The sequence below is a fragment of the Elgaria multicarinata genome, chromosome 15, assembly GCF_023053635.1.
Source record: "Elgaria multicarinata webbii isolate HBS135686 ecotype San Diego chromosome 15, rElgMul1.1.pri, whole genome shotgun sequence".
NCBI classification, from domain to species: domain Eukaryota; kingdom Metazoa; phylum Chordata; class Lepidosauria; order Squamata; family Anguidae; genus Elgaria; species Elgaria multicarinata.
Window position 1 is genome coordinate 33,095,941 of NC_086185.1, and position 116,999 is coordinate 33,212,939.

General features: G+C 45.2%; 2 protein-coding genes and 1 long non-coding RNA gene across 3 annotated transcripts; 1 reads left to right on the forward strand and 2 right to left on the reverse strand.

Moving 5' to 3' along the window:
- The first annotated feature begins 50,390 nt into the window (after window positions 1-50,390).
- Window positions 50,391-55,442, forward strand: LOC134409239 (uncharacterized). The gene is made up of 4 exons (XR_010026169.1): window positions 50,391-50,460; window positions 52,846-52,931; window positions 54,711-55,119; window positions 55,329-55,442. It is a non-coding gene; the product is annotated as an uncharacterized LOC134409239 (long non-coding RNA).
- A 1,318-nt stretch (window positions 55,443-56,760) lies between these two features.
- On the reverse strand, window positions 56,761-73,077 carry VSIG4 (V-set and immunoglobulin domain containing 4). Its single transcript, XM_063141695.1, has 7 exons — window positions 72,981-73,077; window positions 67,979-68,341; window positions 67,132-67,410; window positions 65,559-65,618; window positions 61,813-61,935; window positions 59,330-59,351; window positions 56,761-57,357 (listed from the first exon to the last, which is right to left on the reverse strand). The coding sequence occupies exons 1-7, from the start codon at window positions 73,036-73,038 to the stop codon at window positions 57,144-57,146; spliced, it is 1,119 nt and encodes a 372-aa protein (XP_062997765.1). The 5' UTR covers window positions 73,039-73,077; the 3' UTR covers window positions 56,761-57,143.
- Window positions 73,078-78,683: 5,606 nt separating this feature from the next.
- On the reverse strand, window positions 78,684-108,704 carry LOC134409027 (heat shock factor protein 3-like). The gene is given in 13 exon segments (XM_063141554.1): window positions 78,684-81,801; window positions 81,803-82,122; window positions 83,159-83,225; window positions 88,152-88,257; window positions 89,255-89,503; window positions 91,409-91,545; window positions 91,770-91,851; window positions 94,246-94,307; window positions 95,093-95,168; window positions 101,847-101,971; window positions 105,216-105,343; window positions 106,272-106,380; window positions 108,563-108,704. Coding segments are annotated over 13 exon segments (1,644 nt in total). The 5' UTR covers window positions 108,701-108,704; the 3' UTR covers window positions 78,684-81,756.
- Between the last annotated feature and the right edge of the window lie 8,295 nt (window positions 108,705-116,999).

Consider the following 116,999-nt stretch of genomic DNA (forward strand, 5'->3'; position numbering starts at 1 on the left):
TTCACATTCCCAGAGCTTCTCCCAGGGACTTTGCTCACGCTCCCTCCTGCACTGTTCTGTTGCCATGGCCACAGATCCGCGTTTACTCAAACATACTTTGAAAGTGCTTGAAAACTTGCAACACTCTGCACTGTGTTTGTGCATTACTCATCCTAAAGCTGCCAATTCCAGCTTTGTATTTCTTGGCATGGGGAAACCTGAGCGCCTAATAGCCCCATTCCAAACCCATGTATGGTCTGACGCTATCAATGTGGCCTGGCAAAGAGGATCAGGATTCCTTCTTAGCCATGATCTTGGCATGGTCTCCAGTGCTTTCATCCAGACCACTAACTTAAGACAGAGCACAAAAAGATTCCCCAACACACCTGCCCTGCTCAGTACAGCAAAAGCTTTCCTTCTGACATTTTAGGGACAGAACAGACGTCAAGTAAGAGTTGCATAAAACCTGGTCTTTGTTAGCAAATTCTTGATTCGCCCATGTCCTCTTAGAGAAATGAGAGTTGTTTGCATGTAATTAGCATGGCCTGATCACTGGCATCTCCACTAAAGAGGTCTCAAATAGTAGAAGGATCAATGGCTGTGGATGCGGTAGGAAATGAACAAAGCAAAGATTGAAATATTTTTTAAATAATCTGAAATATGCTTAATCATAATTGTTCCAACACCTTATTTCTATGCAACTATTTTAACATCTTCCCTGATGAGTTGTTTTTATCATGGGAGATTGTAGAGGGTAGATTTTATCCAAGCCAACAGAAGCCTCCAAAAAAACAAGAGATTACCTTGGCTAACATAGTTAAAAAGCACACAGTTATATGAGCAGCCACTCATGCCATCAGCTTACTATATGGAGTTCTGGACATAGTTGGTCACCTATATGAAGCAAGCCTATGACAGGTTATTAGACACACCCACACCCACACCCACACCCACACCCACACCAAATTTAAGATGCTTTGTTTGGCCATGTTTGCTTGTAAAAAAATTCCGTTTTATTGTGAATGAGTGGGTGTGCTAGTACGTGCTGTCCAAATGGCATCCCCTCCCAGCTATGTGAGGGCCAACAATTTAAAAAGTGTTGCTGCTCTATTCAAACCCCAGTTTCTGCCTTCAGGGCTTGCTCTAGTTTTTGTGGTCTCTTGGGCTGCAGACCATCCTTAGCCCCGCCCCTTAGCTAGAATGGCAGCACTGGAGATGGGACCTTATGGCTCAATTCCCTGAGGAGTTAAAGGTGGTGTCTATGGTTTTCCCTCTAACCCATTTGATCCTGCTTAAAACAACCCTGTGAGGTGGATTAGACTGAGAGAAAGTGACTGGCATCCCCAGAAAAGGCTCTGTGTGGATCTCCACCAAGTTGTGAAACATGGATTCCATAAACAGACCTGAACCTGAGGGCAAAGTTGTTGACAGTTCATTAAACTCATGGCAGGCAAGAGGAAATGAAATTGTATGCTTTTACAAGAATAATCTTCTTCATGGCTTTCTCTTTGATCAGCTACCTGCCTCAATCTCAGGGGGGAAAGGCACAAGAAGGTGTTTCTTTTCATGCCTCAGCAGTGGGCAGTCAGTCCAATATTTTTTATTACAATATAGAATTAGCTTGCATATTATCCTCAAACGTCTAACAGAAACTGAGCAGCTTTTCTTTGTAAACACATCTGCACTGTTAGCCTTTAACCTCTGGTGGAAGTTTCTGAACTAGTTTTGAATCCAAAGTGAGTGAGTGATCCATCAGCAAGGCCCAAGTTTATTTACATCTCTGATTGTGTAATATTACAGCTGCATGCAGAGCTTACAGCCCATTTCCAAACTTTTAATAGTTGAAGGACACTTCCTACCTACCTCCTGCCCTTAAATGAAAAAACGCAAGTGCATTTCATGCCTTGCTGTTCTGCACAAATTACACTTCTGGGTGAGACACTTGATAAGAAGGAGCCAAGCAGAGAGCAGAGAACCATGTTAAGAATATCAGAAGAGCCCCGAGGCTGGGTCAGACCAAGGCTCCATCTAGTCCAGCACTCTGTTCACTCAGTGGCCAACCAGCTCTTAACCAGGAACCAACAAAGCAGGACAAGATGGGGGATACTTGGCTCAGCAATACTACAAATGAGAAGGATCTTGGAATTGTTGTAGATCGCAAGCTGAATATGAGCCAACAGTGCGATATGGCTGCAAGAAAGGCAAATGCTATTTTGGGCTACATTAATAGAAGTATAGCTTCTAAATCACGTGAGGTACTGGTTCCTCTCTATTCGGCCCTGGTTAGGCCTCATCTAAAGTATTGCGTCCAGTTCTGGGCTCCACAATTCAAGAAGGATGCAGACAAGCTGGAGCAGGTTCAGAGGAGGGCAACCAGGATGATCAGGTGTCTGGAAACAAAGCCCTATGAAGAGAGACTGAAAGAACTGGGCATGTTTAGCCTGGAGAAGAGAAGATTGAGGGGAGACATGATAGCAGTCTTCAAATACTTAAAAGGTTTGTATCCCCCATCTTGTAACTGTGCCTTTGGTTTCTATTTCCTAAAAGTAGAACTTGGCATTTATCCCTATTAAATTTCATGCTGTTGTTTTCAGCCCAGCACTCCAGCCTATCAAGATCACTTTGAAGTTTGTTTCTATCTTCCAGGGTATTAGCTATCCCACCCAATTCGGTGTCATCTGCAAATTTGATAAGTGTTCCCTGCACCTCCTTGTCCAAATCATTAATAAAAATGTTGAAGAGCACTGGGCCCAGGACTGAGCCCTGCGGTACCCCACTCGTTGCCTCTCCCCAGTTTGAGAAGGTTCCATTGATAAGTACTCTTTGAGTCCGATTCTGTAGCCAACTGTGAATCCACTGAATAGTTGTTCCATCTAGCCCACTTTTAGCTAGTTTGTTAATCAGAATATCATGTGGTACTTTGTCAAAAGCTTTGCTGAAGTCAAGATATATGACGTCCACAGTGTTCCCACGGTCCACAAGGGAGGTTACCTTATCAAAATATGAGATCAAATTTGTCTGACAGGACTTGTTCTTGACAAATCCATGTTGGCTTCTAGTGATCACCGCATTGATTTCAAGGTCTTTACAGATTGACTTCTTTATAATCTGCTCCAGAATTTTCCCAGGGATGGATGTCAGACTGACTGGTCTGCAGTTCCCAAGTTCCTCCTTTTTGCCCTTTTGGAAGATATGGACAATGTTAGCACTCCTCCAGTCGTCCGGCACCTCACCCGTCTTCCATGATTTTGCAAAGATAATAGACAAAGGTTCTGAGTGTTCTTCCGCTAGCTCCTTCGTTACTCTAGGATGCAGTTCATCGGGCCCTAGAGATTTGAACTCATTCAAGGAAATTAGGTGTTCTTTGACCATTTGTTTATCAATCTCAAACTGCAATCCTGCCCCCTCAACTTCTGCTTACTGTGTTATCTGTACAGCACCATGTACATTGATGGTGCTATATAAATAAATAAAATAATAATAATAATAATAATAATAATAATAATAATAATAATAATAATAATCATGGACCCACTTTTGGGAGAAGACTGAGGCAAAGTAGGAATTAAGCACTTCAGCCTTTTCTTTGTCATCTATTATCAATTTGCCGTCCTCATTAAGCAGTTGAACCACCATTTCTTTCCTCTGTCTTTTACTACTCACCTATCTGAAGAAAGCCTTTTTATAGCTTTTAGCATCCCTTGCTAATCTCAGCTCATTCTCAGCTTTAGCCTTCTTGGCGCCATTTCGGCACTTCTGTGCCACCTGTCTGTACTCTTCTTTTGTAGCCTGGCCTTCCTTCCACTTCCTATATGTATCCTTTTTTGTTTTCAGGTCATCTCTAAGCTTTTTGTGGAGCCACATTGGTTTCCTCTGTTGTCTTCTATCTTTTCTCCTTGTTGGAATTATTTGTAAATGTGCCTTTAAAATTTCCTTTTTTAAATACTCCCACCCATCCTGCACTCCTTTTCTCATTATTCTCACTTGCCATGGGACCTTGCTTATCATAGTTCTGAGTTTATTAAAATCAGCTTTTCTAAAATCCAGAGTACGTGTATGGCTACACTCAACTTTTGTCTCCTTCATCATCGAGAATTCAAGTATGACGTGGTCACTTTCCCCCAGAGTTCCCATAACTGCCACTTTATCCACTAAGTGATCCCTGTTGGTCAATATCAAGTCAAGGATTGCCGATCCTCTAGTTCCTTCCTCCACTTTCTGTAGGAGAAAGTTATCACCCATACATGTCAGGAATTTCTTGGAAGGGCCGCTTTTGGCAGTAATGGTCTCCCAACAGATATCAGGGTAATTGAAGTCCCCCATCACTACTACATCACACTTCCTTGAAACACTGGCAATTTGTTTCTCAAAAGTTTCGTCCTCGTCTTCTCCTTGATTGGGTGGTCGGTAGTAGACTCCGATTATCATGTTCTTTTTATTCCTTGCCCCATTTATTTTAATCCAGATGCTCTCGATGGGGCTCCCACACCCACTTCAGGTCCTGCAGCAACTCTCCACACCGACCCTCTTCACTCAGCACTCAGGAGCACATGGCAAGCACACGGCCTCTTTGAATTGGCAGCCTCCTGGATTTCCTTGAGGCTTCTCTTCTTTTATTGCTAAAAGCAATAAAAAGGCATTCTTCAGCCCAAAATAGCATTTGCTCAACACCTCTGCTTCACAGAGTAATAACAAAAAGACAGGTTGCTGCCCTGAGGAACATACAGTCCAATCTATTGTAAACATGCATTGCTCGAGAACAACATTAGCACACGAGCTGGCTTTTGTGGAAGCTACGCCGCCATTATGGATGTTCTCATCGAGGAAGTTTGAAAAGCGTCCAAGGTTCCTAATCAGAAAACCAGGGCATTACACAATCCAGATCAAGGGACCAGAAGCCAAGGAGTGGGTTTTGATGCTCCCAAGGGCTTGCCCATGGCCAGTGGGACTTCTGTTTTATTTGAACAGTGGCATCAAATTGCTGCAAATTGCATGGACTGCTCTTTGAATCCAACCCACACATCACTTGAGCTCATAGAATTAGTTGTGCAGGTTTTTGAGGGAACGGAGCAAGATCGTCGACAGCAGATTTTAGTTGAATTTGCCTGAAATACTTTAGGGTGAAGTTCAGGTTCTGAGGCTAATAAGTCATGTCAACATTATAAAATACAAACCAGTTTAATACCAAAGAACCCTTGGGAACAATTGTTCTATAAACATATGAATATAAGAAGATCCCTGCTGGAACAAACCAGCATCCTATTTCGGCCCACATTCTGTTCCAACTGCAACCATCCAGATGCCCATGGGAAGCCCCCAAAAAGGTCCTGAGTGCAAGAGCATCCTCCCACTCATGTTCCCCAGCAACTGATACTCAGAGGCATAGAATCATAGAATGGTAGACTTGGAAGGGGCCTATAAGGCCACCGGGTCCAACCCCCTGCTCAATGCGAGAATCCACCTCAAAGACACCTCTGCCAGTAGAGGTAGTACATAGCCATCATGACCAATAGTGATAATAGCTCCTATATATCATTTTCAGCACCCTCACAAAATTCCAGTTCCCTAAGCAGTTTGGGAGTAACCGTAAGAGTTCAACTTCTTCAAAAGCAGTATAAATCTGTCACAAGCCAAGCAAGTATTTGGCCCAAGGCTTTGCATATCTAGCTACATGCAACACTGTGTATCTGTTGAACTCCATGAGCTCCCACATTGTATCCCATGGTATCTCGGAAAACTGATGTGGTCCAATGCATCTTGAAAAGAGATGTGTTGTAAAGAAACTATTCTCCTTGACAACACAGTTACTTCTGGGGTAGAGCAATTCCAACCTACCCACCAGCAAGCTAATAAAAATAAAACTTCTCTAGCAATATTGGAAGTTAATCTGGCAAACCGAGTTCATTGTCACAGCCGATAAAAGTATTATTGACATGAGTATTCTGTGATCGAGGCTTCCCTTGTATTAGGCTCCTCTTTACCAGGAGGTTGTGCTGTCTGAGGCTGGGGTGGCTATCACAAGGGGCAGGACCTTCTTGTCAGGAGCTCCCATCATGTGGAACTCTTTTGCCAAAGGAACTTGCTGGGACTATTCAGTGATGAATAGTGAACCACCCAGGGAGCTTCGGCTGTTGGGAGGTATAAAAATGCAATAATAATAATAATAATAATAATAATAATAATAATAATAATAATAATAATAATAATATTCAGGAAGCATGTGAAGTCCATTTTATTCCATAAGCATATTGCATTGAAAACATCTGGATCTTCTTTTGTTTTCATTGGGATGCTTTTGGAATGCTTAGGTTTGATGATCAACTTTCTGTTAACAGAACTGTGGAACTTGATATCATGGTATAGTCTGTTGATTGTACTTGCCATTAACAGCTTTGAGAGCTTTTTAGAGTCATGCGGTAGAAAATAAATCTCTGCAATAAATTAACAAATAGAATCCACAAACCCTTTTCTCCTTCTGCCACTTTGACCATATGACTCCTCTGTACATGAACTTTACTAATTCAAAGTTATCTTTTGTATTAAATTTTAAATTCCACCATTTCAAAACTCCATCATTAATTTGCCTCATCTTATCTTTTATCTGTTCTTCAGCTGAATGTTTCTGCCATTCTTTTGCAATTTATCTCTTTGTTAAACCATTTTGCTCACTCTCTGCCTCTTACCAATATTTGTTCTGCTGCTTCTTTGTCTATTTTCAATTGACTTCCTAAAACTTATCTCTTTCTTCAGCTTCCCAATTAACTTTTTTTAACCTTTCTGGTGAGCTCTTTCTGGTGAGCTTTTAAATATACTGTGTTTTCCCTATTCCTTTCCTTCCATCTCACATCTTTTAGAACCAAACATCATGTAACACAGAGGAGATCTGGGATATGATTTCCCTACTGCATCATTTTCCTGCTCAAAAACGCTTCCTCTTTTTTTTTTTTTTAAAGACTTGCATAAGGAGATATGATCCATCTTTTTGATTTGGCAACATTTTCATACTGATTAAATAATTTAATTTGCAGCTTGGTGGTAGAAAAGAGCTTTCAACCAGACAACTTTCTGCATCTGGTTTTCATTCCCTTTATGCATCACACAACTACACAGCTCCGATTTGCTAAATAGACATCGAAGAGATGGCTGGTGGAAAAAATGGACTAATCAGACTCTTGATGAGCCCATACCATGAATGGCAGTTTAAGGTGACTCACCTGCCTGACAAAATAGGGACATTGTGAATGCTGAAGAGCAAATTCCACTAAGCCCTCCTTTCAGTTCTCGGTGGGGGGGGATTATTTATTTATATTTATGCATCACTTGAATTAAATAAATTTCTAACCGATATACAGTATGAAATACAGAGGACATGATTACCTTACCAAATGCCTGTTGGAAAAGCTGAGTTTTCAGTAGGTGCCCAAAACTCATAAGTGTCAGAGTCTGCCTCATTTGTAGTACAAGGGAGTTCCACAACAGTGGTCACTGCAATACTAAAGGTCCTATATCTAGCTTTGATGGATTGCACTTCTAAAACCTTGGGTACCATCAGGAAGGAAACTCCTAATGAGCACAGCAACCAAGCAGGTCGGTGGGGGAGCCATAGGAAGAAGCGTGAGAGGCCCATTCATTCAGAACAGACAGCCTATCACGATGATGTGAGGCAATAAAGAGTTCTGCCATGTAATCCACAAAGCTTTATTCAGCAAATAAACATCTCTTCACACCCGAAGGAAGTGAGAATGCTAGCAGCTTTCCTCTAAACTTAGTTAGGCTAATTAAGCAAGGCAGTTGCTCTTTCAACTAGAATGGAGAGTTTCCTGCGTAATCCAAGAGTCACTTTAGCTCAAGAGAGTTTTTTCTGGATCAGCCTTTAGCATATGGCTAGCCTGGTAGACCGCCTTCTCACTTGCTCACAGCTCTGCCCGCATGACCCTGTAGTGGACAGCGGCTGAGTTCCCAGGGACCAGGGGGGGATGGCCTCTGAGTCGTTGGCATTCTCTCCAATAAGCTTCCTCCTCCTTGACTCCTGCTTGTCTATACGGCTTCTTTACCCTGACCTAAATATACATATTTGCATTTTAGGTTACATGACGCAGCCGTCCATTCGCATCAGCACTGGGTTTTAACTGCAATAATGCGCATATTTGCATTCGCGATTTACCGTGACTTTTAGATCTGGTCCAAGTTGCACCACACTATGGCTGTGTGTCTTTGGGGGAGTTATGTCAGATTTTGACATGTGGGCGGAGCTTTGAGGGTAGGATAATGTGATGGGCCCATTTCCCAATTTTGCACCAATCCTCTGTCTCCTTCGTTCGCACCGATTTTAGCTTGAAGTCTCTCTGTGGAGCTCCGCAGAGAAAGCTTCTTAAAACAAATGTATTCATACACATACACAAACACACACACACACACACACACACACACACACACACACACACACATATATATATATATATATATATATATATATATATATATATTCTGTACTGCCCAAAAGGCGAAGCTCTCTCAGCGGTTCACGAAAAGAAAGAGAGGGAAACAGGCAGCCAGACAAGGAGACGTGTTCTGCTGCCTCCTTCCTTTCCCTCTGTAACCTCATCCCCTCCCCCGCTCCCGGTTCATGGAGGCTGTTTCTTTGAATTTCCTTACGGGGAGCAATGATGGGAACAAAGCGGGAAACAGGCAGCCAGCCTCCTTCATTTTCCTCTGTAGCCTCATTCCCCTGTTAGGGTAAAGCCCCCAACCAGAAGGGAGGGAACAGGAAAACCAGACAAGTCCAGATTCAGTGACCATTTTATTGAACTACACGTGTAGGAGGAAACTCACCCTCGATGGATCGAAGACGAGCTTCCCTACCCATCATCCACAACCAACATCTTTTATAACATTCCATGCCTCTCCTGATGAGCTCTTGGCTCATCCCTCCTCCCATCCATTATTGATTGCAGAGTTATACGTTTTCCATAAATGAAACTACTTTTAACAGCTAACAATACATAATATTGTGACAACTATGCTTAACTTACTGTACCAGATAAGCCCCCCATGCAAGGGCAGGCGAAGCTAATTTTGCTGACCCTTGGGGTGGTTTTCGTGATAACAAGGAGCAGTACGCCGAAGTGTCTGGGATAATGACAACATGGATCTGGGATACTAGTCCTGGTAGCTGCATTTTTGGAAGTTGTTACGCTTGACCAGACAGATTAGGGACTTACTTTGTGAGTTAGAAAGTGCAGAGAAACCTTGAACAACTTGCCAACTGCATTTCCAATGACTCTTTATTAATGGAAGGGGGAAGGGAGGGGTGTAGTGGCAGAGCCTTAGTGCTTGGTGTATTCTTTCCCCAGAAAAGGTGGCCAAGCCACAAAGGCTTGGCAACCTAACACCCCCAGAGTAGAAGCTTCGTTGGCGTCTACTCTTTTTCATTGTATATGGGATAATGCAATAATGCGCATGTGCACATTAATAACTCACTATAAAAAATAATAATTCAGGAAATAAATCGCTGTTGCTGCCGCAGTGTGATGCTCTTTACTTACATTCGAATCAATGAAAAATTGGGTTTTTATTTAATGAGGAGCTATCCCGCTGTCGTATAGATGAGGGCCTGAAGAGTCTTGGAGGATCTCCTCCTCTGCTTCCTGTCTTGACTCGTAAATTTCTAGTTGTTTTTGTCATTGCCATCCTCCTCCTCCTTCTTTGTTTGACCTCCTGAAACCCCATCCCCAACACTAGAGAGAACAGGCCTGATTCTGACACAGCCCAAGCTGTTAACTATTACAATACCTCAGCTCAGAGAGGTTGATAACTGATCTATAACTTTTCCATTTCCGACCCACACCCAATAACATAACATGCTGAATTAAAAGCTTTCCCTATTATATTAAGAGCACTGGGTAGGAGGGAAGGAGGGGGGAAGGAAGGAAGGAAGGAAGGAAGGAAGGAAGGAAGGAAGGAAGGAAGGAATCTTATTTACCCATTACTTTTATGGGTCCTTAAAAGAAGTGTCCTTCCTTTCTTCCCAGTATTCTTGACTTAATATGGAAAGGTTTAGGAAACTATTAAGTCAAGATCATTGAGTTTTTAATGTTATTTTCCAAGTTTGTGGTAGTTTATGGTTTCTTTTACATTGCAACCTGTTACGACAGCCTAATGTTAGTCATCAACTGGAAACAAACTAACTTCCAGTTTCAAACTCTCTGGCTCAGTTTAACAAATGCCATTCTGAGGTTCTTAGAGCAAAAAGGACCATGAGAAATACCCTGCTGATATATTTTCATAAAATCATAGAATAGTTGAATTGGAAGGGGCCTGTGAGGCCATCGAGTCCAACCCCCTGCTCAATGCAGGAATCCACACTAAAGCATACCTGACAGATGGCTGTCCAGCTGCCTCTTGAAGGCCTCTAGTGTTGGCGAGCCCATTACCTCCCTAGGTCATTGGTTTCATTGTTGTACTGCTCTAACAGTCAGGAAGTTTTTCCTGATGTCAGCTGGAATCTGGCTTCCTGTAACGTGAGCCCATTATTCCATGTCTTGCACTCTGGGGTCATTGAGAAGAGATCCTCGTGAGGATCCTCTGTGTGACAACCTTTCAAGTATTTAAAGAGTGCTATCATGTCTCCCCTCAATCTTCTCTTTTGAGGTGAAGACGCTTCAGGATTGGACTGCATTTCCCAGCAAGGCTTTAGATTGGTTCATTTCAGTTAACCTTGTGGGGTAACTTGGATTATTATTATTATTATTATTATTATTATTATTATTATTATTATTATTTTACACTTTGTCAATGAGCTAATTTCCTCATTGTGCGTAATCTACCAGGTGTGCACTATGCCTCAGCGAAGGAGCCGACTAGCTTGGTGTCCCCTGACTATGCATGCAGAGATGTGAGTTCACACGTGAATGGGGAGCAGTCATGGGTAACGTTATTGCCACCGGCTTAGGTCTATTGATGACCTAAATAGAAGCTTCCTATTCAGAGACATACTGACCCCAGAGCTCCATGTTATACAAGCTGTGGGGGTGTTGCTGGGAAGAGCACCCTATCTCAAGTTCTCTGTTACTTGTAGGTGCTTGTGATGGCACATGATTACACTGTCTTGTGTCTCCGGGATATGACCATGAAGAGGGAGGTGTATATTTGCACTGAGACAATGTACTTCAACCAACTTATCATCAGGTGTAATATGGCCCAGACTCCTTCAACCAGAAACTTATCTTAGCAGCTTTGCCAGCTGTTTCTAATAATGACGCCCAGTTTGTATATAAATAAACCATCCCAAGCAACACAGCCGAACCACTGGCAGCCGATCATAATGTTTCCCTTAAGGGGGCCTCTTGTGGAAAAGGTCTAGTTTGTCAGCAATCAGTTTAGGAAGGAGCCTTATTTAAAACATGTTGCATTCATTCTTTTTAAGCTTGAGAATGACAAACATCTTTAAGTACGTTGACAGAGCTTTAGGAGAGGGATTGCTTCCCATGGAGTACACACACAGTTCTTTTCTCCTGCTTGCACCTCTAATCAAATAGGTTTTAAAGGTTTTTGAATCAGTAAAAAACCTGAAGTACCTTTTATATACTGCTTTTATATACTGAAAGCAGCATATAAAAGGCAGGAGCCACACTACTGCTTTATAGTGGTATTGAAGTGCACTGCAGGATGATCAGGGGTCTGGAAATAAAGACTGAAAGAACTGGGCATGTTTAGCTTGGAGAAGAGAAGATTGAGGCGAGACATGATAGCACTCTTCAAATACGTAAAAGGTTGTCACACAGAGGAGGGCCAGGATCTCTTCTCGATCCTCCCAGAGTGCAGGACACGGAATAACGGGCTCAAGTTAAAGGAAGCCAGATTCCAGCTGGACATCAGGAAAAACTTCCTGACTGTTAGAGCAGTAGGACAATGGAATCAGTTACCTAGGGAGGTTGTGGGCTCTCCCACACTAGAGGCCTTCAAGAGGCAGCTGGACAAGCATCTGTCAGGGATGCTTTAGGGTGGATTCCTGCATTGAGCAGGGGGTTGGACTCGATGGCCTTTTAGGCCCCTTCCAACTCTGCAATTCTATGATTCTATGATCTACACTACTTCTTTATAATGGTACTGAAGTGCACTGGCAACTGTTGGGGCCCATGACACATCTACACCAAGCAGGATATAACACTATGAAAGCAGTATATGGTATGTGTCAATGGGCCCCAACAGTTGTCAGTGCACTTCAATACCGCTATAAAGCAGTTGTGTGGCTGCTGCCTTTTATATACTGCTTTCGTAGAGGAATATCCTGCTTGGTGTAGATGAGCCCCATATCACAAGCAGCATTCCATCTTTAGTACTACCTCCAACTCTGAAAAAACAGTCATCTCTCTCTAACGTTTGATGAGACTCTTCTCAATTTTTCATTACTCCTGGGTAATGTGTGAAATTACTCTTAGATTTTAAACCAAGAACTATCTTTGAAGATGCCATTCAGTGTCAGTACACAACGACATATTTATGAAATACCAGAAAATGACTCCTAATGTCTAGGCCCTGGCAAATAGCATGTAACAAATACAACACTGTTCCAGTGTTTGTGAAATACTTGTCTAATAGAACACAGAGGATGGTTGTCTATCCATATCGTGTGTCTGCAAATGATGTTATGCCTCCAGAGGCAAGAACATTAGGCAGGTCTAGCAGTTGCGCACAGCCTGGATAGCATGGAAAGTTAAACCTGGCAAATGGAAAAAATGATATCAAACAGGTTTCAGGAAGCAGCTGCAAATTCTGAAAATTCTGGGGAGGTGATCTGACAGAAGAAAATGAATGAGGATTCAGACAGATCATCGAATTGCACCCCAGCAATAGAAGGAAAGAAAAACAAGTTGGATAGGAAGGAATGCAAAGAGGAGCTGCAGCCACCTCGAGAGAGATGGGAGGCCCAGTCGCCACCACAGCCCTGCGTCAGCCAGTCCATCGCACACAACATGCCCACCCTCAGCCATGTACTTGCCTTGCTCCACTCCTGGGGGAGAGGCCAAGCTCTCACCACCTCTTCACTCTGCCCCTGTGGCAGGCCAGCCTTCTGCTGGGGAGTCATCCTGGGGAGTGGCTGTCAGGGCTTTTGGTGCAGGCATGTTGTCCACAGCCTCCTCCTGGTATGTCCATCCACCTTCAGGGAAAGAGAGGAGAAGCCCCTGGAGAAGACATGGCCAGCCTCCCGGCCAGCTGGATCCCTCTGTAAATCCTTGGGCCAGGGTGTGGGTGTGGTGTCAGTGGGACATCCCAGCCCAGAGCTCAGGGCTGAGTGACTGGAGCAACTTCACATTGCCTGCCTGCTTCCTCATCAGCCAAGAGAGGAAGGGGGGGAACAAGCTGAGTAGCTCCTCCTCATGTTGCCTAAATAAGGACATTTACTCGTAGTAAGTTATACAGTGCTCCATTCTGGAAGCACTAACTGCAAAGACGCCAGCTTCACAGGACAGCATGAGCAGGAGAAAGCAGAAAGACATTGGAAACAATCAGCAGGATCGTCCTGGGAGGTGAAGGCTTCCAGGAACTGAAACAAGGAACAGGAGAGCTTTTCATGCAAAAGGTACAGAGAGGGAGGAGCCCAGCGACACAAGTAACACATTGCACAGTTAGGGCACCCTCCCTCAACCTCGAGCCTTCCTGATGTGTTGGACTACAACACCCAGTGTCTTCCAGCCAGCATGGAGTTATAGCCCAGCACATTTAACCAGTACCAGGTTGGGGAAGGATGATTTTGAGGGATTCAAGGAAGTCGGGCATATCCCAAGAGGTGCACTGCATCAGGAGCTCTCACAGGGGTGCTGAGGATACGGGAGAGAAACTTTCAAAAGTTCCCTCTTATGTCCACACCATTTTGTGAACTTTTTTAAAAAGAAGGAAAGCATTTTGGGTTTATTTGGGTTTCTCTTAAAACTGCAATGGCCCTACTGGATTACTCAGGTATGGAATAATCAACCACCACTAAATAGAACATTGGGCAGATGAAAATATGATAAATAAATATAATACTTCTTATTATAAAGGGTTAGCCCTTATTATTAAAGCAAATCTCCTTGTTCAGAGGCACTAGGCATCCATTATCAGATGTCAGGGGCAAATAGCATCTCCATTAATCCCAGCTTGTAGGGTTCTGGGAGGAATCTGGCTGGCAGCAGTTGAGAACAAAATGCCGGAATGGACAGAACTTGGGCTGATCTAGCAGCAGTGGGGCATGTAAATATTAAAGCTGGCATGTAATATTGATGAAGGGATGATTAGGGGACACCCAGTCATATCTTGCCCCATGAATGCATGGAGAGGCCTGAGGTTTACCTCTCCCAGCCTTAACTTCCCCGCTGCAATATGGAGTTAATGATGCTGCCCTACCTTGTAGTGTTGTTGTAAAGATTGCTGAAGTGATGAATGTGAAGCATTCTCTAAACCAGTGGTTCCCAAAGTGGGTGGTATTGCCCCCTTGGGGGTGGTGGGATTGCATAGGGGGGCACTAACAGGGGGCACTAACAGGCAAAGGGGCGGCAGGGGGGCGCTCGAGGTGATCTCTCCAGAAGGTCCTAAAACCCAGGGACCGAGCAGGAAACAGTGGCGAATTCAGCTGCTCTGCCCACTCTTCTCCTGCCTAGGAGTGCCCAGGGCTTCTTTCCTGCTGGAGCCACCGCCACTCGCTCCCTACCTCCCTCGGCCAGAGCTGCTCCCTCCTCCAAGCTGCCCTGCAGACCTCTCGTGATAGTTGCTGCACAAGGTGGGAGCAGCAGCCGTGTGGCAGAGAGGAAGGAGAATGTGGAGGACGTCGGGCGGCAGAGCAGCTGCCAAGAACAGCAGTCAGCCGGCAGGCTGGGTGGGGAGCAGGACTGCTTGTGCTGCTGCAAGGTATCACCAGGCTCCCTTCTCCTGTCAGGAGTTGCAGATTGGGGCCACCTCCCCTCTGAGCTGTTGCCCTCCTGTCCTAATCAGCCCGGCAGCTATTGTGAGGCTTGAGGGGAGGGGGGTTGGAAGGAGAGAGAGAGAGATGCTGTGTGTCTGTGTGTGTGCTCCCACCCCCCAAAAAAATCTGTATTACAACAGGATTGGGAGAGAAAAGAAAAGGGGGAGGGGGAGAGAATTGCAATTCCCCAGGTCCTTCCTGGCTAAAGACGATTCAGCAGCACCTTTTCCCAGAATGCTTGCTGAAACCATTCCTATCTGCCCTTGCTTATTTCAGGGTATCCAACCCCACTTTTGGTAAACATGGTATGTGTGTATCTTGTGTCACCATAAAAACAGAGCTGCAGCACAATCCTAAGTATGTCTACTCAGAAGTAAGCCCCACTGAGACCAATAGAACTTACTCTGAGGTAAATGTGCATAGGATTCAGCCTGAAAACGAAGAGAGGGTGAAGAAAAGACAGGAGAAAATGAATTGTAGAAATAGAATAGCAAGGTAACATATTTAAAGACAATAAATACAGTAAAATTAGTGCCCCTCTACTTCAGTCCCAGCCAGTTTTTCCATAGGAAAACTCTACTAGGTGGCAGATAATTATTTTAAAATTTTAATAAAAATACATTATCCTTTCCTGTAACAAAATGGTGCTTACTCCTAAGTAAGTATGTTCCACTGAAGAAGGAAATCCTATTTGATTCCTGTATTCATGCTAGTGTGACATGATAAGTTTTATGCATGTTTAGACAGAAAAAAGTCCTTCAACTCCTATAATCCCCTCTAAATGCGAAGCACCCGTCCCAGGCTTGCTGAGGGGCTGGCTGCTGCAGTCGCTGTCCACCACCACCAGGTGCTGGAGAGAAGGAGGGTGCAGCTCTGGACCCATTGCCAATGGCAATGACCCAACTAACTGTCAGCCAGGCAGCCGGCTGGCTCCCTCATGGCCTGTATATGGACACCAATTGCAGAGTGCCATGTGGACTGACTAGGCCAGACTTCACTTCCCGTGAGTCTCAGGCCTTAGCTAGACTGGGCTTTATCACGGGGTGAACCCTTGCCCGGGATCCCTCCCTTGCCCCAAGATAGAGCCCTCCCCTTTGGGCCCACTTTTTCTGCAGTCCCGGGCTGAGCCTCTTGCCGCGGTTTGACCCACCTCCATGCAATTACTCGTACGGTGCCGTGCATGGGGTGCAGCGCTCCTCAGGAGCACTGTGCCCATCGGGGTTAGAGTGGGGGGAGCGAGGAAACTAAATTAAATTTCAAAAAACTTACTTCAGCACTCGAGTGTTCGTGCGCTGCTTCTCCTTTAAAAAATAAAAAATGGCGGGCGCGATGCCTCTCTTCCTGAGGTCATCGCGCCTCACGTGCAAATGGAGGAGGGATCAACGCAAGATCTTCCTTCCTCTGTCCTGGATTATAAGGCCTCAGTTGTAGGATTCCCATTAGGCAAAAGACATGCTGGGAGTTGCAGTTTTCGTTTCCTGTGGGGATACGGAAAATCATGGCAGTGGCTTCAAGGCAGCCCTGGCCATGTGTTGGGGATGAGAGGGCGGGTAGAAACATTCAATTCATTTTAAAGTTACCTCACAGGCCTTGCATTGGCCTACCTTGCAGGGTAGTCAAGATGGTGAGAGAGGGAAAAAGAAACAAATATAATTCTATTAAAAGTTACCTCACAGGCCTAGCACCGGCCTACTACCTCGCAGACATATTGATCACCTTCAACCAGAAAGAGGGGAGGCGGAGGCTCTGGTACCCAGATAGCCACCGAAAATTCTGCATTCCTTTCTCCACATTGGGGTTAGCAAACACCACCCTGGGAGATGAAAAACACAGGATTTTGGAGGGAGACGATGCCAACCCGACACTGTGAAGGCAGCCCCCAGGACTCTGTCTCTCTCTCTGCTGCCCCACAGTGGGTCTCTTCCCCACCCAGCGCCCACCCCAGGTTTTGCAACACTGCAATGGAATTCTTTTCTCCCTGCAGCAAGGATACTCCTCACTTCCATAGGATTACCCCCAATATGTGTGGACAGAATAGTCCAGTACTGCCAATGGATCTGAGTTTACAAGATTATGATGTCACCTTTCCGTCACTTGACTCCAAGTCACATGCCAAAGTTATTCTCTGGCAATAAGGAATCCCACTGGAGCTGCTGCGATTCAGATAAACTCAGTAGGATTGTCGAAATCCCCAGGGGTTTAGGAGGTTTTGCAAAACCAGGACCGTCCGCTCCCCCACCCCACCCTGCCGCCCAACTCTCCAGCCATCCTTCCCTGCCACGCATTTCAGTTATTGGGAAAGCAACCTGGTCCTCATTAGAACAGCAAAGCCTGCTCCAGCAAATGCGGCCAAGTCATTCCCATACAGTATTCTTTCCAGATAAACTCAAGATGTGAAAACAGAATGAGGGGGGGAAAGAGCCAGAAGAAATTGGCCCTCTGGTAAAGCCAAGAAGGAGGAGCGGGCAGTGTGATGCATGGATTATTTGAACCATTTGACATTTTAATTCTGATAAAGTATGTATATGAATAATAATAATAATAATAATAATAATAATAATAATAATAATAATAATAATTTTAAAATCTCCATTCATTTATGGCAGCTTAACATGCTACACCCCATGACTGTATCTTATATTTATGTACAAGGCTTAAATTGGCTCCTCTAAAAGTGAATGTGGGGCTTACATTGGCTGGAAGGTTTGTTTTCTTTTCTCCCACTTTCTCTCCCACATTAAACATGCAGTCATAAGTCACCCAAGGGTGCTTCCAGGAGAGGCATTGGTCCTGCTATCACCTGCCTCAAATGCAGAACAGTGATGGCTTCAATTTGCAACCTGTCCTTGCTTTCCCACCGATTCTTCCATCGTTTCTCTTACCAGAAATAAAAAAAACACCAATCTGTTGAGGGAAGAGGGAAGACAGGACAGGTGCACAATACTTTTGAATGTGTAGCCAGAGGGGCCCTCTGGCTGGAAGCACCCCAAGAGATTCCAAACCGCTCCTCTTACAGTCCGTCAGTGCAGGCCAGCCTGGGCACATAGCGGATTGGGAGGTAGAAATAGGGGAGGTGGTGAAAATGGGCTGTACCACATCAGCTTGCAGGTGAGGGACTTTTTGAATGCTCCCCTATGTGAAAAACTCCCTGCAAGGAGGAGGCTGGCCAAGCTACTCACTGAGGTGCAGGATTTTTCAAAATGTGAAGGTGTGTTCAAAATCGGTAACCCACCTGCAGTCTTTTAGCTGTACAGGCTTCTCACCACCACCACCACCACCACCACCACCACCACCACCACCACGGTAAACATGAGGTGTGGTTCTTCAGCCCCTGTGGAGGTCTCTCTAAAGCAAACAGAATGCCTGCCTGCTATCCTGAGTGTTTTTGCCACTGCTGCCACCTGTAAAATTCTTAAATACTTATTTTGCAATTTGGGCAGCTCATCAATGGCCTCCCCGTCTTTATCCAGTCAGGAAATTTCCTTCTTGTATCCTGATCAGCTTGGGGTGTTTCCAAATGACCGGCCATTCGTGGAGAAATCAGGCACTTCCCAAAGAACATGGATGGCAGCGGCAGCAGCTCTTCGTCATCTCCTTAGCAATTCCCCTGCTCAGCCTCCAGTGTGCGATTTAATCCCAAGAATGTCCTGTGTTGTTCTGACGAAGGAACGCTGGAAAGGTTATTGCTGAGGGCCACAGATGTGATTTATGGCTCTTGAAGCCTCCACCAAAAATGTGAAGCAGGCAGCATGTGGAATCGCTCCTTCTTGGATCAACCTGCTGCTATGCAGTGCTCACTGAAAACAACCCAGAAGCAGCCAATGCCGTGTTTAAGGGAGGACCCCCGGTTGCTAATCCCCTTCCAAAATGTTTAGCCCATCCAAGCATCAAGAATTTTGGAGACACTTGGTGCCTCCAGCTTCTGGCTCTTCATTAAAACATACTTGTGCTTAAGACAAAGCACAGGACTCTTGTGGAAATGAGACACAATTCACAGCTGGATTAAAGTATCCGTTGACTTTTTTGTCTCTAGCCTGAACCCAGCAATCTCCATGCTGCAGTTGCTGCAAATTCTTTGGTGTGTGCAGATCTGGTATCACTTGTTTCCCTGGCCCAGGAGGATTCTGCGAAGTTCTGTGACTGTCCCATCCCATCCCAGTTGGAATTGCCTGCCTGACATACCTTGTCAGGCACAAGCAAGCCTGCTAAGTGGCTAGAACGTCACTAGCCCAGGTGGACTTACATGCTCCTGGCTGATTCTTGGAACAGGAGAATATGAGGCCAGGTGCAGATGGAGAGAAAAAAATAACTAGGGAAAGAGATAAGGCCTTCCCACCTCTCTTGTGCATGACTCCTTACTCCCACTCCTCTCAAACTGTTTTGTTCTAGATACTATTGTCCCAAACACAAATTCAGATTACATGGGGATACCCCTGTATACATGTTTGGAAACCAACATTAACCAGAGTTCTCAAATGGAACTTCTGAGCACTCATAGGTTCATTTTAATGTCGTGTGGCAATTGCCACGCATAATGCTGAACCCATGTAGGAGGGGGTAGAGGATGCAAGGGAGGGAAGGTAACAGAAGGGCGTCAGAGTGTCGTCAGAGTTGTGCCCATTTATTCCTTTGTGTAAAGACAGGCCTGTGTAGAATTCAGAAAATGATGTATCTTTCTCCAGCTTTGGTTCAAATTAAGCTTTGGCAAGAACCTCCCATCCATCGCTCCACAGAAGAGCTGGTATTCAAATTCCCTGCCATTCTCACTCTGAGTCACAGCTTCTCAATCTCAATGCACGCAGTGGTTGAAGTATGTGACCAATCTGTGTGTCAAGCCAGGGACAGGCAGTACCGCTTTGCTCATGCTTGGAAAAACATTCCACTTTTGGGCAGGCAGACAGGAGCACCACTTCTTGTCCGATGTAGGTCAGAGTGTGTGCCTGGCCTTCAGAGCCACAGCAGGGTTCCACGGATGTCTTTCCTTTCCCATTCCCAGGCATTCTCATTTATATCCCCAGTGACGGAAACAGAGATAGTGTGTATGGTGTCAGTGATAGAGGGCTCAGGAAATGTCTTTACTTGAAAAGTATGCAGCAGGGCGACCCGCACCACACCCACTCCCAGGATTTGGGCTGGGTTTCCTGAGCCTGCTCTTGAAGGCGCTGCCTTTTATTATTTCAGCCAGGAAAAGGGAGAGTCAAGATCTCTCCAGGCGTAAGAAGCTCAGCTGTATCCAAGCTGTGGAGAAGCATAAGAGATCCCTAGCGAGGGTGGAGGCCTTGGCCTCCCAAAGGCATAAATGAGCATAGCTCCTGCAGACCCAGGAAGGACACCAGGTCTGCAGCAGCACCCATTGTGCCCTATGCAACCTTTCCCTTGGGGTGATGGAGTGGAGACCAATCCTAGGAGAGAAAAACTACTGGCTGCCAGCATGATCTCTTTATTCCATGGGTGGCCCTGCACCAGAACAGTGGTGGAGACTTTAACAGTCAGGTTACTGCAGTTGTGAAGTACACAGATAACATTTCTCCCCACCCCAACTGCCATTTCATGCTTTATAACTGCTTTTATGTTCTTGATGTATTAGTGCAATGGCGAAACTGTTTTGAACTCCCTTAAATTACAGCACTGTTTTGACTACAGGAATAAAACAGAGTTGGCTTCCGCTGCCCTCCTCACCTGCCACTCTCCGGGTGGTCATTTAGGGGAGCACCTGGGCTGCAGGGTCCTGGATTTGGCCCCACAGCCAGTCCGAGCTGCACCACTGACACTGACCACAGTGCCTTGCCACCTCCCGCCTTCCCTTTTCTGGGTCTCTCTGAGATGGCTTCTAGCCATTGGTTCCAGCCACCACCTTCTCTTTTCTCCTGCAGGGTGGTCTGAGACCTCCCAAAGTACATCGTGACCTTTGTAACCAAACCCATTAAAATTGTTCTCTAAAAATTCAGAGATATCGGTGGGGAGTTTTGTAGAATCTTCTTCACAGGCTGTGGACACATTATTCTTTTGATTCTTTTTTGATTAAAGCAATAAAACACAATAAAATACAATACAAACATAACAATTGCAGAATAAAAACAGCACCCAACCCACAGTCCCTTGTAGGCCAAAAAGTCTTGATGGAAGCCATCTTTGCTTGCCAGCAGAAGGGCAGCAAAGCCAACGTCGTCTCCCGTGGGAGGGCGCTCTAGAGCCTGGGAGCCTGGCCTCTGAAGGTACTGGTTTTGAACCAAGGGCCACTCCAAAAGAGGTGAAGAATTGGGCAGGCTCATGTGGAAGGTGGCAGTCTTTCAGGTACCTGGTACCAAGCTGTGTAGGGCTTTTTAGGTCATAAACAGTACTTCAAATTCTACCTGGAACTACATTCACAGCCCATGAAGCTGCTGTAACATACTCCCTGTAGCTGGCCCTTGCCAACTGTCTGCCTGCAGCATTCTGGATCAGATGAAGTTTCAACGATGAGTGAACTACAACTTCAACTCCCAGAATTCTGAGGGACATCATCCAACACATCTGGAGGCCACCAGCTTGGGGAAGGGTGGCTAAACTTTGCTTTAAACGAGACAGAGGAGTAGACTGAATTCTGTGGCCCATTTAGCACATAGCCATGGGAGAGGAGTCCTTTGAAAGCTGTGAAGTAGTTCCTTCCACAGATGGGGGTTGATCCACCTGCCTCGATCGTGGCTAGATCTACACTACCGCTTTAACATGTTATTGAAGTGCACTGATAACTGTTGGGGCACAATCCACATTCCACTTACATGGTGTTATTTAGGGTGACCATATTTTGGAAACCAAAATGGAGGACAACATGGCCGCCCCAAGGGGCGTGCCCACCAACATGTTCAGCCCCACAAGGGGTATGTCCACCAACATGCCCAGCCCCCAAGGGGGCGTGCCCACCCAATCATGGCCTCGGTCACATGTCTGATTTCACAGTACACAATTAAGACAAAACTGTTCTACATAACATCTTAATATTAAAATTACTGGAATAAAGAACAAGTGAGACACTCAGTGTATCTGAAATAAACTTCATGCATTCTTACTTTTGTAGGTTTTGCTGTACTTTGAAGCTTTTGCTATACTCTGTGTGATACAGACTCCCCTTCCCTCAAATATCTTTTCTGACTGCAAGTGGATGACCATAGTCCCACCTTTCCTGACATTTTATTTATTTATTTATTTATTTATTTATTTATTTATTACATTTTTATACCGCCCAATAGCCGAAGCTCTCTGGGCGGTTCACAAAAATTAAACACTCTTTCCCCATCACCTTTTTCATATCCATACCCACACATTCAGCATACTGCTACCACTGAACAAATGAAGCAGTTGACAAGTACAGAAAAATCTAGTACAACAAACCAGCAACCAAGCATTAAGAAAGAGTATAAACTACTATTACCCTGCAAACATTAGCCATGGAACAAAATGGACTAAAGTCTAGCACCTCTTAGCTTGTTTCAACTTCAACCAGACATAACCGACAAAAACAACCAAGAAAAATACACCTACCTCTTTAGCAATACCTAATGACAAAAGTGTTGCAGAAAAGGAAGAGGACAAGACAGAAAAATATCACCACTGGCTATGGAAGTTAAAGAACTATGGCAACAGGAAAAAGTTAGAATTATTCCGTTAGTCACATCATTCACCAGCATCACATCATTATAATTTTTCCAGAAAACCTTCAGAAATTAGGCCTACCAAAATACATGCATGCCAACATCCAGAAAGCAGTCATACTTAAAACATATTCAATAGTCAGGAAATTCCTGAATCAGTAAAGACAGCATGACTTGGCAAAGCTCATCATGTTCATCTAGAAAAAACATCACAAGCAAGAAACGACAGATAAATGATGATGATGATGATGATGATGATGATGATGATGATGTCAACCCTGTTGATTTAAAAAAAATAAAAAAGGATTAACAATTATCAGCAATTGTTACAAAATATACGTCATGCAAATTATATCAAATGAACTGGAGAGGAAGGTCTGTGGGATGATGATGATAATGATGATAATAATTGCTGCAATTGAGGTTGGAGAAAACAAAAAGTGGTTTGAAAGAGGCTGTGCTTCCTGCTGTGGGTTGCAGGCCCAGGCACTAGGAGGAAGCCTGGGCCCAGCCAACTCGAGCCCCGCGCGCGCCAATCAAAATCTCCATAGGATCTAAGGGTAAAAGAATGCCTAATGATTTCCAAACAGCCTTGAAAGTTTCCTTCTAGATTTTTTTGATCATAGAAACACCCATAGAATCAGGAAATTTCTGAATCAGTAAAAGACAGCATGACTTGGCAAAGCCCATAATGTTCCTCTAGAAAAACCACCACAAGGAAGAAAAGAGAGAATAATAATAATGTAATGATGATGATGATGATGATGATAAATTTATTTCTAACCACCCTCTCCATTCTGATTGAGGCAGGGAACAACAGCAAGTATAAAATACATAAAATATTAATCAAAACACAGTATACATTAGGGCTGTGCACCCCCTCCCCAAACCGCTTTGGATCCTGATCCAGACCAGGCCCGAACTGCTTCGGGTCGATCGGGACCTCCACCGATCTGCTCCAGAACCAGATCCAGAGTGAGATCCAGAGGTCCGGATTGATATTCGGCCCCCATTTTGCCCCCTTCCCCACTTACTTGCCTCCGTGGTGGATGGTGGATGCAGAAGGGGGGACAAAATGGGGGCCGAATAAGCCCCCTCTCCCCTTACCTAGCTCTACCCTCCCCATGGAGAATGTTTCCATCTCTGCTTCCCCATTTGTGTCTCCTGCCATCCCCCATTCAGCTTCACATGCTCAAAGGAATGGAAGTACGATCTGTGTCCTTCCCACACCAACTCCCATTCAAATAAGAACAAGAGCAACATGTTTTTAGTGAGCTGAATCAATATGGGAAGAGACACACAGCATAGGAAGAGACACACCCCATGGACAGCAGGAAGGGTGTAAGGGAACAGGGCAGAGTAGGATGGAAAAGGACACACACACACACACACACACACGGATTCAGAAGCAGCCAAAGGACTTCGCTTGAAACTGACCAGACATTTGGGTGAAACTGACCAGCCTTGTATTGCTTTGAATACAAGACTAGGGCTGTGCTCCGCTCCGCTCCGGTTCGTAGAAGCAGGAGCAGAGCGCCCTGATTCACCTCCGCCAAAGGCAGAGCCAGATCGGGTCGGGGGAGCTGCGGATCAAGACAAAGCGGATCGAGATGAAGCAGATTGCTTTGTCTCGATCTGGAGCTCCAAAGACAGGTAAGTGGGGGGGAGGGGGCTTACCTGGCTCCGCTGCTGCAGTCCATACAGCGATGCTAGGTAAGGGGACGGGGGGGAGGGGGACCTACCTGCCTCCGGCACCAGCCTGCTCTTTCATTTTGAGGCCTGGCCGTCAGTTGAAGCCAGCACCAGAACACAACAGAGGCAGGTAAGTGGGGGGAGGGGGGCTTTACCTGGCTCTGCCACCCACCACCGCCACGGTATGTGCGTCAGTGGACAGCGGAGCCAGGCAAGTGGGGAGGAGGACTAATTTGCCCCCCATTTTGTCCCCCTTCACCACTTACCTGCCTCTGCCATGGAAGCAAGTAGTGGGGAAGGGGGCAAAATGGGGGGCAAATCTTGATCCAACCCTTTGGATCTCGCTCCGGGATCCGATCCGGAGCGGGTCAGGGGAGGGTCGGATCGGCATGAACTGGTTTGGGCCCGATCTGCAAGTTCTGGATCGGGCCACGAAGCGGTTTGGGGGGCTGGTGCACAGCCCTACTACAGATATTCCTTTGCAGTGGAAAACTATAAACTGTAAGGGTTTAAGGGAGGATTTTTTTTAAAAAAAACATATATAATCAACGGATGAAACAACCTGATTAAAATTTGGTATACTGAAAGTACTCCTTAAGACTTTCCACTGTGCCAATTTGGATTTATTTATCTTTAGAAATGTGGGTGTTACTGGCAAGTAGGGTGCAATTTCCACATGCTTTGAAGCAAAGGCTCCATTAAAAACACACACAGATCTAAAGAGTCTCTCTCCCCCCACCTTCCTTTCCTCCCTCACAGTCCTGTATATATGAGGGTGAGGGTTGTTCCTGCTGCTTTTTACTTGTTAAACTGGGGATTAGCCGGTCCTGTTTCCCCCGCAAGGAGAGAATGGGGGATTTCGGAAGCAGGAGAAGGAAAGGTTTTCAATTGGCACATCCCTCTGTTTTGTCAGCAATACCCCCCCCCTTGAAACCATGCCCACAAACAGCACAATGAAACGATGTTTGAAAATACATGTTAAAGTTTGAGCGATGTGCTTTTGCATGACCGGAAGAACCAGACTTTCCATGCACCAAAATATTTCGCTATGAGGGGCAGAAAAAATGCAATCACAGCAGGACATAGTCCACATCATTGGAGTCCTTCACAGGGAAAGCAGACTGCATCATTTGAGTCCATTGCATAGAATTCACTGCAGAAGCACAATATAAGGCTGGTGGGATGAAGCCCACTTTTTGAGCTAAGTAAAGTGCATGAAAAAACTATTTTCTTCCCCTCCTTTTCAAGGCAGAGATGGAGGCAGCACTTCAACCCAAGCCCTGCCATAGAGGAGAATGCACAGTATAGAAATTAGTGAGGGAGGGAGGTTACTGTTGAGACCTCTTTCAGATATTTATAGAAATGGGGCCACTGTACATGGCCTCCATTTGTACAGTGACAGCAGGTAATTCTAAGAAGAAGGACTCATGTTTGAAATTTTCATACAGATGGAAAATGTTATTTTTGTGATTTGCTGTCAATCATTACTTAGCGGTACTGGAATTCCAAAGCACAGTGAGCACAGTGAGAATAAAAGGCAGCCTTTGACCTAGGGGGAGTCTATTTTTGTACTCCCCATTACCTGGAAGGTTTCACATGGGCTCTTCCAAGTATGAGTTCTATGAAAAGTTCCCCGAAACCTTCAGATATCTTTGGCTTTTGTGTGAGAAGAAAAGGAAAGGAAACACATTTAAGATTGATGGGGGAGGGGATATGGAAATACCCAGGCACTGCGGCTTGTAGAAGCCCACTCACGTGATTGCACGAGGGCACCTAGGGCTGTTTATTATCCCTGAAGTAACTGAACAATAGAAGGAAGCACTATTAAAAGAGGGGGGAGTTTGGAGCCAGTGTCAGAGGCAACAGAGATTATCTGTTGGGAAAGGGGTTGGGAAGGCGGGAGGCTTCCACTCCCAGGCTCCTTGGAGTGTGTGTGTCTCTCAGCATGTAGCTCCAGGCTTTGTCTGAGTCCTTTTCAGCAAGGGTGGCCAGTTATGCATCACTAGCAAAGAGGACAAGAGAGTACATAAAATGTGCATATGCTGATTTCTATGTATAGAATCATAGAATTGTAGAGTTGGAAGGTAGGGCCATCAAATCCAACCCCCTGCTCAATGCAGGAATCCACCCTAAAGCATCCCTGACAGATGGCGGTCCAGCCGCCTCTTGAAGGCCTTTAGTGTGGTAGAGCCCACCACCTCCCTAGGTTACTGGTTCCATTGTTGTACCGCTCTTACCATTGGGAAGTTTTTCCTGATATACAGCCGGAATCTGGCTTCTTGTAACTTGAGCCCATTAGTCTGTGTCCTGCGGTCTGGGATGAGCGAGAAGAGATCCTTTCCCTCCTCTGTGTGACAGCCTTTCAAGCACTTGAAGAGTGCTATCATGTCTTCCCCAGTCTTCTGTTCTCCAGGCTAAGCATGCCCAATTTTTCGATCTCTTTTCATACAGCTTTGTTTCCAGACCCCTGATTATCCTCATTGCTCTCCTCTGAACAGCCCCCCCCCAGCTTGTCTGCATCCTTCCTGAAGTGTGGTGCCTAGAACTGGGCAAAATACTCAAGATGAGGCCTAACCAGGGCCAAATAGAGAGGAACCAGTACCTCACGTGATTTGGAAGCTATACTTCTATTAATGCATCCCAAAATAGCATTGGCTTTTTTTTTGCAGCCACATCACACTGTTGGCTCATATTCAGCTTGTGATCTACAACAATTCCAAGATACTTCTCATTTGTAGTATTGCTGAGCCAAGTATCCTCCATCCTGTTTCTTTTTCCTAGGTGGACAACTTGGCATTTATCTCTATCAAATTTCATTCTGTTGTTTTCAGCCCAGCGCTCCAGCCTATCAAGATCACTTTGAAGTTTGTTTCTGTCTTCCAGGGTATTAGCTATCCCACCCAATGTTGTGTCGTCTGCAAATTTGATAAGCATTCCCTGCACCTCCTTGTCCAAATCATTAATAAAAATACTGATGAGCCCTGTGGTACCCTGCTCATTTCTCTAGGATGCAGTTCATCAGGCACTAGAGATTTGAACTCATTCTAAGAAATTAGGTGTTCCTTGACCATTTGTTCATCAATCTCAAGCTGCAATCCTGCCCCTTCAGCTTGTAGTTCATTTTTGCCAGAGTGGGGGGTGGGGTCATAGACCTGTTTTTGGGAGAAGACTGAGGCAATGTACGAACTGAGCACTATGGCCTTTTCTTTGTCATATATGTTATCAATTTGCCATCCTCATTAACCAGTTGAATACACCATTTCTTTTGTCTATCTTTTCCTATTCACGTATCTGAAGAAAGTCTTTTAGCATCCCTTGCTAATTAGCCTCAGCTCATTCTCTGCTTTAGCCTTTCTGACATGATTTCGGCACTTCTGCGCTACCTGACTGTACTCTTCTTTTGTAGCCTGGACTACTTTCCACTTACTATATGTATTAGGGCTGTGCACCAGCCCCCCGAACTGGTTTGCGGCCTGATCTGGAACTTTTGGATCGGGCCCGAACTGGTTAACGCCGATCCGACCCTCCCCCAACCCGCTCCGGATTGGATTCCAGAGTGAGATCCGAAGGGTCGGATCGTAATTCGCTTGCCATTTTGCCTCCTCTTCTCCACTTACTTGCCTCTACAGCGGACGGCAGGTAAGTGGGGAAGGGGGGACAAAATGGGGGTGAATAAGTCCCCCTCCCCACTTACCTGGCTCCACCATCTGCCACTGCACGGACCACAGTGGTGGCAGGCGGTGGAGCCAGGTAAGCCCTCCCCCCCCCCATCACTTACCTGCCTCTGTTGCAGTCTGGTGGTGGCTTCAACTGAGGCCGAGGCCTCAAAGTGAAAGAGTAGGCCGCAGCCGCAGCTTGTTCTTCTGGTTTGAGGCCTGGGCCTTAGTTGAAGCCGCCGCCGGACCATGACAGAGGTGGGTAAGCCCCCCCTCCCCCTTGCCTGGCTCTGCCACCATTGCCGCATGGACTGCAGTGATGCCAGGTAAGCCCTCCTCCCTCCACACTTACCATTTTTTTTCAGAGCTCCAGATTGATGTGAAGGATCCGCTTTGTCTTGATGCGCTTTGTCTTGATCCACAGCTCCCCCGACCCAATCCGGCTACGCCTTTGGCAGAGGTGAATTGGTCCGCTCTGATCCCGCTTCTACGAACTGAAGCAGAGCGGAGCACAGCCCTAGTCTGTAGGTCCAAGAACACTATTCAAAGCGATACAAGGCTGGTCAGTTTCACCCAAATGTCTTGTCAGTTTCAAGCAAAGTCCTTTGGCTGCTTCTGAATCCGTGTGTGTGTGCGTCCTTTTCCATCCTACTCTGCCCTGTTCCCTTACCCCCTTCTTGCTCTCCATGGGGTGTGTCTCTTCCCAAACCAAAGCAAAGTGGAGCACAGCCCTAATATGTATCCCTTTTTGTTTTCAGGTCATCTCTAAGCTTTTTGTGAAGTCAGATTGGTCTCTTCTGTTGTCTTCTATCTTTTTAAGGGAAGTTTAAAGGTTTGGGGGGGGTTAAGTTTCCCTGGGAGGTGGAGGAACGTATATTTATATTTAAATCTGATTATTAGGAAAGGAATTGATAAAATAGTAGAACATTTATTTTAATACCATGAAGCTTAAGTTGTATTAAAACATCCTTATTGTTGTAAGTAAAGTTTTCAATTTTGTATTGTTATGTTAAACCATGCCTTTGGCGATCTCATTTGCTGGAAATAAAGGGGGAAAGAAACCATGAAGGAAGTAAGACAAAGGTTGGTGATATATAGACACACACAAAGAAGTTTACAGTTCCTTCTTAAAAGGAAGCAGATGGTGGCAGCATCAGACAGACATCCAGGAGACACAAGCGGAACTCATGCAGCACCTGGAGAAGGCCAAGGCAGCCTACAAGGAGCAGGCAGATCGACAGCGCCAGGCAGTCCCTCCATTTAAGCCCGGAGATAAAGTTTGGCTCTCCACCCTCCGCCAAACTGGACTTCAAATACTAGGGGCCCTTCATGATCCTGCAACAAGTAAACCTGGTCATGTACAAATTAGATCTTCCCCACCCTCTCAGGATCCATCCAGTGTTCCACGTATCCCAGTTAAAGCCCTACCTTGCAAATCGGTTTCCCGGGTGCACAAACTCACCACCACCGCCTGCTCAGATTGATGACCATGAGGAGTTCTAGGTAACCTGGATCCTAGACTCCAAATGATGCTGCGGCCAACTGTTCTACCTCATGGACTGGGAGGGTTACGGTCTGGAAGAACAGTCCTTCGAATGGGCGGACCACATCCACGCACATCTAAACTCTGGGCATTCCACTGGAGACACCCAGACAAGCCAGGACCCTAAACGGGGGATGGAACCCCCATCCTCCAAGGGAGGGGGGTACTGTCAGGATCTGCCCTACAGCACCACCTGGTGGCTGCAGTGCACCTTGCTGGCTGCAGAGTAGTTGCAGGACCCAGGCCCATATCAGCAGCACTCCCAGATGAGCTGATGCAGACCAGCTGGGAGCAGCCAGGAAAGGGCTATATAAGAAGGGCATTTCCACTGCAGCCTTTGCCACAGCAACACGGTCTCCTGTAGCCCATCCCTGATTTCTTGCGATTCCAGACCTTGCCTGACCTTCTGCTTCGCCTGACCATGCCTTTGCCTCCGGCCCTGCCTGGACCGTCCATCCCGGCCCTGGTGTTCCTGTGCTAAGGCCTTCCTGCCCATGCCCCAGACCCTGCCAACAGGTGGGAAGCGCCCTTGTGGTGATGCCCTACAGACTGCAAGCAAACGCTTGGGACAATTGTGTGGCCCTGACTGAGGGAAGCCACATCCACTGGCACCCCTAAGTCTGGCTCCAGCCAAGTGCACCCCTCTAGGCTAGCCCCCTCAAAGAGGGGCCTTCACACTCCCATTTCTCTGAGGGGCTGCCTACAGGGAGACATTGCATCCTCTCCCTCAGGCTACAAAATGATGCTTAGCTTGATACAGTGAAGACTTCAAACAAACTTACGCAGCTGTCAGAGAGAAGGATGCACTGTGCCCACCCTGTCTGAGTGAAATAACTCATTGCAATTAGTCATATGCTACTCCATCTTACTGCTCCTTGCATTCTTTTGTATCATTGTTGTAATTGGAATTTCTTTTAACAGTGTATTTTAATATTTATATGCAAACCACTTAGGGAATTTATTAAGTGGCACATAAGTACTATTATTATTATTATTTATTTATATAGCACCATCAATGTACATGGTGCTGTACAGAGTAAAACAGTAAATAGCAAGGCCCTGCCGCATAGGCTTACAATCTAATAAAATCATAGTAGAACAATAAGGAGGGGAAGAGAATGCAAACAGGCACAGGGTAGGGTAAACAGGCACAGGGTAGGGTAAAACTAACAGTATAAAGTCTGAACAACTAATACTACTACTAATAAATAAATAAATACCCACTGGCACCTCTAGCTACAGCCCCAGCTAGGTGCACCCTTAAGGGAGGGATCTGTCCATTCTATTCCCCTGAAGGGGAGCAGAAGTGGGGAGGGGACAGGCATATAACACTGGCCCTTAGCCTACTAATTTGCCCTGGTATCAAACTGTATGGACTGCAAAGTTATGCACTGGTTAGGGAAGTCTGCCCCAAGTAGCTGAAGATGTACTGCAGCCATCAACCACATGGATAGATTTAAATTAATAAATGTGTTTTAAAAACAAAATAACCCTAAGGTGCTCACTCCTGGGGTCCCCTTAGTATGTATGGCAACTTTCAAGAGTCTACGTTTCATAGTCTTGGAGCTACAGTATTGATGGATGGACAGACAGACACACTATTATAGATAAACTCAAATATTACGAAGCATCGTAAGTCTCCCTTTCAAAGGGAAACAAACCCAGTTTTGTGCTTGCCCTAAAACTACTTGGCGAAGTGGGATGCACATAGCACTACAATGGGCTTCTCCACACAGGCCATTTGTCTGGGACCTAAGGATTATCCCAGACAAATGGAGGGGTCGTCCCTGCCTGCTCCTGGGATCCCCTATGTGTCATTTGGATGTACAGGGATGATCCCAGGACAATGACACGTTTTTTACCAGGGCTTTCTGTTTCTAGATTCTTTACAGGATTCAGATTGGCCCTTTACATGCATTTCCCTCCACCCACCCGTTTCCTCTTCATCTGTGAGTTCTAGATGTTTCGTTAAGTGGCTCCACCCAAAGACTATAATTAATTATAGTGGCAAATCCCTCTTTACACAGGACAAATGAAAATGGATTGAAATTGAATCTTTTTGTTACCCCATTAATTCTGTTTCAAATTAAGCCATGGAAATGCTCGGAAACCATGAGACAGGTGCTGGAGGTTGATGGCATCTTGTACAGGACCAGCAAACCCCAGTGAGTAGCCAATCTTAGTTGCAGGATAAAAGCTTCATGTTCAAAGTCTTTGCCTCTGGCACCAATCCTGCTGAGGGCCAAATCAAGAGAAAAAGCAAGATTTTAAAAAGCTGTGGTATAATTAAGCAAACTGTTTTTGTTCCTGGGCTCTCCTGCTCCACTGGAATGCATTCGAGATTATACAACATTTGCCCTTTGATTTCATTGAAATATTTATGGTCTACAAAATCCTGCCCAGAGGCCGAACACTTTTGGTGAGAACTCCCCTGGCAGGATGAGGCTCTTTTTCTGTCTTTCCACACCTGCCACGCAATATCCTAAGGAAGGAATCAGTGCGAGGAATAAATAACAACAAGGACAAAGGGAGCCAGACCGTCTTTCAGCCAAACGGCATCTCAGGGGCAACGGCCAAGTTTCCAGATGACACATCTTTGCCTCCTGCCAAAAAACAGAAAAAGAAAAAAAGCATGAATCTGGATCAGTGCTTGGCAGGCAGCCAAGGTGGAGCCAGCAAAAAGACGAGCATCATGGCTGTGAGTAGTCGAGGGGGAACCAGAGTTTTTCCTGTGGGCTCTTCCACTCTGTCCTGCTGCTGCTGCTTTATAGCTTGTTCCAAGTGATCATCATAGACAACTTTTGAATCAGATGCTGTGGCAATTCCTAATTGGTTAGCCACAGATGTCAATCTCAAAGCTACCCCTCGCTCCACTCAGCATCTTCCAGATATATATTTAATTCACACACACACACACACACACACACACACACACACACACACACACACGTTAGATAATTTCGGCAACGTTAGAAGCTCCAATTGGGCACATCTCTGCTCTGATAGTAATTGATGGGTTTGGAAATGGCCGATCTTCGCTCTGGAAGAGTGAATGCTCCATGGATGGTCCGGATAAACAGCAGTGCTGTTTAGTTAAAAAAAAACACACAGCCAGACTAACGGGCCAGTGGGTCTGCTTCCAACCTTTCCCAAAATTTACTTGGGATCTGAACAGTGGAGGCTGGTGGCTCTGATGTTGTGGAGTGGTGAATCAACTCTAGGTTCCAGTCAGAACTAGTCGGAACTCTATAGGAGCTATTCAAGGTGTGGAGCCAGAGTTCTGACTGAATCCTGGAGTGAATTCATGACCCCACTGACATCTGAACTACCAGCCTCCACTGCAGTGGTGGCACCAGAAAAACATTCAGGGGGGGGGGGGGGGCACAGAAGGAGCAAAGTATATTTCTAGGTGGGTGGGCTGTATCCCACATATTATAAGATCTCTGACAGAAAAATAATGGAATAATTTATTATTTATTTATTACATTTTTATACCGCCCAATAGCCGAAGTTCTCTGGGTGGTATATCTCACACTAAAACTGCCAAACTAACCATATATTCTAAAATAAATCAAATATTGATTAATTTAGATTTCTTTTTTTTAAAAAAAATAGCATGTATTGGCCAAATTCAAATTACCGTAAGGAAAACAAGGCAGCCCGCCTATTAACAGGAACTGGCCAGCGAGACCATATTACACCAGTCCTTCTACAACTTCATTGGCTGTCAGTCCAGGTCTGGGCCCGATTCAAAGTGCTGGTACTAACATTCAAAGCCCTAAACGGCTTGGGGCCAGGTTCCAAAGGAAGTGAGGCAGGTGGCTACTAGGAGGAGGGCTTTCTCCACTGTGGCACCCCGGTTGTGGAATGAGCTCCCCAGAGAGGTCCGCCTGGCGCCTACACTGCACTCCTTTCGTCACCAGCTGAAGACCTTTTTATTCTCTCAGTATTTTAACACTTAATTTTAACTTAAATTTAAATTTTACTGTTTTAACTCTGTATTTTAATTTTATATCAGTTTTGCTGCATGGTTTTTATCCTGGTTGTGCTTTTTATACTGTATTTTGTATTTGTGCTTTTAACCTGTTGGTTGTTTTATTATGGTTTTAATTTTTGTGAAAAGCCCAGAGAGCTTTGGCTATTGGGCGGTATAAAAATGTAATAAATAACTAAATATTTGAAAGAACGCCTCTTCCCATATGTAACTGCCCAGACCTTAAAATCATCTACAGGGGTCTTTCTCCGTGAGCCACTGCCAAAGGAAGTGAGGCAGGTGGCTACTAAGAGGAGGGCTTTCTCCGCTGTGGCACCCCTGCTGTGGAATGAGCTCCCAGAGAGGTTCGCTTGGTGCCTACAGTGTACTCCTTTCATCGCCAGCTGAAGACCTTTTTATTTTCTCAGCATTTTTAATTTAACTTAAATTTAAACTTTGCTGTTTTAATTCTATATTTTAACCTATATAAATTTTTGCTGTGTAGTTTTAATCCTGGTTGTGCTTTTTATATTGTATTTTGTATTCATGTTTTTAAATTGTTGGTTGTTTTTATGCTTTTCATGGATTTAATTTTTGTGAACTGCCCAGAGAGCTTCAGCTATTTGGCGGTATAAAAATGTAATAAATAAATAAATAAAAATAGAGTCACTACACAAGCATTTCCTTGTCATACAGATTAGACAGACAAAACACTTTCTTTAGGGAGACATTTTTCTCCCTCTCCCATAATACTAGAACTTGGGCTCATCGATGAAGCTGATTGGTGGGAGATTCAGGACATAACACATAGGCCTTAGCCTATCCCAGGCAAATGGACAGGTCGTCCATACCTGCTCCCAGGATCCCCTGTGTGTCATTTGGATGCACAGGGATGATCCCAGGACAATCCCGGGACATAGGCCTGGTCTAGCCATGGCCATAGTTAAACTATGGAATTCACTACCTCAAGATGTGGTAATGGCCACCAATTTGAATGACTTTAAAAGGTGTTTGAATAAATTCCTGGAGGAGAAGGCTAGCAGTGGTTACTAGCCCTGATCAATATGTGCTACCTTCAGTAACAGAGACAGTAAGCCTATATACACCAGTTGCTGGGGAACATTTGCAGTGACTGCACAGTATAACAGTGGTGTGATAAAGCTTTCAGTCTCCTGACTCCAGTCAGAGCTATCTAGCCTTGGTTTCTGAAATCTATGCTGTTTCTCTGCCAGGAGAATAGACCTCGCTTCTCTTACGTGACTTTCAGATACACAGGATGGATTCCTTCCTAGCAAGTCCTGTCTACCAGTGGTAGATAAAAAATCACTCTCTCTCTCACACACACACATACACACCTGTTCACATTGTCTACTTCTAGTTTCATGGGTTGGAAAAGTGTTAATAGCCTATTTCCCCCAGGGCTCCTCGCCTATATGTTTGTGCTCAAGTTTACCATAGCTCCACCTGATGGATGGATTCATAGAATCATAGAATAGCAGAGCTGGAAGGGGCCTACAAGGCCATCGAGTCCAACCTCCTACTCAATGCAGGAATCCACCCTAAAGCATCCCTGACAGATGCTTGTCCAGCTGCCTCTTGAATGCCTCTAGTGTGGGAGAGCCCACAACCTCCCTAGGTAACTGATTCCAGTGTCACACTGCTCTAACAGTCAGGAAGTTTTTCCTGATGTCCAGCTGGAATCTGGCTTCCTTTAACTTGAGCCCGTTATTAGGGAGAGCTTTAAGCATACCAAATTTGAATTGAATTGGGTCATTGTTGATTTTTTAATGATTTTTTACATTTCCCCCCGTTAAACTCACTTCCTGGTATGCAAAGGATCGCTGTCGCCCGGTAGCAAAAGCAACAACAACTGCAAAAGCTTAATGCTATGGGAATAATCCGAGGGAAGCAGGTACGTGGGATGAAGCTCTGAAACTAGATATTGCATAACTGGAGATCAATCTCTTTAGCGAAAGGTCTCTACTTATAGGAACTTGCCTGTGAAACTAACACAATGGCAAGGCTTTCCTCAGGACTTTAGGCAGGTGAAACAAAAGTCAACATGTACAGTTGCCTCCATAAAAGGAAGGCAGAAAGGAACATTGGGGCTGAGGATGAACAAAAGGTTAAACTTACAACTTTATAGGCATGTTCTACAATGTAAGCCCTTTGCCCCCCCCAACCCTCCATGACAGTCTGCATTACCAAAGCGTAAGGTGGCACCTGCACCAGACTGTCACAAGACAAGGGGGCAGGACTAAAAAACCCTCTGGATTTCCCTAAAGGGCTGAATTGCCAGGTAGCCTTGGCTGAGACCTGTTGACTACCTTCTCTCAGGCCTTTGCTAGACCTGCCTTAAAATCCGGGGGAGAGGAGGGGAGATCCCGCGATGCTAGTATCGCGGGATGTTACTCCAGTCTAGACATCAGACGTGATGAGCTCAAGAAGAGAGCCATCACATCCGCCATTTTTTAATTCTTAAAGGGACAATGTGCACGAACAGTTGTGTGCACAAGTAAGGGGTTTTTTTTACATTAAATTCATTTCCCCGCTCCCCCCACCCTGCCTCTGATGGGCGCAGCGCTCTTGGGGAGTGCTGCACCCCATGCACGGCTTCTCCCAGCTACGTGCAAGTAATTGCATGGAGCCAGGAAAAGCCATGGAACGGGCTACACGCTCACGGTCTCAGGCTCAGCCCGAGACTGTGGGAAAAATCGGGCTGAAAGGGGTAGGCTATGTCCCGGGGCCAGGGAGGGTTGATCCATCCCTGAGCCCGGGATCCCCTGTGCGTCATCTGGATGTACAGGGGCGATCCCGGGTATCAGCCCGGGATATAGCCTGGTCTAGCAATGGCCTGTTTCCTTTGATCCTCTCCCTTCACCATGTTTGTTATTTTGAACCCTCAGTAGATTTGGGAAAGGGGAGAATCCAGACCTAATTCCAACCCATTCAGGACTATCAAAACCTGACAAAGCAGAAGGCATCCACGCCAATAGCTCTCTTCCTGAAGAACAGCCATTCTTCTGCAAGATGTATCTAGCCATGATCAGATCTGCATTAAGTTCTTAATGTTCTATTCTTTTATTTTCTGACACTATCTAGTGTAGTTGCAGCCGGCTGCCAAGTCACCAGGCTCCAAGTTACCCCTTTTGTGCACAGACAGCCTTCGGCTCCAAGCCGGCCCCTGTACTTCACTAGAGCCAGCCCCCTCCATGTCCATCTTTCTTGTCGAATATCCCTTGCTTTGCTGCAACTCCAAAGTAATGGTTCTTGGATACTTTGACTAACCAAAGTGAGAGGTTTATGTTGTTTTCTTTTTTTTTACAAGCAAAAGTATGGATACAGTTATCAACTGTATACTTTGATAACAATGTGTTAATGTCACCAAGGGCCAGATCATAGCATCATAGAATAGTAGAGTTGGAAGGGGCCTATAAGGCCATCAAGTCCAACCCCCTGCTCAATGCAGGAATCCACCCTAAAGCATACCTGACAGATGGTTGTCGGATAAGTCACACTTGTGTCACGCTTTTAAGTCATGCTTACTATGTTCAATTGATTTATATAAAATTGCAGACTTTGGTTCCTGATCAAAACAAGTTGGGGTTTTCCCCTATTGATTGTGCTTGGACCATCAGCTTGTCTGAATGTTTTTCAAAGCCCATACTTTGTTTTCCCAGGTTTGGTCAGGTATGCGGCGAGGTGTGTGTGAATTGCCTCATCATGGCTCCACCAGGCTGAAGGCCTCCTACATTCCCGTTCATGTGGCTATGATTAGTGGACAAGCAAGCTTGCACCTGCTGTGTTCCGTCAGTTTAAAAGATAAACCCGCATCAGCAAATCCTGTGGGTGAACTAGAATAAGCAGTTCCACTTGTGTAGCAGAAGACTGAATGAGTGATTGGGCCCACATAATCTTTGCTGGGGGCAGATCAGTCCTGGTCCTCACTTGAACTTGTTCTTTTTCTCCTAACAATTGCTTTCCTGAGTGTTTTCCCAAAGAGTTGTAATTATACAATAGTGCTTATCCAATCGATCATCTTTGACCTTGGGAGTAGTGACTTTATAGAGTAAAATAGCAAACATATTCCCAGAATTCCCTACAGACTACCTGGAGTGCTGCAGTGATTCCTTGGCTGAGGACTGTAAACTGGAACAAGAAAACATACAACAAAATGAAGTTAGAATGCTCAGCTGCATTGCGGCAGGATTGGTGCAATTGTGGCGCTCCAGATGTTTTGGCCTGGTTAGGGTTTTCATAATCTCTCCCCCTGGCTATGCTGGCCAAGGTTAATGGGAGTTGCAAGTACTGTGCCTATCAAGGGATGGTTCCTTCTGCAAACTGAAACTACTGAACAATTGTCTACAATCTTGCACAGGGCAAGAAAGGCTTCATAACTCCCAGCAGCATTATTTATGGAATCCCTGATCCTGCAAGGTTCCAGATTGCATGGACAGTTGTGTGCATGCATAGTTGCACATGCGTAAGGTCTCCTTTCACACATTCAGCTGAGTGCAGAAACCTCAAGGTCATGCCAATGTGTGTGTGGGGGGGGTACAGCTCCATCCCCCACCCCACCCATTCAGTATATGCAGAGATGGGGACACATGTGAACTAGGCCATACCTGGGTTCTGAGGTTTGATGTGGTCCCTGGCCTAGACAAAATTAGAAATTCTCCATGGAGTATGCATCCTTCTTCTGTTAATTGCATTAGATTAAGGTGGAAATGCACATTGGAATCTCTCTTGCCTGTCTGCTTCGTAGGAGCCACCCTGGAACATAGAATCATAGAACAGTAGAGTTGGAAGGGGCGTATAAGGGGCCTCAATGCATCTCTCCCATCCCTTTCGCCTTTTCGGTGCCATGGTCCTCAATTCCTCAAGGAAATGCATACCTAAAAGGGTGTTTTTACATGAATGCCAGGGGCACTATTAAAAATAAAACTGAAAAGCCCTTCTCTCGTTTATTTTCAGAATGGGAAAGCTTTTCCCTGGGAACTGCAATGGCAAAGAATGTTCCCAGGCTGCTGAAGCAATGATAGGAAAGTAGGACCCTGCATTGGCCATCTCATCACTGGATGCAGACTCCTGAAATGCAGTCAGGGGTGGCGGGTTGGTGGGAGAGAAGGTGGTAGCAATCTCCAATTGGAAAGCTCTGGGCTAAATGATGCAAGTGGGTCTTTTTTTGTTTTTTTCTTCCAGCAAGGCACCCTGCATGACTTATCTGTTTTAGTATATAAGATGAAGGGAGAATATTTGATAATATTACATTTTGCTACCTTTCTATAGCTAAAGCTGCAGCACCCTCTGGTGTTTGATTGGTTTAGCTTTATATGCTAAATGTCTGTGTGTCATGTTGTTAAGGGTGCAGGAGCAAAGCCAGTGAAAAGAGGGACAAAAGTTCTAGGGTGACCATATTTTGGAAACCCAAAGGGATTTGGTCATGTTTGCCAACATGACCAAAACCAAAGGGGGAATGTCCCCACAAAGAGACACAACATGGTCTTGGTTACATGTCTGATTCTCCTGCACACAATTAAGACCTGGGAAATGTGTACCCCGCTGTGGCAATCCAGGGATTAAATGAAAGTGTTAAGAGTCCCTTTCATCCCTCAATTGATGTGGGTGGTAGGGTGACACAGCAGGGTGTGCAATGTTCGTGTTTCTGCCTGAGCTCAACATGGCGTATACCTGCAACAAGTGCAAGCTGGTGGCACTTTTGGAAGAAAAAGTGAGAGGACCTGAGCGGCGAGTGTCCGCCCTCAAAAGAATAAGAGAAGACGAGGAGTTCTTAGACCGAATGGTGGAACTGCAACAGCAACAACAAGCACATGAGATTGAAGACCTGAAAACAAAAAAGGATATATATAGGAAGTGGAAGGAAGGCCAGGCTACAAAAGAAGAGTACAGACAGGTGGTGCAGAAGTGCCAAAATGGCATCAGGAAGGCTAAAGCTGAGAATGAGCTGAGGTTAGCGAGGGATGCTAAAAGAAATAAAAAGGCTTTCTTCAGATAGGTGAGTAGTAAAAGACAGAGGAAAGAAATGGTGGTTCAACTGCTTAATGAGGATGGCAAATTGATAATATTATTATTTATTTATTTATTTATTTATTTATTTATTTATTTATTTATTACATTTTTATACCGCCCAATAGCCAAAGCTCTCTGGGCAGTTCACAAAAATTAAAACCATAATAAAACAACCAACAGGTTAAAAGCACAATTACAAAATACAGTATAAAAAGCACAACCAGGATAAAACCACGGAGCAAAATTGATATAAGATTAAAATACAGAGTTAAAACAGTAAGATTTAAATTTAGGTTAAAATTAAGTGTTAAAATATTGAGAGAATAAAAAGGTCTTCAGCTGGCGACGAAAGCAGTACAGTGTAGGCACCAGGTGGACCTCTCTGGGGAGCTCATTCCACAACTGGGGTGCCACAGCAGAGAAAGCCCTCCTTCTAGTAGCCACCTGCCTCACTTCCTTTGGCAGGGGCTCACGGAGAAGGGCTCCTGTAGATGATCTTAAGGTCCGGGCAGGTACATATGGGAGGAGGCGTTCCTTCAAATAACCTGGCCCCAAACCGTTTAGGGCTTTAAATGTCAATACCAGCACTTTGAATCGGGCCCGGACCTGGACTGGCAGACAATGAAGCTGGAAAAGGACTGGCGTAATGTGATCTCTAGATGACAAAGAAAAGGCTGAAGTGCTCAATTCCTACTTTGCCTCAGTCTTCTCCCAAAAGCGGGGTCTATGACCCCCCTGGAGAAAGTGAAGCAGAAGTTGAGGAGGCAGGATTGCAATTTGAGATTGATAAACAAATGGTCAAAGAACACCTAATTTCCTTGAATGAGTTCAAATCTCCAGGGCCCGATGAACTGCATCCTAGAGTAATGAAGGAGCTAGCGGAAGAACTCTCAGAACCTTTGTCTATTATCTTTGCAAAATCATGGAAGACGGGAGAGGTGCCAGATGACTGGAGGAGGGCTAACATTGTCCCTATCTTCAAAAAGGGCAAAAAGGAGGAACCTGGGAACTACAGACCAGTCAGTCTGACATCCATCCCTGGGGAAATTCTGGAGCAGATTATAAAGAAGTCAATCTGTAAACACCTTGCAATCAATGCGGTGATCACTTGAAGCCAACATGGATTTGTCAGGAACAAGTCCTGTCAGACTAATGTGATCTCATTTTTTGATCGGGTAACCTCCCTTGTGGACTGTGGGAATGCTGTGGATGTCATATATCTTGACTTCAGCAAAGCTTTTGACAAAGTGCCCCATGATATCCTGATTAACAAACTAGTGGGCTAGATGGAACAACTATTAGGTGGATTCACAGTTGGCTACAGAATCGGACTCAAAGAGTACTTATCAATAGAACCTTCTCAAACTGGGGAGAGGCAACGAGTGGGGTACCGCAGGGCTCAGTCCTGGGCGCAGTGCTCTTCAAAAAATTTATTAATGATTTGGATGAGGAGGTGTAGGGAACACTTATCAAATTTGCAGATGACACCAAATTGAGTGGGATAGCTAATACCCTGGAAGACAGAAACAAACTTCAAAGTGATCTTGATAGGCTGGAGTGCTGGGCTGAAAACAACAGAATGAAATTTAATAGGGATAAATGCCAAGTTCTACATTTAGGAAATAGAAACCAAAGGCACAGTTACAAGATGGGGGATACTTGGCTCAGCAATACTACAAACGAGAAGGATCTTGGAATTGTTGTAGATCGCAAGCTGAATATGAGCCAACAGTGCGATATAGCTGCAAGAAAGCAAATGCTATTTTGGGCTGCATTAATACAAGTATAGCTTCCAAATCACGTGAGGTACTGGTTCCTCTCTATTCGGCCCTGGTTAGATTTAAATTACAGGAGGGTAATTTTAAACTCAGCATTGGCAGATACATTTTACCACTATTGAACATGAAAACACACAAATATAAGAAGAGCCTAGGTAAAACAGGCAAGAGGGCTTTCTTGGCCATCACCACATGTTATGGAAGCAAATTGTACACATGAGTTGCTGCTTTGCAGGAGCCACCCTTGAAATCCCTCCCAACCTCTTAATTAAGAATTGATGGAGACAGAGGGTGTTGTTGCATCCTACTTTTGGGCTTCCCATGGGCAGCTTGTTGGCAAGTGTGTGAACAGAATTTGGATTAGATGGGTCCTTTGTCTGCAGGGCTGCTTAAATGCTTATGCTGTGTTTTCTTTTGTCTATCCTGAATTTACTGCTGGAACATCCCCATACCTTAAGGGTCTGGTAGCTGACAAGGGTCATTGTAACTGGAATAGCCCATTTGGTATGTCAGAATTGTTTCAACCACAGAAACTTGAGAGCAGTGCTGTCACCTCTACCTGCAAGGAAAGGCACCCTCTGTGGCATAGGGATGAGCACATTTGTCAATTGCAGTTTCTCTAAGAAACTGCAATTGACAAACTTTTCCATTCTTATATTTGGTTATTCACACATATTTTCCTAATACATGCATTTTGTGTATGCAATTTTGCCCAATACGCACATTTTGCAAGCATTTTTCTTCTTATTCTTATTCTTATTTGCATTTTTATACTGCCGAATAGCCAAAGCTCCCTGGGCAGTTCACAAAAACTAAAACAATTCAAAGTATAAAACAAATAGTATAAAAACATGATATAAAATACACATTAAAATGGATTAAAACATACCATACATGATTAAAACGTCTTTAAAACATCCTGAAAACATCCTAAAATTTCACTGGATAGGCCTGCCAGAATAGATCAGTCTTTATTGCTTTTTTAAATTCTAAAAGACTGTCAAGTTGACGAATCTCCTCCAGCAGGCCATTCTACAAACTGGGAGCAGCAGAAGAAAAGGTCCTCTGGGTAACAATTATTAATCTAGTTTTTGCTAGCTGAAGTGAATTCTTCCCAGAGGACATGAGTGTGTGGGGCAGATTGTACAGGAGAAGGCGATCCCACAAGTAGCCTGGACCCAAACCATGTAGGGCTTTAAAGGTAATAACCAATACTTTGTACTTTGCCTGGAAACACACTATACTTAGCTGACGCTGTTGTCGAAGACATAGAGAAATATATTTGGGTGTCATCAGCATACTGATAGCACCACGCCCCATACCTCTGGATGATCTCTCCCAGTGGTTTCATGTAAATATTAAATAGCATTGGGGAAAGGATGTCACCTTGTGGTACGCCGCACAGCAGCTCCTTTTTTGAGGAACAGCTATCCCAAGCATCACCATCTGGAACCTGCCCGAGAGGTAGGACCGGAACCACTGAAGGACAGTGCTCCCGATTCCCAATCCCCTCAGGCGATCCAGAAGGATACCATGGTCAATGGTATCAAAAGCCGCTGAGAGGTCCAAGAGTACCAGCAGGGACACACTCCTCCTGTCAATACTCAGGCATAGATCATCCGCTAAGGTGACCATAGCAGTCTTAATTCCATATCCTGCTCTAAAGCCATTTTGAAATGCGTCTAGAAAATCTGTGTCATCCAAAACTGCTTGAAGTTGGTGAGCAACCACCCTCTCTATCACCTTGCCCAGAAATGGAAGATTTGATACTGGTCGATAGTTGTTAAGATCCAGAGGGTCCAGGGAGGGCTTTTTTAGAAGTGGCTGTAGCACCGCTTCTTTTAAGCATGATGGAAAACTACCCTCCCTGAGAGATGCATTAATAATACGTTGTAGTTGTAATCTAACTGCATCTCCTCCCTGGGCGACCAACCAAGAAGGACAGGGATCGAGAGGGCAAGCCATCTTCCTCACTCTTCCCAGCAGTTTGTCCACATCCACAGTACTTACCAACTGAAACTGATCCAGTGTAATCCTACTTGAGGAGTTGCTGGACACTCCATTGTCAGCTTCTGTTATAATGAGTGTGTCTAAGTCGGCTCTTATCCGAGAGATTTTATCTGTGAAATTATCATTAAAGGTATCATAGCAAACTACTGAAGGCTCTAAAGTCAGGTTCAGGGGGGAAGGTGTCTGCGTTAGACCCCTCACCACCCTGAACAGTTCAGCTGGACACCAATTCGCAGACGCAATGTGGGCAGAGAAGAAAGCTTTCTTCGCTGCACGTATTGCCACCCCATTGGAATAAAGATGTTCTTGTCGGATATAAGTTGAGTTTTCCACCATTGATGCTCTAGTCATTGTTCTTCCCGCTTCAGCTCCGTAAGTTCTTCTGTATATCAGAGTGTCCGGTTAGAAACGGGCCAGCGAGGACGTTTGGGGGCGATCGTGTCAATAGCCCTAGTTAGGTCTTGATTCCATCTGTTAACCAGAACTTCAACAGGATCATCAACAATACCAGCCATAGAACCCTCTTTTTCTGGAATCCAAGAGGATCCATCCGCCTTCGAGGGCGGACCATCCTAATAGGTCCACCACCCCTGCAGGGGCGGATAGTAGCCGCGATACTAACCCTGACCAGAAAATGATCTGTCCATGACAACGCAGAGGTATTTATCACCTCTGCCCACAGATCTGTCTGTTCGGAACTGAAAACAGCATCAAGGGTATGACCTGCTGAATGTGTGGGTCCAGAGACCAATTGGAATAGGCCCATGTTTGTCATGGATGCCATGAATTCCTGAGCTGCACCTGACAAACTGGTCTCAAATGGAATGTTGAAGTCACCCAGGACCAAAAGCCTGGGCAACTCCAACACCAGCTCTGAGACCAGTTCATTTAATATTCATTTTAACAGTTCCTTTCTGACAGTTGCCAGTGGTTGAGCACACAAAATTATTTTTCTGTATCTTATACAATGGCATTTAGTATTTGATGGCTGACAGTTTGACAGTTGCCAAGTTTTAAATGAGCAAGAGCCAACAAGCCTAAAGCATTCAAATTTCAAGGAAAACATTCAGACTCAAAGTTAACTTTTTTATTTCCTATTTAAAATGTTACATTGAAACGAGTACGCATGATTCCTTAGGTGGGTGCAAAATGTGTCTCTCCCACCACCACCACCCAAGTTGGGTGCAACCATGCATTTTGCAGCAGCCGCCACCCCTCTTTCATCCCTCCCTCTCCCTGCCTCTGCTTTTGCAGCAGCCAAAAGGCCCTGCAGGCTGTTGAGGAAGTGACTCCATTGCCACAGTGGAGAGAGGCTGATGCAAAAACCCAACTGTCAGTCTTGAGCAACAGAGTCCACTCGCAGAGACCTGAAAGCCAAGCGGTTGGTCACTTCCCTCTGGTAATGACTCTGCAAGCTGAGGGAACTGTGTCGCAATAATGACTGGTGGCAGATAAGTGACACATCTTCTGTCTCCTCTCTGAAACCAGAGGGATAAACACACAACTCTATGATGTGAGTGCCCTGCAGCAGACACTGTGGCAGCTGCAGAAGAGGCTGATAAGCAGACCTCTTTTTGTTTCCAGCCCCCCCCCCCCCAGGGAGTCTTCATGGCGGCATCAGGCTCAGGTCTGCTTCACATAGCGCACATTTCCTGCCCAGAAAGCACTTCCAGAGAGAAGGAAACTGTGTGACACAGCAGAGAGTCTTGCAGCTAGACAGCCATACATATCTTATCAATAGAGTGATCATTTACCTCCAGTCCAGTCCAGGAGTCAGAACCAGGCCAGAGAGGCCTGGGGTGGGATCTCTGCTCAGCCATGAAGCTCATTGGCTGACTTTGGGCCAGACACAACCTCTTGGCCTAACCTGCCTTACTGAGGAGTTGGAAAGATAACATGTGAGGTGCTGATAATGTATTGATAGGCAAACGTAACTGGACTGCAACTCACAAACCCTTCCTGGAAAAGGTCAGTGCCCATTTCTGGCCCAGACCCCTACAGACATGAATCCAGCCTGAAACATATTGACTTCAGGCATTTGCACAAAAATTGCTCTCTTCAGGCCAGACTCACTTGAAGCAAAATAAAACAGTTGCTTTGGGCAGCAAGTTGGGAACATAGGAAGCTGCCATGCACCAAGTCAGACCATTGGTCCATCTCTCTCACTATTGTTGACCGACACGGACTGGCAGTGGTGCTCCAGTGTTTCAGGCTGGAGAAGGACCCCCTCCCCCCGGTCAGTTCTCAACCATTTCTTTTAGTGTTTACAGCACCACATGCTCAATCTGAGCAGGGGAGTTGTAGGACATGCTTTCCCAATATGTATTTTACAGAAGTTCATGACTGTGCACATTCAAAATGGGAGTTTAAATCCCTAGAGCCCTGTGTTAAAATACCTATCTGTGTGTGTGCATGAGACCTCTCAGATCAAAATCCTGAGGTGAAGGTAAAATAAGCTAGCTGAACATGTACAAAGAAGGACTCGATTTAGTTATTGAATCTTGTCTCCAGAACTCCTGGGGAAGTTAACTCAAGACCACAGAGAAGAACTGCTGCATGGATACAATTTTAAGCAATAGAAGTAGCTGGGAAGAACTTTAAGTAACACAGGAAGAAACAGCTTCATCTTTTCTTTCATGAACACATCAAATTTAAGATATCGTCATGTATTTCCAAAGTGCCTAAAATCTATCAGGCATTCATCAAACAGAAAAAGGGCAGATCAAACCCTCTGGCCTAGTGTTTTTTGTGTATAAAATTTAACAATTGTGATGTTGTATGTAATACAGGATACTTTAAAGGTCACCCAAAGGTTGACACTCTGCATAACCGAAGACCATGACAGTTAGTTGGGTTTTTCTTATCATCCTCATCTGACAGGCAACTAAAGCTTCACAATTGCTTTAAAGAAAAAAGAAAAGTAACCCAGAGCCTTAAATAAAGATGACAGGCACACAATCACCCTGCTTCAGCAATATCCTTTGTTGTTGCTGTTCTTTTGTTTTTTGTTTTTAAAGGCAAAATATCCACAGAGCCTGCTGCAGCCTGAAGACAAGGTATGAATAACAGGGAGGCCTTGGTATACTCACAGGTTGTGCCAGCACACCCACAAATTCAGTTTAACTCTGGCTGGGTTCACACAACACACTACCCCATCCTGTGTGGGTTGTTGTTGAACCATGGTTTTTCTGCAGGGTTTCTCATTAACTATGCAGTGTGGCTTGTTAACCATTGTGAATAACCCAACAACAAGCCATGGGTTCTCAAGATAGCTTGTTGAGGAAAATACACTACACTGCTTGGTTAACAAGCCACCTGGTAGAAAATGCATTGTATTCAGACAATAACATAACCCATGATGTGCGAATAATCTATGGTGTACCTTGCTCAGGTTCCTTCTAATTCTGAGTCCGATGGTGATGATGATTAGCAACCTGTAAAGCAACAGAGGTGGTTAGCCTGGCTCGCGGCCATATAACTTTACTCAGAAGTAAAGTGAGAGCTTGCATGATATAATGCTGCTCCATAACATCAAACAGAATGTGCCTCCTCTCCTAACATTATGGCAGTCTGCATTTTCCCACTGCCAGTGGCAGGAGGATGGAAAACCTTGAATGTCTTGACATGAACTATGGTCTATGAGACATTGGAGCATGGGAAGGTTGAGCTGGAAGTGGCAGGTTTGGGCAGCAGAAACAAAAGAACACACCTAGTCTGGAGCTTCATGCTTCCCCTTCCTTAAACAATATTTTCCTAGGGATGCTTCAGGTTGTAGCAGGACTTGCAATGTGAGTGTCCAGTAATGAGCATGCAATAAAACGCTTATGGAAGGAGCTCTCCGTCTAGATATGCTGGACTTCACAACTAGGCTGAACTAGGAGGACAGGGCTCCTGTATCTTCAACAGTTGTATAGAAAAAGGAATTTCAGCAGCACCTGGTGAAATTCCCTCTTCATCACAACAGTTATAGTTTCACGAGCCCTGTCCTCCTTTGTATCTGGTCACTCTAGTATAGCTGTATGACTTTTTTCTGTCTAAATATGCTTAGGATTGTGCCTTTAATAGCTGTGATTTGCTTCACACGTGACTTACATGTAATATATAAGATTTGTACATTACAAGCTTTTAAAAGAAATGGAATCAAACCATTTAATATAAGCTCCATGCCAGGACCCCATTTAATCCAATAAAGGTCCAATAAACATCTCCAGAATGGAACCATTTACAGTTTCCATGGGAAATCATTAACACTTGCTCTACCCCACTCACAAAGTGGAATGGAGCAAATAAATTTAATAGATAGCCATAACCCAACAGTACTATGAAGCAGGCGTGACAGAGCTTGGAAATATCAGGACCCTGGACAGGACCCTCAGCTCAATGGTTCTGTGCAGGCAGAAGGTCCAGTCCCCAGCATTCTTCAGCTAAAAAGATGCCGTGCAGTAGGACCGGAAGGCCTTTGTCTGAGACTTTGGACAGTGCTACTCGTAAGAGCATAACGACATGTTAGATTAATTGTGTGCCTTGCTGCCATAACTGGAAATTCTAAAGCTTTTTGTTCTAGGCACCCATGGGGGTGGGGTCATTTCTTAGGGAGATGGGAAATTTAAACAAGTTGAAGTTAAAGACCTTTTGATTTTAGTCTGACTTTCCAACCTGGTGCCATTGGGTAGTGTCCAATAGAGTAAGTCCATTAAAATGAATGGGAGTCAAGTTAGTTGTGCATCCATTCAATACTACATAGGACTAACATTGGATACAAGCCATTGAACACAGTGGGACTTGCTTCTGAGTAAACATGCATAGCATTGCACAATAATAACAATAATAATAATATAATAATAATAATAATAATAATAATAATAATAATAATAATAATGTTTCTTGTTCTGTTACAGTTTAGAAAAAAGTTAAACATTTGCTCAGTTTTTCATCAAAGATTCTTGGTGAAGAGCATCAAAAAGAGCTGTCAAATCACAATTTTACTTCTAGCATAGACCCTAACTCTAAAAGATCACACAAATTGTGACACACACACACACACACACACACACAGAGAGAGAGAGAGAGAGAGAGAGAGAGAGAGAGAGAGAGAGAGAGAGAGATGCATATAAAGCTAGCCCAACTTGTCCTGCGAGGAGGAGGAGGTTAAAAAAGGTTGCTGTTGTATTTTTTAAAAAAGTTGAGACATATTTTATGAATGCTGCCTTCTTCACATCAACTCTATTTTTAAAAATGCACATTTTCCCATTCCTCTTTTATACTGTACGTGAAACAAAAAGAAGAAGTGAAAAGCAACTGAATCTACTGCTCCTTTGCAAGGGGGTTCTTGGTAGCTGAAGACAAGAAGCCCTCTCTAGGTGTGCATATATGAGCACAAGGAAGGACCATCATGTAACCATGCTGCGAACAGATAAAAATTCTGGGAAGTTGATAATGGTGCAATGGTGTTTGAGAGATTGGGGAAAATAACAATTATGATCTGGCTTTTAATTGGATAAGTGATTAACTAGTAAAGATAGGAGGGTAACTAACTCACTTCAGGTATTGGGCTTCAGTATATTTTGCATTCTTCATATCTTCTTCAAAATAGATATATGTTTTGGGGGTGAGAGTGAACATACTTATCAAAAAGAATGAAGAGTTATGTGACACCTTAAAGTGCTCCTTTATTGATGGTGCGCCTACATTGATGGTGCTATATAAATAATAAATAAATAAATAAATAAATAATAATATTCTAGCATAGGATTTAACGATCCAAAGCCCATTTCATCAGATTGAATGTCATCCTCAATGCTCAAAGAAGATCTTGCTTTAACTCCCTCCTCACAACTCCAGATAAATTGGAATTTTCCATAGGCATATCTACCAAATTCCATTGTGGCATCTCATTGCATGAGACATTGATCACAATACCGTGGTTTTCCTTGCTTCTTTTAAAAGAGCTGTGGCAACTGAGCCACTGTTGAACTGGAAAATGCAACTGCATTCTTGACTTTCTGATATCTCAAACATCCAGGCAGATATTGCATTGAAATACATACCCACCTCTCTCTCTCTCTCTCTCTCTCTGTGTGTGTGTGTGTGTGTGTGCACGCGTGTGAAGCTGGTATTCAAACATGAAATCTTGAATTGTGTCCCATACATGTATACCAAATTTTATTCTGATATTTTGGTGTTCAATTGAAACATCATCTTACAAGTGAATATTTGGATTGCCAAATAAAGGGTGTTATGTTTAAGTACTTGTAAGTGGTAGCCCTCTCCTTCCCACAGTTGCTACCAGAACAGCTTCTGAGGAACATCTTTCCCTGAAACAGATTAGGTTTGTACGCAAAAAGAAAGGCTGCATAGATTGCCATTGGAAGGGTGACCCAGTGCAAACAGGCACCTATACCTTTAATGAAGGTAGAATGTCCTGTAGAATAGGGAAATTTGGCAGGGGTCTTTTGGCAGTCAGGAGTGTTGAAATGCCATCTTCTGCACACACAATTATTAAATGACATGTGGGGTGGTGGGGAGGCTGAAGGCTGTGCAGAAGCTGGAGGCCTTCTTCTTTCTGGCTCCTTCAGCTGATATTTAAGCCCTTCCCTGAGAAGAGGGACAAAACACTGAAACTCTGGGCCAGACTCTGAGACCTTGTTGAACTAGCAGAGGCAGTTGTGTGAACAGGCCCACAGGCTGGGTGGACTCAGGTTCCCTAAGTCACCTGAAACGAGCTCTCTCCCACTCTCTTTCCCCCCAACCCCCTCCTCGTTGACCTTTGCTTTGCCCAGCAGCTAGAACCTGGCACCCCCAGCTGCCCTTCGCGCACTGTTTCCACTGGGCATCACCTCACAATGCATCTCACAGCACTTTATTTTAGAGTCTTCTGTAAAATAAACTGCAGGACAGGTAAGATTTAATGTAGAAGGAAAACCCTCACTCACATGGTTAGGCTGCTTGCCACACAGCAAATACGAGAAATGTCTGTTCCTGCTGCCGCCGCAGCAGCAACGTTTCTCAACTCTGACATGTTGTCACTGCTCGTCCAGATATTTCCTGTCATCTAACCTCAGCTTTATCTTCCCCATTTTCAGCTTCCTCTTGAAAAGAGGAGAGCCCCCTTCAAAACAAGGCCCCTTCGTTTGTGGAACACCACTGCTCCTCTTTAGCGCTGCTCGGTGGGTGACCCTGTGCAGGTGAAGTGTGTTCTTCTGCCAGCTTGCAAGATCTCAGGGACAGGTAGAGTATGCCTCCCTCGGTTCCTCTGCATGGTTAAACTCCCTTGCTCTTTCAGTGTGGTGTCAGTGAAGAGGAAAGGACTTTGGGGATTTTGTCAGCCACTTTGGCTGGAAAGGCTAGAGACAATAATTTTTTAAAGGGCTGTGGCTCCTGCCCACCCACCACCCCATGTGTGCAGATGAATATTTCTTTTGCTGCACTGTCACAATGCAATATAAAACTGTAGTAAACCTGCTTAGCAGAGGTGAAAGTGGCATGAGTCCCTCCAGTGCAGTGAACGCTCTTCCAAACTGCTTCCAGTTGACGGAGGCTGAAGACAGAATCGTTGTAACTCAGAGAAGTGACAATGGTTTCAGAGAGGATTGCAGCAGCTCTTGATGGGGATGTTCCTTCCATTTCACCTCAGGGCAACAGGCTCAGCAGGGTTTTGTAACCTACCAAATCAGGGCAACAGTGGGGAACACAAAAAAGTGCCCACTATGAGAAGTGCTACCCCCTCCTGAAGCAACTTCCATCATCCATCAAAACTATTCAGTTTTCAGGAATTTTGGGACACACCCAATTGGCTGGCTCTCTTCCAGAATAGTGTTTGGTTGGTTTGCGACTCAACTCATACAATTCCTACCTTATTTTTCTGGCTGGTCTCTGAGCTTTGTGCCTTTTACCATTGCCTGAGAGGTAGAGGCTCAGCTATTATTTATTTATTTATTTATTTATTTATTTATTTATGTATTTAAAACATTTGTATCCCGCTCTATATTATTAGGAACTCAGTGCGGCGTACAGATAAAATTAAAGTCTTGCCTTCAAAACATCTCCAGGCAGTGGGGAAATTGCGCCAGTTAGATTTCTGCCCTACCTGGAGCTGCCTACAGGCACAGGATCCTTGCTCTTCCATCTATCAATAAAAGGGATTTTAATTTCTGATTCCTTCTCTAACTTCTCAAAAAATGCCCCCTCTTCCTTTAGTTTTCACATTGCTCCAGTTTATAATGTTTTAGTTGATCAATCAGTATTCCCCCCACTCTGCAATTTAGACTCAAAAATTGGTTTGGTACTGCAAGTGCCTTAAACAGCAATTAGCATTTTTATCCATGAGGTGGGGAGAGAGAGAGAGAGAGAATTAGCTATTAATTTCTGAAAATCAAACAACAGTTAAAAGCACATCTCTGGGACTGTATGAAAAATGGGCAACCCTCTTCATGCTGAGCCATGCTTCCCCAACTGCTAACAATTTGGTGATCTGCATCTTGGGTTACTAAACGCTATTATTTAGGACTGTTATGAATAGCTAACTTTTTTCAATGGAAAGCACATTTACTGAGATTAGATAACATAGATGATGTGAAGCACTCTGAAGAACCTTCAAAGGTGCTGTAAAATGGTTTTAAATGGTTCTTCCTCCACACTTTTTACAAGTCTACAAAATAATTTTCATTGACACTCTTTTTACAAGCCTAGAAATGTTCCTAGTTGCTACAAGGTATCTGGTCCCCCTTTTCATGTATTTGGAATTAAGACTGAGTAGGCATGTAAAGCTTCAATCCTATGCGCATGTACTAATTCAATGGGAGTTGTGTCTAAGCAGGAATGCACAGTATTGAGCTGCATACAGCTTGGTTCCCACATAAAACCAACCAATCCAAATGCAGAACATTATATTCTTACTTGTTCTGTGTCTTGATGACATGCATTGGCACCAGAGCCCCCTAACCCCACGGTTTTGTTCCTGTGGTGTTGCACCACATTATCACCACGCCAAAGAGCAAGTGCAGGGTTTATATGGATCAGCAGGGGAGCAGGAGCTGCCGCCACCACTGCCCATCCCTCCCTGGCTTCCCCCCTCCTTATTTCACAGGGACTGAAGCTAAGGGAATGGAGAGTTTCCCCACCCTACCCAGGGCTTTATTATTTATTTATTTATTTATTTATTTATTGCATTTATATCCCACCTTTTTTCCTTCAAGGAACCCAAGGTGTCGTACATATTCCTCCTCCTCTCCATGTTATCCTCACAACAACAACCCTGTGAGGTGGGTTGGGCTGAGAGTCTGTGACTGGCCCTAAGTCACCCAGTGGGTTTCCATGGCTGAGTGGGGACTAGAACCCAGGATCTCCTGACTCCCAGTCAGGCTTTCCCCAGACCCTTTTGTTGGAGACCTAGGTGACTACTAAGGCCCCAATCCAAAATGTCAGGAAAGCTAAAAATAACCCTTATCCAAGAAACCTCTTAAAGACAATCCCAGGGTGGATCTTCAAAAGGAAGTCTTAAGAGGGCCTATTTCTTTCAGAAATAGAAAAGCAGCAGCAGTATTGGAATCACTATCATTCTTGTTTGTCTTTTAAGAAACATAGATAGGAGTACAAGAATTGTTGTTATTTTAGTTCCAGGTGCTGAGACACAGAAAGAGATTAGAAAATGAGCAGAATCCTGCCAAACTTTGTGAAAACAAAGACTGCAATCCTCAGGAGTAAGTTCCATTGAAGTAATTGGGACTTCTCCGTAAGCATCTCTGCCTGACACTCTGGAGAACCACTGCTACGCAGCCTTTAGACAATCCTGGACCATATGGATGGAGGTTTAGACTCTATACAAGGCTAATTCCTATGCTCCTAATCATAGAAATGAGGTCAAATTTTATCAGTGCAGTACAATCCTAGGCATGTTTATGGAGCAATAAGTCCCACTGTACTCAATTGTGTTTAGGACTGCTGCCCAAGTTATCACAGGAGTAAGTCTGGAAATATTTTACATGATCATTAATAAATGGCCAGAAAAAAATGTGGCATTTGACTGCTGACTGTGCTCTCTCTCTCTCTCTCTCTCTCTCTCTCTCTCTCTCTCTCTCTCTCTCTCTCTCTCTGATCAAATGTACTTCATTCAGTGGTCATGTTCTAACTTCCTTTTGATAATGTATGAATGCTGAGCCACTCCAGCACAGTGCACTTTTGCTCTCCAGTGATATGATGCATGTTTAGTGTAACCAGCTGCCTCAGTGAGAAGTCTGATGTGTATAGCTTTTCTCTCCCCTGCACCTCTGAGACCATACACATAGTTATTTCCCCCTCTTCCACATGGCAAATTCATTGGAATGCAATACACTGAAGCTGCACAAACATCTTACTTTTTTGGATGGATTTAAAGAAATAATGATATTAGTCTTTGCATTTCAGTTTGTTAAAGTAGAGCTATCAGTCACAATAACTGTATACCAATATTGTAGGACTGTCATATATGCCATAGGCCTGTTCCCATATTTCTTTAGTATAATTATCATATAGAATCATAGAATCAAAGAATAGCAGAGCTGGAAGGGGCCTACAAGGCCATCGAGTCCAACCCCCTGCTCAGTGCAGGAATCCACCCTAAAGCATCCCTGACAGATGGTAGTCCAGCTGCCTCTTGAAGGCCTCTAGTGTGGGAGAGCCCACAACCTCCCTAGGTAACTAATTCCATTGTTGTACTGCTCTAACAGTCAGGAAGTTTATCCTGATTTCCAGCTGGAATCTGGCTTCCTGTCACTTGAGCCCGTTATTCCGTGTCCTGCACTCTGGGAGGATCGAGAAGAGATCCTGGCCCTCCTCTGTGGGACAACCTTTTAAGTATTTGAAGAGTGCTATCATGTCTCCCCTCAATCTTCTCTTCTCCAGGCTAAACATGCCCAGTTCTTTCAGTCTCTCTTCATAGGGCTTTGTTTCCAGACCCCTGATCATCCTGATTGCCCTCATATTCATGCTTAGGTACGCTATTGATGCACCAGTACTACAAGTGACCTCTGGTGGTACGCCAATAGCATAAGCAGGCTAACAATGTTGGATAGTGCCATATATATATATATATATATATATATATATATATATATATATGTCATATATAACATATACAATAATACTTATAAACCAATGCAAGTTCCACATAAAACAACCTGCAAACAGCAAACCATTTCCAGAGTGGTGCACCTCGAAGGCGATAGTGATGCCAATGAGAGGAGGAACAGGCGCTGAAGGTCTGATGGAACTCATGAATCACCTAATGTTTGCCTCAGCAGGCACAAGGTGTCTTAGATATCTACTTATTTGACTCTCCTTTTCATAGAATCATAGAATAGCAGAGTTGGAAGGGGCCTACAAGGCCATCGAGTCCAACCCCCTGCTCAATGCTGTACTTGAAGATCACCGTTGTATCTTCAGTTTTCTGTACTTGAAGATCACAGTTAAAATTAATTTGGTCTTTGCTTTTTTTCACCTAGGGTGTCAGCCTGCTGAAAGTGTCACCAGCCACATTGCACAACAGCCCTGCAGTGCTGCACTCCGTGTATTTGATGAGCTGAGTTCAACACTCAGTGTGGCAGAGTGTCAGTTTGTCAAATATACAAAGGGCGGCATTTGCCCAGCAACGCTGAGACCACACAACCTCGGACATCTACAGAGCTGAAGTCTCGGGTGACAGAGCAGGATGCAGGCAGTGCGATAAACTGTAAAATTCTGTATTTTGCTCTACCTTCCTGATTTGGCACCTTGGGAGACTGCATCTTCTCCATAAGTCATCCTTCCCTACCCTGACACATCTGGGGGACAACTCCATGATCCCCAGCCAGCTAGCCAGCCAGGTTACCATGGTGGCTGGGGATGATGGAACATGTAGGCTTTTTAAAACAAGTTTGCACATTGTTTTAACTGTTTATATTGTTTTTTACTGTTTTTAAATTATATACTGGTTTTAACTTGATTCGTGGTTTAGTTTGTTTTTAGCTGTGTGTATTTATTGTTTTATATTGTATGAGTTTATCTGTATGCTGCCCTGAGATCCTAGTGATATAGGGCGGGATACAAATATTTTAAATAAATAAATACCCCAACTCAACCAGAGGGTGCCAAGTTGGGGAAGGACGCTGTAAGCGTTCTAAACCCCAATTCACCAAAGGGCATGACTCTTGCCAGTTTCTTGGCAGCAAAGAAGGCATTTCGTACAGTTGTTTTTTTCCTGAAGCCATGAGAGCCATGTTGCAGTTTAAAAACTAACACCAGTGGAGGCTAGTGGCTCCTATGTCAATGGGGCAGTTAATCCACTCCAGGTTTCAGTCAGAACCCAATGAGAACCCTAAATAAGTTATCCAATGAGTTTTGCATGTTGGACAGCATCTTTAGAGCTCTGATTGGTTCTGACTGGAACCTGGAGCAGATTCATTACTCCACTGACCTTGGAGCCACTAGCCCACATTGATTAACACATTGACAGTCCAATGCCATGCATGCCTACTCAGAGGTAAGCCCCAATGAGCTCATGGGACTTACTCAGGATTGCATCCTTAATCTGGCATAAGCTTTCATGACCTCGACCACGGTTAGGGAGCCCTTGGAACTCGAGTTCTGGTTGGACTGCAACCATTGGCCATGCTGGCTGGGGCTGATGAGACATGGAGTCCAACAACATCTGGAGGGCCACAGCTTCTGCACCTTTGATCTAGGGCACTAAGGTTTATGCCACATCAAGAGGCTCTCCGTCCTGATGGTTCTTTATCTTTCAACTGGACAGCCCTCCAAATTAAGGATGCCTTCTAAATAGAGTACAGTCTTCTGTCATCCTCCAAACAGAAGACTGTCCTCTGTAAAGTAGGACATCTGGCCACCCAGAAGCTTACAAGCAAGTCATCAAGACAACTGTCCTCTCCAAGTGTTCCTCCAAGCCCCCATCTTTACGGCGGTGCTTTGGCCTTGCGCCCGCACTTGCTTTCCCTCCCAACATCTGCCCCACGCACTTTTAAGGCCACCTGAGGCCATGGCCATTATTTATTTATTTTATTTATTAAAAATATTTCTTAGCTGCCTTTTAGGGCAAGAGCCCTCCCAAAGCAGCTTACAACAATACATAAAAACAATTTAAAACATTAAAAGAAATAAATACACAGTTTATGTGTATGAGGTTTATGAAAATGCTCCTGATCTGACAGACTTTTAATTCAAGTTCTCTGGCTGCTTTTCAAAATGTGGACTGTATTGCTTATTACATTTTTATACCACTCAGTATCCAATGTTTACATACTACTTTATGTGGCTGCAGAGGGAAGGAGTGGAGGGCTTTGAATAATAATAATAATAATAATAATAATAATAATAATAATAATAATAACAACAACAACAACAACAACAACAACAGCAAGTATTAGCTTGCTGTTTTGTTTTTGTGACTAATTTTATGCCTTTTGAAAAAATATTGTATACATCTAGCAATTTTAAAAAATAAATTTATTGTCATTAAGCAAAAGTCGACATCCCGTGACAACAGCAAAAAGCATGGCCCCATTTTTGTATTTGCGTCACATATAGAAAACTCTCCCAAATGGTGCTCTGCCCACACACGACACCAGCCACCGGGACAGTGGGAATCCTACACAGAGAAATGCTCAAAGCGATCCAGTTGTGTAAATTTCTTCACATCTTTTGTTTCAATGCATTAATAACACTTGAATGTTATTCTGAAGTACTGGCGCACATTTAAAGATGCTGCAGCGCACATCCCATGTAGGACCATTGAAATGAGGGGGAAGGGGATCATGCCCACTGGCCCCCTTCCTCCCCAAATCGGCATAACTTCTGAATGAGCCAGTTATAAGTGCAAATGGTACTTGCATAGGTTCTGTGTCCACAGCTGAGGACTCTTCAAGAATCTTGATGAGGCACTTTCAGCTCCCTATTTCATACTCAGACTCCATGTTGTGTGAGAGGAGCTCATATTCATTGTCTGTTTTTAAGTCCATCGCCACATATACACCGTCCTTTGTAGGTTCCGCAGTGTAGTTGTTACTAAGAACCTGGTTGGGTTCCTCAAATCCACACATGCCAATGACTCCCGGGCCAGCTGAGAAGGTTTCTCCACTTGTCACGGCATAATTATTGCTGAAACAGAAAGCAACAAGTTAGAATCAGGTTGGGGAAATAGTGGCTTGCCTTTATCCAGAATGTAATAGGCATCACAGAAGAAGGCTTAGCAAAACCTAATTTGTAGAGCTTCCTCCTTCTACAATTAGCAAATGTGCTTTGTGTTAAATGCCTCATACTTGAATTCTTGATTTTGAAGGAAGCAAAAGCGGAGTGTAACTGTACATGTACTCTGGATTTTAGGAAACCTGATTTTAAGAAACTCAGAATTATGATAAGTAAGGTTCCATGGCAAGTGGCCCTAATGAGAAAAGGAGTCCAAGATGGGTGGGAGTTTTTCAAAAAGGAAATGTTAAAGTCACAATGAACTGAGATTAGCGAGGGATGCTAAAAGCAACAAAAAAGCTTTCTTCAGGTATGTGCACAGTAAAAGACAGAAGAAAGAAATGTTGGTTCAACTGCTTAATGAGGATAGAAAATTGATAACAGATGACAAAGAAAAGGCCGTGCTCAATTCCTACTTTGGCTCAGTCTTCTCCCAAAAGCAGGTCTACAACCCCCCTGGAAAAAGTTAAGTACAAGCTGAAGGGGCAGGATTGCAATTTGAGATTGATAAACAAATGGTCAAGGAACACCTAATTTCTTTGAACAATTTCAAATCTCCAGGGCCCGATGAACTACATCCTAGAGTGATAAAGGAGCTAGCAGAACAATTTTATGAACCACTGTCTATTATCTTTGCAAAATCATGGAAGACGGGTGAAGTGCTGGATGACTGGAGGAGGGCTAATGTTGTCATTATCATACTGCCCTTATACAAATCTATGATGTAACCACACTTAGAATTTTGTGTACAGTTCTGGTCAACACACCTAAAAAAGGACATTATAGAGCTGGAAAAAGTGCAGAAAAGGGCAACTAAAATGATTTAGGGGCTGGATCATCTCCCCTATGAGGGAAGGTTACATCAACTGGGATTGTTTAGCTTGGAAAAAAGGAGGCTAAGAGGAGACACACTAGAGGTGTACAATTATGCATGGTATGGAGACATTTTTCTCATTCTCTCAAAATACTATTCATTTTATTTATTTATTTTATTACATTTATATACCGCCCCACAGCTGAAGCTCTCTGGGCGGTTTACAACAGAACCTGGGGTCATCCCATGAAGCTGTTTGGTGGGAGATCCAAGACAAATAAGAGGAAGTACTTCTTCACACAGCACATAGTTAAATTATGGAACTCACTACCACAAAATGTAGTGATGGCTACCAATTTGGATGGCTATAAAAGGGGTTTGGATAAATTCCTGGAGGTGAAGGCTATCCATGGCTACTAGCCCTGATGGTAGTGTGCTATCTCCAGTATTCAAGGCAGTAAGCCTGTGTGCAACAGTTGCTGGGGACCGTGGAGGAGGGGTGCTGTTGCACCATGTCCTGCCTTGTTGGTCTAACCCTAACCCAAATCCTGCCAGACTAATCTGATCTCATTCTTTGATCAGGTAACCTCCCTTGTGGACTATGGGAATTCTGTGGACATAATATATCTTGACTTAAGCAAAGCTTTTGACTAAGTACCCCATGACATTCTGGCAAGCAAACTAGTTAAATGTGGGCTAGATGGAACAACTATTAAGTGGATCCATAGTTGGCTACAGAATCGGACTCAAAGGACATGTCTACAACTATTGATCCATGTTGCATTGACTTTATGCTTTTCAATTTTAAATGATCTTGTAAAAAGTACTTGGATTTTAACTGAGAGTTTGAGTCTATACTGTAGAGAACAAATCTTGCAAAATCTTGTGCAAAAGCAGCAGTAGGTGCCTCAGTGACTTCAATAGACCCACTTCTCATTCTCCTCCTCCAAGAAATTTGAACTGTAGCAAATAACTGTCAGGCTCTCAGGCATTTACATTAATCACCTCCCCAAGAAATTTTTGATAAAATACATTTCAATATTGCATCCCCAGCATCACGTGATCACTTACTATGCGACGTCATAGGTGTTATCTGAAAAAGAAGCAGTATAGTTTTATGTGAATGTGCTTTATCCAAAAAAGTAGATTCATTTTAAAACAGTGAACAACATTCCTTGAAAATGTAAAAAGAACAACTCGTCAATGGAGATCAAGTCTGGGTGATCAAACCATTCTTATCACACTTAGTGCCCTGGTCTGAACATGGTGCAAAGCGTACTGTGCTGTGTCATGCCATGTTTGGCAACCTTGCATTGTCCCAACTCTTGGGAATACTCTACAGTATAATTTTTGTATTGGTGCTACAATGTCTGCATCACATGATGCATAGTACATGATGCACTCCTCAACCCATTGGCCTGTGACGATTTCCCCCTCAATATTCCATTTTTAGCTAACTTTTATGTTGTCGTTGTTGTTGTTTTGTGATTGCAGTTTCCGTACTGAGTTATGTGTGCCAGTGGGAGTGACTTCAGAGCAGTGGAACATGTTTTATTATGGTTTTAATTTTTGTGAACCGCCCAGAGAGCTTCGGCTATTGGGCGGTATAAAAATGTAATAAATAAATAAATTGCAACATTTTACCCCACCTTTTCCTTTAGCTACAGTCTAGGGAAAGGGATCTGCAACCATGAAATCTACGGTTGGCCTCCATTTCCTCTCTTTCAATGTTGGAGGTGGTTGGGGAGGTTAATTTTTTATGTGCACCCCCAGAGTTGCACAACTGTGAAGAGCAATCTTTTTATTTTAAAACTTGCATTCTGGCACAGCTGCTCATGCATTTACTGGACTTCCTTTTCTTTTTTTAAAAGAAGAAACGGAAATGGCAGCGTGATATCCCACTGCTCCTACAATTGCAGCACTGGATTTGGCAATGACAGCTTTTTATAAGCATAATTGCAGCACTACATTCAACTGTATCCAGTTTAAATTGTTAGAGTTCTTTGAATACTGATTTCTTTGCACCCATCCACCTTGTCAATTTTGTATCTCCTCCTCCTATCTCTTTCTTGCTGGCTTTCACTTTTTCTCCTCTGTTTTCAAGGGAGGAGGAAGGTGTAGGTTATCCAGGGAGGGTGGGGCATTGCTGTATGTTTGCTAACCAACCCTAACCAAAAATTGTCAGTAAATTTTGAATAGAAAAGAGAGTTGAAGGTAGCATTATATGTACATAGTATAATGATGAACACATGCATTTATTTTGTCTCTGATCAAATGGTTGTTTAAATAAAATAACCTGCAAGGCCCACTAGAAGGAGCAATGCACACACCATGATTGACCACCTTTCAACCCCAAAAAAGGAAAATCTGTTTGTCTCCAACCTTGGAAATTGTACATCATGATGGTCTTTCTGGGGCAAAGGTTCTATATGATGGTTATAATATATGATAGTTTGACAACAGCATGTTTTTTGGTGGTGGTTTTTTTTTTTTTTTACTGAAATAGCATTCAGATGAAGTCTTCATGAATGTGTGTGCCTCCATGTTTCCATCCAGGCACTTGGAACTAACTGGATAATTTCACACCTTCAAATATAAAACAGGTCTAATAGACCCATGATGCGACTTGCTACTAGAATATCGTAGTGGCTCCTCTGAGTATATTTCTCTCTGTCCTTGTGAAATGAGCTATGCCCATTTCAGATTAGCCAAATTAGACCTGATGTGAATTGTCCAAATGCAATGAACAAGCATGAGGCAGAGGCAGCCCTGTGGGTGGGGAGACAGAGTTGATCTCTCCCTGCCCACAGTCCTAATAAAAATCACCCTCTCCAAAGCTGAAATTTGCATTTCCAGGGAAGCTCCCATTGGTGCCAACAGAAGTTTCCCTTGAAATACAAATAGCAACTTCAGAGAGAGGATTTTTGATGGATCCCTGGCAGGGATACCTGAAGCTCTACTGCTATTTACATAGCAAAAACCTGCACTTAATTTTATTTATGCAATTAGTATCACATTTAGTTTGGCCTTCAGTCTGTGGGATGTTCATGTGTAGACAGACTGAATGGCTTTTTGAATCGTTCCAACTCCAGATGTTGCTCTAATAAGGTTTCAAAGGATCCTTTGAATTTAGCATGGAGCCCAAATGTGCATTACAGTTTGTTGAGTCCAGCACATGACTTTTGTTTGCAAAACATGGTTCTCAGAGAAAGCCATCTCAGTTGCATGGTTACATGCTGAACACACATGCTTAAAAACTGCCACAAAAAGTTAATTTCAGGTATGAAAAAAAATGTAGGCCTTAGCTTCTAAATTTCTTCATTTGTATTCAGAGGTTGAGATTTTGATTTCATCATCCGAATTGCAAATTGTGCTCTGCAGCACTACCTGCTGATTGGTGGTCCCATAGACAAGGTTCTTGAGCGCACCCCTGCCCTTCACCCCACATGGGTCCTGAGAATCAGTACAGCAAAGCACCTTCCAGATGCCCAAAGGTCATTCCACTTTATCCCATCAGAAAAGCCCTTCTCTGTTCTGAACAACACCCATCTTACCAGTCTCGTTTCTTCTTCTTCGGCAAAAGACCGCAGATGCAACAACAAGGACCACGACAGCACAGAGCACAGCAATTGGAATGACTATGTAGAGTGGAAGAGAGGCTGTCCCAGGACCTAGAACTACACAGCAAGCACAGAACTTTGCAATCAGAGAGGCGGCCATTTTTACTTTATTTGTTTCCAGAGAAATAGCCCATCTGCAAAATGTGACCTACCGCACTGAACTGTTGCAAGGAAGAGTAAAACAATGACACCAGCATTGTCCTGCATATCTTAAAAGGAGCCTCCCCATGCAGGTAGGGTGACCATATTTTGGAAACAAAAAAGGAGGACAACATAGTCGGCCCCCAAGGGGGCATGTCCAGCACCAAGGGGGCGTGCCCACCCGAACACAGCACACATTTAAGACAAATCTGTTCTACATAACATCTTAATGTTAAAATCACTGGTGTTCTGTAGATGATATACACCCCATAGATGGTATTTCAATAAACAGTTTATTGAATAATAATAAAAATAATAACAATAATAATAATTTATTTCTTACCCGCCTCTCCGGTTGGATCAAGGCGGGGAACAACAATAAGCATAAAATACTGATTAAAACATGGTATACACGGTTTAAAAACATCCTAAAAGCATCCTAAAAACATACTAAAATATCCTAAAATTCTACTGGATAGGCCTGTTGGTAGAGAAAAGTCTTGACAGCCTTCTTGAATGCTAAAAGACTGTCAAGCTGACTAGTTTCCTCCAGCAGGCTATTCCACAGTTTGGGAGCGGCAGAAGAGAAGATCCTCTGGGTTATGGTTGTCAGCCTAGTCTTTGCTAACTGAAGTGGATTCTTCCCAGAGGATCTAAGGGTGCGGGGCGGATTGTACGGGAGAAGGCGATCCCGCAGGTAGCCTGGACCCAAACCATGTAGGGCTTTAAAAGTGATAACCAACACTTTATACTTTGCCCGGAAACTAATTGGCAGCCAGTGACGAGATTTTAGGACTGGTGTAATGTGATCACCCCTAGATGTTTCAGTGACCAACCTGGCTGCCATATTTTGAAGTAGTTGAAGTTTCCGGACTAGGCACAAAGGTAGCCCTATGTAGAGCGCATTGCAGAAGTCAAGCTTCGAAGTTACCAGTGCATGCACTACCATCTTTAGGTCTTCTAACTCTAGGAAGGGGCGCAGCTGACATATCAGCTGAAGCTGATAGCAGGCACTCCTGGCCGTTGCATCTATCTGGGCTGTCATTTGGAGCGACGGGTCCAGAAGCACCTCCAAGCTGCAAACACAGTCTTTCAGGGGGAGTGTAACCCCAACCAGAACTGGTTGACACATCTCCAAACCCAGGTTGTGGCCTTTGACAGCGAGCACCTCCGTCTTGTCTGGATTCAGCTTCAGTTTGTTTTTCCTCATCCAGCCCATTACCGCTTCCAAGCATTCATTCAGAGGAGACACACTCTCCTTAACTGACGCTGTTGTCGAAGGCATAGAGAAATATATTTGGGTGTCATCAGCATATTGATAGCACCCCGTTCCATGCCTCCGGATGATCTCTCCCAGCGGTTTTATGTAAATATTAAATAGCTTTGGGGAAAGGATGGCACCCACACAACAGCTCCTTTTTTGAAGAGCAGCTGTCCCCAAGCATCACCATCTGGAACCTGCCCGAGAGGTAGGACCGGAACCACTGAAGCACAGTGGTCCCGATTCCCAATCCCCTCAGGCGTTCCAGAAGGATACCATGGTCGATGGCATCGAAAGCTGCTGAGAGGTCCAAAGGCACCAGCAGGGACACACTCCTCCTGTCAATACTCAGGCGTAGATCATCCGCTAAGGCGACCATAGCAGTCTCAACTCCATATCCCACTCTGAAATGGGTCTAGAAAATCTGTGTCATCCAACACTGCTTGGAGTTGATGAGCAACTACTCTCTCGATCACCTTACCCCAAAATCGATATTGGTCTATAGTTATTAAGATCCAGGGGGTCCAGGGAGGGCTTTTTTAGAAGTTGCCATACCACTGCTTCTTTTAAGCATGATGGAAAACTACCCTCCCTGAGAGATGCATTAATAATATGTTGTAATTGTGATCTGACTGCATCTCCTCCCTTGGCGACCAACCAAGAAGTTAGAGCTTTCAAATACCTGCGTGAAGTTTTTCATTCAACAGGGGCATGGTCAGCCCATCAGAAGCATGTGGAGGAAAGAGCACCTCAGAGTGCAAAAATCCTGATGTGCTTCTTTTACACAAAAGGTGGCAACTACATGCTTCAGCACTTGTTTAAGCTAAACTTTTAGCTCACCTACTATATGGGATTCAGATTAGGATAGATGCTTGTTTAAGTCCATTCAAAGCTGTTCAGTCTAAGTTTTAAAGACATTTTTTTTCTGTTTCCAAAAAAAAAAAAAAAAAAATGAAACAGGAAAAAAGTGACAGAAACTACTGTGTGATTCCCTGGAGCAGTCCCAAGTGGGAAATAAGGGGCACTGCTCCCTTCACCCACCCCTGCCCCCACAGCACCCCATCAGTGGAGCCAGTCACGCATTCTTAGGGTGCTGGGCAGCTACTCCTCAGACCCACCGCCCAGTGTTGTCTCCATTATCAATTAAGCCTATGTTTATCTGCATATCCCCATTTTGGCTTCTGCGTCTCAGTCATGCCAGGATGCAAGAGAATTCTGGAAACTTGTTTGGCACTGACATAAGGAGTTTAGTGAAGATTTAGATGGCTTAGGAGGATCTGGGTACCTGAAGAAGCACCTCCTCCCATACTGAAAACCCTTCTCCGTGTCCCTCCCATTTGAGGTGAGACGGTCATCAACAAGGGAGAGGGACTTCAGGGGGAGCAGCACGGCAGGTACGGAACAGCCTCCCCAAGAGGTGCGCCTAGGGACAATGTTGCTGTCGTTTGGCCCCCAGGCTTGGTGAGAAAGAATGACGTGAGTCAGGAATGACAAACACACAATAAATGTCTTGTACAGCAAAGCTCTCGGAGTGTGTGCATTTGGGAAATGCTAGCTTTTCATTTCATTTTAATTCCTAAAGTATTCACACACACACACACACACACACACACACACACACACACACACACACACACTTACTGATTGTATTACCTTTTTAATGTTCATATACTGCCCTAAAATCTAAGATGACGAAGGGTGATATATGTTTTAAAATAATTAATTGATAACATGTAAGAGGTTCAACGACTCCTCCATTGCCCACCTCACCCCCAAAACATGGAGATTAACTCTGCCTGTTGCCAAGTGTCAAGACAACCAGTGGATGTGGCACGAGGGCCTCAGAGTGAATCCGTTGTGAAGCTTGGGTCTGAAATCCAAGCACCTGCAGCTCTGGTGGCCAAATGACCAGTCAGAGAGAGCCAGGTGATGGGGGCAAGACGAGATTGATGCTGGTTGCTGCAACATCATTTCCTCTAAGTTCTTAAAACATTTCATGCTCAGGGGGTGAGAGCTGGGCAAATATATAGTTACAGATTCTCACTGTATTTTTTTTTATGTTAAAAGTACACTAATCCTTTCTTACAAGAAGATGCTGCTTATTGCCCAGTCAATGTGTTTCACAGGAGGGCAGCAGGGGCAGAGTCCATGTAGTCGTGATGGTGCTAGGATTTAGACGGCAAAACGGCATATGCTTGGATGACTTTTTTCTAATCAGGGCTGACAACAAGGGGTTGTTTTTACGAGCTTCCCATTCTGCACTGAAAAGACAACTCACCTCTCCCAGCAGGTGTGGACACTTCAGACTCAGGCTGCAGAGTGAGGACCTCAGTAGAATCTGCAAGAGAAAGCACCACACATCAGTCACCAAGATGATTATCAGTATTTTTGTGGCCTGAGTGAGAAATGAATCTCCCATAGTGAGAACTCATATGGACAGCTTCCCTTAAAATGTTAAAGCAACCTGAGTAGTGAAAGGAAAAGAGAAATCACATATAATTAAATGGATGTGTGGTTTGCTGCTAGGACAATTGCTGTGAATGCACCCAAAATTCCTAACATGGGCATTTTTCTGATCACTGGCTGTGATGCTTTGTTCGTTATTCTATACCAAAAGAACTAGAACCCAAATGAAACATTAAAAAAGAGGTTGCTTTTTTAATAACTTATTTTCATTTACAAACTTTGAACCACCGCAGATCTTCAGAGTTATAACCATTACTGAAATGGGCACACTATCTCTGAGCACACTCATTCCTTTCGCCCAACTGCTTCATGGTATGCTGAATCAGCATCTGAGAAAGCTTTCTCACACATTTTGTTCAGGACATCTTTTCATTCCCAAACACCAGGATGATGGGAAAGTCAGGGATAAGGTGACTGTCCAGTTAGGCAGATTTGGGGGCAATCACAGGAGGAGAACTGGAACTGTGCTTGCCACAGAAGGGAATAGCAGAGCCAAGTGAGCAGATGAGAGCTCTGTGCATGCACAGGTACTTTAGCACATTATTATTGCATTTATTATTGTATTTATATCCCACCTTTTTTCCTCCAAGGAACCCAATCCTCCTCCTCTCCATTTTATCCTCACAACAACAACCCTGTGAGGTAGGCTGGGCTTAAAGTCTGTGACTGGCCCAAAGTCACCCAGTGGGTTTCCATGGCGAAGTGGGGACTAGAACTTGGATCTCCAGATTCCTAGTCTAACACTTCAGCCACTACACCACACTGGCTCCCAAATGCATAATTTTGAGTGATGCAAAATGTATAAACTTGAGGGATGAAGAGGAGAATGAATGGTTGGAATCACAACTTGAATCCAGATAATGTTTTATTTACCCATTTGACCTATCTATTTGGATGAAGAATAGGGAAGGGCAACTCTCTCATATTTCTTGGGTTTGGCTCATCCAGAACTTGAGAGAATTTTTTTAAGTTTGCATGAAAATTGTACACATTTTTGTGTGCATTCCTCCTAATACCTGCATTTTGTATGCAATTTTATCTAACAAACATACTGCATTTTAAACATTATTTCCATGAATATACACATTTTGTGCATGTTTTCCCAAAAATACACATTTTTGTCAGCATTTTTGATTGGAGCACTCCATCACAAAATCTAGAGAAGTATGAATTTGAAAGATAGCCGAGTTCCAGTTCACGTATTGGTTCCAAAGTGCAAAATTAGGTAAGTTCACGTGAAAATGAAAATGAAATTAAATCCTACCTCATCGGTAGAGAAGAATTATAAACATTAGAGTTCTTAATAAAGTCCTGCAGAAAACTGTTTCCATAAACTAGCTTTCGAATCAAGTTCTATGCCACATAGTGGAAGTCCCTAACATTACCTTGCACAGTCAGCTGGACAGCATCACTCTGTTCTCTTTTTCCACTGACTCTGTTTTCAGCTGTGCAGTAATATCTTCCCGTATCAGATGTCTGCAGTCTGTCAAACTCAAGTACTGCAGTCCTACCCAATAGCTCATCACTGCTTCCTGGGACTTCTTTGAACCATTGGTAACTGATGGGCGGAGAGCCATCAGCTGAACAGGTAAGGTTGGTCCTCTCCCCATTGGGCAGGATGGATCCCATGCTGCCGGACATAATGACTGGCTTGGTCACTGGAACTGGAGAGCAGAACAGGAGCTAATATTCATCAAACAGCAACAGCAGTTAGATGCTGTACAAAGCAAGGACAGGCAGACACAACATGGAGGAAACTAGGGGTAGGGTGTTGGTGGTGCTGGGGACTAAAGGAACAACAGGACATCGTGAAATGTCAGTATCAACAGGAATAACATGTTTCTAGACTTTATCATTATGAAGAAAAGTTTGGGAACTTTTCTCCTCCCTCGATTCCTATCCATACCCATTTTCTTTGCAAAAACAAAATTGAAAACCAGAACAGTGAAAGCAAAGCTGTGCTTGGTTTTATAATTACTGTTCATTTTTATAGTTAAGATTTGTCAATGTCTCAGTTTTGTTGAATTTTATTGGGGGTTTTATTGCATGTTATGTTTCTTGCTTTGAGAATCTTGACTGAAAAGTAAGCCATACCTTCTCAAAATAAATCAAACAGAAATTAAGCAAAATTGAGCAAATACATGCTGCTGCTGGCTGTTTTACTCCTCTTCTTTTTCTGCATTTATGATCCCATGACGACATACAACCTAGTTGCCATATTACTAAGGTTACCTTTTACAATCTTGAGCATGGTCGCCCACTCTGTTGTTATTCTAGTCTTATCTCTGGCCTCCGAGGTCACTTCGCAGACGTATTGCCCGGCATCTGTCATATCTAGCTCTTGGATTAGGAGCGAGACGTCGCCCGGGGTTTTCTTTGCAATGCTGAGTCTGCCTCTGAAAGTTGTCAAGAGTATGTGATCCCCAGAGCCAGCATCCCGCTCAAAGATTCTCCGAAGGCCATGACCATCCTGAGTGGCTTTCCAAACGACACTTGTCTCCTCAAAGTCAGCGGAGGGTTCATACACGCAGGGCAAAGTGACGGGAGCTCGCCAGGTGCCCTCGATTGCCTGTAAGCCGGTCAGGTCCAGGACAGCTGCAGGAGAGAGATGTGTAGAAGGGAACAAGGATAGGCGGACACAGGGATTTCAAAGTGAGGGGCCACCTGGCATTCCCATCCCCTCCCCTCCCCTCCCTGCACTCTGAGAGAGGAGGCAGGAGGAGCTGCAGCACCGTGCTCAGCGCTTGGAACGCTCAGGAGAAACCAGGGAGCAGCAAACCTCCCGTGATTTCCCCCTGGATGAAGGAGAAAGTGTGATTCACAAGCAGCAGGTGCAACAGGTGAGGAGCTGAGGTACTTGGCCAGGCTGCCAAGCATTGGGGGCTCAGGGCCACATGCTGGGCTGCATCAGTGGCTGCATGTGCAGTTAAAATCAGTGGCCGTCACTACATCTTGTGGCAGTGAGTTCCATAATTTAACTATGTGCTGTGTGAAGAAGTACTTCATTTTATTTGTCCTGGATCACCCACCAATCAGCTTCATGGGGTGCCCCCAGGTTCTAGTATTTTGAGAGAAGAAGGGAAATGTCTCCCTATCCACATTCTCCATACCATGCATAATTTTGTATACCTCTATCATGTCTCCCCTTAGCCTCCTTTTTTCCAAGCTAAACATTCCCAGTTGATGTAACCTTCCCTCATAGGGGAGATGCTCCAGCCCCTTCATCATTTTAGTTGCCCTTTTCTGCACTTTCTCCAGCTCTATGGTATTCTTTTTTTAGGTGTGGTGACTAGAACTGTACACAGTATTCTAAGTGTGGTCGCACCATAGATTTGTATAAAGGCAGTATGATACTGGCAGTTTTATTCTCAATTCCTTTTCTTATAATGTCTAACATGGAGTTTGCCTTCTTTACAGCAGCCACACACTGGGTGGACATTTTCATCGAGCTGTCCACCACAACCCCAAGATCTCTTTCTTGTTCGGTCACCATTGGCTCAGATCCCATTAGGTTATACTTGAAGTTGGGTTTTTTTGCCCCAACGTGCATCACCTTACACTTGCTTACATTCAACCACATCTGCCATTTGGATGCCCACTCTCCCAGCTTGGAGAGATCCCTCAGTTCCTGTGCATTTTAACAACCTTAAATAATTTGGTATCATCAGCAAACTTGGCCCCTTTACTGCTCACTCCTAATTCCAGATCATTTATTAACAAGTTGAAAAGAATTGGTCCCAATACCTATCCCTGTAGACCCCACTATTTACTTCCCTCCATCGGGAGAATTGACCATTTATTCCTACTCTCTACTTTCTGTTCTCTAGCCAGTTACTGATCCTCTTATTCCATGACTGCTAAGTTTGTTCAGGAGTCTTTAGTGAGGACTTTATCAAAAGCCTTTTGGAACTCCAAGTAAACAATGTCCACTGGATCACCCCTGTCTACATGTTTGTAGACACTCTCAAAGAGTTCTAGTAGATTAGTGAGACAGTACTTGACTTTGTGGAAGCCATGTTGATTCTTCTTCAGCAGGACCTGCCCTTTTATATGCTTACTAATTTTGTCTTTAATAATGCTTTCAACCAATTTACCTGGAACAGATGTTAACCTAACTGGCCTGTAATTTCTCTGACACCCCCCCCCCGATCCCTTTTTGAATAATGGTGTTACATGGCCATCTTCCTGTCCTCTAGTACAGAGGCTGAGCTTAGGGACTGTGGTGGAACCGCTCGGCTTGACTCAGCCATCTCCCAGCCAGAGAAGGGGGGTCTGACTCAGCCAGCCCAGACACACGCCCCTTCACTGCCTCTTTTTAAGCCTTTAAAGTCTAGGTTCTCAAGGAAGCAACACCACACTCCAGAGATAGGGACCAAACACTTTTATTCTTCACACTATAGACTTCCGTAAGGGTCCACACATTAAGGTAAACACGTAAGAGGTTTTTTTTTGGGGGGGGGAAACACGGACAAAGGAATAACACACTCAGGACAGCAGGGACTAATACCTCCCCCTACCCCTTTACACATTCAAGCCAATTGAATCCACACTCACTCCCCACTTAACCACCCACCAGCCATAACTCCGGCAAGGTCCCTTGCCGACTTGTACCCAAACCTAATCTAAAACTTAACAAACATTGAACTCTGCGACTCAACCTCTTTGTTGCTCACTTTGTTCCAGCTTCACGCCACTCAAACTAGACTCCTTCCCTCAGCGGCCATGTGAAGCTTCTGACACCCAGCCAGCCTGGCCTGGATGCTCTGGCTCACCACTCACACATTGGACTCCTGACACCCACAGGAAAGAGACCAGACCCTTGGGTGCCCAAGCTTTTTATCCCTTTCTGGGACCTCCTTGTCACCAGACCCACCCTGACCAATAGCAACCCACACCTCTCCCGAGGGGAGGGGGTAATGCTCCCAGACATTACACAGCTGCAACTTGTTACTCTCCCCCCGGTACCAGCATTGGGAGATGTTATCAGATGCCAGGTGCTTCTCGCCCAGTGCAGCCTTGACATTTTACTTGGTACTCCCTTTTCGGACACAAAGAAACCCCTCTCCCTCTCCCTAGGATGAAGCAAATGCTCTCTTAAAGGAACCATGGGCTCAGCCCATGACAGGGACATGTTGCATATTTTTGTGAGGAAGTCCACAATTTCATATTTGAATTCTTTTAGAACTCTAGGATGGATGCCATCTGGGCCTGGTGATTTATGTGCTTTCAATTTGTCAGTAAGGTTGAGAACTTCATTTTTAGTCACCACTATTTACTGTTGGGCTCATAGGGACCCATAGTCAGTGTAAACACCATGCACACTGCATTTTCTTAAATATATCGAGGGATGCTGCTTGTCTTATTTGATAAGCCATTGAGAAGGAAGGAAGAACAGCACCATGAGCTTTCAGGACCAGTGGAATGTTGGTCACATAGAGATAAGTTACCAATTCTCTCAAATAGAGAAGACAGAGGGTGGGAGCAGTCATCAGTAGGTGACACTTTGCTATCGCAGGAGAAACATTTATGGGAAAACTTTGCCTTCAGAGCCACAGGGCTCAAGAAGTCAGCAGCAAAAAAACAGAGAGGGGGAATCTGAGAAAATGAAAGTGCAAACTCAGAAGAATGAAAGTTAAGCTCCGGCTATTGGGCAGTATAGAAATGTAATAAATAAATAAATAAGTAAAAAAAAAAAACCCCAAGAAGATTGAACAAAAATTCAAAGTAAAAGTAGTTTGGGGATTTATTTGTTTATTTTTATACTAGCTATCCAGAGGGAAGTTTTCTAGATCTTCTGCTGCGATGGTTGAAAGAGGACAGAGTGGAAGGGCAGGAGCAGCACCCCTCGAGTACGCACATGGAGGATGGGGGTGAGGCGCCCGCCAAAACTCTAGAAGTTTCCCAAATGGAGTTCTGTGCAGAAGGAGAATCCAAAGAAGAACAATACTACCTTGCAAAATAGCATCATTCTGGGGGCATCTCTGGAAAATAAAAATTGGCAGCTAGCAGCTTGAATCATAGAATCATAGAATCATAGAATAGCAGAGTTGGAAGGGGCCTACAAGGCCATCGAGTCCAACCCCCTGCTCAATGCAGGAATCCACCCCAAAGCATCCCTGATAGATGGTTGTCCAGCTGCTTCTTGAATGCCTCTAGTGTGGGAGAGCCCACAACCTGCCTAGGTAGCTGATTCCACCGTCGCACTGCTCTAACAGTCAGGAAGTTTTTCCTGATGTCCAGCTGGAATCTGGCTTCCTTTAACTTGAGCCCGTTATTCCGTGTCCTGCACTCTGGGAGGACCGAGAAGAGATCCTGGCCCTTCTCTGTGTGACAACCTTTTAAGTATTTGAAGAATGCTATCATGTCTCCCCTCAATCTTCTCTTCTCCAGGCTAAACATGCCCAGTTCTTTCAGTCTCTCTTCATAGGGCTTTGTTTCTAGACCTCTGATCATCCTGGTTGCCCTCTTCTGAACACGCTCCAGCTTGTCTGCGTCCTTCTTGAATTGTGGAGCCCAGAACTGGACGCAATACTCTAGATGAGGCCTAACCAGGGCCGAATAGAGAGGAACCAGTACCTCACGTGATTTGGAAGCTATACTTCTATTAATGCAGCCCAAAATAGCATTTGCCTTTCTTGCAGCCATATCGCACTGTTGGCTCATATTCAGCTTGTGATCTACAACAATTCCAAGATCTTTCTCGTTTGTAGTATTGCTGAGCCAAGTGTCCCCCATCTTGTAACTGTAAGGAGTAAGGGGCACTGCTGGTGAATTTGGACTCCCACCCCAAATGCCCTCCCCCACAGCCTCCAAATGGGGCCATTAAAGCTGCACTATCATGGACATAGAAAGCATTTCCAATGCTGTATTTTGCACAATCCTGTCCCCGCAAGGAGTTCACAATGAATAATTCTCACTAACCCATAGGTTAGTGGGAATCCAGCTAAGGAGACTGGTGTTTTTAAAATAAGAACTTGTAGTATCATCATCATCATCATCATCATCATCATCATCATCATCATCATCATCATCTACTGCTTATTTAATTGGGGGCACCTTCTTAGTAGATTAATTGATTTAGGTGTTGTTGTTAATCTAACTGCTTAAACATCGCTGCTGTACTTTATACATTTATGGAAACTAAGCAATAAAGTCTCATTTAAAATCTTTCTGGAGTTGAACAATATTCACATCTCATTCTATACTGAATTGGCAGGAGGGGCTTTGGACTCACCTCTTACAGGAACTGTGGCCATAAGCACCAGGAGCCACATCCAAGGAAACTTTTCCATCTTCAGAGTTTCACTTTCCTCCTTTTCGGGGCTGAAATCCTTGACTCCTCTAAGACCAGGAGTGAAGTGAACAGAACTTCCTTTTCTTCGTTTGCTTTATTATCCTTCCTCCTACTGTTTGTTTTTTTTAAGCATCTTGCAATGGGCTAAATGTTTTTAAATGGAGCAAGCAGATGAATGAAAGGACAGGACGAAATCTTGAAATTAATGGCAGGAAATTGCAGTGATTTGCAGTGGGAAGGATTTCATTGAAAGACCCCAGCAATATTTCTTTCTCAATTTCTATTTGAATATTCAAAGGCATTTCATTTTTTAAAACATCAGAAGCATTGTGAAACCCACTCTTTCTCCTCCCTCATTTTTTTTAAGCTGCCCATGTTTTATTCATAGCACCTATGTTACTAAGTTCCAGGGTACCCAAAATGTTCTGAGACTTTGACTTCTGAGTTGGACATTTGTGGCAGGTTCAAGTACTAGAAACCATATTGATCCCTCATAAACCAAATACAGAATTAGAGAAAGGGTGCATGTTATTGCAAGAGTAGTTTAAATAAGTTGCAACATTATTTGTTACTTAAGAACATAAGAGCCATGCTGGATCAGACCGAGGGTCCATTTAATTCAGCATTCCGTATACGCAGTGCCCAACTAGCTGACAGTGGGAAATCCACAAGCAGGACAAGTGGAACAGTACCCTACTGGCCATGTTCCCCAGCAACTGGTGTACATGGGTATACTGCCTCTGATACTGGAGGTAGCATAGAGACATCAGGACTAGCAGCCATTGATAGCCTTCTCCTCTAAGAATTATTCGAACAACAAGGGAGAGGGCCTTTTCTGTGGTGCCCCCGCCCAATTATGGAACAATATAGCTGATGAGGCCTGCCTGGCCCCAACATTGTTATCTTTTCAATGCCAGGTTAAGACTTTCCTTTTCTCCCTGGCATTTAACAGCATATGTTGAGTTTTAAACTGACTCCAAAATGAGCTTTGGCCTGGCTGGGTGTTTTTAAAAGGTTTTTTTTTAAAAAAGTGTTAAAAATTGTTTTAAATGTTTTTATTTTTGTTTCTTTCAGTCACATAGCACTAGGATGGGCACATATGAATTGTCCCAAATGAGAAAATGCACCACCAAAAAAGAGGACAATGGTTGTTGTTGTTATTATTATTATTATTATTATTATTATTATTATTATTATTATTATTATTGCATTTTTATACCGCCCAATAGCCAAAGCTCCCTGGTTTGCTTCAAGTTTGCCTGTACTAACTGATATGTACAGATGCAAATATAGAAATAAGCAGCATCATTCAAACAGAAACACGGCGCTCGAGGTACTGGATGGATCCCAAGACCTTTTGGGTGGAAAAGCATCTCCTCCGCCAATAAGTGGCAGCCTCCTCTCCAGGGTCCCTCAGCTGGAACACATCAAGGGATCATCATCTGCATACTCAGAGCAGCCATGTGGGGTACAGCTTAGGGGTACGTCACGGGGACATGGTAGCACACCTATTGTACACCCTGCAATGTGTGAGACACATGCAAGCTGTGGGAGGCAGCAACTGGCCCCAGCACCCTGCTGTGTGTGTATGCATGTGGTCAGGGTGGCCATCTGCCAGCTGCTGTTGAGCAAAGGGCTAGGAGAGGGTTGGAGGCATTTGGCAGTGGTAATGGGTGCCATTGGTTCTGCTCCCACCTTAGTCCATCACATTCTAACCCGGGCCACCCAGCCCATATGCCAGAGTTAGATTTCCCCCTCCATGTGCCCGAATGTTCAAAATCAAAAGCTGGCAACCTTCACTGTAAACCTAGCAGTGATGAACCCTGCCATGTTATACACTAATTTTGCACACTGTTCTTTGGAAGCAGTGCAGCACAGGACTCAAGCTAGGATGCATCTGAAGGTGTTGCAATCTGGAGAGCAAGGCTGGCGCCTGCAAGTCAAAGCAAGCCATTTGCTAAGGCCCCAAAATACCAGGGGGCTGCCTATAAGGCACTGAGTTGCCACCACTCTTGCTGAAACCCACGCTTCCTCTGCTGCAGGGTGATGGCAGCCAAGTGGCTCACTGACCCACTCCCTGCCCTCTGCCTGGGTGGACAGTGACCAATTAGGTCTCACCTTCCAGCCAGGAATGCCTCCACATTGACCCTGGAGTGAGGTTAGATGGTGGAAAAATTGTGTTTTCCTTTGCTCCAGCTTAAGAAGCCGGGGGTCAAGTCCCTGACTTTTTAAATGCAGAGCTGTGCAGGAAAGCCCCGCAGCAGCTTCGAGGTGGCTGTTGCATCACATGACAGACGCAGCGCCACTGCACCTCCACTGCAGGGCTTTTGGAGCACATAGACAGCCACTGGCAAAGTCTCAGAGGAGGGCACGACCCCATCTTGACACACAAGCAGACACACATCTTTCCAGGGCCAGATCTGCACCTCATGGTGTATTGATACGATCCCATCACGGTGATGCTCTACCCCTCTTGTGCATTTATACTTCACAGCACATCTGTTGTGGTCAAAGCAGGATATAACTCTAGACAAGCACTTTACAGAATGTGTTGTGTGCCCCAACAGTTAGCACGTCAATGCCAATAAAAAGCACTAGTGTAGATTAGCCCAGATCAAGACGATCCATGGAGGAGGTCTTCCAAAATCCTGGACCCAGGACTGCTTGAGTGAAAATGAAGAGGGAAGATGCTGACGTAGAGGGAAAAGGGTTGCACGTGCTTCTCCAGGAGCAATCCAAGCCCAAATGCCATACTTCAGCTCATAAATGTAAAAGGTTAAAGGGAAGCATGCCCCCCTCTTTTCTCCAGGGTTGCAACAGAGCTGCGGCTCCAGAGAGGGAAGTCGAGAGCTGCCTTGCCCCACAAAAGCTGCTCCAGAGGAAATGAGTTTTTAAACTGCAGCTGATGTCACCCTCAACTTGAGTAGCTCCAAATCACCCACACCACCTTCCCCCAAATGGGCGCTCCCATTACATATTTTACTTCTCTTTAAAATGTTCATCTGGGTAGCAAAAGACAGAGGAAAGAAATGGTGGTTCAACTACTCAAAGAGGATGGCAAATTGGTAACAGATGACAAAGAAAAGGCCGAAGCAAAGAGTTCCTACTTTGGCTATGACCCCTCCCCCACCTGGCAAAAATGAAGTACAAGCTGAAGGGGCAGGATTGCAAATGGTCAAGGAACACCTAATTTCTTTGAACAAGTCCAAATCCCCAGGGCCTGATAAGCTGCATCCTAGAGTAATAAGGAGCTGGCAGAAGACCTCTATCTAAGATCCACTGTTTATTATCTTTGCAAAATCATGGAAGATGGGTGAAGTGCTGGATGACTGGAGGAGGGCTAATGTCGTCCCTATCTTCAAAAAGGGCAAAAAGAAGGAACCTGGGAACTACAGTCAGTCTGACATCCATCCCTGGGAAAAATTTGAAGCAGATTATAAAGAAGTGAACCTTTAAGCACCTTGAAAACAATGCAGTGATTATTAGAAGCCAACATGGATTTGTCAAGAACAAATCCTGCCAGACTAATCTGATCTCATTTTTTGATAGGGTAGCCTCCCTTGTGGACTATGGGAATGCTGTAGACATAATATATCTTGATTTCAGCAAAGCTTTTGACAAAGTACATTCTGATTTGCAAATTAGCTAGGTGGAACAACTATTAGATTGGCTACACAATCTGACTGAAAGAGTTATCAATGGTACCTTCTCAAATGGGGGGGGGGAGGTAACAAGTGGGATAGGTAGGACTCAGTCCTGGGCCCAGTGCTCCTCATTTTTATTAATGATTTGGATGAAGAGGTGCAGGGAACGCTCATCAACTTTGCAGATGACACAAAATTGGGTGAGAAGACAGAAACAAACCTCAAAGTCATCTTGATAGGCTGGAGCGCTAGGTTGAAAACAACAGAATGAAATTTAATAGAGATAAATGCCAAGTTCTACACCTAGGAAAAAGAAACCAAATGCAGAGTTACAAGATTGGGGATACTTGGCTCAGCAATACTAAAAGTGAGAAGGATCTTGGAATTGTTGTAGATCACAAGCTGAATAAGAGTCAACAGTGTGATGTGGCTGCAAAAATAGTAAATGCTATTTTTGGATGCATTAATAGAAGTATAGCTTCCAAATTGCACAAGGTACTGGTTCCCCTCTATTCGGCATTAGTTAGACCTCATCTTGAGTATTGCGTCCAGTTCTGGGCACCACAATTCAAGAAGGATGCAGATAAACTGGATGGGGTTCACACGACGGCAACGAGGATGATCAGGGGTCTGGAAACAAAGCCCTTTGAGGAATGACTGAAAGAACTGGGCGTGTTTAGCCTGGATAAAAGAAGACTGAGGGGAGACATATCGCTCTTCAAATACTTGAAAAGTTGTCACAAAGGAGGGCCAGGATCTCTTCTCGATCCTCCCAGAGTACAGAACTCTGAATAATGGGCTCAAGTTACAGGAAGCCAGATTCTGGTTGGAAATGAGGTGGGAGGTCGTGAAGCTGCAGGGGATCCAAATTTCATTGGGAAAATGTCCTGGGGAAGGAGGTTTAACCCTTTCCCCTCTGTGCCATGTTACTTATCTAGCCTCCACCCCCTGCCAAGCTGTTAATGTAGGCTCCTATATTTTTCATTATGGGGTTAACAGTGCTTGTGGGAATGGATTTATATTGGGAACATGGCATCAGGAGAGGGTTGAAGCCAAAGCGTCAGCATTAATGGTCTGAAGGGGAATAGCCTCTGCGTATCTAGTGGTGAAATCGATCACAGTCAAAATGAAGCGCTTCCCTGTCTTGGTGGGGGGTGTAAACAGCCCTACAATGTCCAGCCCAATCTGCTCAAAAGGCGTCTCCACCATGGGGAGGGACTGAAGGGGAGCTTTAGGATGATCTCGATTGAACCCAACTCGCTGGCACACATCGCACGACCGGCAGAAGTCTTTTACAGCCTGTGCCACCAGTGGCCAGTAAAAGTCTTTAGAGACCCTGTCTCAGGTTCGCTTCACTCCCAAATGCCCCCCCCCCCACGCTGTGGCATGGGCTAGCTGAAGTACTGACTGCCGGAAATTCTGAGGCACTACCAACAGACGCCGGACGCTCCAGTTGATTCACTCCCTTTGGGGCAAACTCACGATATAGAACCCCCTCTTGCCAAAAGAAGCACGTAGGATGTTGAGGGGTGACGGCCTCTACTGCCCGCTCTGCTTCCGCCTGACAGTCGGCCAACAAGGGGTCCACCTTCTGGGCCTCTTGCAGGGCCTGGCTGGAACTGCTCCCCATAAAGTTGTTGTTCACCCCCTCGACCTCCACTGCCACTTAAACTGGTACTTCTGGGGCTTCAGGAGTTGGCCCTTTCTGCATCAGCTCCACTCCTTCTCCAGCTCCTACCCAGCCACCAAGGCATATTTGAGGGTTAAACAACCCTTGCATGACCCTATAACAACCCCCATGAGCCAGGCATGTCATACGAACTGGTTCAATGTGTGAATTCATACTTCTACCCTGAACCCATAAATTCCATGGTGTATCTCAGTGTGTAAGCTCAATTTTAGTTAACCAAATTGAAATTAACAAAGGTCTTAATGAACAGGTGATAGTAAACTGCTTTTGCTTGATAAACAGGCCGTTTGTTAGGAAATATCCAATGGCTTGAGTATAAGGTTGCCACCTCATTTTCTTTAATAATTATGCAACATGCCTTTCATTGGATCTGTAAATGAAGTTATTACAAAAGTCACACACGTTGAACATATTTTGCCTGGTAGGGGAAAAATGTGAAGCATGAAGAGCAGCAGCCTATATACAGAAGCATCAGCACTGCACCCACTTTCAGAGTTCCAGTTAACATCTATGGCAGAAACACCTTATAGTATTTATAGTTGCTGCTAGAGCAGCCAGCGTTTTCTAAGAGTGGTGCATGCATGAAACAACCCAATTTCAGTAGGTGAAAACTTTTCCTATGCAATACCGACACTCCAATTCACAGTGTTGCTTTGGTGTCTGCGGATTCTTTATTGCTTTGCTGTATTTCTGTGAAATATGGCAAAGCAGTATTAGCAATACCTTGAAGCAGCATTAGTTGTTACTGGCTTAATCACTGGCACTAAGAGCTTTACGCTAATTAATATGCTGGTAAAATACTGGGTATTTTGGCCCCACTTCTTTTGCCTTTGGTCTCTTGAATATGACCCTGAAAACATCTCCAAAAATGGCATCTGGCCATCAGGCTGAAGAAGGTTCAATGCTACTTGCTGAAGAGGTTCTGTTTTAATATGTCGTATGATAAGTTCCACAGTGAAGCAGTAGAGCACCCATTCTTTTCAGGCAGAAGGCCCCACGTTCAACCCAGGACATCTTCAGTTTAAAAAACACTATTAGCAGGATTAGGGAAGAGAATGCCTGGGACTGTGGAAGAGCCACTGGGGCCTTGGAAGAGTTGACTATAGTGGACTAGATAAATAATCAAGGGTCTGAATCAGGATATGGCAGCTTTACATGTTTATATGTCAAGGAGACAGAAGCACATGTGTTGCATGGAGAAGGGCCAAGGTTTAATTTTGACATCTCCATTTACAACACGGGTGAGCAACTTCCAGCAGGCCAAGTCTCTTCTCTCCTGCTACACCCCGCTCAGGGGCTCGCACCCCGCTACTGCATTTTCTGTGAAGGCAGCATTGTTTTAATGGGAAATTGCCTATACACAATGCTCCAAATCAGGGTCAAGCCAAAGGAGCTGTATGTAGAGGGCTTTGAACCATAGCAGAGGCAGCCTTGAAGTCTCTGCCAGGCATCCATTAAGCTCAATTCTCTATGCTCCCACCCCAAGGCCACTGTGCCGGTGCCCCTGGTGCCTTTGACCATAGAGAGGTCCACTCTCACTCACAGCTCCACATCCTCTGGACATTCTGGAACATTCTACTGCAGTGGTGCCACACCCTGACACGCCAGGAGAGGCTGAAGCAAGAGCTGACTCTATCAGCTCGTTTGCCGTGGTCAGATGAGTAAGAAACACAAAGATCAGCATGGAATTTAATTGCTTGTGCAAGTTCCTTCTGCTGACAAGTTTTGTTGACATCCTGCTTATGCTGGTAACAAAAAAGTTACAAAATCTGACACTTTACAAAGTAAAAAACGACAGCAGGGAAAGCAATTGCCCCAGACAAAGCGTTTAAGTCTGAATTAATTTAACTAACTCAAATAGCAGCAAAGAATGGCAGAAATGCAAAATCTAGGATGAGTGTTGTAATTTCGCAGGAATGAGATTGCTTGCAATTTGACTTGTGAATTTAAGTTGTATAATAACATTATCGGGGAAATACAGGCAGAATTTGTTTTTTTCCCCATGAAGAAGAGGAAGAAGTAAAAAGGTAAGAGGGGCCTTGATAAACCAAAAGGTGGAAACGAAAAACATGAGGGAAAACTAAGTTTAGTATTAAAAAAAACTTATTTTGCAGAACCTCTGTTCTTCCTGGCCAGATTTTCAAGGGGCATAAGACAAATCTGTTCTTATGCTGACTAAGGGCCAGTTAGCAGATTTTTTGCTATTTGATCTAAGCGACTGATAACGAAAAATACTTCTATTTTGATGGCCTTTTCTAAAGTCCTCGTAATTGCTATGCTCCTTGCAGGACAGAGCTAATCAGCAGGCCTACATTACCTCCACCCAGTTGTTCTTCATCAACATGTTCCTGCATTCAATGGGACATACTTAAAAGTTCATGGGTCAAATCCACCTCTAGCACAAAGAAAACAGTATTTCATCTTGCCAAGAGCAACAGCTGGTTTTACCTATCATATAAGGAGCAGAGTCTAAAATGGTTGTATGGCTAAAGTGCCATCATTTACAAATAAAAAAGCAACATGCCGAATGGCTTTACAACACTGATTTCTAGTCCAGGGGTGAAAAAGCCCACATTCCTCTGACTTTGAACTTTGTGAAGAGGTCTGGGAGCAAATAAGCATCATATAACAGCCTTCAGAAATGCGTCTTGAGCTGGAACAGGTCACTGGAATCCTCAAGCTTTTGGCCTTTGTAAAGAAGGGAAACCGAACCACCAAGGCAAGCTTTGTTTTCGTTTCTTTTGGAAATCTTCAACAATTTACTAAGGATTAGTGATTTTTTAAAGCCATACCAGGAGGAAGAGGAGTTTGGCATGCAATGTGCATGAGAAACCATGTATCTAACTGTCTAGCCTTCCGTCCAAACACTCTAAACGGGTGAGTTAAAAATATATTGGTTTCCATAGGAAACAGAAATTGATATCTAGGGGCAAATCTAAGAATACAAAATGTGGTATACCATAGACAATACCAGAACAGGGACTTCTGTGGCAAGAGAGGGGGAGAAAAAAACCTTTGCACACAAAATAATAAACTAATTCTAACATGGTGCATGTCATCTCCGAAGCAAAATTTCAGAAGAGAATAAATGTAGTTTGACAGTACTGCTTATTAGGAAACCAGATAGCTTAAAAACCAATGTATTAATATACAAACTCTACAAGAGATACAAACAGTTGCCCTGTCAATTGAATGCTTGTGTATAAAATAATTTAAAAGCAGAGAGAAGTTTGCTCTTATCTTCCTTTTTTTAAAAAAGAAATCCATGCAGCACAGCTCTGGCTGTTGCACTATTTTGGTAAAAATAAGCTTCCCTTGTCAGCGTAGGATATTAGTCTGCAGAAAGCGAGAGAAAGCAGGGTGTCTATTAGCCTTTTTACAGCTAGGAAGCTGTTTCCCACACACCTTTGTATGGTTTAGGATGTTTCAATTTCTGAGGCCTCTTCTATAAAATTTGCAACTGGGCTGAGAAGCAGAAGAGGGAAGAGTTTATATTCCCTGTTTGTGTCTTCCGAGAGAAGGGGTTGATCCAGGGGCTCAAAGGTAAAGGTACCATCAGCCTGGTTTTCTGGGTCCAGGGCCTGCTGAGGTGACTCGCTGCTCAAAGGAAGAGACATGGGAGGCCTGTTCTCCAACGAAGGAAGGAGTACATCTTGGGCATCCTCCGTCTTGCATGCATCTTCATTGGAAGGAGGCTCTTCAAAGAAAGCAAGCAAAGGGTTCCCCCGATATTGTAGCAGCTGCATGTCTGTGGAGAAAAAAACATCCATTAGCAGTAAGGCTAAATGATGGTTCACATTCTGGCGCCTACATTCTGCAGCAATGAGTTTCTGAGCTATCTTTAAAGGCTGTTCATTGCAGTAGTCCAGCTTGGAAGGAACTAAGGAATATGTGACTGAGGCCAGATTTCTCTAGCACTGTCACAATAGGATCACCTTTTATTGTGCAAACACATCCACTGTGTTAGCATTTCACATTCTTACACTTCATGCTGACTGGATAACAATACTTTGTCAAATAGGATTTCAGAGTATCACACTTTCCTACTGATAATGGCAAGATCCAAATTAGCAGCTAAACCCGAGTGTCATAAAGCCCGTTCCTGAAGCATTTGATTTTGCACCCCTAAAACACGGATGGGCATAAAGTACATCTCCAAAGGTTTGAGACTTTCCGTCCCAGCCTTCCTGACCATTGGCCATTAGCAGGGGCTTCTGAGAGTTCAAGTCCTCAATAAGGGGAGATCAACCTCCTGCCCGCCCCTGTCATAAATTCAGTAGAGTTAAATTGAGAAATAGATGCATAATTTTAGACAGTGATGTCATCTTTTCAGATTTGGTGAGCAGCAAAATTCTCAGCAAGGTTTAAAGGGCCACTCATATGTATTCAAGATAAAATTAAACAAACAAACAACAAACCCCAGAGCATTTAAGAACATATGAAGAAGTTACTTTTTATACTAGGTAAGACTGCTATAGTTACCTTGATCAATGCTTGTTTCTGCTTCCCCCCCCCTCCTTTTTTTTTGGTGTTAAGCCCAGGGATTTGTGGCTTTGGCTAAGGCATGGCTAATGCACAGAGCCATTGTGTTCTATTGACAACTCCCTTTGTGAGATCCTGGCACTCATGGTCTGAAGCGCAAAGGCAGGGCACCACCCCCACCACCACCCCCACCACCAGGCCTCCACTGCTGACACGCGCAAGCTCAGCTTTTCCAGACTGTATCAGGTACCAGAGAAGGAAACAGGGTCCCAAAGCCCTTCCCAACCTCCTCAGCAGCTCACCGTTCTTCCCTGACGTTTCTCCCTCATTCATCCCAATTGCGTCTGCGCTCTCTGGCAAATCCTCTGTCTAGAGAGAGGTGAATGTACAGGCAACACACTTAAAAGGCTTAAAATTAATAATAATAATAATAATTAAAAATCATGTGCTTTGTTTTTTACTTGTATAAATCCAGTCTTGTGTAGTAGTCATATACAGTCAGGATAAACACTTCAACCTGTTCCCTTTGAAATCAATGGGACTTCACAGTGCTTCACTTTGACTGGATTGTGCCCCAGATATTTATAATAAAAACACGACTTGTGCATAGCTTTTTACCTCAATTATTAATCAATCTAAAGTGTGTCATAAATCTGTTGCATCTTGTGTTTTCTCTCCTTGAATACTACTAAACAGCTTGGCCACAGGGGCACAAGCAGAGTCAGTTTGTTTTTGCCGTCTTCTGCACCAGCGCTCCATGTAGTCTCTGGTATTTCACACATAGCAGTCTTGCATGCTGACTGGGGGATGCTGGAAGTTGTAGTCCAGCATCCCCCAGTCCTGACTTGGAGCTGAGCAGAAGCAGGGAAGAGCAGCTGGCCCAGCTCAAGTAGAAGCTATAAAAGTAAGCCAGTTCCCAGAGTGCGAGCGAACAGGAAGAGCAAACAGGAGCTTGACAGGGGGAGTGTAGGGGAAGAGGAGACCAAGGAAAGGGGAAGAAGAGAAACCTCAAGGAAATCCAGGAGGCTGCCAATTCAAAGAGGCCGTGCGCTTGCCATGTGCTCCTGAGTGCTGAGTGAAGAGGGTTGGTGTGGAGAGTTGCTGCAGGACCTGAAAGGGGTGTGGCCTGATTGCTGATTGTACTCTGTACTCAGCAATCAGTGGCCTGATTGCTGTTGATTGTTGTTGGCCTCCCAGTGACCTCATTCTGTTTCCTGACTTGGAGCTGAGCAGAAGCAGGGAAGAGCAGCTGGCCCAGCTCAAGTAGAAGCTATAAAAGTAAGCCAGTTCCCAGAGAGCGAGCGAACAGGAAGAGCAAACAGGAGTTCGGCAGGGGAGGTCAAGGGGGAGGCCTCTAAGAAAAAGAAAAAAAAAGAGAGGGGGGAAAAAACAAAGAAAAACATAAAGAGAAAAAAAAAACCACAAAACCACCAAAAAAAAAAAAAAACAAACCCCAACCAAAAAATCTTATTTTCCCTTAAGACATACTCATATAGTTGTGTACCTTCAGAGAGGACAGGACAAAGCAAAGGCAATTCCACTATAATCAGAAAGGAAAAAACCAAAGCAGAAATAGACAGTATGGATGGAAAGGAGCCCCTAGAGGTGGTGACCTGCAAAGGGTGTGCAATGTTCGTGTTTCTGCCTGAGCTCAACATGGCGTATACCTGCAACAAGTGCAAGCTGGTGGCACTTTTGGAAGAAAAAGTGAGAGGACCTGAGCGGCGAGTGTCCGCCCTCAAAAGAATAAGAGAAAACGAGGAGTTCTTAGACCGAATGGTGGAACTGCAACAGCAACAACAGCCAGCTGAAGCAGAAGTGGAGTATGCTGAGGGGAGGAAAGCCAAAAAAGTGGAAAGAGGAAGATATAGAGTGTAGAGAGTCTACAGAAATGGAAAGGTTGATTTTACAAAGAGAAAACAAAAATGGAAAGCTAGTTGGTAGGGGTATAATGAGTGCAGTGTGTAAGATACTAATGAGCATGGAAAAACAACAATACTATATTAAAATGATATGGGACCAAGATATGGTAGGACAGTTAAGTGGTCAAGAGTGGAGGAAGATTTGGAGTCAATGTATATTAAAGAGTATGTTGACAAGAATAAAAGAAATTTACTACAAATTAGTATGGAGGTGGTATTTAACACCAGTAAGATTACACCAGATAGATAAGAAATATTCAGTAAGTTGTTGGAGAGGGTGTCAGGAAATAGGTACGTATTTTCATATGTGGTGGGATTGTAAAAATATTTAGAAGTTTTGGCAAATGGTATTTAAAGAAATAAATGAAATAATGGGATGGAAGGTAGAAATAGGCCCAAAGACAGCATTGTTATCAATATATGAAGGGGTCCAATGTACACAAAATAGTAAAGAATGAATAACTAATTTACTAACAGCAACTAGATCAATTGCTACGAATTGGAAAGAACAAAGGGAATATAAGATAGAAGAATGGTATAAAGAAGTCTGGGATATTGCTATTAATGATAGGCTAACGGGGTGTATGAAAGTTAAGAAAGGAATATTAAAGCGGAATGATTTTGAGGAGATTTGGAAACCATTTGTTAAATTTGTAGGAAAAGAGAAAGGGTGTAAACCGTCACAAGATGTGTTACAATTTTGGAGTGGAGAATAATGGTCCCAGGGGTGGGTTGCACTTATTATTATTATTATGGTTATTACTATTATTATTAGATTATTGTATTAAGTTTTTTTCTTTGTTTTTTATTGGTTATTATTGTAGGGTAATGAGTTGATGTGTTGTGATTATTATTTAATAATAATAATAAAAAACCTGGGAGCGGCAGAAGAAAAGGTCCTCTGGGTAATAGTTGCCAGCCTTGGAGAAATGAACCAGGATGTGCCTGGTATTCCACCCACTACACCACACTGCCTTTAGCTGTCCACTCTGGATGACAGAAATGTCCTACTTCCTTTTAACACACACACAACCATAGGACTAGAAGTATTTGTGGTTTATCAAAAGCCAAGAGAGCAGTGATTTGAGTGTCTCAGACTAGGACTGTGGAGACCTGAGTTTAAATGACGCACGCTGAGTGACTATAGGCTGGCCATACTCTCTCAGCATAATATCTCTCCCAGAGCTCTTGTGGGGATAAAGTGGGCGGCAGGGACAGGGGGAGGCTCACATACATGTCATCCTGAGCTCCTTGGAGGAGGGGCAGGCAATAAATGCAACAAAAACAAACACAAACCAATCGAGATGTTACTTTATAATATGTTGAGTGGCATTTCTGGTGTTAGGATCAGAGGCCATTTCCCCAACCCACCCTACTAGACAGTAGTCTCCCCACCACCACCACCACCTCTTGGCTGCATTGCAAGCTGTAGCCCTTGTTTCCAACGGACTTCTCCAACGGCTTCTCCAGCGAGGAGGAATGGACGCCTGCAGAACACAAGTTCCCAAAACAGAACGAGAGCCTGCGTCCCACTCAGTTCACTGCGCTGCATTTTGGGGGACAGACTTCCCCACCCCACTTCACAGCTCCCCCTAGGGAACCTGTGTGCTGTGCTCTTGCAGACTACAGAAACTCTTCTGAGCAACACTCACGAAGCCCAACGTCACTGGTGGAAGCTGCCAGGGGTTTACTCCACCTAGCAGAATCCAAACAATCCTGGAAAAGGATTAATTTAAAAGAGAACAAATGAACAATCTTTCTTCTAAAAACCTGGTCAACAGGAGAAGTCAGTTTGGCAGAGGCCTTTTGTATATGACTACTACACAAGACCCTTTGTCTTGAACTCCACCAATTCTTCCTCCCCCACTTAGGCTGCTATGGGCACTGGGCTTCAAAAACAGGTTTTTTCACATCATTGTAATTAGTAATTATGGCTCCACAAGTATTTTGAGGGGTCTTCATTCACCTCCTCCAACTCACACAAAATATTTGCAGCCACCTCCTTATCCTGATTCTTTAACACAGAAGTTCAGCAAGGCAGTTACTGGTAGCAAAGAAAAATATGAGAGGCTTAAAAAACTGTACCCCATCAAATAATGTCTGAGCAACAGAAGAGAAGTCAACACAATCTAGTTTTGAAATCTTTTTAAAGCAGCAATTATGGCGTAGGGTTCCCCCTCATGGTGAGCTTTGAACCTGTCATGTATTATCCCAGACCTGCGGTGTAATGTCTCTTGAAGCTAAACTATTTTCCAGCACAGCTGAAGAGTATTTAACTAATCGAGGTTTGTGAGTGACTTAGATCCTAGTATGGAGAGTATGTGGATACATCTTTGGACTTGGATTAAACAATAAACTGTCCGCTCTACGGCAGCCTTGACTGTTTTGAACCTATCTCCATGGAATCCTTGAAGAGCCAGACATTACAGACTAACAGGTGACAAAAGAGGCTTGGCAAAATCTCAGGGGCGGAGGGAGGAGCTCCTCCCTCAGGACGTAGCTGGCTTTAGTCACACATCCACAGCAGAACCAGGTTCCCTTCTCCATAACGGCTCATGATAGACTGGCCATTCCGGGGGATGGGGGCCTAGAAAACTCAACACTTCTAGGTGGGCATTACGACTCATAGAAAAAGAAACAGACTTCAGGTGAAGAATCACGGAGTGTAAAAGGGCTAGATTTGACAGGCGATCTCCAGGTTTGAGTCTGTACTCAGCTATGAAACTCCATGAGAAGCTTCACTTACCTTGGTGCTGCTGAGAAGCGGCACAGAGCCACTACCCTGAGCACATGGAGGATCAATTCATGCTTTTAAGGAGTGAAATGCTGCTGTCTTTGGGACACAGCTGCTGCCAAGAGGGCAAAATTCACCAAGAGGTGAGATAGGCCGGATCCTGCTCTTGACAGAACTCCCTCATCTCCTGGTACCAGCTTGGTTCAGGGGGGAGGGCGCTCTCAGCCAAAGTAAAGAATTCTCAGCAGCTGCACATGAACCACCTGGCTTGCTAAGCAGGCTTAGCACACTCAAGGAACAATCTGATGAAAACCATTTAGCCTTTAAAAAGGAATGAAGCTCTCTTGGAGAGCAGGGCCCTCATGACATCTACTGATGGGCAGGGAGTGAAAGCATTCAAGGGGCCCTTGGGGACCAGTTCTCAGACCTTTCACCAGGGGTGAGGAATCTCAGTCACCCTACACGGACTGCATTTTTTCAGGGATAACATTTTGGGGGGCCACATGTCGGCAGTGGGCTGGGCCAGGGCTACCTCACCCTTGTCCTCTGGAAGAATGTGGTATATAAATACAGCAATGTTATGAGTACGATTCAGATTTGAGAGAGATGTGCAGTTATGCCATGCAAAGATGTACTCACTTCGGTAAACGTGTCCGAGGCGTAATTAAATTTCTTTCCAGACAACATTGCTTGGAGCTCCTCAAGGCTTGCATCAATACAGTTCAAGAAGTCTTGAATCTCCTCCCTGGAAAAGAAAGGAGTAAAAGAGCAACAAGCAGGAACAGCTGGAGACAGCGACTGCATTACTGGGGGAAGTCACAGGAGACAAGGGGTAGAATCCAACTAAAGTTCTATTTAGAGAAGACTCATTACGGGGGCAGTAGCCATGGCAGGTACACACGGTTTTCCCTCTCACCTCCAGCCTTTTAGTGACCTGGCACCATTTTCAAAGAGTATCTTAAGACCCACTCCCACCAGGTCTCGCAAAGAGGAAAAGCCTTTATGAAGGCTGGCATGGACTCAGCCCCCCAAGGCCTCTCACTCGCATCCCCTTGGTAAAAGATTCTGGCAAGCATGACAAAGTAGGTGCAACACAAAGTGCCTTTTCCATGGGAAGAGCCATCGCTCAGTGGCTGCACACATGCTTTGAATGCTGAAGGACCCAAGTAGCTCCACGTAAAAGTCTTTCAGGCAGAACAACTTCCAGTCTTGCCAAGAGTACTGGACTAGGTAGACTGCCATATAATCCAAGCAAGGAGATTCTTATGTTCTTAAGTATGAGCGCTTGTAAATTTAACACACTGGCAGGACAAGGATATCCTGGCCGGATGGGGGCGAGATGGGCCATGCAAGGCTGAAGTCAGCTCACCCTGTATTCATCGATCCGAATCACTTCAAATGCTAGAGAAGACATGGGGTAAAGCCAACGCAGCGCTGCCTTTCAACTGAGGAGATATATTTAACAACTTCTAGGAAGTCTAGCAACACATTTACAACTACTGCTGGAGAAAGATACCTACTCATAAAAGAGAGATAAAGAGGGACGCCACGGAGGAAGGGCTCTTCTATGTCAACAGACCGTAAAGACTGAGAGCAGAGGTGGAGGGAGGGGGCTTCTCATTAGCAATCATTTTGTATCTAGGCAAGAAAAGTTTTCCGCATCTAAGGAGGTTATTGCTGAATGTGCAATTTAATGCCGTGATAGTCTGGCCCAGGTTGTGCCTATGTGAAAGCAGACGCACCTCTCAAGCAAAGACTCGCTCTGTGCCACCGTCTGGTTTTCGTTCAAGATGGAGTCTATCACCTCTGCACGGTCTTCATGAGCAATGACTTGTGCAGAATGCAGCTCCACAGCATTTGGCTGCACTACATCAGTCTTGCAAGGAGCATCTGTGAGCTGATCTGGGCAGTCACTTTCTGGGAGCTCCAATTCTGAAATATGCAGCAGTCCGCAGGGAGGAATATCTTCTCTTGTGAGTGCCTGGGCCTCCCTGAAAAATGCAGCCCGTGGACAGTTGAGAATCCAGGTCCTTCTGTGGTTTTTAATATATAATGGAGTCAAACCAAAACATCTCAAATTCTTCTGGAGCTTTTATTAAACATTTCTATTTTTAAAAAAACCCATACCCAAACCACAAAGCAAGTGCCATGTTAAGACCAATGGTCCATTTAACTTAACAAATGCCCCATGGGAACTTTACAAGCTTGGTGAAGCATAGAGGAAATATGGGAGTTGTAGTCCAACACATCTGAAAGGCACCAGCTTGGGAAAGGCTGGAACAGACAACTGATACAAAGGAGAAGGGGAAAGAGCACCACCGAACTGATGAAACAATGAGACACGAGCTCTGGTGCTATGGAACAATGTTTTTCTTTCATCTTTAATGATTAATCTTAAAAGGCCATTCATTATCTGATAAGGGTGTTGTTTAGCATTTAACCTTAAGCTGTTTAATGTTTTATCTTTAAGTTGTCGCTTGTCTAATTTGTCGTCATACTTGTTTTTTATGTAGCTCCTGATGAAGGATGTGTTTCCAAAACGCATACAGCAGATCGAAGAAACTATTAAAGATTAAAGAAAAACACTGTTCCACAGCACCAGAGCTCGGCTCTTGTTTTTTCATTGGAATAGACAATACCGGGCAGACAGCTGTTCCCTCTGCCATCCCCAATCCTGGGCCTACCTGCCTCTGCCTCCACTTGAGCTGAAGTGCCCAAACTATCCAAGACCACCTCCTCCAAGGAAAATCCATCTAGCCTAACCCGCAATCTTGTAATTGCTCTTTTCTTTTTAGTCACTGTGAAAGACAGGGGTGCAAATCTGTACCTTTAACTTGCTGTTGCTATGGGGTTGTAAGATCTGCCCCTAGGTATGATCATGGTCTATTGTTCAAACTGGCTGGGCCAGGCTTTGGTGGCCGCCAGCCAAGGTCATCCCTGCCTCGAGCCAGTCCAACTCCCACCGGCACCTGGAGATTAACAGGGCGGTGGACAAACTAACGGGATTCAGCTGTGGGAAAAAGAGGTGGCTTGGCCCCTACGGGAGGGGGGTGGGCTATAGCCCGGGAAGGGCACTGGTTGGTCTATCCAGGTCATGGGACAGGGGGTTCCATAAAGAGATAAAAAGCTCTATGAAGAAGATCCTCCATCTTCCTTGGAGGTGCGTGCGTATGTCAAGTGGGAAGGTCAGGTCCGTGGCAACCACGGAGGTTGCCCGGAGTTAGAAAGGTTTTTTGTGTTTTAACATGTGTGGGTATTCTGGAGAAGACCAGCCTGATTTCGGTTGGGTGTGGGGTCGCATGAATGCTTCTTGGGGTAATGACTAGATATTAGAGCTTTTCCTCACTCCTCCTTTTCCACATTCCCCCTTCCTCCCCTATTCTCACCCTTCCTATTTAAAAAGGGGCTGTTTTACGACCAAGGCCTTACGTGTTAAGTTTTAGTGATTGCAATAAAGTTGCTTTGGTCCCTAAATGTGTGTCTGTAGTTTATTCCCGTGAACATCTGGCTTGTCCTGGTTGAAGACAAGGCAGGGAGGTGTGTTACTTGGGAGTTCAGGACGTTTGGTCCAGGAGCCTACCTTGCAGGGTTGTCAGGTGGATCCTGACTTCCTTTACAGTCACCAGCTTGATTGGTTTTCTTTTAAGGTTTAAGATTGGTTTTTCAACCAGAACTTGCACAAATATTTCATAAAATGAAAGCTTATCAATTCATATCATGGTATCTTGTGCCTGCAAATAGCCCCATGACAGGCAATCCACCACTCAGCATGCAAAGTAAAAAGACGTAGCACCATTTTCAGCATGTGAATCACTCACTGAGAAACAAGTCTGCCTGACTACAGACAAGCATAATGCAGAATTTGAGTGAAAACATTTTCATTTCTATACCCTCACCGATTCCTGTTACTCGCGTGTGCGAGGGCCAGCAGCTTCTCTGTGCCACCATCCTCTTCCTCCTCCTCCTGAGCATCTGTGATGTCACGAATTATAATAGAGTCTTCACAGTCTGTGCTGTGCTCTGAAATTGCCTCCTAAGGACACAACAGCACCACTGATAGTCTCCATTCTTTATTACATTTTTTTCATGATTTTTGTCTTAATAAATGTAGTACTGATTTATATTACTGGGTCTGCAGAAGTTATGGCAATATCTGTTAGTTAGGACAAGGGCATTTGATCTCAGTGGTTAAAATATTAACTGATATGAGATTAATTAGAACTATCACACCCAAATGAAAAACAAAAGAAACCTTACCGCTTCACAACCCTCCATAGGGATGCAAACACATGGACGGCTGTATTTTGAAGGTGAGGCACCTGATGCATCAGTCAAAGGTCTATGTGGAGGGAGTGGGGAGAGAACACACAAAGAGCTTAGACTCTGCTTAGAAAGAAATTATGGGTTCAAATATCACCTTTGGGGAAAAGAACTGGATCAGATTGGAAAAGGAGATGTTGGGGTTGGGCCCCATGTGGGCTGTACCTCATGGAATAATAAAGACAGGAGATATCCGCAAAATTAAAATCCCTTATACACTAACAACTTTTACTGTTTGGAAAAGATGGCAGACCAAATTAGCACCAGTGTGCTCTCCAATGACTCCACTACAAACATACTCTAGATTATTAGATGAAGGGTTGGGAAGAAAAATAGCACAATGGGCAGACTATGGCCTGTTTCATTTGAAAGATTTTTATATGCAAAACATCCCTTATACGATAGATCAACTGAAAACCAAAGTACAACAATGGAACTGAAATTGGAGACAAGAAATACAATTACCAAATTACACGCTACTAGGCCATTAATGGCAACTGAACAAATCATTCTTTCAAAAGGAGTCACAGGGAAGGGAATTGTATCATATCTGTATTTTACCTCGTATTTTAGTTGAGGTACAAACAGGATCTTTACAGGGACTAAAAAAGGTATGGGAGACTGCCTGGCTCTCTGCCTGCCTGTCCTCCTCCTCTGTGACCGCCTCGCAGGGATAGTTTGCAATGCGTTACTGCTGGCTTAGAAAGAAACAAGCCATCCTTGGATTACTCCTTGCGCCCACCTCGCAGGGTTGGTTTACAATGCGTTACTGCTGGCTTAGAAAGAAACAAGCCATCCTTGGATTACTCCTTGCGCCCACCTCGCAGGGTTGGTTTGCAATGCATTACTGCTGGCTTAGAAAGAAACAAGCCATCCTTGGCTCGCTTCCTTGTGCCCCCAGAAATGTCTGCTGCCTGCCTGCCTTCCCTCCTTCCTCCCCTGCCCGCCTCGCAGGGATGGTTTGTGTGTGTCTTGCTTTGACTCAGGGGATAAGTCTTTCCTGCGCTCACTTAGACTTTTTGAAGTTCCAAATAAATTTTTCAAGTGTGGAAGAAGATTCATATTTAGGTTTATCTACTCCCCAATTCATGGCATGTTGGGATTTCCTTTGAAATGGCCCCATTGAGCTGTCTGCAGCTTTAAATCCCTGAGATACTGGGGTGTCCGATTTTCAAAAATTCCCCCAAAATCAGGGGAGGCTTGGATTGGCTTGAGTCTTGGCATGCATGTGTATACGTGCATGAGGTGTCATGGTGCCTAACTTGAGGTTTCTAACGTGAAAACTGACGGAGATATAGAAAGGTGTGTTTAAAATTGGGGTTAGGGGTGCTGCGTTGGAGGTTAAAGCCCCCCCCCCAAAATCAGGGGATGATGGAATTTGCTTGAAAATTGCCATGAATGCGGATGTGCCTGCTTCCAAGTTTTTATCTGTCAAAATGTCGGAGAACAGTCCATGTCTGAAAATGGGGGGTCCGATTTTCAAAAATTCCCCAAAAATCAGAGGAGGCTTGGATTGGCTTGAGTCTTGGCATGCGTGTGTATACATGCATGAGGTGTCATGGTGCCGAATTTAAGGTTTCTAACTTTAACAGAAAAAAAGTTGTAGGCTTTTTTGGATTTCAATGCAAGCCTATGGGGGGGGGGGGGAAAGCGGAGCTCCGATCCGGATCCGAAGCTTCGCAGCGAACCGGAGTGGGCTATAGGCGGAGCAGACCCGATCCGGAAGTTGCGGATCTGGAAGAGAAGCAGATCAGGGGGTCCTTGCACACCCCTAATTCTGAGATGTTGACATATATGTCAAACACAGCTAGGGATATATGGACTGTATAAATGGTATGACATTTCCAATATATAATAAATTTATAGTAAATTTATTATAATATCAAGAATTATTATTGCTCTTAACATAATAAGAGCAATAAGCTTCACTCCATTGTCTTATTATTTTTTTTTCATTATTATTATTACTGTTGTTCATTTGGGGGAGGGAGGGAGGAAGATATATTATATTATACTATCTTATAATGTTTGTGATATGTTGAATATATGAAAATCTTTAATAAAAACATTATTTTTAAAAAAAAAACCTTTGGGCAACATGAGCCCTTACATGGAAAAACCTGCCTTGGAAGATGTGCAAAAGCCATGTGTCTTGTGCAACAATAAAGAACGTATCGTTTAAAACAATGTAGCAGGAAATGTTCCGTTTCAGAGAAGCGTAACTGATCGTATTTTGGATCTCAACGCCCCAGTGAATCATTTCAGTTTGTCCTGTCTCTGCCCACCTTTTAATAGATGTGGGAACAGAGCAATCTTTTAAAAATAACATTTTGCCTGGAAAAGAAACCAAGGAGGAGAAAGTCTATCGTAGGTTCATTCCGGCTGCCAGGAGAACAAAACAGTGAACAATTACCTTTTCCTTTTGAGCCCCGGAATGCAGTTTCCTCTCATCAAACCCAATATAAATCCAAAGATCTGAAGGAGAGAGAGAAAGCATTAGGAGCTACATGTCCTGATAACCATCAGCAGACAAAGGCAGCAGACAGACTGGTGCCCTACATAAAGGTTTTGAATTTTCCCACTGAGTTCTTCAAGGCAGCCCTCTCACTTGCATTCTTGGGGTCATTTTAAAAACTGGTTCTCCGTGTGAGCCATGAAACAACCTCTCCAGACAGTGAGATCTGTGCTCGCTATACTCTTTATTCTGATGTTGTCTTCCTGCCTCCTCTTTTCCCAGCCCTTCCCACCTGGTTGTCCCATGATTTCCCCCCTCTCTGTCGATCAGTGTCCTGTGCTGTGAGTCCTTATGGGTCTGTTTGGGAAGTTTTTCCCCCTGAGGACTTTTTTCTACTTCTGCAAACCTTGGAGTTCCCCTGAGTCTGCCAATACCTCCCTCTTGTGTGGGGGTGCTGTTACGTTGGTCACAAAAAGGCAGGCACTTTCCCCTGAAGGTCAGAAACAAAACAGATGTATTTTGTTGCTTTAAAAATGGTTTGGATTTGACTTACAGAGCTTCACAGAAGGCAAGTTTCCCCTCCTCCCTGCAGAAGCAGGGCCTCACCTACACTTTTCAGAGATGACCAGTGGCTATAAAGGAGAAGAATGATGGGAATTTCCTTCTCTGGATTTCCTTAAATTAACCTATCCAAGACATTAATGCCTGGAAAGGCTAAGGAAGGCAGGAAGGCGCTCCATCTACCTGCATGTAGTTTACCTGTCTACCTCTGATAGAGCTCTTAGAGTATCAAGGCTACCAGCACCTTAGATAAGAGTTGTTGCTGCTGATTGTGCTTCTGCCGCAAAAATGCCACTTCTTTCCAGAGAGCCTGGTTTTCCCTGGAAGAAAAGGCAGAGAGGGGCAAATAAATAAAAGGGAATGTACTTACTTAGCGTGCCCTACACAGACTTCCTAGTTGTTGCAATATCTTATAGGTACCACACGCTCACATACTCAAACACCAGATTGACTTCATATGTTACATATTCAAGTCTATACCTAAAAATAATGTGTGAAGGCAACACACCTGTTTCATACAGGTACATCCCTGAGGGAGGCAAACTGGCCACAGCTTCCTCTCAAGGGGAAAGCCCCAGTTTGCTGCCTATGTGCCCTTCACATTTGACCAGCTGGGTTGGTAGTAGGGAATTTCTCTCTTTCTCACACACACCCTCACACACCACTTCTGTTCAGTTAGGCATTGCGGTAGAATTATTATAATTATTATATTTATTTGTATCCCGCCTTTTGCCAAATACTGGGCCTCAAGGCGGCCTTACAAAGTTTAAAACATACATTGTAAAACCTAGGAAAAGAAATGTACAAAAAAAATATTAAAACATACACATTTAAAATACACGACAAAATTATAAGTCATTAACATAGATGGAGGACCAGATTATTCTCTAAAGGCCTGCTGGAAAAAAACAAGTTTTAGCCTGCTTCCGAAAGCCCATCAAGGAGGGAGCCAGTCTAGCTTTCCTCGGGAAGAAAGTTCCAAAGCACTGGAGCAGCCACCGAGAAGGCCCTCTCCCATGTTCCCACCAAGCATGCCTGTGAAGATGGTGGGACTGAAAGAAGGGCTTCTCCAGAAGATCTCAAAGCATGGGCAGGCTCATAAGGGAAAATATGGTCTTTCAAATAACCTGGACCCAAGCCATATAACCAGCACTTTGATTTGTGCCCAGAAACAGACTGGAAGCCAGTGGAGCTGTTTTAACAGGGGAGTTGTCTGCTCCCTGTAACCAGCCCTGGTCAACAATCTGGCTGCAGCTCTTTGAACCAGCTGGAGTTTCCGAACACTCTTTAAAGGCAGCCCCATGTAGAGCGTGTTACAGTAATCCAATCGGGATGTAACTAAGGCATGTGTCACCGTGGCCAGATCCAACATCTCTAGGAATGGGTGCAACTGGCACACTAGCTTTAACTGTGCAAATGCACTCCTGGCCACCGCCAAAACCTGGGAATCCAGGCTCAGGGCTGAATCCAGAAGTACACTCAAGCTGCGGACCTGTGTCTTCAGGGGAAGTGTAACCCCATCCAGCACAAGCTGAATCCCTATGCCCTGATCTGCCTTTCGACTGACCAGGAGCACCCCTGTCTTATCTGGATTAAGCTTCAATTTGTTTGCCCTCATCCAATCCATTACTGCTAACAGACACCGGTTTAGCACAGAAACCACTTCCTTGAAATTGGGTGGAAAGGAATAGTAGAGTTGGGTGTCATCAGCATACTGGTGGAACCGCACCCCACAACTCCGGATAACCTCTCCCAACGGTTTCATGTATATGTTAAATAGCATGGGGGACAAAACAGAGCCCTGAGGGACTCCACAGGCCAACGGCCAAGAAGTCGAACAGGAGGCCCCCAGTACCACCTTCTGGGTCCACCCATCCAGGAAGGAATGGAGCCACTGTAAAACAGTACCTCCAAGTCCCATCCCAGCAAGGCAGCCCAGAAGGATACCATGGTCGATGGTATCGAACGCCGCTGAAAGGTCCAGCAGAACCAGCAGGGACACACTCCCCATGTCCAGTTCCCAGCAAAGATCATCCACCAAGACCAAAATTGTTTCTGTCCCATAACCAACCCTGAAGCCAGATTGAAATGGATCTAGATAATCCGTCTCATCCAGGAATCCCTGGAGTTGGGAGACCACCACACGCTCCAATACCTTGCCCAAAAATGGGATGTTGGAGACCAGCCAGTAGTTATCCAATACAGTGGGGGCCAACGAGGCCTTTTTCAGTGTGGGTCTTACCACTGCCTCCTTCAAGCAGGCTAGCACCCTACCTTGGCGAAGGAAGGCATTGACCAGTCTGCTTACCCATTCGGCCAGTCCCCCTCTGGCAGCTTTTATAAGCCAGGAAGGACATGGATCTAGTATACCTGTGGTGGCTCTCACCAATCCAAGGACCCTGTCCACATCATCAAACTGTGCAAATTAAAAAGTATCCAATAATACTGGACAAGCAGGTGCCAAAGTTACATCCACTGGGTCTGTATCAACAATAGCATCCAAGTCAGAGCAGATCCGAACGATTTTGTCTGCAAAGTGCAGGGCAAATTGATCACAGCGGTCTGTTGAAAGGTCTGAAATCTCTTTTTGGGGGCCAGAGTGTAGAAGGTCCCTGACCACCCAAAACGGCTCTTTGCAGAGCCGTCCAGTGGCAGAGAAAAACAAGTTTTTTTGCTGCCCGAATTGCCACAGAGTAGGCCTTCAAATAAGCTCTAGCTCGTGTTTGATCAGATTCACTCTGAGTTTTCTGCCAACGTTGTTCTAGCCTCCATCTCACTTGTTTCATTGCTGCCAGTTCACTGGAAAACCAGGGGGCTGGTGTGGCTCCACATCGTGAGAGAGGATGCTCAGGAGCAATCGTATCCACCGCCCTGCCCATTTCTCATTCCAGAGATTGACCAGGGCTTCGACAGAATCACCTGCCGAGGCAACAGGAAAATCCCCAAGAGCCATCAGGAAACCATTCGGATCCATCAGCCTCCTGGGGCAGACCATCTTAATCAGTCCTCCACCCTTGCAGAGATTCTGAGTGCCAGCAAGTCTAAACCACACCAGGTAGTGATCTGAACATGACAACGGAACTATAGAAAGTTTCTCCACTCTCAGATCTCTGTCACCCCATCCAGCACAGAAAACAAGGTCCAAAGTGTGCCCAGCAACATGGGTGGAGCCAGATACTAATTGGGACAGACCCATAGTTGTCATGGCGGACATGAAGTCCTGAGCTGCTCCCGACAGGGCAGCCTCAGCATGGATATTGAAATCCCCCAGAACAACAAGCTGGGTGGACTCCAACACCAACCCAAGACTACCCCAGCTAGTGGACGGTACACCAACGGAATCCCTATTCTATCCCGGGCACCCACCTTCAGATACACACATTCGAACGCTGCAGACTGTGGGACAGGGCACCTGGTCAGGGGGATGGAATCCCGACAGACCACTGCCACTCCACCTCCCTGCCCTCCAGGCCTTGCTTGCTGCTGGACAGAGAACCCTGGTGGCCAAAGCTGAGAGAGATTAACTCCTCCAGCTTCATCCAACCAGGTCTCTGTGATACAGGCCAGGTCGGCATGTTCATCCAGGATCAAGTCCTGGATAGCTGTTGTTTTCCCATTAACTGACCTGGCATTCACCAGCAGCAATTTCAACCCAGGAGGTCTGTTGCCAGGGCCATCCAGGTTATTTGAATTGAGGGGAAGTTTGGGGACAAACAACACCCTGTCATTGTACCCTCTCTTATGACTGCGAGGGGCTTGTTAGGCGCAGTCCCTTTAAGACTACTGACAAAGTTGGTCTCTGTGCAGATCTGTGACTGGGATATCAATGGCCTTGAGTAATTATTGTGTCGACTCATCTGACTCTGCACCTGGCTGATATTCCCCTGTTGTACGTGCAACCGAGCCGATAAAAGATCAAGGCTGAGCCAGTTGCGGGGCTTCCTTGCAGCAGTGTGGATCTTGGTAGCATAGGCTGAGAGGGAATGCTTTTTTGTCTGTGAGGCTACGGCCCACAGAGGTAGTGTTCGTGTAAAAATTAGTTTAAGGGCTGGATGTCTTGGGAAAAGAGTCGCTGAATGTTCAGCAGAGGGGGAGGGTTGAGTGTGTGAGTGTGGGGAGGGTGTTGTGTTTGTCCTTCCTGCCTTTCTTGTTTCTGTGCTGTGTCTTTTCCCCTTATGTGGTGTCCTGGCCCTGGGATGCGGGAACCCTACCAGACCTTGTGTGTGTAACGAATAAACTGTTTTAACCCTACTGTGGTGTGGCTGTTATTTCTGGTGCGTTAGACTCCGCCTAGACCAGGAGCGCAGAGGACTGGCTCCTTGACAATTACAGTGCAACCTTCTCCCCTCCCCCTGTATCTCCCTCTGCCCTGTATAACTGTGATTGCTGCTCCTGGACTCCCATCACCTCCTCTACGCCCAGGAAAGCATATATTCATGACAGGATGGCAGAACCCTCACAGGATATAAAACGAGGCAGTCCAGCAGGCCGAAAGTAGGGGGAGGGGGAGAAAAGGAAAGAAAACAAACAAACAAACAAAAACAAGCAAACAAGGGGACAGGCCCTCGCCCTCATGTACTTCCCCGAAGTGGCTTCCCCAAAGGGGCAAACCCCTTTGGTGTCACTCCCTTCGGCAGCAACCCCGCCCACGAAGGAGCCTGCCTCAAGCTCCCAGTCCCAAAAAGTTGTTGCTGCTGGGGGTGAAATGGTTCTCTGTTGGGAGCCTGAGTCTGCTCAATATATCCTTTTAAAGTTTTCCGAGAAATCTACTAAATGTACAGACTTTTCTCCCAGCATGGCGTCAGAGAAGCTAAGCCTCCTTGTTTGCCATTCCATGGCTCAGGCCACGTGAATACAAGAGGCTGCCTTAGAATTAATCAGAATGTTCATTGGCCCTGCTTGTCCAGTACTGTGTACATATCTATCAGGCAAGGATATCTCCTAGCCCTACTCCCTGAAATCTTTTTTGCTGGGGTTTGAACTCATGAGAGGCGAGAGCTTAGTGGTAGGCCTGGTGCACATGAGGCAACAACCCATGGTTTGTTAAACCATAGGTTGCCATGAATGAAGCAGGAGCGAGCAAGTGCCCTGACTCCTGGCTGCCTGCTTCTACTGAGCTAAACAAAACAGAGGCACTCTGTCCCTAGGTTGTTGTTCATGACACCTGAACCCGGAATCACGGATTGTTCAGGGAGGAACAATCCACACTTGTAACCCACGGTAGCTGCTTGTGTGACTGGGTTGTCATGGTAACAGAAGGACGGGAATAGAAGGGTGTGGCAGTTGGCAGCGGTTGGGGGAGGCAGGTAAGGAAAAAGAAGGCAGGAGCGGGAAGGAGGCAGGTTTTCAAGAGACTGGGAAGACAAGAACGAGAAGACAAGCATTGGACAGAACGGCTGTAAGGAGCAGGGAATTGGGCAGCCTGTCACAGTGAACAGCATTTCAGGAGCAGCATAAGAGGTTTACCCGGGCAACTCACAGGGCCCTGCACAAACGGCTAGACACTTATTTAGGAGTTGAGATAACTCAGGGACTCACAGTGTGTTAATGGTTGGTGTTACTAATAAATTCTTAAGTTTTGTAAAAAGAGGGGCTTCTGTGTTTGACTAAGTCCTGGTGCTTCACCCAGATTCCTTACTTATGATCACACTTGTTTAAACCTCTGTAGCTTTGACACCTAAACAGCATTGCAGAATCCCTGCTTTGACTGCAGAAAGACCCACACTCAACCCCCAGCACCTCCAGATAGCAAGTGATGGAAAACACCATTCTCTGTCCGAGACCCTGGGAAGCTACCAGCCAGTGTACACAATATTGGGCCAGATGGACCAACAGTCGGATTCTGTATCAGCCCTATGCGACTTTCAGCATGGAAAGTGCTCTACTAGTAAACTATGAACCTGCCCACAGGCCATCTCAGAACAATCTAAATTAGGGCTGTGCTCTGATGTGATTTGGATTGCGAATCCGGAGCGGAGCGACCCGATCCGCCTCCGCCAAAGGCGGATCCGAATCGGGTCGGGAGAGCTGCGGATCAAGGCGAAGCGGTTCGCCTCCATCCGGAGCTCCAAACACAGGTAAGCAGGGGGAGGGGGCCTCAACTGGCACTGGCGCCGCAGTCCGTGCAGCGACGGCAACGGAGCCAGGTAAGGGGGCAGGGGGGCTTACCTGTGTCCATCATGGTCCGGCTCAGGCTTCAACTGAGGCCCAGGCCTCAAAGCGGAAGTGGCCTGGGCCTCAGTTGAAGCCTGTGCCAGACCACGATGGAGGCATGTAAGTGGGGGGGAGGGGGGCTTACTCGGCCCCCATTTTGTCCCCACTGACCTGCCTCTGCCATCTGCCGCAGAAGCAGGTAAGTAGGGAAGGAGGGACAAAATCTCGATCTGCCCCTCCGGATCTCACTCTGCAGAGTGGAGCAGGGGAGGGTCGGATCGACCTGAAGCGGTTCAGGCCCGATCCAAAAGTTCCGGATCGGGCCACGAAGCGGTTCGGGGAGGACTGTGCACAGCCCTAGTCTAAATCAGATGTGGGCAACTTGTGGCCCTCCAGAAGTTTGGGCCTAAAACTCCCATCACCCTCACCACTGGATAAGGCTGATGGGAATTGTAGGCCAAAACATTGGGAGGGCCACATGTTGTAAAGTCCTGGTCTAAATGGAAACACTGAAGTGAGAAGCAGTTGAGCTCTGGGCATAAAAACATTGATACTGATGGATTCTCAAGAGCCAAAACAAACCAACACAGTGCTCAGCACGAAAAGGATCTCTGGGGACAGGGAATATAACACACCAGTGCATCCTAAAACAAGCAAAAGTGTACCTGCACACATAAATTATCACGATGCTGCAATTTTGTGCTAAATGTCACATTCAGGGTTGGACACAGTCCCCCAAATCCCACCATGTAGCTTTCCTGAAGCAGTTACTCTTAGATGGGCTGTGATGCCCATGATTAGCGGCTTGCTTCTCACTAGAGCCTCACGGGAGGAACACAGGGCACCTTTTCATACTCGCCAACTTGAGATCCATGCTGTTTTGCTGATCTCTCATTTCCTGGACTTCGGACAGCACCTTGTGCAAGTCCTCTGGGCAGACTTTGAGATCTTCAGATCTCACCGCAGACACCTAGGGCAGAATTGGGTTGCAGGTGATTTAGCAAAGCTGAGCTGTTTAATAGGGAACAAGTTAAATAAATGATTCTTCAGGAGTGAGGACTTTGGAAAGCACCCAAATATAGAGTCATACCCCTCATCCATCAAAGGAGAAATCCCAACATTGGTGCCTGTACCAGCTCACATCTTCAGCTCCAGAATTGTGCAGAGAAATAGTACTGGAATGCACAGTAAAAAAAAAAAAAAACCACCTACTAGCACAGACAGACATTTGTGCCAGAAAGCATGTGAGGCAGTGATGATCTCGAGAGAAAGAGTGTGGGGTGGCCTTTGGCCCCACCCCCTGCAGCACACAGCCTGAGGGATTACATCCCAGGCAACATGGGCCTGTGAGGAAAAATGGTTCCCAACCTCTGGCTTAAACAAGCCACCACTCCCATGTTCAGGCAAAACAAGGAGCTGTGCTTGGTTTAAACCTGGAAGAAAAAGCTGCTGCTCTTCTCAGGCAGCCCACAAAAGTGGGCACCAGCCCAAAGCTCACTGCACTCCACTGGTCTGGCCGGTAACAACGGTTTCCCGGCATGGCTGATCCAGGCCTTGCTGTTACCCGTGAGACGTTTCAGGAGAGCATTCCCAGGGGTCAGAGAAGGGGATCCAGGCTCAGGTTTTGAGAGCCGTGACACTCTCCAGTGGCTGAGTCTCCAATGCAGACCACAGCTGAACCCAAGAACTCACTAGCTGGGTTTGGGACCGCCCCGGTCCTCTCAGCCTTAGCCTTCGGTGACCCCTCACCTTTCAGAACTTCTATAATGATTCCTGCTATACAGAGTGGACACAAACTGATGATTACAATAAAAACAAAAACCAGGCTTCTAAAAATTAAATTGGATTTTTAAAATTAAAATTTGCAAAGACTAAGCTGCTCTTAAATAACTAGGTCAATATTAAATAATCTGGATATAACAACACTGATTAATCTGGATACAAGATGAACTGCACTAAAGGAGGCTTTTCTACGTAAAGGAGGGGAGCCATTTTCTCAAATATTCACCCTCTACCTCCCTACCAAACATGAACATTCCATGTTCACCCAATCAGAATAATCTACTCTAGTAGGTCCAGTAACTATCAGGTTTTGCTTTGACCTGTTAAGTGGTTGCAGAAGGACGAGGAAAAAGTCTTGTGGTGGATGCAAGATCAGTGCCAAAAGAGTGGGTCGATGCCAAGGAGAAAATGGATAGGCACAAGCACAGTGAGACGGCTCAGAGTGTCAGGGTCCGGGGCGTGGGCGGCAAGGCCTCAGTGCAGGAACGCCAGGGCCGGGATGGACGGCGGTGGAAGCGGTTTGGTGGGAAGGCGTCTGAAGGCAACCAGAGTCCAAGCAGGGCCAGAGGAAAAAGGCAAGGTCCAGAGGCAAGCAGGGTTCAGAGTCCAAAGGCAACCAGAGTCCAGGCAGGGCGTGGAGCTTGTTGGTCTGAGCCTGGATCCTGCAACTACCCTGCAGCCGGCAAGGTGCACTGCGGCCGCCAGGTGGTGCTGCAGGACAGAACCTGACACAGAGGGGCGTTGCCACAGACCCCAGTGATATGTAGGTCTCAGTGGCAGAGACCATTCTGAATGTTGATCCCAGTCACATCCCGGCGAGCACTATCAGTGCCGATCCTAGACACACAATGGTGTCATTCCGGCCCTTGAAGTCAAGGATAATGAACAGCTTCTTCCAAGTCGGGAGAATCCTGATACTCCCTTTCTTGGTCCCGAGAATGTGGCGGCATTTTACTGGTTTCCGGGGAGGATCTCCTGGAGTCCCTAGGAGAGTAGTGCTGTCATAGTCATGCAGACAAGCTGGAGCGTGTTCAGAGGAGGGCAACCAGGATGATCAGGGGTCTGGAAACAAAGCCCTATGAAGAGAGACTGAAAGAACTGGGCCTGTTTAGCCTGGAGAAGAGAAGATTGAGGGGAGACATGAGAGCACTCTTCAAATACTTAAAAGGTTGTCACACAGAGGAGGGCCAGGATCTCTTCTCGATCCTCCCAGAGTGCAAGACACGGAATAACGGGCTCAAGTTAAAGGAAGCCAGATTCCAGCTGGACATCAGGAAAAACTTCCTGAATGTTAGAGCAGTACGACAATGGAATCAGTTGCCTGGTGAGGTTGTGGGCTCTCCCACACTAGAGGCCTTCAAGAGGCAGCTGGACAACCATCTGTCAGGGATGCTTTAGGGTGGATTCCTGCATTGAGCAGGGGGTTGGACTCAATGGCCTTGTAGGCCCCTTCCAACTCTGCTATTCTATGATAGTCAGGGTGGCTGTGGCAAAGAATCGCAGATCTCGCCCTCGGATGTCGATGGTATCGGTGGCACATCAACCGTCTGTATAGACAACTACTTTGCCATCTGAGCTGGGTTATCACCCATAGGGAGTTGGTGGTGTGTCCCTGGTATGGGGGAAGTCCAACACTGGTGGATGTGTTGGGACCCCTCTGGGAACCTTAGCAGGGCATTCTTTATTCTTCTTCTTTTGCTTGACTGGTATCCGAGCCTTTTTTGACAATTTCTTCACCACTGAAGAAGCGAGGGAGCTCCCCTCACCTCTCTGCTATGTTCTTCAATTGGGATGCTAGAGACCATCGGACCTGCTGCTGGCATTTCTTGTGATAGGGGCACCAGCGTGCCCAGATTTTTCGGGTTTATCGCCTCCAGGGCTCTTTTCCACAACTCAGACCTGAGGTGGTCCGCTGTGTGACATCTCATTTGTTTTTAAAATGCTTGGCAGAATTGGCAAGCCTCGACTTTATGACCTTCACCTAAGCAAATGGCAGTTGAAGAAGAACTGAGGAGATGGGCGGGAACCCTCCTGGACATGCGCAGTGGGTCGGTGGGGGAGGGGTTCCTGCCAAAACTCTCTTAGCTATAGAAAGTTCCTGAAGCGAGGCTACACACTGGCGCACAGCCCATATGTTTGATACGCAGAGACCATGAAGAAGAAGTATCTCTTAAACTTTAAATACTGAAAGATGGTAACTAAAAATGATTCGTATGGATGGCCATCACAGCCAGCAATGGGTTGACCCTATAGCCAAAGAACCTGTGGGCAGGAGAAAAATACACTAATGTGCTGAGGAAACAGCTTAAATTCTGCGACTGATGGCTTATTTGCAAAGCTGTGCCTTCCTGCTACCTGCTCCTCACACACGCACGCAGCAGTCACATTTAACACCAGAGGTTTCCACTAAGCTGTGAACTGGGATACAATACCTTCCGCTTTATGCTTGCAAGCAAATTGGCTTTCCCTCGTTTGAAAAACGGGTGCTGAAACTCAATGGCAGAGCTCTTGTTGGATGTCATCATGCCGTTCTCTAGTGCAATCACCTTCCTGAAGCCATCTGCGGAGACATTAAGGAAGTTTAAAGCCTTTGCCTCTGATCCTTTTTCTTATTCCCTGAGCTGTGCCCACTGTCTACACTGTGGCCTCCACTGTTGCTGGACTCCAACTCCCATCAGCCCCAGCCCAAATGGCCAATGGGCAGAGATGTTAATAGACCTGAGGTGCGGAACCTTTTTCAGCCTCAGGGCCAAAATTCAATGTTGGAGAAGCTCTTGGGAGCTGGGGGGGGGGGGGCTTCCAGGGATGGGAGGGGACAAAAATCCCAGTACATTTTAGCTTGAAGCTCTTACTCCCAGCAACCTTTCAGGACAGAAAATGCTGAGCAAAAGCCAGCAACCCACAGAACAAGATGTGGCTGATTAATGGCTGGAACCTGGGAAGGAGAGGTTACCAGGGGGATCCCAGAGGGCCAGAGTTGCATCCCGGGTGGGTGTGATTTAGTCCATGGGCCTGAGTTCCTCAGCCACGTTACAGTTCAATGACGTCAGAAGGGCCACAGGTTTCCCGCCCTGGTTTCTCAAACACCTTTCTTTTGATGCGTTTATAGTGCAATGTTTTTGTGGGTTTTTTTGAAGCATTACAAACATCTGCAATACTGCTTTGTTTCCTGGTGGAAGAAGGTTATCAGGATGTCAGAACAGAACAAAAACCATTTCAGACCCCTTGTCCTTCACAAATGGCTTTGAATGATAGTGTACTCCTTAAGTTTAATTTTAAAAATCCAAATTATTTCACTTTTAGTGGGAAGGGAAATGACAGAGGTAGTTAATTAATTGTTAGACAATCTAGGGGGGTTGGTTCAACTTCAGTGGGTGAACATTTGATTTGTATTTAGCAAATTGTTTGAATCATTTTGGTTTCAGTTTATTAACTAAATGGACATTATGGGGAAAAACAGTACACCGCATAGAGGAGCTGATACTTACAGATGTTGAGCTGACGAATGAAGCTGGACAAGTTGCTGTGTTTGAAGTATTTGGGGAGCAGCTCTTTAGCAAACCTCTGCTCATTCAGAATGCAAAAGTTCTGCCCATTCTAGAAGAATTAAGGGGAGAAAACAGCACAGTAAGGAATAGAAGCTAAACATTTCTATGTCTACTATATACTAAACAGAGATTGATCTAACAGTCATGGGCAGGAAGGAATGGCCACACTTCTTTAAGGGGGAACATGGGGCAATAGCTAGTATATTTTGGTTTGCATGCAAAAATTACTAGATTCAATTTTCCTCTCAGCAAGACATTCCACTCGTTAGGACTTGGGTAAACTCTCTCCCTCTTTTGTCTAACCTACCTCGGAGGATAAATGAGTTAATTTCGTAAAGTTAGTTATACACTGAACAGTGCTACAGAAAATTATGAATGATCCCAAAACCTGACAAATAAATTCATCAGCGGAGCAATTCCTTCAAGATCTGCCACAGCCCAGACGTTCAGGACGGCAGCTGGAACATCCGAGGACAGGGAGTGTTGTAGACACCTTTGCTCTCCCAGGACCACCAGGAGGGAAAACCATGAGAGACATTACGCAGTGGCAGTCTGAGTGAGAAAGCCTCACCTTCGGAGGGAAGAATATCTGGATATATCCCTGCGCAAAGATAAGGATGCATGGAAGTGTGGCTGTGCCACCATACACCAATTTCAATGTACAGATGTGTCGATTTACAGATACATAATTTTTTGGCTGGTTACAGGGAAATGTTCTTAGGCTCTATTCCACTCTTGTTTAGAGGGAGAATGGGCTAGCAGAGTCATTGGTGGGAACTGGCTACTCAGGTTTCCAGACAGAAGGCTATATTCTTTTCTGAGGATGCCTCATTCCCCTCACCATGCTTTCCCTTTCCACAGAACAGGGAACAGAGGGTGGAGGGACAGAAGGGGGCGGGAGAACAAGGATCCCAGGATGATGTTCACGTAGGCTACTGGGACTCCGCCAAACTGCTGGAAAATAAAGAGTAGAGTGCAGTGTGACTACTGGTTTGAGAGAGGCATAGTCCACTTTTTCAGCTCTGTTGGACCCTGTCAGATCAGAGTGGAAATCATCTGATGCGCTATGAAAACCCAGTGCCCTAATTCTGAAAGCAGAGAAAATCCCAGGTGCACCAAAAAAGGGGTTGCCTATAACACTTTGCAAGTTTGCAGGATCGGGACCAAGCCTTATACCCTGTGTCCTCTATGCTGCTGGTCACTTGAACATGTTCCTAAGTGGCTGGCCAGGGAAGAGCAACGGCTACACCAATTGCTCTTGACTCACAGAAGTGTAGATGCAGAAAGAGGGACAAGCGCTGGTGCTGGTAAAGACCATTCTTTTCTTTAATAGACTCTTCTTTAATTAGCTCTACATATTACAGATAAAATTCTTCTTTAAGAGCTGAAGAAAAACACGAGCTGTTAAAATATGTAACAATAACTTTATAACATTTATGTACAATGTGCTGCTTGGGCAAGAGGCCCCTTAGAGAAGAGCTGGCCTTGAATGCCAGAAGAGAAAATGCCCCTCAAGCTCTGGGTAAAGTACAAAAGATCTCTGGCAACACAATCCCGGCCATTAGCATTGGTGACACTGGTGTTCTGCAAGGCTGTGCAACGGTGCTCCAATGACCTGAAGCTCTTATGGGTTGGCACATCAAGTCCTCCGATTAAACTGTGAAGGACATTTGTACCAGAGAACAACTCGACAGCCACTGAAATAAGTCCACTAAATTTGGCAAAAAATAAGTTGTTGGACGTTCTTTAAAAAACCCAACACGAAACAAAAACTGTAGCGCTTCAAAAAAGGAATGTCTCTTTAAAGGAACAGTTTTTTTTAAAGCAGAAGATGCAATGATAAATATATTGTAGACACAAAGTGCTATTTTAGGAAAAGCAGGAGTGCAAAGCAAGAATTTGAAACAAATAAATAGATAAATAAATGACCCCCTGCGCGAGTCACTGCGGCAACAACGCCGCCTCCCGCCTCCCCGAGGGGAAAGGAGGGAATTCTGCCCCGGGCGTGGCTGGAGCACGACTGTTACTGATTTTATTTTATTTTATTCATTCATTCATTACAGCACCATCCACGTCCATCCGAGGCCCCCTCCGCCCCGGCGGCGGCGGCGCCGGACTCTGCCCCGCCCTCCGGAGGACCGTGCCCGCCGCCCTTCTGCATGAGGCGCTGCTCGCGGCGGGAGGGGGCGCCTCCTGCGCCGCTGCAAGTGGTGGTGCGCATGCGCTCTCACCCGGCTCCACGCGATCACGTCGTCGCTCCCAGAATCTTCCACGAGGGCCCAAAGCTTAGCCAGGAAACCCGGCACCGGCGACGCGCCGGGACCTGCCGTCGCCACGGCGGCCGCGACTCCCGCCACCGCCTTCTCCATCCCCGACCCGATTCGGCGTCGGGAAGCCCGTCAGAAGGCGTCGCTCGGTCTACGCAACGTTGCGTGAGGAGTCGTGGCCGTCCATTGGTCGCCCAGAGGCTCAGGCCCCGCCCCTCTTGAGCGGAGCGTGCGGCCTTGTTTTGCCTCACTTCTCGGAAGGGGGAGGAGTCCGGAACTGGCTGTGACGTCGTCGCTGCCGCCGAATACCTGCTAAAAGGGGCGCAGCTGCAGTACGAAGTGTTCTTAACCCTTTCCCTGCTGCTTGTGGTCCAAGGAGCAGGAGCAGTTGGGTGGGTAAAGCAGCCCCCCTCTCACTCCCTGCCTTTTCGCTCTTCGTCTGCGTTAAGGTGGTCAAAAGACCCCCTTTCTGGGAGGAAAGTGTACACAAAACACTCAGGGCTCTGCCACCAGACCCCTCCTCCTTTCCTTCTGTTCATTAATAAAGAGTCATCAGAATGCAGTTGGCCGGTTGCTCAAGGTTGCCCTGCACTTACCACCCCCAGAGCAGGGTTTAGTCTGCTCGACAAATGTAGCAGTTTCCAAAAACACAGCGTCGAAGGCTTGGATCCCAGATCCAAGTTCCCATTATCCCAGATACTTCAGCGCTTGCTCCTTGTTATCACGAAAACCACCCCCAATGGTCAGCAAAGTTAGCTTCGACCGCCCTTGCATGGGGGGCTTATCTGGTACAGTAAGTTACATAAACAGGGCATAGTTGTTCTGCCTTGGGGTTTGCCTAGTCTGGGGAGCCTTCCAGCTGCCTCCTAGCAGACTCAGGCTCCCACCACAGAACCATCTCACCCCTAGCTGCAACATCTTTTTGGGACTGGGAGCTTCAGAGGCAGGCGCCTTTGGGGGCGGGTCCCCTCCGAAGGGGGCGACACCAAGGAGAGGGCCTTTCCCCTTGTTTGTTTGTTTTGTTTTCTCCCCCTACTGACTTATAATTTTGTTGTGTGTTTTAAACTTTCTTTTTAACATTTCTTTCCTATGTTTTAAAATGTATGTTTTAAACTTTATAATACCGCCTTGAGGCCCAGTATTGGGCAAAAGGCGGGATACAAATAAATATAATAAATACGTAAATAAATAATAGTTGTCACAATATTATGTGTTGTTAGCTGTTAGAATTAGTTTCATTTATGGAATGTTATAAAAGATCTTGGTTGTGGATGATGGGTAGGGAAGCTCGTCTTCGATCCGTTGAGGGTGAGTTTCCTCCTACAGGTGTAGTTCAATAAAGAATGGCCACTGAATCTGGACTTGTCGGGTTTTCCTGTTCCCTCCCTTCTGGTTGGGGGTATTACCCTAACACCTGCTTGGGAGGGAAGAGCAAGGCACTCTCTGGGCGGGCCCCTCCCAAGGCGGCAGCCCAAGGGCACGCGCCCCCTAAGCAGGGGGCAGGGAGGGGCCTGCGGGCAGTGGGCGCAGCTGCTCTCCCCAGGAGGATGCACGCTTTCCGGCTCTCTCCTGCATGAGGCGGGAGCAGCAGCCACGCTGCGGGGAAGAAGGAGCACATGGGGGATGACAGGAAGGGGGCAGCAGGTCTGCGTCTGCTGCCAGGAGGTCCCCCCAGAACCCTTCCTCTGGTCAGGACTCAGGAGCCGCAGGTTGGGCCGTCTCCCGTCCTGCGCGGCTGCTGCCCTAATCAGCCCTGCGTAGACTGAGTTTTGGGAGAAAGAGAGAGACAAGCGCCTCGCGTCCGTATGGGTCCTCTTCTCATCTCCCATCCTGCCCTGCTGGACCCCAACAGGATCGGGAGAGAGAAGAAAGGGGGCGGGGGGACGGGGGGGGGAGAAAGGACCTCCTGGCTAAGGAGGGTTCAGGCAGGGAAGAAGAGGGAAGGAGGGTCCAGCAGCACTTCCTTCAGAATGGTTGCTGGAACAATGCCTATCTGCCCTAATCAGGGGCATCGCGGGGTGGGGGGGCGGAGGGGAGCAAGCACCCCCCTAAACAGGAAGGTTGCCACCCCAGTTGCTGGACTCCCGTTATAAGCACTTGCGTTCTGGGACAGCACCGGGGGGACAAGGGGTTGATCTGCTTCCAAGAGGCCTCGGCATGGTGATTAATTGTGGCTTGTTTTAGAAAGATGAGGGGCAGGGTGAGAGGGAGCGTGCGCAAAAGCGAAGAGGAGAGGGAGCATATGCCAGGCAAGGGGTCCTCGCCCTGTGAGGAGAGACTGAAAGAACTGGGTGTATTTAGCCTGGAGAAGAGAAGACTGAAGGGAGACATGATAGGCTTTCTTCAGATAGGTGAGTAGAAAAAGACAGAGGAAAGAAATGGTGGTTCAACTGCTTAATGAGGATGGCAAATTGATAACAGATGACAAAGAAAAGGCTGAAGTGCTCAATTCCTACTTTGCCTCAGTCTTCTCCCAAAAGGGCCGCAGAAGTTGAGGGAGGAGGATTGCAGTTTGAGATTGCAGTGGATTGCAAACCACTTCAACCCTAAAACATTGAAGTGGTCTTGATTATAAATGCCTTTCTCTGTGTTGTGACATACACTAGATTATATATATATATAGACACTTTATAAAGCCTGCTCTCTATTGGTTCTGGGAACATACCATGCTGCAATTATGTAACCCAAACTCACTCTCTCTTCCAATCATTGACTCTTATTGTCTGTTGCCTCAGTTTGTGTGTGAAATTAAAGGCACAATATGATTCATGTTTAGACAGAAAAAAAGTCTACCTTGCCCTAGAATCCCCTAGCTAGCACAGCTGGCTGGGGTATGCTGAGAAGAATTGTAGGAGTTTTTTCTTTGAAAATATCCAAAGAGTTGCACCTTGTGAGTTTAAAAAATATGAACCTCCTCACATGTGTGGAATCATATCTATCTATCTATCTATCTATCTATCTAATTGCACTAGCATCAGGAATAGTGCAGCTGTGCAGTGCGGAAGGTATAACTGCCATTTGAAGTGAAGCAATACATTTTAAGATGCAATAAGACTATTACTTCCAGCATCTAAAATTGCTTAACAACACCATCAGCTTCTCAGCTAGGGCTAGATACCACATGTTTTGATACTGAATTTCCATATCAGTGCAGTCCTTCCACTGTTTAGCCATCTTGCTGCAACATCTACTTTTTATTTATTTATTTATTTATTACATTTTTATACCGCCCAATAGCCGAAGCTCTCTGGGCGGTTCACAAAAATTAAAACCATAATAAAACAACCGACAGGTTAAAAACACAAATACAAAATACAATATAAAAAACACAACCAGGATAAAACCATGCAGCAAAATTGATATAAGATTAAAATACAGAGTTAGAACAGTAAAATTTAAATTTAAGTTAAAATTAAGTGTTAAAATACTGAGAGAATAAAAAGGTCTTCAGCTGGCGGCAAAAAGAGTACAGTGTAGGTGCCAGGCGGACTTCTCTGGGGAGCTCATTCCACAGCTGGGGTGCCACAGCGGAGAAAGCCCTCCTCCTAGTAGCCACATCTAGGAAAATTGATAGGTCCTTATGCAGCGAATTAGGTTGGTGCTATGAAGTATAACAAGTAGAGCATTTTTAGGGTCATAATGCTACTGTTATTGATCATTCCCCAGGTGTCTCTTCCAAGGATGGTTCAGAGGGTGGTTTTCTTGATGGTGCCCTCCCCAATTCTGGAATGTTCGCCCCAGTAATTTGTCTTCCCCATTTTGGAAGACAAGGCCAAGTTAATCAGAACCTAGATTCAATTTGAAAACAGCTGTCTTAACATCACTGTAGAAATTCACTGAGCTGGTTCCCACCATCACCACAGTATACTGTTGCTTCTTTAAGCCATGGTGGGCTGCAACATATCTGGGTGGCCATTTTGAATATTTAACCTCCAGTGGGGGGCTGTCATAGTTTTTGAGGGTTAATGAACCCTGAAATAAGCCATGGATTATTTGAGGGTTGCCTTGCCATCAAGCAATCCCTGCCTTCAGGGACTCATGACAAGCTGGGCACCCATGAGTTCCATTCAAAAATGACACCCATGTCTGCCCAGCATGATGTGACAGCCCCAATGGGTAAATTAAGCCACGATGGGCTGTTGTGTTTTGTGAACAACGGCACTTTATAAAGAGAATGGATAGAGGAGCAAAAGCCAATAATGTCTCTTGAGTGTGTATGCATGTTCTCCCTTAGTTTATGCCTATTAATTTAAATACCCACAGATTGAACAGTTGTTTGCCAGCACTGTAGCTAAGCTACATAAAACAGCTGAAAAGATGTTATCTGATTGGGTGGCACTTTTAAAGCATCTTAAAGGGTACAAATGTACTGTGCTAAGAAGCCTCCAGGCTGGCATGAAACCTGAAAACTTCAACTCTACAGTCTACTCCATCTTAGTCTGTCATACTTTCTTATCACACACTTAATTATTACCAATCTATTATCTAGGGTGACCATATTTTGGAAACCAAAAAGGAGGATAACATGGTCGGCCCCCAAGGGGGCGTGCCCACCCAAACATAACCTTGGTCACATGTCTGATTTTACAGCACACATTTAAGACAAATCTGTTCTACAAAATAATTTTAAAACCTCAATTATTAAAAAATTCCTAAAAAATCAATGGATGAACGGATCTGTTTCAAATTTGGTATGGCTAAAGCTCTATCTAAAACCTATCATGGTGCGAAGTTTCATCTCTTTATCTTTAAAAATGACAATTTTAAAAATAATAATTTTAAAACCTCAATTATTAAAAAATTCCTAAAAAATCAATGGATGAACAGATCTGTTTCAAATTTGATATGACTAAAGCTCTACCTAAAACCTATCATGGTGCGAAGTTTCATCTCTTTATCGTTAAAAATGACGATTTTAAAAATAATAATTTTAAAACCTCAATTATTAAAAAATTCCTAAAAAATCAATGGATGAATGGATCTGTTTCAAATTTGGTATGACTAAAGCCCTTCCTAAGAGCTACCATCGTGCCAAGTTTCATGTCTTTATCTTTAAAAATGACAGTTATAAGCATTTTTGTTAATTCTCATTAGAGCTGCTCTTTGGTTGGGGAAGATTGGGAAAATCCAGATTTCCCCTCCCCCTCCCGGATTTGTCACCAAAATCCTGGACAAATCCGGTCATATGGTCACCCTATATTATCATTTCCCCCTCCGAGCCATAAAGGACTATACAATCATAATTCATCAGGAGTGAAACAACGGCCATTTTGTCCTTGCCTTTTAAAGCTGAAAGTGAAACAAATGCAGGTACATGGATATGCTAATGAGTAATATGGCCAATTGATCTGTGTCGGGCTTTTCCACAGTGCTCCTGCTTCGTGCACCTGCCAATCTACTAACAAAGCGTTATTCCTTCTAGTGCATTCCTGATGCATTGCAAACAAGCCAACACACAAAACCAGACATCTGCTGGTTTTATGACCTAGTGCTAGACTTTGCCCCCTCTTGGCTTCTGTAGCACTCTAATGGTTTCTTTGGAACTTCAGCTGCTGGAACTCTCGTTGTACTTGCTTCTAACCAGCTCTCCTCTTCATCAAAGTAAGAGATCAATCGATCTTCCATTAATTTAATTGAATATTTTTTTGGTTAGCTATAGAAAGGGTTGCTAATAAGGCTGCAAACCCAGGCACACATAACCCGAGTATAAACGAGTGACTTCCAGGTAAAGTTTAACATGCAAAGGATTGGGGTGTAGATCATGAAATATAGCAATGGTTCTGAAATGGAGGGGTTGGGCCTGCTGGAAAATGTCCTGAGGTTTTGGAGAGGGATGCCAAAATGCTAGGGGTGGGTGGTGGGTGGCACAAGGTATAGCGCAGGGCGGATCAGGAGGGGAAGGGAGTGATTTCTGGGGGAGGTGGCTCTCAAAACCTCTCAACGGCTCTCCTTGATAAGAAGTGTTCATTCTACAAGAGGGCCCCATTTGCTTTTACAAATACCTTAAGGGTTTTGTATTGTACTCTGCACCGCTGGAAAGAAGCAAAGTGGCATTTTACATGTTTCTTCTCTGTGTATCTCATTATTGCTTAATTTAACCATTTGTGGCAAGATGCATGTTGCCCCATTATGGAGACAGCCAGGTGGGGTCAGGGAATGCCTTTTATTCAAAGGTGTGTCAGACATTACAGCTCCAATGAGCACTGTGGGAAAGCACTGTGCTTTGTGTGTGCTATGCAGTATGGGCTTCATTAGCAGAGTTGGGTTTACTTTCCACTACAAGGAAGCAGGCTTGGGACTGGTACTGTGAAAGTATGGGGGGTGGAAAGTAGGGGAACCTATGCATGCTTGATCGATCCATAATCAGGTCCAAGGTAATGTGCTTGCTGTAAAAGGACACCCAGAGCCAGAACTACTGAGGGTAGATGAGAATTCTTCTTACTAAATGAACCTAGTACAGATGTTTTTTTACTCCACAGTCATAGAACCATAAAATCAGAATAGTAGAGTTGGAAGGGGCCTCTAAGGCCACCAAGTCCAACTCCCTGCTCAAGGCAGGAATCCCCTTCAAAACATCCCTGGCAGAGGTCTGTCCAGCTCTCAGCAGCGGACCACATTGTGCTGCACCAACAGGTCCTCAGCTGTCGCCAGCATCTGAATCCTGTTCAAGAAATCCATGGCCATGCTCCTGGCCACCATCTTTTCAGTTGCACTGGCCCTGCCTTGGACAGGCAGCAAGGGCTGCAGGATGTCCAGGAGCCCTGCCGCCGCAGAGCCAGGAGGACTGGCTGATGGGCCCCCAGCATGGGCAAACAGGAAAAAACCGGGCAGAAAGGTGCCCAGACGCTGCCCTCTGGCATGGAGGACATCCTCCTCTTCATCCACTACCACCACCGCCAGGATGACAGCTTCCATGGCAGTTGTGGCAGTTTTCCTTCTGGCCACTTTCAAAGCTCTTCTATGGCCATGGGGATGGAGAATGACTGGAGAGCAGCAGTGGGCATGGCTGCTGAGGGGCAGGCTGCTAGCAAACAGGAGGGGTGGGAGTAGCCAGAATCACAGCCTGGGAACAAGGCTCTAAGGACAGGCTGTTATGTCTGCTCCACAGCTGCCCAAGAGGGGAGGGGGAGGGGGAGGGGGGAAAGGTCCGTGTTCCATGGAGAAGATGGGGTGGGGCTGCTGGGTCACTCCGCTGGGGCTGTTTGAGGAATTGGGGGGATTGAAAGGTGGCACCGCCACACAATGCACTCCAAGCGTCTCAGGCGGCACTCAACAGCAGCCAGGAAGTCGTGCACAGAGCACAGGTGGCGCTCCAGCTGCAGGCTGCTGAGGAAGGTGACGCTCAGCAGACTTCACTGTCAGGGGGGATAAGAGAAGGGGGAGAGGAGAGGAGCAACAGCAGGCTACCTGTCCATGCCACCCTCCGCCCACCTGTCCACACACGAACTTTGTGGCTGCAGGAGCCTGGGGTGGCCCCGCAGCTGCTTATAAATAAATAATAATAATAATAATTATGAAGAGTGGGCTGGGCTTGTTGGGCCCATCCTGAATGGGAGGGCACTGAAGGCATCTCGAGGGGCTGAAGGCAGAATGAGGGAAACGAGGGGCCCTCATGAGACATTGCTGGCAGAAGCAACGTTGTCGCGGAACTGGTGGACTGCTTCACCCTTGACCATGCAGCTGCGCTGCAGAGAAGGCATCGCTACGACAATGGCAGGAGGTAGGGGCCTCCTGTCACAATAGGGGTGGGGGAGATACACCTCGGCTGAAGGGGGGAGAGGTCATAGGCTGCCTGCTCCACCTCATGTGGAACGTTGCCCCCAGGCCCTTGCGCACCCTCCTCATCCAAGCCAAGTAGTATGGTGCGGGCACGCTTTGTCAGGCTTCTGGAGCAGTGGTGGGCACCATCTTCACCATCTCCCCATGCCATCCCAGAGGGCCCTGGTGCCACAGGAGCTAGGCCCCATATGCCTGGCCAGCAGGTGGATGCAGGCACCTGCTGGGCTCCTCGGAAGGCCAGTGCTAATGCCCGGATGGCTTCCGTTTGGTGGTCAGTGGCAGCTGTGCACTCACGTATGCCTCTTTTGAGGATGGTGTTGGTGGTGGACATGGCCTCAGTCGTGGCACAGCCTCCCCCGACTCCCTTATGGCCTGAGCGCATCCCTGCATGACTTCAGTGGCTGTGTGCATTGCCCACAAGTGAGGACACACTCCTTGGTGTGTCTGGTCTCGGCAGCCATGCGTGTGAGAAGGTTGTGGATTCTCCCTCTGGTGGCCTCTGTGGCTGTGACCGGATCCTTCACCACCTGCAGCCGGTCTGCTTTGCACTTGTTGTGAAGCCAGGCACATCTCTGCATGTTTGTCAGTGGGTGGGCTTCTGGAGCAGGGCCTGTGTCGTCCG

Coding starts and splice junctions, on each gene's coding strand:
- VSIG4 (XM_063141695.1), bottom strand. CDS start 73,038: ATGGAAAAGTTTCCTTGGATGTGGCTCCTGGTGCTTATGGCCACAGTT. Junction 68,342..72,980: donor GGCCACAGTTCCTGTAAGAG/GTGAGTCCAAAG, acceptor TCTCTCCTGCAG/CTGTCCTGGACCTGACCGGC. Junction 67,411..67,978: donor CATGCTCAAGATTGTAAAAG/GTAACCTTAGTA, acceptor TCTGCTCTCCAG/TTCCAGTGACCAAGCCAGTC.